At 42.0% G+C, this 121,200-nt stretch overlaps 4 protein-coding genes across 7 annotated transcripts in view; 2 read left to right on the top strand and 2 right to left on the bottom strand.

Moving 5' to 3' along the window:
- Window positions 1-9,293: 9,293 nt before the first annotated feature.
- phactr1 (phosphatase and actin regulator 1) lies at window positions 9,294-49,000 on the top strand. 3 transcript variants are annotated; one of them, XM_030433526.1, is made up of 13 exons: window positions 9,294-9,496; window positions 33,286-33,450; window positions 38,271-38,351; window positions 39,886-40,008; window positions 40,101-40,304; window positions 40,390-40,651; window positions 41,836-42,050; window positions 43,143-43,299; window positions 44,711-44,766; window positions 44,856-44,917; window positions 45,755-45,895; window positions 45,990-46,066; window positions 47,587-49,000. In XM_030433526.1, exons 1-13 carry the CDS (start codon window positions 9,385-9,387, stop codon window positions 47,600-47,602), a joined length of 1,671 nt encoding a protein of 556 aa, XP_030289386.1. In that variant the 5' UTR covers window positions 9,294-9,384; the 3' UTR covers window positions 47,603-49,000. The 3 variants fall into 3 exon arrangements, with proteins under 3 accessions (XP_030289386.1, XP_030289385.1, XP_030289384.1); XM_030433524.1 differs by lacking the exon at window positions 9,294-9,496 and adding an exon at window positions 26,230-27,809; XM_030433525.1 differs by lacking the exons at window positions 9,294-9,496; window positions 39,886-40,008 and adding an exon at window positions 26,225-27,809.
- On the bottom strand, window positions 47,067-54,817 carry tbc1d7 (TBC1 domain family, member 7). 2 transcript variants are annotated; one of them, XR_003985968.1, is made up of 8 exons: window positions 54,499-54,817; window positions 54,065-54,198; window positions 52,588-52,668; window positions 52,257-52,447; window positions 51,246-51,383; window positions 50,448-50,634; window positions 49,376-49,505; window positions 47,067-49,291 (listed from the first exon to the last, which is right to left on the bottom strand). XR_003985968.1 is itself a non-coding variant. In XM_030433538.1 (8 exons), exons 2-8 carry the CDS (start codon window positions 54,174-54,176, stop codon window positions 49,205-49,207), a joined length of 885 nt encoding a protein of 294 aa, XP_030289398.1. In that variant the 5' UTR covers window positions 54,177-54,198; window positions 54,499-54,817; the 3' UTR covers window positions 47,067-49,204. The 2 variants fall into 2 exon arrangements, 1 of the variants encoding a protein (XP_030289398.1); XM_030433538.1 differs by having other exon boundaries at window positions 50,489-50,634.
- A 698-nt stretch (window positions 54,818-55,515) lies between these two features.
- Window positions 55,516-86,330, bottom strand: dspb (desmoplakin b). Its single transcript, XM_030433512.1, has 25 exons — window positions 86,297-86,330; window positions 85,009-85,581; window positions 82,301-82,394; window positions 81,200-81,315; window positions 80,953-81,103; window positions 79,432-79,557; window positions 77,728-77,787; window positions 77,467-77,634; window positions 77,052-77,156; window positions 76,845-76,940; window positions 76,086-76,211; window positions 75,359-75,511; window positions 74,383-74,537; window positions 74,128-74,254; window positions 73,473-73,659; window positions 72,855-73,291; window positions 72,594-72,772; window positions 71,703-71,841; window positions 71,253-71,446; window positions 70,880-71,042; window positions 70,682-70,765; window positions 70,489-70,596; window positions 69,998-70,096; window positions 67,380-69,206; window positions 55,516-66,317 (listed from the first exon to the last, which is right to left on the bottom strand). The coding sequence occupies exons 2-25, from the start codon at window positions 85,308-85,310 to the stop codon at window positions 56,154-56,156; spliced, it is 15,360 nt and encodes a 5,119-aa protein (XP_030289372.1). The 5' UTR covers window positions 85,311-85,581; window positions 86,297-86,330; the 3' UTR covers window positions 55,516-56,153.
- Window positions 86,331-98,491: 12,161 nt separating this feature from the next.
- Window positions 98,492-121,200, top strand: part of slc22a23 (solute carrier family 22 member 23) — a 28,727-nt gene continuing 6,018 nt past the window's right edge. Inside the window, exons 1-7 of the mRNA XM_030433523.1 lie at window positions 98,492-98,920; window positions 100,872-100,975; window positions 103,890-104,044; window positions 116,872-117,058; window positions 117,315-117,442; window positions 118,462-118,564; window positions 118,788-119,014. Of these exons, the coding sequence (XP_030289383.1) occupies window positions 98,492-98,920; window positions 100,872-100,975; window positions 103,890-104,044; window positions 116,872-117,058; window positions 117,315-117,442; window positions 118,462-118,564; window positions 118,788-119,014 (1,333 nt within the window). The remainder of the gene's footprint in view (window positions 98,921-100,871; window positions 100,976-103,889; window positions 104,045-116,871; window positions 117,059-117,314; window positions 117,443-118,461; window positions 118,565-118,787; window positions 119,015-121,200) is intronic.

Raw genomic sequence — 121,200 nt, 5'->3', positions numbered from 1 at the left:
CAGCGATATTGAGAGTTGAGAGATTTGTGACATTTAGCGTGTTTGAAGTGTATAGTTAGTAGGGTTGTCACGATACTAAAATTTTCAACTCGATACCGATACTCAGGAAAATATTCGATACTCGATACCATTTTCGATACCACAAGGATAAAAAAAAGACCCCAAAATTTAAAAGAAATATTTTTATTAACAAGAAAAATGCAAATAAAACCTCTGTTACAACATGTAACAATTAACAGAACCACACGTTAAATATTTGTAATAAAAAACAGTTGTGCAAAAAGAAACTGCAACTATGATAACAAGTTTCAGGTCTGAGGTAGTGCAAAAAATAAATAAATAAAATAAACAATAACAATTAGAACAATATTTTGAGGTTGTATGCTGTGCACATCTAAATATTAGGCAAGCCTGATAAAAAGTAAATTAACTTAAGTGTTCCTTCCTTGGCTATGCTTTACATACATGACAATAAACTAAATGACACTAGCCAAACCAGTTAACATGAACATTACACTGTTGAAATGCTGTATTCTCAGCAGCTGCACCTGTCTGAAACTGAAAAGTGCACAGAATTATTCAATCACACAGTGTTCAGAAAATTTCAGCATTTTCCTCTATTCTGCACTCTAGATAAATGACTGTTTAGGTACTGGTGGTAACACTGGCCTGAATTTGCTATGCTGTTTGCAGATTTTTTGCTACAAATACAAGCATGTCAATGTGTTCCTCTGTAAGTCTTGCCCTTCTTGGGCTGCAAATGAGCCCTGATGTACAAAACACACGCTCTGAGGCACAACTTGAAGCAGCTATACACAGGTATTTCTTGGCAGCGTGGGCAAGATGAGGTAAGGTGCTCTCATGTGTTTTCCAACATGTCAGGGGGTCCTTCTCCGCACTCTGCTCAGGCATGGTTTCATATAATGTCAACTCATTCCTGAGCCTGCATTCTAGATTCTCATCTGTGGATGCTGTTGGTGTATCATCTCCATGTTGTTTCTTTCTCTCCCCCTGAATGTTTGATAAAAGTCCCCTCAGATCTGTTCTGGATTTCTTTGTAGGCTGGGTTGCAGATGAAGGAGATGTTTGCAAACTTGGGACGCTCTGAGTCTGCTGCAGACCTTGCATATTATCCACAAGATGCTGTTTTACTTCTTCTTTTAATTTAGTAAAACTGTACTTGAAGCAGGGATCAAGAAAGGTGGCTGTGTTCAATACCAGCTGTAGATTCCTGTCCTCATATCTGTGTTTCAGATCATCTCCAATTTTTTGCTTCAGCTGATGTTGTGTCCTCAATTGTTAATGTGGAATATATCTTCCAGGTTAAAGAGCAACTAAACCCCCAAACCACTTTTTTCTGCTGAAAACCAATGTATTTGGGTATGAAGTAGTGTTGCTGAGTGATTCTGGTTCAACTCTTGACATTTTAGTTGAAGTATTTCAATTTGGCGTATTTTGTAGTAAAAATGTAAGTGTGACTGCCCTCTATGGGTTGAAACCCGGTTATTACAATCAAATTTTCCTATTGGCTGAGATGGAGGCAGATGACGTTTTGGAGGCAGCTTTCGTCACGGTCCACCACGGTTAGCTCCGCCCCCTCCTATAAAAACTAGCACCTGCCGATCTGGAATCTGTGGCGAGTAGGTTGGATTGAGAGAATTGCGAATAGAGAGGCATAGTAATTATTGAGTAGGTAGTTAGCATAGCATAGATTGTTTTTGGGAGATTTTAGTTATTACGTGTGTTAGTTTATGGTATTTAGTACTTATTTAGCAATTTTAGATTAGTTAGCTTGTTTAGTTTTTTGTATTCTAGTAGTTACCGTGGTCCAGAGCCGTATCAGCCGTATCAGAGTCTCCGGTTGGAGACTCTGGAGGCGACAAGTCCTCTACCTCAAAGGACCTCTCTGTGGCGAAAGTGTCTGCGCTACTGTCAGAGTCACTCATGATCAGATAGCTAGCTAGCATAAATGTCGATGTTTGTGTTTATGATTTTTTTTTTCTGCGCGTGTGAGTGTGGTGACGGTTGGGGGGGGGGGGGGAATCGGAGAGTACTCCTGGAGCCCCGCCCATAATCAAGGCATTTTTTGAATTTCCAGCTCAGAGCACGTCATCCAAAACTGAGGGGTTTAGTTGCTCTTTAAGGGTAGAACAGAGGACAGAGTGGTATGCTTTTCCCCACTAAGAGCATCAGTAAAAGAGCTTAATGGGCTCAGTACCTCTTTTACAGTCTCAAGAATGGTGATGTCTGAATCTTTTGGCATAAGATACCACTTCTTTCTGTCCTCTGCTAAAACAGAACTGACTTGCTTGCTGCTGTTCAATAAACCTATCCACCATTTCAAAAGTTGAGTCCCAGCATGTTGGCTCATCATAGATGAGTCTGTGTTCTGGCAGCTTCAAGTCTTTTTGTTTTTTTCTTTAGCTGCCGGGTCATTTTTGGTGACCTTGTGAAAGCTGCCACTGTTTTTCTCGACCTGGATAATGCTCCTGATACACTATCAATATCCAGACCCTTGTTTATGACTAAGTGCAAGTTGTGACCAAAGCATGGGACCCATGTGAAATGCTGCTGAAATGCTTTCTTGTTATTTGAAGCTTTATCTGTAGTGATGCCTGCCATATTAGTTATATCCAGCTTCCCTGTTTCCTGTACTATCTCCTCCAAAGCCTGTCTCCTGTATGCTCTTAATGTAGCCCAACACAGCCCAGACACCAGCTCTGCATGTCCCAGGACTCTGTAATAAAATTGCAGGGTTACAGCCATGAAAGAGGATGCAGCCCTGCTGGTCCAAAGGTCAGTGGTACAGGAGAAGTACGGATTCCCCTGAAGCTGCTGCAAGACTGTTTGTTTTGTTGTGTTGTACAGCTCTGGGATTTCACTGGACATAAAGTGATTCCGAGAGGGAAGAGCATACCTCAGCTGCTTCATAAATTGTTGGAACCCAGGTTTCTCCACGGTGTAAATAGGAACCTGATCCATACATACAGTGGGGCAAAAAAGTATTTAGTCAGCCACCAATTGTGCAAGTTCTCCCACTTAAAAAGATGAGAGAGGCCTGTAATTTTCATCATAGGTACACTTCAACTATGAGAGACAGAATGGGGGGAAAGAATCCAGGAAATCACATTGTAGGATTTTTAATGAATTAATTGGTAAATTCCTCGGTAAAATAAGTATTTGGTCACCTACAAACAAGCAAGATTTCTGGCTCTCTAAGACCTGTAACTTCTTTAAGAGGCTCCTCTGTCCTCCACTCGTTACCTGTATTAATGGCACCTGTTTGAACTCGTTATCAGTATAAAAGACACCTGTCCACAACCTCAAACAGTCACACTCCAAACTCCACTATGGCCAAGACCAAAGAGCTGTCAAAGGACACCAGAAACAAAATTGTAGACCTGCAACAGGCTGGGAAGACTGAATCTGCAATAGGTAAGCAGCTTGGTGTGAAGAAATCAACTGTGGGAGCAATTATTAGAAAATGGAAGACATACAAGACCACTGATAATCTCCCTCGATCTGGGGCTCCACACAACATCTCACCCCGTGGGGTCAAAATGATCACAAGAACGGTGAGCAAAAATCCCAGAACCACACGGGGGGACCTAGTGAATGACCTGCAGAGAGCTGGGACCAAAGTAACAAAGGCTACCATCAGTAACACACTACACCGCCAGGGACTCAAATCCTGCAGTGCCAGACGTGTCCCCCTGCTTAAGCCAGTACATGTTCAGGCCCGTCTGAAGTTTGCTAGATAGCATTTGGATGATCCAGAAGAGGATTGGGAGAATGTCATATAGTCAGATGAAACCAAAATAGAACTTTTTGGTAAAAACTCAACTTGTCGTGTTTGGAGGAGAAAGAATGCTGAGTTGCATCCAAAGAACACCATACCTACTGTGAAGCATGGGGGTGGAAACATCATGCTTTGGGGCTGTTTTTCTGCAAAGGGACCAGGACGACTGATCCGTGTAAAGGAAAGAATGAATGGGGCCATGTATCGTGAGATTTTGAGTGAAGGGCATTGAAGATGAAACGTGGCTGGGTCTTTCAGCATGACAATGATCCCAAACACGCCGTCCGGGCAACGAAGGAGTGGCTTCATAAGAAGCATTTCAAGGTCCTGGAGTGGCCTAGCTAATCTCCAGATCTCAAACCCATAGAAAATCTTTGGAGGGAGTTGAAAGTCTGTGTTGCCCATCGACAGCCCCAAAACATCACTGCATGGGATCATGGCCCATTCCTCCATGAGATCTGCATGGAGGAATGGGCCAAAATACCAGCAACAGTGTGTGAAAACCTTGTGAAGACTTACAGAAAACGTTTGACCTCTGTCATTGCCAACAAAGGGTATATAACAAAGTATTGAGATGAACTTTTGTTATTGACCAAATACTTATTTTCCACCATAATTTGCAAATACATTCTTTAAAAATGTGATTTTCTGTTTTTTTTTCCTCATTTTGTCTCTCATAGTTGAGGTATACCTATGATGAAAATTACAGGCCTCTCTCATCTTTTTAAGTGGGAGAACCTGCACAATTGGTGGCTGACTAAATACTTTTTTGCCTCACTGTATGTACTCTGCCACAGCTCTGTTAATTTTCATAGCTTCTGGGGACTTGGCATGATATTTTTGTTGTTGGTCAAACACAGATGGTAGAGTCGGCTGTGTGTGTTGCTGTTTGGTTGCAGGTCGACTTTTCTCTGCTTCATTCTGGGACTTTAAGAGAGAAAATAACACTTTTCAGTCACCAACATTTATGTAAACTTAGTATACTGACACTGTGTCTATTAACGTAATATGGGCATGCCTGATTTTTTTATTTATTTTTTTACGTTGTTTATAATCATTAACGTGACGTTAGTCTTTAATCGCTAGCTGCGGCTAATGGCTAATAATAACACGGCCAACATTAATGCGGGCCACCGGCCTCGATAACATCAGTAATAAGTTTGAATCGAAAAACACTGACCTGTCAAAATTCACTGTAAAGGCCAGGGTGTCGGTCCTTAAGATGTTCGCCAAGTTGGAAGTATTACCTGACTTGGTCGCCAACGCCTTGTAGCAGTGTTTGCACACAGGCTTATCCACGTCCTTCGGCTTTCCGTGCTCGTTAGACTCGAAGGCAAAATACCTCCTGTGGTGTACCTGTCTTGAGTGGGAACTACGGAGGCCCGGAGGAGGACGTCAGAGGTCAGGGCGAGGTCAGGGAGTGACGCTGAAAAATAAAGCATTCATGTTATACTTACAGTCGGACTCAACGCAAGTTATTCAATAACACGACATGGTGTCTGAAGTCCTGTAGTTAGCGTGAGAGATGAAGCCCGAAAGAAAAGGATTGTTTTGACACCTGCGGAGAAGAGAAAAAGAAGGACAAGATGAGCCACGGAGGAGAAGCTAGTGGCGGTGGCCAGCAGCTAAAGGCAGCAGCAGGACCGTGTGCTATGTTTAATATCCAGCCACGGGAGTCCTGCGACTTTTCAAAGCCACAAGAGTGGGATAAATGGATCAGGAGATTCGAAAGATTTTGCCTGGCAAGTAACCTAAATGCAAGCTCTGAAGAGAATCAAGTCAATACATTGATATACTGCATGAGGGACGAGGCGGATAACATCTTACGTGGGCTAACTCTAACGGCTGCTGAAAGAGGCACTTACAAAGGGGTACGTGATGATTTTCTTCGTGATCAAGAAAAACGTAATTTACGAGCGTGCTAAGTTCAACATGCGTAAACAGAGAGAAGGAGAGCCGGTGGATTCATTTGTCACTGCATTATACGCGCTAGCAGAACAGTGCAGCTACGGAGTGCTACATGACGAGCTAATCCGAGACAGACTCGTTGTTGGACTGTCAGATAAGGTGCTGTCTGAACGCATGCAGCTTACCTTGGACAAAGCTGTCAGGATGGCACGTCAAAGTGAGCAGATTTGTTCATGCTAGGGAGCAAGACCTACCTGCTAGTGGTGGACTACGCATCAAGGTATGTGGAGATCGCACTGCTAACCCCCACAAGGTCTAAGGATGTGATCCATCACCTGAAGTCAATTTTTGCACGTCACGGGATCTGTGAGACACTGGTCACTGATAACGGGCCACAGTTCTCAGGAGCTGACTTTGCTGACTTTGCTGAGTCCTATGGATTTCGTCATGTGACCAGCAGTCCAAAATATCCCCAGGGAAATGCTGAAGCTGAACGTGCAGTACAGACCATGAAGGGACTCCTGAAGAAGTCAGAGGATCCATACCTTGCTCTGCTTGCATACAGGTCTACCCCACTTCATAATGGATACAGCCCAGCTCAACTTCTCATGGGGAGGAGGCTTCATATCACCGTGCCTATTCTGCCTGCACTGTTAGAGCCTGCTCTTCCTGATGGAAGAGAGCTGTGGTAAGACCAACCCGGTTCAGCTTGTAATTTTGCTCATCACAGACTTTACCGAGACTGAGAGACAATCAAAAAAAAAAAGGGGGAAAAAATGTGTTTGATACTGTGATTGATACTTTTGAAAATGAGTATTGTATCCGGATACAACATTTTAGTATCTATACTTTTTTGAGTTTCAATACTGTTTGACAACCCTAATAGTTAGTGTGTTATGTAGTGTTTGGTGTAGTGTGTTTAGTGTGTAGAGGAGTCGGTTTTTTGTTTAATGAGTCAAAACAATGAGGAGAAGCTGAATGTGGAGCAGGCAGTGCAGCTCTTCATTCAGCTGGAAGGAGCTCAGGCAGACCTGAGCATTGCCTGCATTTAAATGTAAATAGTTACATATAAATTTGTAAATTTTTTAAATGTACGCACATATTTAGCAAACAACAATTTATATTTGCATTATAAGTAATAAACAATGGTTTGTTAAACATATTTGTGGTTTTCACAGTAAAAAAATCTAACTTTTTCTACTCGGATTGTATGGGTTTTTTTGTGATTTTAGGTCCATTGTGTTAATACAGTATGTCAAAATAAAAAAATAACTGTACAGTCACACATGTGAGGTTGTGCTGAAAATAATGACACCAAGTAAATAGTTTTTAAGGTGAAATATAATGGCAAAATCAAAAATAGTCAAAAACAGCCAATTATACCCTGGAATATCGGATTTCACAACAAACCTGAATATCCCTGATGTCCCACCTTCAAACACAGCCTCATTTGGCCATCCATGAAAAAGCTACTTGACCTCCCACTTTTCTATAGGAATACATATTTCCTACGGGCACTGCACTAATACTGTAAAATTAGGATTTTATTTTACAGTGCAGTATTCTTCAGTGTAGTTAATTTATGACATAATTCTGTTCAAACCATTAGCAGATCTGTCAGGTTTCCAATATGTGTCCCCCCTATGTTAAACTCATTCCTACGCCCCTGCTGAAGAGGAGCTATGACCAGCAGAGGGAGCATGTGTACTGCAGTGGACCTCTTACTACAGGTGAACTCAGCTTTCCATCTCTGTGGGCACAAAATACAGCATCATGTAATTTCGACCTATTTGTGTCAGCTAATATAAAAACAAAGACAAATTACTAATGCTTTGTTACTGAAATAACACCCATTTGTAATCATGTTTGATTCTTTAATCTCCACTAGAGGCCATCAGTTTTAGTCAGGTCACACAAATAAGCAAGGCCGATAAGAAGGCATGAATTATGTGTTCACCTGAGATTTTCCAAGTATTACAATTTCCATTTCATTTTTAAAGACCTGTGGCAGATGTAGTCATTTTTCCAGTGTGAGTGAAGTCAATTCAAGTTGCAGTCACAACTTAGAGCAGTCTTACCTGCAATATCAGGTTCTTATGAAAATACAAGCTATTAGTAGCTGTCTAATAATGGTATTATTGACCAGTTTGTGTAACCTGTTCAAGAAGTGTATTTGTATTATGATTATTGTTGACATTCAGTGAAATAAATGTTGTCAAAATAAAAGCTGATTTATCTCTAGTTTTTTTTCTCCATCAGTAAGAGATTTCCTTCCCGTCACTTTCAAATAGAGGAATGCTAGCCAGACCAAAAGAAACTCAACTGAAAACATAAAGGAGCACAGAAAGGTCTTGGACTTCCAAGTCCAAGTCAAGTCTCAAGTCATTTATATTCCGTCAGCATTGACTTGAGTCCACATCTCTGGATTTTTTTTCGCACTTAACTGAAATTAATTCAGTTGATTCAGGTGATGGGTGAAGGTCCTGTCCCTGCAGTCCTGCTCCTGCTTTCTCTAGGGAGTATTTATGGCTTCACGTATTGGATTTGTTGACAGCTATGCATTATGAATTCCATAAACTCTAAGTAGAACTGAAAAACGTTTACTGTCTTTTTTCTGATTGACTCTGCAGCCTGAGCCCAGTCAACCCTGTCACTTCTACTTTCTTTGTTCCACTGTGAATCATTTTTATTGTTAATATGTGGTGCATTGTCCTCAGTGTAAAGATGTCTGTGAGATTTGTTACATTTACAGTAAAAAAAAAAAAAGTAACAACAATAAACAACACCGTAGCTGCTGTATTTTAGGCTAAAATACGTCACATCTTTTCAAATCAATTTTGGACCTCAGGGCTTCCGGAGACCTGGATAACTCCAGATGAGCTGTATGGAGCTGTTTCATGTTTTAAGTTTGGGTTGTTTTTTCCCTTTTAAAACGAGTCTCCAGCTACCTTGGCTGTGTAGGATAATGCTGCAATGATGTTTTGCTGTGAAGCTTCAGGAATGACTGAAACTTAATGTTTGGGTGAACGTTTCCTTTAACCGATAAACTGTTTTTCAGGTTTAGAAGCATTACATAAGCACATGTCACATGTATCATTCAGTAGACCTAAAAGTCATTTATAGTTATGTGCACAGATAACAAAAACAATTTAATCCCACGATTGATGTCAAAATGTCAGTGCTTATTCTGTTGGACTCACACTCTGAAGCCCACGTGTATTCATTCTGACAAGCAACACATCCTACAATTTGAGAGGCTGGGCCCACAGATTGTTTGGTATTTTCTATTAATAAATGACATGGTCATCAATTAACAATAGACTTAAGTTATTGATTAATTTCCTGTCAGTCGATTGGTTGACCATTGGCCAGTCTGCTGTGGATAAGAGCCGCGCAGGAGAGATGATGTGGTTGAATGTGGTGCTTTCACTGGCCGGTGTTCATGTTGGAGCTGATTTACAGGAACAGAGAGAAACAGAAGCTCATCATTGAACCCACCGTCTCTCCTCCTTCTCTCCCCCCTCTCTCCCCCCCTCCTCCCCCTCCATCACCATTACAACAGCCCGCCCCCCCCCCTCCCACACCGTCTGTCCGGGCGGGTGCACGAGTGGCTGCTGCGGCGCCGAATCTCTCGCAGTCCCGCCGGTCGCCAGTGGACGCTGCCCGGCTGGCCGAACATGGCGGCGGCCCCGGAGGAGGAGGTAGACCGCAGACCGATCCGGAGGGTCCGGTCCAAGAGTGACACGCCTTACATCAACGAGGCGAGGATCTCTCTGCACCTGGAGACAGGTAGGCGAGCCGGCCGGTGTGACGCGGACGCTCTCCGCTGCATGTCTGGGTGTATCTGCGTTCCACAGGGGGGACGATGGAGTGAGAGGTTTTCACGGTTTCTTGACATTTCCCACGGACTAGCGTGACTGTGGGCTCTCATTGTGCAGCTCTGACGGTACCCATGGTGCTCAGCTGCACCTGGGTGGATGGTGAGCACGCAGTGACTCATGCACTGGGAGGCTGGCTTTTATTCCAGCACGGCACGGCTCGGTTATGTACGGGAAGCCTAATTATCCCTACAGGGACGATTGCTTTTTCTCCGACCAGACTCCGCCTTGATCGTCGGCTGCAGTGAAACGCTGTGCGAACTTGGCCGCCTCTGGCCACTCATGTAAAATGCGGTTGTTGTTATTGCAATTGGAGGAGGGATGGATGCTCCGGCGTGTCAGATCCTCACCAACAAATGTGGCGGCTCAGGCTCGACGACAGAAGAGATAAGTTATTGTTTCCTTTGTTGCCATGGTCACGAAGGTACGCCGTCACGAAGCCTGGATCATCGGATCATCTCCGGCCACATCTGTCTCATGTTTTGCCCCTTTTTTAAAAAATAAAAAATAAAAAAAATCAGCCCCGAGGGAGAGAGGCTGCTTTGATATGACAGCAGAGCGGAGCTGTCCACTGTCCCTCGGTGCTGAAAATGCCAGCGAGCAGAAGCCCGGAGGATTTACACGGAATGTCTCTTTATCTCACTCCACATATATGACAAGGCTCTCTCTCTTGTCTTTATTGAGCTGCTGCATCCGAATTTGGGCTCGACCCTCCCCCAGAATCGCCCCGATGTGACAAATCCCCGTCACATGGTGTGTATAGTCTGGCAGTGTGGGCTTTAGACTCGAGCATTTATTTTCCATTTCAGACATACGGCAACTCTAAGAAATGTCCCTTTTGTTCTGCTTTGTCTTCAGCATGTAGCCTGCAATGCCTCAGTCTGTATTAATACTAAATCAGGGCTATATTCTATTCAAAATATAACGCATATGGCCGGAAGCTGCAGTTTTTGGATTGAGGTAAAATGTGTCAAAACAGCATCATGATGAAGGACTGTGGAGCTGCAGAGAGGTCCTGGACTGCAGATCTAGCTCTCCAGATGAGGGGTCGACCGATATGGCCTCTTCAGGGCCGTTACTGATGATGAGAAATCCAAGAGACTGAAAACCGACATTGAGTTGCTTTAAAAATGAAAATCTTTCTCTCCACTACATTTATTTGGTCAGTAGTTACTTTACAGATTCAGATTATTTAGTGTTTTTTTTAGGCTGTTCATTAATAAATTGTGACATGTTACCGATCCGATAGTGTTATAGCAGGGACATTTGTGTGAGAGGATGTTGCATCATAGCCAGAGTAACACATTTGAAAGTCGTTTCTTTTATCGGCTAAATGCCAATGATCAGAAAGTGCTGAATATCGGCCCAGATCATTTGTCTGCACCACCTCTGGATATAAGAAAACATGTTTATTTGGTGAAGGCCCCAATAAAAGTCACTTCATCATGATTTTTGTAGTGTTTGAATTTGTCAGAATGATAGCAATGTGACTTTTTTGACCATATCGTGCGGCCTTATATTAAATCAAGGTCCTACGGTGTGTAAGATAACACATGTAGATCGTATTTCTCCCTCATGCGGGGGTGAGAAATTCATGTGAAAAGCAGCCTTACATAAATCTTAATGAGATCAGGAATTACTCATATGCTTGCCCCCACCACCACCACCACCACAACCACCACAACCACCACCAGCAGCAGCAGCAGCACCACCTCTTTTGGCTCACTTAGACCTTTATGACTCACGGTGTTCAGACCCACCTACTCATAGTCCCTCTCTCTCTTGCCCTCAACAATCTTCCTCTCCATTTTGTTTTCTGTTAAGCACCTCCTCTCTGACCGGCCGAGCCGCCCCAATCTGAGTAACACTATTCTTTCTTGGCGCTTTGTGTCAGCCTCTCCATCAGGCATTAATCTCAAGGAGGGAGGGTAGGAAGGGAGGAGGGAGGGAGAGGATGCTGCTGCTGCTGTGCCTTGCTAACAGTGCTGCTCCTGGCTATTAGCTGGGAACAGAGCGGCCAGGCTGCAGCTGCATGAGGCTGGCGTGGCCTCATCGAGCATCCAGCGGGCACTGCCATCGACGTCAGGAGAGGGATATTTGTCTTCACACCTTTCCTGTTTTCTTTTCTTCCTTCTCTCTCTTCTTCCACCATGATTTCCTTGGTCTAATCTTTTTTCTGTCACCCAAGAAGCCATTTGCCCGCCCACTCCCCTGATTCCCTTTCGCTTCATGTTTGTGTGCTTAGCTGCTGTTGTTTTGCATAATTCCAGCCCACTCTCTCCTTTGATGTGTGCCACCATTCAAATGTGACACATGTACACCTTTAGTGTACATGATGTGGTAACACACATGCTTGTGAACATGTGTGTGGGGGGAGTTGTATGTGATTTGGATGATTTAGAAACTGTTCCCATCTTGTTGTCTCTCTTCGGCCGCGTTCAGTGTTGAACCAGGATGAGATGATTTCCCTTGTTTTTTTCTTTGCTGTCCGCTTTTGCTGAATCATCACTCTGCTTTTTGCTGTTGTTGTGCACTATGCCTTCATTGACATGATTTATTTGGATTGGATGCAGTCTGCAGTGAATTATTGGCAGTTTTAAAACATACAACATGTGTGTAATAAGAGATCTTGAAGTCTGCTGAAACAAAAATGAAGATTAACCGCCAGAAATTGCTTTTGTTAGTGTTAAGCATCTTTAGCACCGATTTTGTCTTCATTTTCCCCTTCTGTACCTTTATTAGGATCATTTAACACCCTGTCAAAATGTATATGCTTTATCTGCTAGTGCCAACACTTTATCGGAGCTATATTTTGATTATTTCATTTAACAGTGCTAAAGTCTCTGTCAGCCAGATCTTTCTCCGGCGATGGTGTAGGGGCAAACAACACTGATTTCTTTGAATTTATTTCAACCAATCAAAATCATTTTATGCAGTGCTTAACCCACAATGCAGCAACAGTCGGGGCGAATTTGAGCCCGGGCATTAAAATGACTAAATCCAAGTAAAAGGAAAAGGAACACCTACTAGCTTGTTTAGATTCCTACCATTAGCGAACAGGTTAGGGTACCATCTTTCTCTAGAATTGCTGTAACATCGCTGTTGGCCTACATTACATGTGTTGTTTTAATTGTCCATCTTAATGCACCCACACTGGGTGTCTGTCCTTTCTGTTTTTACTCTCCCAGAAGTGTTATCTGCTTTCTTCAGCAGTGGGAAGTTTTATAAAGTCGCCCGAAAAACACACCCTGCATTTTCGGATGTGTTCAAGTGCAATGCTGTTGTCATAACAGCAGCTGAGGCGCATGTAGAGGACGCTTGTCATGAATTGTGTAGCTGATCAAAACCAACATGCACCGAATGACTTCACAACAACCAGGTGCACTTACAAGTACGTACAAACCGATGACATAAGGCGGTCTGCATTAAATAGGAGATGCATCTGAATAGGTGCATTCACAGCAGAGATGTAATACCAGAGAGCGTCTTTCTGTCTGCAGAGCGTGTGTGTTTGACAGTAGACGGAAGGGGAAGAGTGAGGACAGAAAAAATAAAGTATATAATATAAGATGCTAAAATTGGTCACCAAATATACCTGTGCACCCTGCCCAAGTAGCCTCTGTGTGTGGGGAAACACTGATGTTGTTCTTGTTGTTGTTGTTTGCTGCTAGAAACTAAAGCTAAAGGATGCTGAAAGGCTCTGGACAGCAAATAGTTTGTCTGTAGGTCTGTGCACAGTTATAGAACCTAAAATAGAAAAAAGTTGGCAGAGTTTTTGTTTCATTCTTCAATGTTTTTAGAACAGTATATTCAATCAGATCCATTTCAAAAGTCTGTCTTTTGGCATTTCCGCTGCGGTCCGTCATCTTGAGCCAGTTCCAGATCGCAGGCAGCACAGCACAGCTCTGCTCCAGCAATGTAAATCCAGGTCAGCTCGGTCAGAGCTTAGCCACTCCAACAAAGACCAAGATGCAGGCATTACCACGCTCTCATTCAGAGAGCTCTAATACAGACCTGAATGAAAAACTGAGACAGAGAGGGCTTAAACGAGAGGAGGTGGAGGAGCAGGAAGAGTCTGAGGAGGAGGACAGGATGGCACGATGGACAGAAAGACTGGCACGTTGAGAAAGAAATAGAGTTGGCCGTCATCCATAGAATATGGTGGGAACGGTGCGCACACAACTCCCACTGTGTGAGTAATGCTCTTTGTCTCTGTGATGCACATGCATCAGCTCTGCTATCTGTATACAGGCCTTGAGTAGCAGAGAAACAGAAGTACCTGTGCAGAATACAAAAGCACCGAGAGGAAGTGTGAGAGCTTTAAATGCAGCGGAGAGCAGCAGAGAGCTTCCCTGCATCGCTGCCTCCCACCACACCCCCTCACTCTTCCTCCACTGGCATGTGGGTCCATCCATTCAGCTCAGACAAGCAAACCACTGTGCTGAGAGAGAAGCCTTCTGAATCAGACTTAAGTCACAATCAAGACACCGGGAAGGCCTGCAACCATTTCAGAGGACAAGAGCAGAAGTGTGGAAAACATAGATGAGTACTTGTATTCTGTTGGGTAACTTCAGACTGTGATGCTGAGGGTGTCAAATCTGTATCAGGATGAATTCTCACTTTTATCTTAATAACTTTGCTCATGTTCTTTTCATATTTGTGCCTGGTTTAGTTAAAGTTCACTGCATATGCATTCTTTTCGTCAGCTGTGTCTACGTCTGATTCTGCTTTACAGATCTCAGCCATTGTGGAAACTGGCACACAACATTTATTTACACTCTGACATTTATGCCTACATTTGCACATTGATAATCATGCTAGCTCCATCACTCATAAGACCTGTAAATGAGATGCATGGCAAAGAAAAAGTGTTTCATCAGCGAAGTTGAGTGGTACTTGCCCTCCTCCCCGACCGTCAGTTTGCTTTCTGATGGAAGCTGCAACTTTACATTGAAGGGGTCCCAGCACAGTGACAGGATTCACACTTCACCTCCTGCATGAAAAGAGGATGATATCAGGGGGTTTGTTGCCAAAGCGATAAGCCTATCTGACAATATTTCTGATTAAAACCCAACTCTAATAGGGAACCAGATAAAGTTAATGAGGGAAAAGGAGTCGGTTACCTCTCTCTCTCCTGCAGCTCTTCATCATCTTCATCTCGGCTCCTTCTTGTTCCATCACCCACACAGGCTGAATAAAACAACTCCCTGACATATCTGAAATGGATCAGCTGTCAACAAACGCAGAAAAATAGTCGTTGTTTTGCTCTGTAGATTCATAATGTGATGAACAATAGTGATTGGGGCTAAATTCACTAAACGTTCTGGATTTCCTGTGACCAACCTACTTCTTAATAAAAGTGAATACTTTTATTGGGAAGATGCAGCAGTAGGAAACGTTTGGTTTTCATCAGCAGTAGATGTACCCAGCACTCTACAGATAGTGAGTGTCTTTTCTTCTAAAAAGCCTGGTGTACCAGGTAACACAGGTGTTGTCACAAGCACGTTAGTTGGTTAGAAAATGGTGTCACCAGGGTAACACTCCTTCCAATTTCCACCATTACTTTTTCCTTTTTTTTGTCACTTCCAGTAGAAACAATACAGTGGTATTCAGTACAGAACTGGGACACAGTCTGATTTCTGTTTCCCTGAATGTCTTTTGACGGCACTGACAGCATGTCTGAACTTGCATTCAACACCCATCTGTCAGGGAGGACAACCGTGATAGTGAAACCAGTGGCATACAGAGAGAAGACATATTGAAGCAAAAATAATACAAGTAATAAAATGTCCATCACTTCTTGTATATGGATTGCACCCAGAATGTGTGTTAGGGTGTTTGTGTGTTAGTGTTTTTTTTCATCTTATCTTATTGTTTTATGCTGTTTAATGTAGCTGCACTTGTAAACATCAGAGAGGTTAAAGTGAAGGCACAGTGTGACTTCTGCCGTGTCTTTGATGTCACCCACAGGCTCCTGGAGAGGACTTCATTAGTGTGACTTTACTCTCCAACATCTTCAGTCACTGAAGCCAAAAAACTAAAATAGGCCAAAGGATTAACATGTAAACATGTGGCGGAGGTGGCATTAACCACAGCTGAGTGTTTATGGGCTCAGACAGCTGTCAGTAAAGGAAACACTTCATCAAGCAAGTCAGTTTTCCAGGTCTTTTATTAGTGAGACAACTGTTTGTGCAGGGAGTTGCTTGGATGCAGTCTGGGGTAAAACAGATATGTCCAGCCCAGTTGCCAGAATCGCATGTTGCAGTTAACGTTTCTGCAAACTGCTGATATGTTCAAATTTGTACCTGTAGACCTGTGTACCACATGGATGTTTCCACATTACATTATTAACATTACATGTTACGACCTGACTGTCACATCAGAAGCTGGAAGGAGTTTCAGGCGAAAAAAAGGCTGCTAAGCCAGCGACCGCAGGACGAGACTAGGTTTGAACCTTTGTAAGTGTGACACTTTTAAGGAGACCTTGGGCCGTCTCTAGTTGTGTTTATGGCAGCCAATCCAATAAGCACAGTGTCTTCACAAGATACAGTTCAAATTGAGAAACGTAAAGTCACAACATAAAGATATGATCAGGTCCATCATTGCGTGGGTTGGCAGAAGTGTGCATTGTCCAAATGTATTCTGAAGATTTGGATGGATATGTCATAGTTGACAGCTACACAAAAAGACTTTGTAGTGAATAAAAGTGTACAGGTTGTATTTTGATGTATTGACCCTGTTTTCTTTAATCAATGTAGATATACTGTTAGATTTTGTTTTTATGTATAGCAATTACATTTTTCAAAATTCGCATCACAATTGACTCTTAAATACTGTTCACAGACTACTGCTGACACATAAATCTTGATACATAAATTGACTTTGCCACTATTAATGATCTATAACCAGCATAAAGTACACCTTTGTTTCAGCACAGAATTTGGGAGATTCATAAAATATTTTTTTCATATATATTTATGTCCAAATCACAAAAGCCATCAGGTTTCTTTATCCTTTAAACTCTTTTTACAAATCTTATATCAAAAATTTAGACCAGGCTTTATTTCTGTTGTTACAGTAACAATTACTTTGAATTGTTGATGAACGTGTCCATTATTGTCTCCATCCATTCATTGGTTTTAGTCATGCAAATGTCAGAAAATGTCCATCAGTAATTCCCAAACCCTAAAATAATGTCCTTGTTTTGTCAAGAACCCAGAGATAATCAAATTACTGTCATAAAAGAGGAAAGAATGATAATAATCTGAAAATGTTGATTCTATTTGTCTCGTCTCAAACTAATCAGTTGTTTATGAAAATAGTTGTGGATTAAGATCATTATTGACTAATCAGTTAATCATCACAGCTTTATTGTGCAGGTGTGATGTACATACAGTAATGTCATCTCCAGTTCTTAATGTGATACTGTTTGCCTATAGTGTTGTACTCTACTCCTCCTTGTTTTGTAGTCTGCGTGTGAACATCTCCTTGATATTGTGTGTGTGTCCCGGGTTGTTTTAAGTGTGCCCCCCTGTGGTTTCTCCCCGGGCACCTCAGCTGTGGGGGTGGGCTGCAGGACTCCTCCTCAGACAAGAACCAAACCACAAAATGCAGCCAGAGAACCAAGACACATCACCAGTAGATGTTCTTTGGAGTTTTTATCTAGCTGTTTTTTTTTTCCTTTTTAAGTATGCTGTCTGTATTGGTGAAGGCCACCTATCAAAATAGATGAGCTGCATACAGGAGACAGAGAGAGGGAGAGAAGAGGGGTGAGTCATATCCCTGTGATATGCCAAGTCTCGCATTCAAACATTTACAGGGATGTACACACACACACATACACACACACGCACACGCTCGCGCGCACACACACACACACACACATACACACAGCTCCTACAGGCTCTGTCACTTTGTATTAATTCAGCACATAGCGGGTCCAGTCACAGAGAGGAGGGGGGAGGGAGAAGGGGAGAGGGGTGTGTGCAGGCTTTTGAACAGTGAATGACAGTGAAACAGCGGGAGATGAAGAAACTGTAGGAAGAAGACAAAACAGTGAACATTGTGTTGCCTTTGAACTCGCAGACTTCTTCTGTCCATCCTCATCGCATCACACTTAGCACACATTTAACACTGTTCCTGTGTTGATGCCAACACACGTCTCGACAGATGGAGAAAGAAAAGAAAAGACCCACAGAGACCAAACCAGACAGGCGCTCATGTTGTTTCACATTTAACATTTCATTTTTTTCTGAAAATCACAATTTAGACATTTATCTGTAGACACATATGACAGCATCTGTCCTAACATCCATGATTTGGATGAGGAAACATTTCCAAATAGAAAACGGGAAGGACAAGGGAGCAGAGGACTGTCCCTGTTTTCTCGGCTCTCTTGCATGGGGATATGAAGTGGTTTCCAATGTCTTCACATACAACTCATCAATATCATCAGACTGTTTCAGGAATACAGCGTGATACTGTATATTGAAGAGGAGATGTGTGACTTATTTGATTTCCGATTGACTTATTATTTAAATCTTAAGGGATGATTTCTACACCAAACCCAACCACGTGTCTGTCATTACAACAACTATACTAATACTTTTCCAAAACGAAGTGGACAGATTTTGGAAAAAACAAAAAAAAACAAGCGGCATCTGAACACGAACAGAAACTTAGATGTGATGTAAAATGAGTCAATGCATAGCCTATCTCTTGCTTGAATTGTTTCCAGAAACATATTTCAATGTAGGCAGCCATTTACAGTGTAAATGTAAATGTAGGCGGCCATGTTGAAATGGATGTGTGGAGGACAAAGAGAGACCACCATGCACATTTGCAACCTTAACAAAGGCCAGAGAAGCTCAGATGAACACACAGAGGCACAGTGATGTCAGTCTCTGCTAAGGAGGCTGCTCCCCAACTATATCTTTAGATAAGCAAACAGTTGTTTGGTACTATATTAATGGTTAGAAATCAAATATTTTTAATGGTAATAATAAGTGTAGGTCTTATTGTCCATACTTACAATATTTGACTGGTACAACAGTGAGAAGAGTCTTAAATTGCATCCTATGTGGTAAATAAAAAGCCATAAAAGTTATACAATTGATTGAATGATGACTGCAGGAGACCTAATACTAATGAGATAAATGACATATCACTCAAACCAACACTATACCAGAGTGTTTGGGCAGCTTTTAATATGTATGTCCCGGAGAGATGATGATAATAATTTAGTGTAGTCTATTCACTGGAAGCCACTTTGCCTCACCCGACAGCTAATTATTTAGCCTCTTCCATCCACTCTGCTCAGGATGCTCCCAAATCAGAACAATTAACTTCCGTCGCTCAGGAAAGACACCTCTGCAGTGGGTGGACAGATGAACTGGTGGGAACATGGAGGTAAAAGCAACAGAGTGATGAAGATTAAATAGCAGAGCGAGTCTGTTTTAGACTCCAAACAGCCGGTCTCCACCTCGTCACCTCACCATTAATTTTGCACACTAAATCTCTGTCAGGACCACAGTCTCAGTTCGGAGCCTAAATTAGCAGCAGCACCATCAAAGGCCAGAGGATGATTAATATTTTTTGCCTGATAGAGATAGCAGCCCAGATGAGTAGGTGATACAGTATGTGGGATAATGGATAGTCATCAGGAATAGACAAGAGGGTCAGTAGAGAAGAGGGAAGGTTAACCAATGTGACATTAATCACATAGACAGTAATGAGCAGACTTTCAGTCTGTTACCACAGGAGGTTTCTAGTCATGAAGATAGTTTGGGTTTTTCATATACAAGAAGGCAATCCACACACTCCAAATGTAAGGAAATGTGACAAACCATGAAGGAAATATTAGAAATGTTCTCTTTCAGGGCTCCAACAACAGTGAAATGTTTCTCTACACTCTCTAAACACTCCCTCCAGGAGTGCAGCAGCAGTGCATTAATTGCGTGTGTTAAAGTGCAGCATTTAGCTTAAAGGGATGGTTTAAAAGCAAGTCTGACCTGTGAACAGTGGGCAGACAGAGCATTTATCAGGCAACAGCATTACTGCTGTTATTGATCATGGCATTTTCCTTTGGCAGTTAATGTGGAGCAGTGGAGGCTCAGACCCATGACCCCTGGACTCTGATCAATTCCCAGTTAAAGAGGAAACTGTATTTATATAGCACCTTTTAAAACATTAGTAAACGAGTACTTTAGAGAGAGAAGAGAAGTGGAAAGTGGGACACTAAAGGTAATATATAAATCAAGCAGAATTAAGTGTGCAGTCCGCATAATAAAGGGCATTACACTGAGCACAAGTTGACAGCTCAAGCAGTTCACACCTGGCAATGACGTGCATCCCAAGTTGCCACTTTTGATTGGCTCTCACTTGCCGTGCTCTAAATGCAAATAAACACTTTCATCACTGGGACAAACAGACAGAATGATGAAGGTAATGTGTTACATTCAATGTAATTCATTACCTTCTAAGTTTCTCATAACTCAGTAACTCCGAGAGCTTTTTAAGGGAGTTTTCAGACTTTTCCACAGGCAAAAAGGAGTAGAATATATTTGTCACTATTAAACACAACTACTGTCAATAAAATATTTCTTCTTTCATAAATTTAGTATAGGTGGTGAAACCAGTTTAAACTGTGTTGAAACAGCTGCCAAATGTTGGCAGGTAAGACGCACTTTAGACACAGAGTGGCAGGCTGGACTTAATGTATTGCATTTGATGTCAGATTTGCTAGAAGGCACCTGTGATTTAGAATTTGTTTAGCTGTTTCAAAAAGTTTTGTAAGTTTCTCTTTATACAGCAACTCACATCACATCACACTGATTTGTTAGGGAGTCTAGTGATATTGTGGCTAAAAGCTGAATGGTTGGATCAGTTGAAACAGACAGTGTGTTCATAAACATGTGCTGCTAACAGATTAATAAACAGGAAATTCTTCTTCTTCTTCTGTCCACTGGCCAGATTGCTCAGGAAGGATGTTAATACCAGGTCGGAATGGAGCCTGAGAAAAGAATGAATGAGTGAATTTGGCTTCTCTGAAACTGCAGGACGATGTTCAGAATCCAGTGGCGATAATAATAAATCCATAATTACCTTTTAGGGTAGTAACGTCCTCTGCATCCTTCTTATACTAGCTGAACAAAGCTTTAGAGTCGTTGTCTGAAGACTCAGCACCATGGAGATATGAATCACCGCTCGGGCAGGTGAAGGCAAGATTGATTCAGTCAAGGCAGATGTGAATCTCCATCACAGTCCAAAGGCTCAGAGATTGGAAACTCTGTAGGTGGTCTGCTGGGTGCTGATGTGGTTATGCCCGCTCATGAGACGTGCATACTGAGATGCTGCTGGACAGGAGGGTGTATGTTGAGACAGATGTAAAGAGCTCAGTGTCCCACAAATAGACAATAATCTGACAGCTGTCTCACGATGGACACGCTGCCAGCACACCTGGGGTCTGAGAGAGAGAGTAAAGTGTGTGAGTGTGTGCGTGTGCGATCACACATGTATGTCTGTCTGTCACACTTGCTGGTATGTTTCAAGGCTTGTCGTCTATGCAAAGGCGCTCTGACTTGTCCGACACATCGAGGCATGACGTCCATTACTGTCAGCAGCATATTGAGCTGTAATCTGCCAAACCTTTGTGTCCCCACTGAGCCCCTCGGCTGTGAAGGGTGCACAGAGCCTTTCTGAAACAAGATGACACCCGCCTACAACATCTACACACTACAACAATTTTTCTTGCCAGTGCAACAAGGCAGGGTATGGAATGAAATGAGATGCAGTTCTTGGGGTATGAAAATATGACAAAGTAGAATAACAATATTTGTATCTAATCAGACTGCACTGTAAGCATTTTTATTTCAGGTATGGCTGTTGTTTTGGAACACAGGTATATTGATTTTCCTCACAATTAAATAAGACATAATGTCACTGAAGACTGCTCTGAGTGCAGCATATTTTGTGCCACCGCTAAAAAACCCCTAAGCCCTTATAATTCGAAGACATGCAGCTCATATGACTTTTAAGTGTGACACTGAACCCCAAATCCTGATTATGATGAGGATTTCATCATGGGAAGTTGCAAAAAATATGTTGCTCTATTGTGAATGTATGTGATTGGATCCTGAACCATAAGTATGGATATCTTGGCCTCTGCTGCTTTGATATATCTATTCTTTTTTTCCTCTGTGTCCCCTTGAACTCAAACTGTATGGAAGTAAAATGGAGTAGCCATGTACTTTTCTACAATAATCTGCAGCCGGCAGCTCTGTGAGGTAGATGTGCTTTGAGCTGAATGCTAAGGTCAGCGCCCTCGTGCATAGTGCTTAGTGTTTACTAGGTATGATGTTTTCCTGAGTTGAGATTCCCAGTTCGTGTAAAAGAGAAGACACTATTGTTTCCAACGCAAGTTATGTCTTCCCCTACTGTGAATTAATTACTAAAACAAACAAACTGACTTGAGAGTGGAACAGTTTAGACTTTTTTTGTTTATGATTAATTTTCAATGTTGTGTTTTGACAACATTCTGATTATGGTCTTATACTTAGGCTCAAAAAGCACTTGGTTAGGGTTAGGAAATGCTCAGATTTTGGCTTAAATACTTTGTACTGTTGCCACAAACCAAGCTGGATATTGTCCTGACATTTAATTTAAAATACTCAGTTTCAGGCTGCAAATCTTCCCAACGTGTCGTCAAATATGTCTGGTTTTGTTGTCATTAACATGGCTAAAAAAAGCCGTCTTAAAAATATCCAGTGGTTTCACACTTACAGATGTTGAAAAGCTTGCCACCACTATCCTCTTGTCCTCCAGACATGAGTGACAGCTCATAATAATGTAATGTGTGGTATGTGAGACGCACTGTAGAGATGGTGATAGAAGCTACTCGGTGCTCTCCTGTGTCACTTCTTTACAGTAATGTGAATCATACCTGCAGTTTGGCTTTCAGTCACATGAGACAAACTGTAGGCCTCAGCAGCCTGTGAGTCAGAGAGTGAGACTATGGATTTATTGATCAAACTCACACCAGCAGTGCTTTAATCTCACATCTCCTTCTCATTAGAGGAAGCAACAACTGTGAAGAGTCGTACCAATCAGGCCAGTCATCAGAATAAGACCCACAGACGAAGGAGTAGAGAATGAAACCTGAAGGATACCAGGCGTAAAGAACAAAGATTGTGCTTCATACTTTATTCTTGTTTCTTCATCAATTTGGGTGTCATGTCAAATATTGTTGAGTTTAACTATATGTTAAAGGAACAGTTCACTCCAAAAAGAATGTTAAGTTATTATCTTTATGATGGAAAGTCAGGTGAAATGTTGTTTTCTATGAAACATTTTCTGGAGCTTCACAGCAAAACATTCTCCTAAGCAACTGCAGTAAATGGGAACTGCTCCTGAAGGGCATAAATATCTTTCAAGTCAATTTAGCATCTCCAGGCTTCTGGAGACTTGTATTATTATTATTAAGCTTAACAAGCTTCATGAAGACATGTTTTACATTTTAAAACAAGTCCTGATCTCCTCCAGTTGTTTCAGGAGAATGCTACAAGGCTCCAGAAATCTTTCGTGGATCATGAGAACTTCACCTGGCTTTCCATCAGCATGAAAGTGAGCATGAAAATGACTGGATTTTCATTTTTGGGTGAACTTTTCCCTTAATGTCTATACTCTAGAAGAAAGGAGGAGAGGGCTCACCCCAGACCCGAGGCCTACTCACCTAGCTTTCCCCCCTTTCATCTTGTGATGATCTTAAATGTGAATGCCTTCATCAGTCATCATCTGCAGCGAGGAAAAGAAAATGCTTTTGATCTTAGTGTTACATAAAAGAATAAACATGAGCACGCGCACAACCTACATGAGGGAAGTGACACAAACATAGCCTCAGGTGATTGACTACATACATAAGTCCAGTCTCCCTCGTTCTGTATGTTTCTGCAGCTCAGTGTTTCAACACTACGGAGTGGCTTCTGATTACATGCAGACACAGACTCCTAACCAGTCTGCACCCTGTGGCTCAGAGTCTGTCACTGTTTAGAGACAAATGAGTTCACCCTTGTTGCTTGTAAGTGAGCTCCGCCTGCTGGAAGAGATGTGCAACTACAAACTGTGACCCTTTATTGGCCTCCACAGAACATATGTGTCCCTCTCACATGCATGTCAACTCAGTTCAGATTACAAAAAGGGACTTCTCAAATTTGACTTGCTTTTATCTCAGGAACCTTGAAGCTGCTATCAGTGTCTTTTCTCTCAACTTATTTTTGATGAGCTATTAAAATTTAGCAGAGAACATAAGATGCTGTAAAAATGTGTCATTACATTTGGGATTTCTGCGTTGTTGTCCCTGTATGTAGATAAGAAAATGAAGAAAATTAATTAGTGTCTATTAAGAGGAACAACTCAGTTTCATCCAGTATTTCTCAGCCTTGTCTCTCTGTAGTCAAAGAGTGCACATCATCTTTTTCATTGACAGATTATAGAGTGAGTACAAAACACATCTGTGAGACTGCTGACACTCTGGAAATGGGAACATATCACTCCAGTCTTGGATTCTTTCAGTTGGTTTCTTTTGAGTACTGATTTTAGGTTCCTGTTGATTACTTTAAAGACTTGCTATGGGTTTGCACCCATACATACTGAGCTTTTAACCCTGTATGTTTTTATCATATTTCATCTTTAAATTCTTATTTGTATCTTTCCAAGGTGTATTTAGCTGTGTTTACACAACACGAGAATGCATAATGAAGTTTCTGTGGAAATGTCCTAAGCTACATATACGAATGAAACTATAAAAACTAATTAATGAATAATTATCAAGTCCCAGAAATAAAATATTCAGTGGTTTGCTGAAGATGTTTTTTTTTTCTTATATTAAATATGTTGATTCACTCATTTCTAGAAGGGGTTGGCTGGTTTATGAATAAATAGAAATTTAGGATAATCCGAATGTAGCAGCATACAATGCCCATGTAACCTACATTTTGCTTGTATTTACAGTGGGGCAAAAAAAGTATTTAGTCAGCCACCAATTGTGCAAGTTCTCCCACTTAAAAAGATGAGAGAGGCCTCTAATTTTCATGATAGGTATACCTCAACTATGAGAGAAAAAATGAGAAAAAATAAAAAATATAAAAAATATCCAGAAAATCATCTGATTTTTGAAGAATTTATTTGCAAATTATGGTAGAAAATAAGTATTTGGTCAATAACAAAAGTTCATCTCAATACTTTGTTATATACCCTTTGTTGGCAATGACAGAGGTCAAACGTTTTCTGTAAGTCTTCACAAGGTTTTCACACACTGTAGCTGGTATTTTGGACCATTCCTCCATGCAGATCTCCTCTAGAGCAGTGATGTTTTGGGGCTGTTGCTGGGCAACACGGACTTTCAACTCCCTCCAAAGATCTTCTATGGGGTTGAGATCTGGAGATTAGCTAGGCCACTCCAGGACCTTGAAATGCTTCTTACGAAGCCACTCCTTCATTACCCGGACGGTGTGTTTGGGATCATTGTCATGCTGAAAGACCCAGCCACGTTTCATCTTCAATGCCCTTGCTGATGGAAGGAGGTTTTCACTCAAAATCTCACGATACATGGCCCCATTCATTCTTTCCTTTACACGGATCAGTCATCCTGGTCCCTTTGCAGAAAAACAGCCCCAAAGCATGATGTTTCCACCCCCATGCTTCACAGTAGGTATGGTGTTCTTTGGATGCAACTCAGCATTCTTTCTCCTCCAAACACGACAAGTTGAGTTTTTACCAAAAAGTTCTATTTTGGTTTCATCTGACCATATGACATTCTCCCAATCCTCTTCTGGATCATCTAAATGCTCTCTAGCAAACTTCAGACGGGCCTGGACATGTACTGGCTTAAGCAGGGGGACACGTCTGGCACTGCAGGATTTGAGTCCCTGGCGGCGTAGTGTGTTACTGATGGTAGCCTTTGTTACTTTGGTCCCAGCTCTCTGCAGGTCATTCACTAGGTCCCCCCGTGTGGTTCTGGGATTTTTGCTCACCGTTCTTGTGATCATTTTGACCCCACGGGATGAGATGTTGTGTGGAGCCCCAGATCGAAGGAGATTATCAGTGGTCTTGTATGTCTTCCATTTTCTAATAATTGCTCCCACAGTTGATTTCTTCACACCAAGCTGCGTACCTATTGCAGATTCAGTCTTCCCAGCCTGGTGCAGGTCTACAATTTTGTTTCTGGTGTCCTTTGACAGCTCTTTGGTCTTGGCCATAGTGGAGTTTGGAGTGTGACTGTTTGAGGTTGTGGACAGGTGTCAAAACAGGTGCCATTAATACAGGTAACGAGTGGAGGACAGAGGAGCCCCTTAAAGAAGTTACAGGTCTGTGAGAGCCAGAAATCTTGCTTGTTTGTAGGTGACCAAATACTTATTTTACCGAGGAATTTACAATAATTAAAATCCTACAATGTGATTTCCTGGATTATTTCCCCCCATTCTGTCTCTCATAGTTGAAGTGTACCTATGATGAAAATTACAGGCCTCTCTCATCTTTTTAAGTGGGAGAACTTGCACAATTGGTGGCTGACTAAATACTTTTTTGCCCCACTGTACATTCAGGGCATTTATCAGACGCTTCTGTCCAAAGCAACTTACAGTAATTCATACATTGATGGCGGTGGCTGCCAAGGTGCAGACCAGCACATCCGGAGCAGTTTTGGGGTTCAGTCATTGTTATAAGACAATTCATCAAAGATGTTTTTCAAAATCAGGAAAATTATGTAGAGGCTAAAAAAATACATGTATTTTTAAATAAAGCCTAATACTATGCAATCCAATCAAAATGAAAACATGTTAAAAGAAAAGCTTAACAAAAACCTGTCATTACAAACTGTGAGATTAATCTCAGAGGTGTGAATTTTCCAGGTGCACATTTAAATCCCCTCTAAAATCTAAATCTCACGGCGCTTCAATCTCATTGGACACTACCGCGAGGCCAAAACGCAACAGCGAGCCTGGATTGGCTGAATCTGTGGAGGAGCTAAACAGCGCCAACGTACAGAGGCTAGAGCGGGAAGTGAATGAAGACTTCAAAATAAAACAATGAAGATGGAGCAGAGTCTTGACGAGATCCAGTGGATTGTGGACCTATAGATATATATAGATTATCCAAATTCGCTGATATAGTTTTTTATTTAACATCTATGTATTTTTTGGAAAGAAAAAAGTCAAGAACCATCGGCTAGGTCCTAGGATACAGTATCCTACTGGTGGAAGTGCGCGATTACAATCTGGCCCTCAGGTAGTGAGGATACATTTTTTGTGTCTTTCTCTATCATTAAAGTTGCCCATCCCTGGGCTAGGAGAATAAAAATAGCGCGCTTTTATTGCACACCACTGATATGGCCGTTCTGACTTCCCGTTTTAAAAGTAGAGATCAGAACTCTATATTTTATGATTAATTTGGGTGTAAAATAAGTTGCTGCTATATGTCGTCACACCAAATGTCTTCCTTAGACTTAGAGGAATTACAGCTCGCTTTTTTCATTTGCATGCCTCACAGGAAAGCATGGCTACATGATCGAGTCCTCATGAGTACCTGGCGTTTATTCTTCTAATCTAAAAGTTCTAGTGTATTGGAGTTAAGTCTATTTTAATGGTTTATGATTTCTTAAGAAAGATAGTATTGCTATTGCTCTGACAGTTCAATGTCTATTCTGTGGAGATGGCAACATAGTTTATAATTAGAAATACATTTCTTCTAGGAAAAAAAGTGGTTTGTTTGCAGATATTGTAAAGCCGCGCGATCAAAATGCTTTTATTTTGTAAGATGTGGCCGGAAGTGTGTCTGTCAATATGGCGGGCTTGTCAGTAGTGGACAGCGCTACAAACAGTTGAGATCCCCCCTTCACCAGAGCAGAGGGCGAGAGGGTCCAGCCCTGCAGACCACGCTCAGCAGCTCAAACATGGCGGGCTTTGGAGGCGACGTGATGCGTTCTTGTTCCGGATCCGAATCTACCACCGACTACCCCTCTGTAACGGCTGCCGTGCCCGGGGAGCAGAAACCGAGAAAGAGGAGGAGAGCTTTCTGTCTGACCAGGATGAAGCCCCGCAACAGCTCCAGCGCACAGCAGCAACACCAGCCCGCCGCGAACAACAACAACATGCCGTTCATGATCCACTGCCAGATCGGCAAGGAGATCAAACACATCTGCAGCAACTGCCGGGGAGCCGAGCCGCTGGACGGTGAGGACCCGGTCCGGTTAGACAGGGTCAGGGCGGGCGGAGGAGGAGGAGGAGGAGGAGGAGGAAGAGGAAGAGGAGGAGGTGTTCGTACTCCCAATTTTAAAAGATTATTGTCATCTATCTGTCGGTGACCGCTCCCTGCCTGTGGGGCCAATCTGCTGTACAGCCCGGGAGCAGCTCTCAGATCAGCCCCTTCTGTTAACTGTATTTACTTTCAACTGACCTTTAAAGGAAAACATAGTAGTTTTTGAAAAACCTCTTGTTTTTTCATTGTATGAATCACAGGGCTCGGTGGTTTAGATGGAATGGAGTTACTTTGGAGCATGATTCCAGATTTATTTGGCTTGTGTGTGTGTGTGTGTGTGTGTGTGTGTGTGTGTGTGTGTGTTCGCGCGTGTGTGGGTGTGTGTGGTTGAGTTTTGGTCCCACGCTCCACTCCTGTAAAACAGCATCAGCAGCCAGGGCAGGACGATGTGACCTTGAAATAATAGCCTGAGAATATCAGCCTGTCTCACTTCATATAATTTATCCATCAGTATTTTGAAATCTCCTCGTAAGCACTTAATAATTGTTTGGACTAGGCAACAAAATCGTAATTTAAGTAATTTGAATTACTTCATCATCCAAGAAGTTAATCAGGGCTTCAGATAACGGTGGATTTAGTTGCTTAAATCAGCGCAGCGACCAATGGTTATTTGCACTATCCATTAATCTGTTGATTATGTTCTCAATTAATTGAATAGTGTTTTGGTCTATAAAATGTCAGAACATTTTGAAAAATGATGTCCTCAATTGTCTTGTTTATACAAAAACCCCAAAGATATTCAGCTTACTGTCACACAGGTGGGATGAAACCAGAAAACATTCACATTTAAGGAGCTTGAACCAGAGAATTTTGACTTTTTTCCCCTTAAAACAAAAAGACTTGAACCAGTTTATCAATCAGTTAAGCGGTTAATGAAATGGTTGACAACTAATCAATTGCTAAAGTAATCAATGAAGCTCCATTTTAAATCAATCCAGAAAGTCATTAGCCTGCAAAACGTCTTAAAATGTTCCAAGGACAACCCGACATGACATCTTCAAATGTCTTGTTTTGTTCTGTAAAACAGAGAAAAACAGCAAATCATCATATTTCAATAGCTGGAACAGAGAATGTGGGGTTCTCTGCTAGGAAAATTGACAAATTGTATATATTATTATATTTATTTCTGCGGATTAGTTTTCTTCAACTGACAAATCAATGTTTGGACTCATGACAGCACGAGTGTCATCACATTCACAGTACCCTAGGCTGCCCTGACATGATTTGCACAATGAGTCGACTAGTTGATTAGAAGACTGATTAAAACGCAGAGAAAACGAGAGAAAATGCAGAATGTCCTGTCCTCGTGATTCTTTTTCAGCAGTAGTTGTGTTGATTTGTCTAGAATACTGTGAAAATGGAGCCACAGGTAGAATCTTACAATCGCTTGATTTTTCTGACCAACAGTTCACATCTTGTAAATAATTATGATATGAAAAAGGTAAAAGAGAACCTGAAACCCGCAAATCCACCACATCTCTGCTTGATGAATTACGTGATGCACTGTTACAAAAATTGCCTATTCATTTTCTGTCTTTAGCTCATCAATTGATCGACGGAAGAACGTGCTCGTCACCCGATTAGCAGTAGTCATAGCTCCATATGATTAATTGACAAGTTAATTCAGTTGGAAGGTCTGTCAGACTATTTCCAACATAACTGCCACCACAGATCAATAACAGACAGGCAGAAGATTGCTGACGTGTCAACCCAAGACATGTTTCTGAGGCAGAGATCGTCTTGCAGTGTTGATTATACGGTCGATAGATACCGAGGGAAATGTATGCATGCAGTAGCTTTTACCGCATTTGCGTAACAATAATACACACAAGCTAATGAAAGGAAATATAAAAACCAAAATACGAAACACAAAAATAAAAACAACATTTCTTAATGACCCCAGGTGTCTTTTTCTGCATTTAAAAATCAATTTAAACAAAAAGAGTTTTCATATCAGCGCTTATCAGACAACATATATACAGATATATGTGGAGGCCTACATTGGCCAGCTGATGTGTTGGTGAGGCGCTGGTGTAATGTTGGTATTTCTTGTTCCCCTCTTGATAAGTGGTTTAGAACCTACAGCTCGTCCTCTGAGACACAACAAGACACCCTCCTTTTGACTGGTCTTTTGCTGATAGGAGTTTTGTGTTCTTTATTTAGAAAAGTGTTGAAGTTGCTTGTCTATCTCTCAGGGAACTAAGATGGATGTACTGATGTATTGGATACAGCTGATCCAGTTTCTGGAAAGTGTTTTAGAGCTCCGTGCAGTGTCCCCTTAGAGACCTTCGGTCTAGCCATGATTTGGCGCCAAGAAAGCCGCTCTTTGCTTACAATAACAGTTCTAACACTTTCATTTATCTTTTGAATCCTCAACCTCTCTGATTATTTCCAGGTTAACGTGGCTATATTAGAGAGTTTAAAATAAATGTGGTCTCAAGCACAGAAGCAGATTGTGCATGAGGCTAAAATGACCACAGTGTAGTAATACAAAGTGATCGAACAGAATTTAAAACATTACAAGGGTTTTGCAAGTTTGATGTTTACTTTGCGTTGTTTGCGACAGCTAATTACGTAAAAGTTACGTCCATAAAAAAACACCTGATCCAAAAACATGGTTGGACCCAGTAGCTGGGTGAGTCAGGTAACTGAGTGATCGGTTCTGTCCCAGCAGCAGCCGCAGCATCTCTCATCTGGCTGCTTCGACTTGTTGTTGAGTGAGTCAGTGTCAGAAAACGGACTCGGGGGGGGGGGGTCTGACTGAAAGAATGTCGCGCTGCAGTGCAAGTCTGAGCCCACTGACGCACTGCTGCTCCCACTTCACTGCTGAGGCGTCAGAAAACAGCAGCAAGGACCGGACACCTGTGATCTGCTTACGTGGGTTAAGATGAGTCAAGATGTGACGCCTTGAAACTCTGACATCATCACTCAGAAACTCAAAATGCTGCATCTCCTCACCCTGCAGCACAGCTGGAACCCACTCCTGCAACATAAATTCAAGAGCCAAATGAATGGAAGACGAATCATGATGACGCTGTGGACGTTCTCTCTGTGACAGAGCTTCATTTGCTCGGGGAAGGTTTCAGTGTTCGCATCAGGCTGCTACACGGAACAACCAAAGGCCAGAGGGGCAGCTGAGGAGGGGTGGTGGTGGAGCGGGTTTGGGGTGTAGGGAGGGAGGGGAGGGTGTTGGATGTTGTTGTTGAAGGGCCTCTCGACGGTAACTGCTGAGCTGGTACAGATTTGAACTGACATCCCTCTTGTAACAAGGCCACAACCAGGCTGACATCTCCTCCTGTCTGCAGCTGCTTCACGTTTATCTGTTTGTACAACTGATGCACCGCTCAGCTTTTATTTGTCATCTCGTCTGTGGCAGTTGTTGGTTTGTTCTACCCGATAAAAATAATCTAAGATTGGCAAAAAATGTTGATTTAAGTCAGCAAACAGGATGAGAGACCTGGCATCAAAAGAATTTGATACCAGCTTCTAGTACTTCAGAGAGCTGCTGATTCTTTGAACACATTTTATACTGTACCAAAATAAGTATTGGTGTTTCATACCCAGCTGTGCCACCATCAGTCATGGTTTAGTCCATTTTGACTGCTCATTGAGTTATTTTAGATAGCGGGATGTCTCAAAAGCATGGAAAGCTGGGAAAGCATGTTTTCCCTGGGCTTGCATGAGTTTCCTCCAGGTGTACCCGCAGCCTGAAGAAGACATGCAGATTAATGGGCAGCTCTAAAAATGCCAGTAGGTGTGAATGTGAGTGTGAATAATTGTCTGTGTCAATGTGTGAGCCCCCTGAATGACCAGCAACCTGTCCACGGAGTAACGCACCTCACGTCCAATGTCAGCTGGGATTGTCCTCTGCCACCCGTGCAAAGGATAGAGAGGTGTAGCTAATGATGGATGGATGGATGGATGGATGGATGGATGGATGGATGGATGGATAATAGTGTTACATGATATGGTTTAATAAAAAAACTGAGGCCTTTCTGACACACTAGAAGCCATTTCGATCTGTGCGCAGGAATGACATGTAGTTTAATATTCTGCTGGAGTGGATCTGTGTGTATATGTGTATCCGTGCCTGCTGGTGCCTGTGTGTTTACATACGTTGGTTTCCTTTGTTTTATTTGTCGCCTGTGGCCCGGGCCTCTGCCTCGTTCTACAGAGTCTGTCTCCGACGGCAGGATGCTGTGTGTAATGGGAAAAGGTGTTATTTCAAATGGAAAACTGGTGCTGGCTTTCTAGAACAGCCTCCAGCATGATTACTTTCACACAACTCCCCGTAGGGCCACAGGAACTACAGTTCAGAGCCGGTGAGTGGAAAAAGTGGAGGAGGGAGAGAGCTGACTTGAAACATGGCACTGTTTTTGTTTAAAAAGTAGAAATGCATTGTGGATATTCAACAGTCTGTTTATGTTCTGTTTTCCAATCCGTGTTAATTCCTCCCCGTCAGCTCCGTCCCGAGGTTTGTCTTCATTTGGATCTCAGATCTGTCTGGGACTTTAACTGTGATTAACTGAGATCCAAATAAGCTTTTCCTGACTCAATTATGCTCAGCCCCTCTGGGAGAACGTGTCCCTTGACATTTGAATCACAGAGAACTGATCATCTGCCTTCATCAACTGTGGGTTTAAGAGGCCCAGTGTTACACTTAATATTCAGTGTAATAACTGAATATTTACTTTGTACTTGACTTCGGAGGTACTGTACAAGCAACCCGAAATGACTTGTTATTTAGTCCTGTAAGTATTAAGCTTGTCCTTTAAAGTCCTATTTTGCATCTAATATTTAGGGTTGCTACTAAATGCTATCTTTATTGATAATTGGTGGTCACACTTACTCTTCAGCACAAGCTGCCCTCCTAATTGGCAACTGCCATTAACAACATGGCGGACAGCCGCTAATTGATTGATTTCTTGTGAGTTGTTGGTTGCCAGAAGGAGGTTATTTTGGACTCTTATGCTAAAAGGGATACCCCATTTTTTATTGTTGATCATTTGTTATATTAATCCTTTGGTCTAAACAACATCAGGAAATGCTGGAAAATTGTCATGTTTATTTTTTTGGTCCAAACCCCGAAGATGTTTAGTTCACAGTGAATTCAAATGAAGAAGAATTTAAAATTCTCAAATTTGAAAAGCTGCGACCACAGAATGTTTTGGATTCAAGCCAAAACATTTTAGAATGATTTTAAATGATTTAATGATAATGAAAATAGGAGCCAATTTAACATTTGGTCAGTCGCCTGATCACTTGATCATCTTTGCAGATGTGTCCTATGATTTGTAGACAGACAAACCTCCATCTAACAAATCAAAAGGTATCCCTATCAGTGCTGTTTCTCTGCCTGTTAATGACCTTGCCGTTGTTGTTGTTTTCCAGCTGAGGAAGTGGAGAGGTTGGCAGCGATGCGCTCTGATTCGCTGGTTCCGGGCACACACACGCCTCCCATCCGGCGGCGGAGCAAGTTTGCCACACTGGGACGTCTATTTAAACCCTGGAAATGGAGGAAGAAGAAGAGTGAAAAGTTCAAGCAGACCTCTGCTGGTGAGAACCAAAACACTGTAAACACAGAACTCTCATTATCACCCAGTTCCCCTCATCTGCTCCCTGTAGTAATCTGCCTCACTCACATCTCCCCCAGATGGCTGCTGTCCCGCCGTTGCACATAGCAACTGTAGCATTGATGAATGGCAGCTCAGACTGCTGTGCTGCAGAGCGGGGGGTGATCTAGAGGCTGCAGCAAAGATCGACTGTGTATGATTATAGTTATTTAAGACTGGTGAGGCACCAGGAGGCTTCAGGTAGGCTGCTCATGCTGCTGCTCCATCAACCAGAACATCAGCTGATTCAGCCTGGCTCTTGCTGGACGGTCTCTTTTTAACATGTTAAATGGTTAAAGTACAGATAAGGTAAGATAAACTTTGGGTGTTACAGCAGCCCAGAGGACATAATAAGTACGGAGAGATAAACCAAAAGAAAAAAATTACACTTATATATAAAATGATAGCATAAAATAGAAACTATATAAGAGCAGTGAGAGCCAAAGAGACAAAAATGACAGCAGTCATAGTCAGTGTTCTGTGGAAGCCCTGAGGAGCAAGTAAAGGATTTTTTTTTTTATGGTCTGATCTAAAATGTTTTCTCTCTTGTGTTTATGACTTGAGAACTGGTGAAAAAGACATTTTTGCCAGGCTAATCTGTTTAAGTTCCTTAATTTTTTTTGCCATCTCTGAAACTGAGAAAAAAATTAAAAATAAAAAAAGAAGTAATTTTTCACGTGTGAAGCAAGTGAACAAAATATAGTTGTTTTTTTTAAGGATTAAAAAAATATAAATCCCATGTGGTAAACAGGGATTTGTTTTTGTTTTTTTTTCAGGGAGAACATTTTTTTCTCCCCCATGTGTGAAACTGAGTGGAAAAGAAAGTTTTGGTTTGAGGTCCCATGGAGAAACGTGCTTTTAGTCCTATTTTGAACATGTGCTATTGGTGAACTTCAGCCTCTGGTGGTTAAAATAGATATTACAAAAACAAGCACTTGAAAAACTGCCTTAAGATTAAAAACAATAAAACAAGATACAAACAAATGTAATTACAGAAAATACGTCTTACAATTTTTTCTCATGCCAAAACAAAAAAAGCAACGCTCCTGGGGGAAAATTATATATATATATATTTAAGTTTCACACATGAAAATATTTTTATCTCCTGCAAATGTTTGTTTTAAAGAAAATTAAGAAACCTAGAAAGATAATCCTGGCAAAACTTTTTTTTTTTCTCACAATTTAGACCAGTATATGCTCACTTGTCCCTCAGGGCTTCCATAGCGTAAAGAAGTTAACGGTAAAGTCTGATAAATAAGAGAACATGTAACATAAAACACATTTTGAGTAGCTAATAAACAATTAAATAAGTTATAATTTAGAGTCATATTTACAGAAAAGAACAACACAGACAGAATGCGGTCATGTGGTTATAATAGTGCCTAAAAAAGAAAACAAAAATAATGATCTAGAGGAAAATGAAGCAAATTGAAAGGCTAATTTACATTAATCACACTCAGTTCAGACATCACGGCTGAACGCTGATAATTACAGCATTCATCAGAGATACAAACACAGCAGCTGTGGGAGAGTTGATTATGAATGTTCGCTGCGGCAACAAATGAGCTTTAAACGGTCATTGTCAGTGTGCCACAGTGTGCTCTGTGCAATGTTAGCCCCACTAGCTGAGGAAATTTGGATGTCGGTACATATGTCTGGCTCTCTGCAATCTGCACTCTGTAGTAAGCTGTGAAATGGAGTCGAGCGTTTGATTTGGATGGTAGAGATGGAAGCTGTTGTTGTTTCTCAGCTGGCTGAATGTCTCTACATCCTGCTCTCACTGAGAGACGCAAACACTCCGCAGAGGGGTGAGGAGAGACTTCCTACAGACAAGCTGTTCTCCCAGCTGTCACAGCAGGTGACTGGAACTTGCTTCCTCTCCCTGTATGCAAATGAACTCAGTATACATTCAACAACACAAACGCAGGTACATTTACGTGTCGTGAGCACCATGTGTTGAGAAAGAAAACGGGTTTGGTTTTTTAAAATAATGTACGTTCAGGGTTTGGCCCGGTCACTATGAAATGGCACGAGACCTAGATATTCTTTTGTTGCACATCTTTGAAGTTAAAGTCACGGTGATATTGGCAGAAAGGCAAGACTTGTCTAAGAAACCTGGTATGTCAGACGCACTTTCCTTGAATTAATGATAGAGCAATGATGTAAGCTTATGAGAAAATGACCATACTCCTTAGCTGATGTATGACCTCAGTAAACAGTTTCCTGATGAGTTTATGGTGTCAGTCTCTAGTTTCAAGTCTTCAACACAGCATGATGTGCGCTTTGTAATTTATGGTCCCATTTAGAATGAAATAGACGATAAAGCAGAGTATGCTTTGGTCAGAACCAATCAGCATATCTCCCCAGCTCCACCTCAGGTTAGTTTGGTAGCAGTCGTGGCTGTTGGAGTCACAGTTAGGGGGAGTTGTAAAATGTTCTTAACTGAACCCTCTGTTTGTTTGTAAAGAGCTTCATATTATGCTATCACCTTTTGCTGTAACCTTGAGCCTTCTACTAATTGGCTGATTGTTATCTCTCTGTGTTTTGCTGTGTATAATATTCAAATTTCCTGCATCCAACTATTAATGAATAGCACTCCAGGCACAGTAGTGGTAATGAGTGTCTGTCTCAGGAGAAGAGGTGAAATGAAAGTCAAATGATTCCTATCGGATTAATGTGGAAAGCATAGTGCAATAAACGGCTGTATACACGATCAGGCATGACATTATGACCACCTGCCTAATATTGTGTTGCCAAAACAGCCCTGCCCCGTCGAGGCATGGCCTCCACTAGACCCCTGAAGGTGTTCCCCGGTGGGTTCTGGCACCAAGATGTTAGCAGCAGATCTTTGAAGTCCTGTAAATTGTCAGGTGGGGTTTCCATGGATCGGACTTGTTTGTCGAGCACATCTCACAGATGCTCGATCGGATTGAGATCTGGGGAAGTCAACACCTCAAACACATTGTTGTGCTCCTCAAACCATTCCTGAACCATTTTTGCTTTGTGGCACGGCGCATTATCCTGCTGAAAGAGGCCGAAGCAATCAGGGAATACTCTTTCCATGAAAGGGTGTATATGGTCTGCAACAATGCTTAGGTAGGTGGTAAGTGTCAAGGTAACATCCACATGGATGGCAGGACCCAAGGTTGGGTGGACAGGGGTCAGCATGGGCACCCTGACTGGTCTGCAGCTATGCAGCCCCATGCGCAACAAACTGCGATGCACTTTGTATTCTGACACCTTTCTATCAGAACCAGCATGAACTTCTTCAGTAATTTGAGGGATTGGACCACACGGGCCAACCTTCGCTCCCCGCATGCATCAATGAGCCTTGGTCCCCCATGACCCTGTCACCGGTTCACCACTGTTCCTTCCTTGGATCACTTTTGATAGATACTGACCACTGCAGACCAGGAACACCCCACAAGAGCTGCAGGTTTGGAGATGCTCTGACCCAGTCGTCTGGCCATCACAATTTGGCCCTTGTCAAACTTGCCCAAATTCTTACGCTTGTCCATTCTTTGAGGACAACGTGTTCACTTGCTGCCTGATATATCCCACCCACTAACAGGTGCCATGATGAAGAGCTAATCAGTGTTATTCACTCCATCTGTCAGTGGTCATAATGTTATGCCTGATCGGTGTACATCAGGCTTTGAAAACTTGACATGACCCTCTAGTTTATAGCTGAACATGTCATAACAGAGAGGAGGAAAAATAGGAACAACATAACATCTTGAAAAGGAAAATTGATGGAGTTATAAAAGTGTGCAGACCTTAAGAGGGAGCTGGTGATAAACTAAAGGTAATATTAAGACAATCATTTTAGTCTTCAGTTTGCCAACAATACACAGGAGGATGTCCAGAAATATAACATATCTAATAGTTCATGATGCTAACATAAAGTGTCAGTGGAGGAAACACAAATACACCGCCTCATGTACGTGTGTCCAGATCTGCCGTGTGTAGAATACAACAAGTGAAAAGGAGGGTTGTTCTTAAAATATAGAAGATCAATCATTATCTATATCACAATAGATTCATGGATTCATGGAGTTACCAGATTATTGAAGTTGTCATGTAAACAGCATAATGCTACATGCTTTATCGGATCGAAGCTGATGTCAGATTACGAGAAATCCGATAAACACACCGGGTTTTTTGCCCTATATTCCGTTTTATTCACATGTGTACCATTAATCAGTATTCCTTTTATCCTTTTACGACTGCACATGAGTAAAAATGTCAAAGAAACATGATGTTGTTGAAGCGTGAGCAGGTGCAGCTACCGAGCTTGTACAGCGCTATTGCTGCTTGCATTTTTAGAGGTAAAGTGGCACGCACTGTCAACTTGTCGTGGGCCGGGGTCGTGGCATCCACGACATTCTGAAATTCTCCCTCCATCATGATCTGAGAATTCCTTGAGCACCAATCTCTCCCACCAGTCCCTGCTCCTAACACACAGCCAGCCAGGGAAAAAGAAACAGCTTTACCTCATGTTCTCAGAAAGAAATTCACCTATTTGACTGAATAGTGTAAATCCGTTTTTTTTCCCCCCCCCATTATCGCATTACTAAAGTGCTAGCAAACATGTCAAATCAGATTATTGTCATAACCTGATTTTTCCCAGTTATCGGATTATTGTGGTCACGTAGTCGGGCACAATGATGGAGTCAGATTCCTCAACAGTAATAAACGTTGAGAGTATCCGGTTGTTGTTGTTGTTGTTGTTTATTTGACGTCATGTCTTTTCTGCCTCTTCAGTGCTGGAGAGGAAAATGTCCACTCGCCAGAGCAGAGAGGAGCTCATCAAGAAAGGAGTCCTGAAGGAGGTTTATGAGAAAGGTGAGAAAATAAAGTCATCAATGAAATATGAAGTGCTGAAAGAACCACTTGATAAAGGATGTGTTGATTGACTTGATTTTGACTTTTTATCAAAAACATCCAAAGTTTTTCTTGCATTTCTCTGGTATTGATGTCTGGTGGTATCACTCTGTTAATATGGTTGGAAAATATCTGGATGGATAGATCAACAGATTGAAGCTTAGCTACTGAGGTCCGCCTGCTCAGACTCCTTAATGTACGCATTGATTACTTCATTACTGACTGATTTATGCTTCGAGACAGCGTTTATTTCCTGAACACTCGGCCCATTCACTGTCCATTACACGTGTTCTTTATGATGTTCAAACACAATATTTCTCCTCTGCAAACACCATGATAATAACTTAAACGCAGCAACAAGCTGCCTCAGTGTCAGCGATTTACCTTCCAGGAGGAAACACCTGCCTGCACAAAGGTGGGTTCCTACCTATAATATTCAGTGCTTAATACAATCGTGACACCCGATTACATAGTTCACATTATAGCAACAATATTATGGCTCCAACAATATATATACATTGTATACATTTCATGATGACACCATCATGTTGGGTGATCATTTTTAGACATTTGTTTTTGTATAAATGAATGATTCCATTGTATTTTTTAAGCATATGAAGAGTTTTGTCTGATTTAATAGTGTAACACAATTATTATTTTACACACAATTTTGCATAAATGTACCATTTCTTATGTTTTTTACAATTCATAGAGAAAATAAATTATTGATTAGCCAGTAAAAATGTTTATGGTTTGAAAACATTGGTTTGTTGCTCTAGCTTTGCCTGCAACTAATAGTTATTTTCATTACTGAATAATCCCTCAGTTATTATTTTGATTAAAGGTGATTAAAAGTTCGCCCAAAAATGATAACTCAGTCGTAACCTTAACATAGTGGAAGTTAAGATTTTATTTTTTTCTGGAAATCCATTTTCTAAGTCGAATCTTAATTGTTTTCCCACCTGTGTTTATGATGTGAGGACAGGTGGGTAAAACGATTTGTCTCTTGTGTGAAACCAGGCGATTCTTTTTCTGGAGAAAATTATTTTTTTTTGTTTGCTTTGTGAAGGTAATGGGATCTTATTTTTCAAGGAGAAAAAACGAATTGTTTTAATGTGTGAAATCGAGTAGGGAAAAAAGTCTTGGCAGAGGAATTTCTTTGAAAGGGTAATTTGGTGAGTGTTTGTTTTGTAATGAGGTAGTGGCTTCAGCCTCTTGTGGTCAAAATGAGAGTATGAGTAATGAGAAAAAATGAAAAGAACTTAGAAAGGTTGTCAAGGCAAAGCTCTTTTTTCTCAAGTCATAAACACAGGAGAGATTTGGTGTTGTTGATTTGTTTCAGCGCTGACGTAGTTTGTTGCTGCTCCATATTTTTATATGGAATTCGTATGGTTATTTGTTATATTTTTCTAAGGAAAACGCTGCCTTGTCTGCTTTTTATTTATCTATTTTTGCTGCTCTTCCTCCTGCTCATCCCACCACTCGGCCTGTATAGACGGCTCTTGCCCGGCTGTGCGAGAGGAGGTGAGGATGGAGAACGGGCGTTCTCCGGTGCTGGGCTCTAGCCTGTCAGAGTGTGAAGGTACTGAGCTGATGGAGGGAGCAGCTGCAGCTGTAGGTAGGCAGCAGAGCGTCGGCACCGTTGATGCCTCATTTCTCAGCTCATGTTGTGGTATCTGAATGTTTCATCTCATGGCTTCTTCTCCTCAGGCTCTCTGGACTTTCAGATGCCTAGTGAGGGTGCATGTCATCAGGACCACACCCAAAAATCCATCCAGGCTCCGCCCAAGAAGAAGTCCAGCGTGTATCCGGCTGAAAGCACAGAATCGACGCTCTCCAGACCTCCTATGCTACACAAACAACCTCCTGCGCTGCCACCCAAACCCTTCAACAGGCTACCTAACCACATTACAGGTAAGGTTGTCTTTATGCATGCTCATAATTGGACATGTGACACGTGTGCACATCTAATCCTCTCACTTCCCCCTTCTCTGTGCAGATGGCGCCCCAGTGAAGCTGCCCTGCATGTCAGTCAAATTATCTCCTCCTCTACCTCCAAAGAAGCTCTTGATCTCCGTACCTGCAGGGAGCATGGAGCCTCCTTCGCTCGCCTTCCAGAAGTGCCCCGCCCCTCCCAGCCATGCTCCAATGGGCGGGCACTCCCTGCAGTACGGGACTCTACCTGTCGCCCTCCACCCCCCCAGCCGAATCATAGAGGAGCTCAACAAGACTCTGGCCCTCACCATGCAGAGGTTTGAGAGGTGAGGATCACAACAGAAATCATCACACAGTATGGAAACCAGGTTACTCCTCCGGAATATCAACTCTTAATGTGCTTTGAAAAAATAGCTTTTATCAGTTTTGTCATATCGCATTCATCAGCCAATCAGATGGGTTGTTCCTCAATAGCTCATGAAGCTTACTTTAGTTCATTCTCTCAGCAAACAAACAGTAAACCTGAATCTTTAAAAAGACAACAAAAGATACTCAAAAACATTGTCAAGAAGAAGTACTACTTTCTATGAAATGCAGATAGCGTACTATAGTTTTAACAGTCAGGAAAAGACCATATCAACTGGCTGTGAAAGGAGTTTATTAAGACCCATACTTGTGTTTCTTGTTAAGCAGCTGCTTCTGGTGGCTAAAGTAATTATTACAGCAGCAAAGGAGGAAGTCAGGTGAAGCAGTTTAAAGAGGACGAGGCCAGGGTGTTCTCCCCAGCGACCACTGTGTCCCGAGCTTGAAACCAAAAGTCAACAGTGAGTTCTTTTACCAGCATAGTACGAATGAAGAGTGATGAAGGCCACACTGGGAGGAGGTTGAGGATGGCTCACTGGGTTGGGTCAAACAAACGAGCGCAGGACAACCTGTTCAGTCAGTTAGATATGAGGGAATGTCGCATTTCGAATGTGTATTGAAACAGTGATTGTTACTTCTGATAACCTCAGTACACTCAGGTTACATTAGAGTTCCTGCTGTGATGACTACAGGAAGAAAAACACTGTCACTGACAAATTATCACAAATGATAAAACACACACTCACACAGTCTATTAGATGCACACTGGTTACACCGCCTCTCCTCCAGCAGCTCACTCCTCCTCATACATCAGTATGATTGGTTGCCTGTCTGCTGGTTAATTTGCTACAAACCTGGCACTGCTCGAGGGCGGTACTGCGGGTCATGGAAAGCTTAGTGATGAGCTGTTTGGGTGTATACAAGTTTATTCTTCACAAATCAATCTTTTATTTCACCGCTTTGATTCCGACTGAATGGCCGCAGGTTTTTTCTCCATTAGCTCCTCCTGAGAGTTTGAGGCCAGTGGTGGATCCCTCAACATCAATCATGTACATCACACACACAAACAAACGGCGGCTCTCCTGTTATTTCACAACTTCATGCGACACTGAGCCCACACCTCTGACCTTTGGCCTTTTCCCTGCAGCTCCATGATGCACGCCGTTCCCACGGTGATGATCGAGTGCAGCGACGACAAAGAGAATCTCCCCAATGAGGCGGACTACGAGGACCTGCCCGGTATGTACAAGGACGAGGAAGAGGAGGAGGAGGAGGAGGAGGAAGATGATGACGACGAAGAAGACGACGACGACGACGAAGAGGAAGAGGATGATGAAGAGGAAGATGAGGATTTGTTTACAAGTGGGTGTTTTTCTTCAGGGTAAAAGCATCCACCTGCTCCACACTGTGACCAGAAATATGTTTCCAGCATAATCTAACCAGCCCTGTTGTTGTTAGTTATGACATATAATATGTGCGTTATGCATGTATAAGCACATATGTTAACATGTGTCCATATGGTTGCACTCGCACAAACATCACACATGGCTGGAAGCTCTCTTAGCTACAGTTTGTCATCAGAGATTTGAAGTATTTAACACAGAAGCATGTGTATAGTCTCTTTACTGTATTCATTTTGCAAGAGTAATAAACATATAATATCAGGGTTCGTACGGGTGCTTGAAATCCTTGAAAGTGCTTGAATTTCAATGTTGTGTTTTCAAGGTCTGAAAAGTGCTTGGATTTTAGTTTAAGTGCTTGAAAGTGCTTGACATTATAACTGTGTCTTTTACAAAATTGGGATCAGACTGGATAATTAATTTCTGAAGTTTTTGCTATTATAGAATATAATTTTAGATGTTTAAAGCATAATACAATGTACATAATTGTGATAAAAAGTGAAGAAAAAAATCACAAGTATATATATTCCTTTAGATACGTATTTTACCCCAGCAGTAAGGTGCTGGAAAATCTTAAAAATGACCCTTAAAAGTGCTTGAAAAGTGCTTGAATTTGACCTTGAAAAATGTGTACGAACCCTGTAATATGTAATACGTAAAAAGAGGAAAAAAGGAGGCTGGTGAGAATAAAAATAGAAGACAATTAAGTTCTACCAACGTTTGGATAACACTCTCTCAATGTGAGGTGAGCCTGAAATGAACAGTTGTGTTCTCTAATGATATTTACGTCATATTACACTTTTATGACATGCATTGAGCTTCAGGGTAAACAAGCAGGTACAGAAGACATCATCGTTATCTGGAATCTAATCTGATCACGGGAGAAAGACGACACATATCTGGATCTGCCCGTCTCTGTCGAGTTATGATGGGTGCTACAGGAAACACTATGAAGACGGGAGTGAGAGATCACCACAGTCCAGATCTGCGTTTGAAAGCCAAAAGCTTGCACTAACACACAACACCCATTTTGTTCCTTGTGTCATAACTGAAGGTACACTGGCCATGAAGGTTTTAAGAAAGGACTCTCTGGCCATCAAGCTGAGTAACCGTCCATCGAAGAGAGAGCTGGAGGAGAAAAACATCCTGCCGCTGCAGTCGGATCAGGAGCGACTCGAGTCTCGACAACAAACAGCCACCAAACTGACTAGGTGAGCCCGCGTGTGTGACCCTGTGTGAGCTGTGATAGATGTGACCTGGCTGCTAAAGAGAGCGGATGATGGATGATGAGTCATCGAGGAGAGAGGAGGCAGAGCTGAGATTAAAGCTGAGGAGCAGCTACACGATGAGCAGACATGAGGGAAATGGAAAGTGCTAAGAGTACAGTGTGAAGTGTGATGGATGAAAGGTGCTGTGAGCACGGGAGACGCAAGAAAGATTCCCAAGGCAATCTCATAATGTGATCTCTAGAATTATCAAATTATAATTCAGAGTGAAAAATGGAGTCAAGTTTTTTTTCTTTTTGAGAGGATTGTTCTTCTCATGTGTGAAACGGAGTGATTATTTTCGTACTTGAAATAGAAAAAAAAATATTTTTTTCACCTGCGATATTGAGAAATTTACATTTTACATTTACATTTTCATTTAGGCAGACGCTTTTGTCCAAAGCGACTTAAATTTTCAAATTATGATGGAACTTCCAGAAAATTCATGTTTCCTTCCATTCACATCTGTCACAATTATTTGAGAAGGTGGAACCAGATGACTGAACTGATTTGTTCCAATTTTACTTTATGATGCCCGATGTGAGCTGCACTAGAAAAATATAAACCTCGCAAATTGAAATTAAATTATTTCCACAGTAAACCAGGTCTGCTAAAAGGGGCTGTAACATACTGTTTGGCTGAAAGCGTATCTCCTACTGTGTCTGCTTCATTTAATCTCATTTTGTCTTCCTGTCACATACTGTACATAAATCTTACATTAAACGGATGGAAAAAAAATAGATGACGACTAGGAATCCAGACATTTTCTCTTTTGGCCAGCGGGCAACAATCCACCTCAAGATGCTGTGGGCTGGAAAACATTGGACAATTAGCTCTGTGTCACATCGATCATTTTAGTGTATCTCACCATGGATATGGGGAGTGAGTTAGATTTGTATAACTCCTCTTATGAATTGCTTACAATTGATTTGTGATGATTAAGTCACATTGGTGCTATCTACCTTAAGACACATGTACTGTTAATCAGTGTTCATTGGCTGTGAATCAGAACACCCACCATCTTCCCCCTCCTCTGGCTTCTCTTCTGACCCTCTCAGTAGTAACAGTCTCATGCTCTCAGCATCTTTTTACTGCCACTGCTCTCGCTCACTATCAACCATCTTACCAACTACATGATTCACAGCCCCACCTCAGCCTCAGTGTCTGTAAATTCACAGAAATACAACCTCATAAAAAATGTCACAAGCAGTCAGCTCATCTCTCCAGAACAGCAACATTTCTGCCTGCTTCTTTTTTTTTTTTTATTTCACATGAACCCAGTGCGATGATGAAGAAACGCACAAAAGACGCTCTAAAAATAGATTTCCTGAAATAGATGTGTCACTATCTTTTTCAGGCGTTTGAGTCAGCGGCCGACAGCAGAGGAGCTGGAACAGAGAAACATTCTCAAACGTGAGTAACTCTGCATACAGTGAGAGGGAACAGACATATTGATCGTCAGCCCGTGTGATGGCGCTCTCTTTGTTTCTCCTTTCTGCCAGCTCGAAACGATCTGGAGGAGCAGGAGGAGAAGAGGGAGATCAAGAGACATTTGTCTCGAAAGGTGAGACGGAGGTGGAGTAGGACACCGAGTGGACATGCTCAGATGTGTTCAGATGTTTAGTTCATGACCCGGCTGGAAATATAATCATGGTGACCGAACTGCCACCCTTCAGATTACAGCATTTTGAAAAGATGATCGTATTATCTGTTACATCATCCCCTCATTCTGTCTCTGTGTGTGTGTGTGTGTGTGTGTGTGTGTGAGATCATCTCCATCTTTGTGACAGCCTCAGGACTGTTGTCCCACAGTAATCATGTTATTTCATTATATGTCATGATGGATGAAGCCACTATTCCACTGCAGAGAAACAGTCACTTCATTGATTTTTTTTTTTTCCCTCACCTTCCAAACCTCAATTCCACTCCAACATTTTTGTGACAGTCAACTTTGCCGTCCCCTAAACATTCTCTATTAATTAAAGAAAATTAAGACTAGCATTTGTTTTTTTTACAGAAGACTAGCATTTTTTTTTTACAGAAGAAAAAGGAATCCTGCCCGAAAAGTTTTTTCTCCTCAGGGGAAAAAACATGAATAATGACATGAATAAAGAAAAAGGAAATGATCCTAGATGAATGTTTGCCCACTTGATTTTACACATGAAAAAAAAACTTCAGCCCGATTGTTTGTTTCTTGTGTCTTCACAGTCAAGGGTTTTATTTACTATCCAACTTTATTCATACAAAGAAAAAACATGAACAAGAATCCATCCGTCTCAAACATGACTCAACATCGGCCATCCTTTCTGCAGACGCGTGTTCCCCAGCGTGCGTGTCGCAGAATGCTGCGTTCGACTTGATAACAATTGGACTGACACAACTTCTTTCCTGCGTCCTTTAGCTCAGCCAGAGGCCGACAGTTGAGGAGCTGAGGGAGGCGAAGATCCTCATCCGCTTCAGCGACTATGTGGAGGTCGCAGAGGCTCAGGACTACGACAGGAGAGCAGACAAGCCATGGACTAGGCTAACTGCTGCTGACAAGGTTAACTTAACACACACAACAGCTCTCAACAATTCTTCATTGACTCTGGGTTAAGTTGGTCTGTACTGTAAGTGTTTGTTTGTGTGTTGTTCAGGCTGCCATCAGGAAGGAGCTAAATGAGTTTAAAAGCACAGAGATGGAGGTGCACGAGTCGAGTCGTCATTTTACCAGGTAGGACAAAGTTATGAGGCTGTTCAATTCATCACGTATGAGACAATAATCTAGGAAAAGTTTTGTCTGAAGTTTTAGGCTGTCAAACATCTTTTTATCAGCAGGACCAAATATTAAAGTTTGTCCAGAGGGTGGTGCCAGAGGAAAGGTCATGCTGTTAAATGAAAAGGTTTTATCTTCTGTGCAACGGCCATTTAAAGGAATCCCAGATTACATTGTCAGACTTGACTCAGCCTTTATCAGTGTAAGCTGCTCATTGTCTGCCTCAGCGGTACCTACACTGTGCTTCCGTCACATCATTCAGAACATAATTATGAGCAGCCGAGTGTAAAAACTCCTAAGTTCAGAGTCAGGGGATTTCTGGCTTCTGCAAAATCTCCCTGCAGAAGCTGCAAACTGCTTCAGAGGCATCAGCACAGCAGCAGTGTTGTGTAATGAATTGGTTTGGTTTGAATGGAGCCATGAATTGCAATGCAATGATGGCTGTCAATTTAAAAGATAATTTTGCAAGTCAAAGTTGCAGTTTGTTGTAAGGATAGTACCATTTAGTTTTGTATGAAACCGCTCAGTGAACTAGATTTCTTAACTCACACAATAGTCTGTTGTCTCTATGGAAGCCCTGTGGGGTAAAAGTGTTGTTTTGTTTTCAGGTGATCAATTTTCCAAATCTGATCTAAACTGTTTTCTCTCCTGTGTTTATGATGTGAAAACTTGTGGGGGAAAAAAATCTTTTACCAGGATTAGTAGGCTCAAGATTTTTTTGTGAAAAGTGAAAAGATTTATTTATTTATTTTTTTCTACGAACCAAAAGTCAGTAGAGAAAGCAACTTAGATCAGACTGGACAGATCCCTAGAAGAAAGAAATTGTTTGGCCAACATTCAAACAAAATCTGCAAAAAAAAAAGGAAAAATAAAAATGTATGCTTGTTTCCATAAATTGTTGTAAAAATATTTATAGGAGAATTTCTATTTTCATTCTGAAACAAAAAAGAAGAAGAGATTTCAGGTGAAAATAATCCTTTTTTATTCGGCTAATTTTTCACTCACTCAAACATTATGAAAAAAAATTACTCAGTTTCACACAAAGTAAAAAGGATCTGGAAACATATTTTTTTACTCGGTCTCACATGTTTGTTTTATTTTCCTGCCATTTTTTCCCCTCAGTTTCAAAGGAAAACAAATAAATTAAACATGGCAACAATCTCATGTTTTTTTGGCAAGTGTAAACAAGAGAGCTGTCGGCACTGCAGCCACCTTTCATACAAACGCAACAACCTTACAGGTACATTTGACTTAGATGTCCCAGAATGCAGCGCATTGGCTTAATAACTTGGCCTGTTGGTGATGCTTGAAAAATCCGGGGATTCGTCCTCTGTGTTTGTGAATATCTGTAATCAATTTAGTGGTAATCCATCAGTTGTTTTATGATGTTTCATTCTGGACAAAAGTGAAACCTGCCCTGAAATTGCTCAGTCTGAAGCTGCACTGCCTCACTTCGTTGTCATGGTTTCTCTCTGCAGGTTTCATCGGCCATAAAATGACTGAGTCAGACCTTGGACACGCTTTTATACTCCCACAATGAGCCTCAAGTGTTCAGACCGCTACCTGCTGCCCTCGTACTGCAAACTGCTCCTCTTCCAGCGTCGACTTCAAACTGACAGACTGGACACAAACACAACCTGTGAGCTGCGGCCTTCACAGGAAGCAGGAGCAAACACTTCTAGATGGATCAAACTGGCATCTCCACACAGTGGAGATTTTAAGGACTTCTTGATATTCAAAAGCTTTTATTTGTCATTTTTTATGATGAAGAGGTGGTGATTTGTTTACTTTGCAGCACTTTTGCTTTTGGATGTCAAACACAGAATCTGTGCCAATTTTCGAGGATAAGAATGGTAGGAGGTGAGGATGGGACTTTTCTTTTTTTAACGCAGGGATTGATTTCTTGCCTTTCACCATGTTTCCACTCTCCTTTCTCAACTGGACTTTATCTTTCCTTGAGGGTGTGCTTGTGAGGGCACCGTTTTATTCTACATACGACATCTCAGTGACCGTTTATCTAATTTATCCGGAGGAATTGAAATATTTACAACAGCTTACATTGTTGTCGGCAGCTGAATTGTAAGCCAAAATGTTGCAAAGTCCTTATCAAAAATCCACCAAATTCTCTCTGCAAGCCAGTAACAGTAAACAATGAAGCTCTCCTAACACATACACATCAATCAACTGAGCAATAATTTCAGATTCTTTTCCTCATCTGTTTATGGGCTGCATTCAACACCTTTCAGACTTCAGATCCCCATTTTAAACCAAAGCAACTTGACTTGCTGTGGAAGTCACAATCTTGAATGCATCCTAGAGTGACTACTGTCCAGAGTTCAGTAACGCACTGTGTCACTGTGCCTACAGGATTGTTTACAGGGATTTCAAAGTTGCCAAATTTACTCATCTCATTTGATACAGAATCGTTTCTGTAGACACAGTCAGATGTTGCCGAACTTTCTGCTCAACTACAACAAAGTAGACTTTGTTTTTTAATATTTCATATTTTATTGTCTCAGATGAAACTTAAACGGTACAAAGTCAGAAACCCTGCCACCTTGTGTTTTGTTTTCTTCTTTATTGTTTACAGTTCACGAATTTCAGTTTTGACTGTATCATTGGGAGAACTGTTGTGTGTGTGTTATGACTGTGTCTGAGTGAGTGTGTGTGTATGCCTACATACAAGCGTCAGTAACATTACTGTCACTTGTATGTTTAAAAGTGTTTTGGGAGGAAAATATTCTCAGAATTATAAGACTTGTACAGATCAAAGAAAGTTTTCAAATGTTTTTTGTAAAGCAGAAAAACTGCATGTGAGTATTAATTTATTGTGAGTCTTCTATGATGTATGCAGTTTCTTAAAGAAAGAAACTTATTAAAAAATAAGTTAAAGCTTCTTTGCCTTTTTGTGCCTTCACACTTACGAACGTCCACTCTGTTTCGAAGCCGTTTTCAGTGTTCGGGTCCTTTCCACTTCTAGATTATCAGCTGGGAATTTTCTCGTCGATATGATAAATGGCTCTCATCTCTTCAATAGTAGCCAGTGATGAATCCCTGCTGATTGTACGGCACAGTCTGTTCAAGTCCCTCATGTGGCTACACAGCATGCATCGGAGTGCCACAATATTTGTGCCAAAGGTCGATAGCTTTAGTCACAATAGCGTCTGTGTTCTCCTGCGGTATCTGGAAGGGAAAGGTTAAAGTGAGGGTTTATAAGTGCACCTGCTATGAGGACATCAACAATGATCACTGCTGTCATTTACTCACATTGCACAGAAACCTGACAATGCTCTCAGGCCGGTTGATGCCCATCAGTATGATCTTGTAGCTGAGCAGAATCTCCAGCGCCACAAACACCAGGATCTTACAGGAGCCACTGATCACCTTGTCCCACACCCTGAAAATAATGATAGTGCTCAGTGACGGGTGTGGAGAATATAAGCTTCGTAAGTTGTCTCGAAGGATATTTCAATTCATGCAAAGTGTGTTTATGACAATCGTGTCCTAGAATTCAGACAAAACAAGAGAATAAGGCTGTCTCTTATTTCAACTCATATTTGTTCTAAGCAACACATTTCAACATTCATCTTTGACTAGGCATGTTCGTTTCTTTTGGTAATCAATTTTCATGGCGTTTGTCTCTTCTTTTGGGAACAGCAGGCATGGAAAGTAATCTGGTGATCAAGTCTGATCTAAATTGTTCTAAATGATGACACATTTGAGAAAATGAGTGAAAAAAAAAGTTTTGGCAGGAGATTTTTATTCTTATTTTGTACAGCTCAGTTTCATTGTAATGGGCCAATTAAAAAAAGAAAAGACTTGGCAGGAGTTTTTTTTTTCTTTTTAAGTGTTGGACTTGTGGTGCACTTTAGCCTCTTGTGGTCGAAATAAGTATTGCGAAAACAAACTTGAACAAACTTTTTTGTTCACTTTGTTTCACACATGAAAAAAGGACACAATTTAGATCAGACCCAGAATCAGGATCACCAGAAGAAAAGAAGGCTGTGCAGGATAATTTGTTGTAAGAAATGGCCAGAATCTGAAGGCAGCTCCAAAACATCAGGCAGCAGCATAATCTCTTACTGCTGCTAGCTACTTGTAGCTGTCACAATTAGCTGCCATTAATCATGCAGCAAACTGAAGTTTTAACAGAGTCATGGCAGGAATTGATCGTCGAATCTGACAAAACGATCATCTTAAAGATACATTTGGTGTAGTCGGATCTCATCTCAACTCAGTGGCAGAAATTTGGTTTGAAGATTTTTGAAAAAAGCATCCTACATATTATCATCCACAAATAAATAAGTAATAAAGAATAAAATAAGAAAATCTATGAAACCTTGCTGTGTGTTGGCTGATATGCTGATCAGGTAAACTGACCTCTGCAGACTGGACTCAGGCAGGCAGCCAGCGAAGCAGCGTCTGAACCAGAGGCTGTAGGGCAGCTGAGCGATAGCTCCGCTGATCTTCAGATGGTTCAGCAGTCGAGGTTCCTCCTGACTCAGATAATGCTCCAGGCTCTTTGGCTGCACATGAACATGAACAAGAACAAGAGGAGGACACAACAAAGTCTTAATTCACAGTGACGCACATTACAAAATATTGTGATCCTGAGTCGTCCTCCTCCTCAGTCATGAGAACTTTGTGACATCAGTTCATTTTAAAAACTACATTTGAATGAGGATTCATTATGTTTCATAGCTTTTTAAAGTTGAATGGCATGATGTTGCTCAAAATGACACCAAGGTTATAAGGAGAATCCTGAATACTTGCCAATAAAACAAAAAACTTAAATTAATTTCACTTCTGTTACAATAAGGACCACTTTCACACCCCTTTAAACATCTGGCTTTGTAGCTGTTGCCCTGGAAAATAATATTTATAATATAAATTGAAATCATATCATAATCAATTTTTCATAATTTTCTGCTACATATTGAGGCCGTCCTTAGAGAATTGAAAACGACTCAAACAAGAGAAAGTCTGACTGTTCCAGTCAGTGGACCTTATGTTGAGAATTTTTCATCAAATATTTTTAAGGTAAAATAAAAAAATAAACCTTGGAGTTCAAATTGCTTTGAACAATATTTTGGTGACATTCAAGGGTTTTTTCCTTGAATCTCATTGTAACACTCACCAGGTGGGGTATTGAGTCTCCAAACTTTGTGTGGAACTGATTGACAAAACACTTGATGAGCCAGTAACAGTCGACAGGATCATCTACGATCTCCTCCATGGCTCGACTGATGGAGAGGAAGTCCTCGTTCTCTTCATCCTGAGACAACATGTCAATAATGTTACAGAACCAAAGAATAAAGAAAACAGAGAAATACAAGTATTGGCAACCTGAAATGGGAGGTGTAAGTGGTGTCTTATCACAACATTTACAGAACACAACTATATAAACTGCCATAGAAATCAAATGAGCTGCAGTGTGCCTTGTATCTGAAGTAATTTTATTTGATCACCTATTTCTTTAAATGTATGAATGATTCATTACATGAAAAAATGTAAATATGAGTGACACAAAAACAGTTCAATTTTTTTTTTTTTTCAAAGCCCAATGTCTTATGGATCACTCACATTTTGATCCTAAAACATTTCACTTAGGGTTGCATCTGTATCAAAATACTACTGTCCTCTATGAGGCTTTAAATTTGAGGCTTTTTAACACCTATTTAAGATCCATTTTTACCAAATACATGGCTGATTTTGGGACTTATCATCATTACAGGTGAGTATAAAGACAATTCGTAGCTATGTGGTATTTGAAGAGGTAGGTGTTAGGTAAAAACATAGCTGTTGGAGTCCATTAAGTGATTTACATTTTGCCAACATAAGAGTGCCAGTAGAAATTAAAAAGATTGGATGAGCTCCTGTGGCAGGTTTAAATATTTGTTGCATTAGAAATGTGGACTTTCACAAGCAAAAACTTGATTCATTTTGATAAAAAATAAAACAAAAGATGGATTAGTGAAATTAAATAAAATGTTTGTGACAACGAAAACTTTTTGAGCTCTTAAATTTATAAAACTGCATTTAAGACTCTTTAAGGATTGAGGCTTCAGCTGGTGCTGCTGTTCACCATACATCATCTCCAGTTTTTATGTTGCTTTCTCAGCCTAAAATACGACAATATTCCTCTTACCGGGGCAGAGGTCTCTGAGCATCGTGGGAGCACCTGGCTCTCCAGCTGGAACATGCGCAGGTATACTTGGGTGGAGGGTGTGGAAGAGTTTATGTATCTCATCACCTCCAGAGCCTCCATGATATCCTGGTACTGCTCCTTCCTGTAGCCTCCCACCAGAAAGTGAGAGTCACTGTGCGGTGGTAAGATTCCTGCAGGAACAGGAGAGTCTGATTGTTTAATGCTACACCAAGAGGTTTATACATAAGAAATCTCATTTCATCCTTTTTACATGCAACCTCGGAAATGCAAGTCATTATAGTGACATATGTGATGTTTGCATGTGTCTTACCCAACAATACTTTCCACACATGGATCCTGTACATGGAGGGGAGAGGAAACCTCTGACTGAACGTGCTCAGCTTTTCCAGATCTGTTGGAAAATACAAACATCAGTAACAGGACAAATACTGACAAAATGGAACAAGAAGATGGGAATAATCTGTGGGACAATATATCAAGGAAAAATCTATTTTAATGTGTTGCTGATACCTTCTGAACATATTTCTGCCTGTACTAGTGTCATTAAGATCACTAATTGTCTGGGATAAAAGTTTGAATAAAAAGAAGAAGTGTTTTGTTAACTCTAGGCTTCAGCTTTTAAGATTTTAACCAATGCAATGTATTCTCTATTCAAAAGGTCAAGCTGAATAAAAAGTTTTTTGTTTCCCTAAAATGTGTCAAATGTAAGTCGGGTGATAGGACTGTAACTCACATTTTCTAGTCATGCCCCTGACTGCATACACTTTGGGACAAGATATTTCAATACAATATGGGATGCAAAGATAGAAGGATGCATTGATTGTGGTATATTTCCAGGTTTTTATCAGATTCATTGCGAATATCCGCATAAGTGACTTAAAGACTTCAAACTTTTTACTCGCCATTGTGACAGTTTCTCTGCCATAAGCATTGGCAATACCCCTCTTCAGTTGTATAACATAGATTTATTTGTTCACCCTTCATTTATGCAGGGCAACCTTATAATATATGATTTCCTTCTTAAAAGATCGCGTTTCACCTAAAAGGGGGTTAACTAAAAAAAGACGTGTCCTACCTATAATGCAATGTATCTGAACAAAGAGTAAGATAAACGATTCCAGTATAATTTAGTGCTATTTTGAGAGTTTCAAACATATTAGTTGAATAATATTGTGAATTGCAATCGTTTTGGCCAGGATGACCGCAACATGAATCTTCATATCACCCCAAGCCTTGGCTCCATCATATGAGTTCGAGTATGTACTTGGAAAAGATAAGATACTGTACCTTTGTCCCTCTGAGTATGCTAAGATTTGGGGTCCCTCTTTGGATTATATAAAGGGACAGGGTGCTTAATAATGTATCTATTCATGTCTGTGTCTCGAGATACATTGTCCACCTCACACTTGCTCCTAGAATCTCTGTGTCGGGTACTCTGTCAGTGTATGTGCTTGTTTTTTTATCTTGATCCTGTGAATACTCTACTGGACTTTTGGTCACATTGGGTATTACTTACTTATCATATTTTAACATGCATGTCCATACACCACTGTGCCTTATATTTTCTGGTATTTTCTTTCTGGGTAGGGTCTGAGTTTGTACTGTTGTTCAACTATTGTTTCCCTCTACTTTTTGTCTTGTATCTGTATTTTGTGTATTGGAGAAATTAAAAATAAAGTAATAAAAATGACTGCTCATGTGACAACCTGCCAGCCAATTTCAACCAGAATGTAAACCATGTTTAGACAGTTATATTCCCCGTGTGTTGGCATTTAATTGTTACCTACCCAGAGGATTATCCTTGAGCAGTATTTCCAGTGATTTCTTCTCCTCCACTCCTCTGAAGCCCACCTTCTCGTAGTATGCAGAGCGGAAGTTTCTCTGAGGGTCGTCGGCCATAATTCGACCGGGTCAGTGACACCTACAGAGCATTTCCCCCAAAAACTTGTCAGGTTACATTAGCTTTGGCATTAAGGGCTAGACTCTTGTCTTATGTTGGTATTATTTAACTTGAAAGCAGATGGGGCAGACTGGTTTATGTCTTGTGAGAGCAGCAACAAATATGCAGTTAGCGGTTAGCTTTATGGGGAAAACTCCACCAGTGACAAATCCTTCGTCGATGACACGCCGTTTAGTCCTTAATTTAGAGTCATTAAAATACGTTTAGATTAGCAGAATGATGTGACAATTGTTAAATAAATTACTAGCTAGTCTTACTTACCTTGCTCTGGTGTTTTTCGTGCATAAGCTGTAACGTTATTGCTTCACCTGACAAACCTAAATCTTTAAGTAAATTTAGCAAACAACATAACTTTAGCCAACGAGCTAACGTTAACGTTAGCGAATACGAAGCGTTGTAACGGTAACGCTAACGACAAGACCATCCGGATTTAGTGACCTACAGGTGGACGGTCTCATAGCGCTACGGACTAAAACCACATTTCCAAAAATGAACTGACTGCGATGTCTGTCTGCTACATGCTATGAACGGTTGTTTGTATCGAAACACTTCCGGGTAAGACTATCGAAATAAAACACACGTGACAATAGTTAACATGGCGCACTTCTGTCTATCATTTGATACTGCTTATACCAACTCTTCAGTAAAACTGCTGTACATAAAGCAAATAAATGCAAAAGCTCTCAACTGCGCTTTTATTTTGAAACTGAGGTTTAGCAAATTAACCATTGAGTTCTAGCCGTGGTCTACTGTTCGCTTGACCAAGGTCAAAAGATGAGCATCTGACTCTGTGAGGAAACATCCTTTACAGATTTAATTTGTGTTTCCATATAAAAGCTTTAAATCAAAGTTTTCTGGTAGTAGCTCTGAAGTTTCTTAAATTGGCATAGCTAACAGATGTCTAAATTGCACATATTTTACAAGCATCAAACCCTACATGATACTGAGAGTTAAATTAATTTTAAACCATTAAAACTCTAAATGAGAATTGAAGACAAAGGGTTAGTAGACACTTTTAGCTATCATTTTAGTATTATTTGTCCTTGACATTTCATTTGACTACTAAACCATACTGAAATAATATTTTCCCAACTTTATTCCTTTGTATGGTTATAAGTGGAAAATAGTTTTATAATTATAATTTTATAATTTAGTAGAATAAAAAGTCCTCTTCAACTGTGGGCTCTTACAAGCACCTACACACACAGGAATATCTATGATATCTTACATGAGGCTGTCAAAAGTGTTTTTATTCTTTATGAAGAAACCAGTCATGAATCCCTTTGAGCAAAAGACTCAAAGCTCAGCTTTTATTTTAAGATATTGAGAAACTGTTACAAAACACAAAGCACTAAACAGCAAAAACAAGGGTTGACAACTGATACTGTAAAAAAAAAAAAGCTTATAAATGTATCCCAACCTTGCATCCCTTCCCTCACAAAGTAGGCATTTTAGATGTCCAAATAATGTAAACATGGAACCACTATGTTATTGTTAATAATGCAAAGCTTAAAAAGATATTTCATTCCATGAAGATTTTGAAAAAATACATTTGAAATATGTGTATGCAAGAACATGGCAATCATTTCCAAGCCTATTTTAGAGGCACCAACATTTATAATCACACATTTTATTTTCAATCAAAATACCTTTTGATGCCATTAATACTTAAGTCCATTTTCATAAAGAAACAGCTTGGCAGTGTCATTTTCGATAATCATTTGAACTACAGCATTTTTTAAAAGCATAGCAATGCCAAAGCTAAAATCTAAAACTATACAAACATAGTTTTGAATTTTTTATCTCAAACACCACCCACACATTTTCCAGTTCTATTCTGAACAATCAATTTACTCTCAACAAAATTGGATTCATTTGCAAGAGAATACTATGAGTGAGCAGAGCCGTTTCTTGATTTATTTGGTGGAAGACGTGGAAAAGAAGCTGAAGCTGCTAAGGCTAGAATGACCGTGGCCTCCAGTTAATATCGAGGTAGGGGATCCTAAGTCCAAACTGCCCCTGCGTGAACTTCGTCGTGAGCCACTCCTTGATCCGGTGGTGGATCCTGGGGCAGAGGAGACATTGTAAGGACTGCTGATTCCTCTTGAAGACACAGATGATGCCTGGAGCATTTTCACCCCTGTGCTTTCCTCAACCAGGGATTTATCCAGCGCGTCCTTGTAGGAGATCTTAAGTTTGCTCTTCGGGCAGGTTAGATTCTTTGTGTGATGATTGATGTCTTGGAGCCTCTGAGCTGCTCTTTCATCGAGCCAGCCCATCTTCAAAGAATCTTGGATGGTTCTCCGACAGCCCCTTTCTGGGTCATGAAGCCCCCCTGTCACAAGCTGGAACTCCATGAACCTCTGCCCTGCCTCATATGGCACCCACATCTCCTTCATTGCCTCAGCAACAGACATCTTCTTCCTGGTTTTAACATCCTCAAAGCCAATGTAGGCTTTCTGGGCAGGCTTGAGTTTAGGGACCATGTCATCATCTATTATACCTAGACGGTAGGCCTCTTGGATGCCAAGCCTATGGCCATTTGTGGGATTGACAATTCCTCCAGTGCAGGCCTGGGCCTCCAGTAGTCTCTGTGCAGTGATGGAATCCACCAGACCACGATCTAGAGCCTCTGTGATTGATATCTTTTCTAGAGTCTCTGTGTCAAAGATGGCACCCACAGGTTCCTGTTCACCTACTGTTTCAATAGGGGAGGCAAGGCTGATAGAAACACTGGATATATTCCTAAGGCCATGACGTGAATCTGGAGATACACTGCGGATTGCACTGCCTCGCCCTGTAACAGTGGTAGTTCTTGTTGTGGTCATCTTGGCAAGAGTAGGTGATAAGGGTCTTGACGAGACTGATGATGATGATGATGACGATGACACTGACAATGGGGCTGAGGCCCCTTTTGTTTTAAAAGTTGATGATGATTTCACTGATGATGCACCTGAAGATGCAGACATTGAAGTTGTGGATGATGATGATGATGATGATGATGATGATGATGATGACATCATTGAGGATGTACTTGAGACTGCTGATGGTCTTGAAGTTGATGATGAAGATAATTTCACTGAGGATGACCCTGAGGCTGCCAGTGGTCTTGAAGTTGATGATGATGATGATGATGACGATGATGATGATATAACTGAGGATGTAACTGAGGCTGCTGATTGTCTGGAAGTTGATGATGATGATGATAATGATGCTGATGATGATCCATGTTTGGCCTTGCTGGTGATGATGTCTGCAAATTGAGTAAGGGTGATGGCACGTGATCTGTACTTATCTAGGTCAGATTGAGTAATTACTCGCTTTTCAAGCAGCTCAGTAATATCATACTGTCTTCCAGTCTTCCTGTCAATGATAACAAACTGTGTGGTGCCATCTGGAGCAGTGATAGTGATCTCTTCCCACTCGCACTCCTGCTCAGACAGCTCCAGGAAGGTGTCGTGGTCTATTAATCCTTTGTCATATGCTTCACGTACCGTCATCTCTTTATTAGTCTCTGGGTCCACAATAACCACTCTCCTCTTTCTCAGAGTGTTCTTCAGAGTTGACTCTTGCTTTTGCTTGTCCATGATAGGCAAAAGGATGAGGCCAGTCTTTTTATCTGTTGTACAGCGTTTCTTAAGATCTGAATAGGTTAGGATTTCCTCTGTGTTTGGGTCAAAGAAACCCTTAGAGTCAGCACTCTGATCTGTCAGGATCTTTTTCATTTTCTCATCAAAGCAACCTCTCTTGTAGGCTGTGTTCACATCAATACGATGGCCATGTTCAGGATCAATGATACCACCGCTAGCAATCTGTGCTTCTAGCAGACGGATGCCATGAACTTTCTGCACTAGACCTCTTTCTATGGCCTGATAGAGAGATATAGTCTTGTCTGTGCCGGGCAGTTTATAACCAGTCACAGCCTTCTCTGCTGATAGAAGGTTGTCCTTAAACTCTGGCCCAAAGAGTCCTTTATTGTAGGCATCAGAAACAGTCAGGTAAAGGTTGTTGACAGGGTCGACAATGAAGCCTGAGGCAGCCTGGGCCTCAAGCAGTTCCAGAGTTGTCCCTGGTTGCAACAGTCCATCTTTCATGGCCTGATAAATGGGCATCATCTTATTATTCGCCTCATCATAAACTCCTGCTATGCAGGTAGAACCTCTAAGGTAGGGGTGCAGACGGTCTTCAATGTCCTTGCTCGTCAATTTGCCCTCCCTCAGTTTGTCCATATCAGAACCTTTCAGCAAGCTGGCATCCACTAGATCTGTGACCAACACCTGATCCCTGAGCCCCTGGACAGTTATTGGCTTTTTAGGTTCAGGGAGGAGCAAAAGACCTGTCCTTGGATCTGCTTTGCATTTTTTCTTAAGAGATATATAAGTGGTTGCTTGTTGGGTGTCTGGGTCCAGAAAGCACTCAGGATTTTGATTCAGGGCCTGGTATAGGTCCTCATCTATGAGATCCCTATCCTTAGCAATGTCTTTGGGAAGGAATACACTCAGGGCAGGGTCAAAAATACCCCCTACTGACTGTTGAGCCTGAAGCATCCGTAAAGCTGTGTCCCTGTTGATTAATCCCTTCTTCATGGCCTGGCCAACTGACAGGAGCCTGGCAGTACTGGGGTCTCTGTAACCTATAGCAGCAGCCTCAGCTGCATACAGCTTTGATTCATCCTCCTTGTCCACTACTCCTCTAGCACATGCTTCTTCCACTGTCAGTTTCTGATTATTTCTGGGGTCAATGATGTGGCCTGTGGCTGCCTGAGCATTCAGTAGCATGTCAGCACAGTCAGAAGGCATTATCTTCTGTTTCTTTGCCTCTGTAAAGGACATTTTCCCTAAAGGTCCAGCTGCTACACCAGCAATTGATCCTGTCCCCTTTAAAAAGACCTTCTTATCCACAGACACCTCAGGAATAGTTTTCTCCCCCTTAATTAGTTGGTTAAATGTTGGTTTGTCAAGAACCCCACAAGCAAGCAACTGCTGTGCTGATACTGGCTTACGGACACCATCAAAGATCACTTTGGAAGGGTCTAGCTTCTCAGTGACTGGCAAAAGCAGCAGACCTGTGTGAGACTCTGTCTTGCATCTTTTCTTCAGTGCCCCATAACTGGCATCCTTCTCAGTTTCTGGGTCAAGGTAACACTTGGGACTCTGGTTCAGAGATTGACGGAGGTTATCATCCAAAAGGCTGCGCTTGATAGCTGCGTCTTTGGGGAAGAACACACTGAGATTCGGATCTAGAATGCCTCCCACAGACTCCTGAGCCTGCAGCAGACGTAGCCCAGTTGTCCCATCAATGAGTCCCTTCTTCATGGCCTCAAACACTGAAAGTGGCTTAGCTGTGCTACGATCACGGTAGCCAACAGCAGCCGCCTCTGCTGCCAGTAATCTGTCTCGATCTCCAATATCCACCACTCCTCTGGCACAGGCCTCCTCTACACTCAGCTTTTGATTGGTTCTAGGGTCAATGATGTGGCCTGTGGCAGCCTGCGCTTCCAGTAGCAAATCTGCACTTTGCTCAGGCAGAAGCATCTGTTTCTTGGCTTCTGACAAAGACATTTTGCCTTGACGTCCAACATCAACCCCAGCAATGGGTCCAGTGCCTTTCAGATTGACTATCTTTTCCTTAGACACCTCTGAAACCGTTTTCTCCCCTTTCACTAACTGGTTAAATGTTGGCTTGTCAAGGACTCCACATTCAAACAATTGCTGTGCTGAGACTGGCATACGGACACCATCAAACATCAATTTGGTTGGATCTTTCCTCTCAGTGATTGGCAGAAGTATCAGGCCTGTGTGAGACTCTGTTTTGCACCTTTTCTTTAATGCCCCATAGCTGGCATCATGTTCAGTGTCTGGGTCAAGGTAACACTCAGGCATCTTGTTTAGAGCACGACAGAGATCTTCATCCAAAAGGTTGCGCTTAATAGCTGTGTCTTTGGGAAAGAACACACTAAGATTGGGATCTAGAATTCCTCCCACAGACTCCTGGGCTTGCAGCAGGCGCAACCCAGTCTTCCTGTCAATTAGTCCCTTTTTCAGGGCCTCAAACACTGAGAGGGGCTTGGGTGCACTACGATCCTTGTATCCCACAGCAGCAGCTTCTGCTGCTAAGAGTCTATCTCGATCCCTATTATCCACCACTCCTCTTGCACATGCTTCATCTACAGTCAGCTTTTGATTATTTGTAGGGTCAATGATGTGGCCTGTGGCAGCCTGGGCATCCAGAAGCAAATCTGCACTATCCTGGGGCATGAGCATCTGTTTCTTGGCATCTGATAACAACATTTTCCCTAAAGGTCCAGCTGCCACACCAGCAATCGATCCTGTCCCCTTTAAAAAGACTTTCTTATCCTCTGACACCTCAGGGACAGTTTTCTCCCCCTTCATTAGTTGTTTAAATGTTGGTTTGTCAAGAACCCCACAATCAAGCAACTGTTGTGCTGACACTGGCTTACGGACACCATCAAAGATCAGTTTGGAAGGGTCTAGCACCTCATTGGTGGGAAAGAGCAGAAGACCTGTGTGAGCTTCTGTCTTGCATCTTTTCTTCAGTTCCCCATAACTGGCATCATTCTCAGTGTCTGGGTCAAGGTAACACTTGGGACTCTGGCTTAGAGCACGAGAGAGGTTTTCATCCAAAAGGTTGTGCTTGATAGCTGTATCTTTGGGTAGAAAAACACTTAGGTTGGGATCTAGAATGCCTCCTACAGACTCCTGAGCCTGCAACAGACGTAGCCCAGATGTCTTGTCAATTAGTCCCTTCTTTATGGCTTCAAACACTGAGAGGACCTTGGCTGTACTACGATCCTGGTATCCCACAGCAGCAGCCTCTGCTACTAATAATTTGTCTCGATCCCTGATGTCCACCACCCCTCTGGCACATGCCTCCTCTACTGTTAATTTCTGATCAGTTTTAGGGTCAATGATATGACCTGTGGCAGCCTGCGCTTCCAGTAGCAAATCTGCACTTTGCTCAGGCAGAAGCATCTGTTTCTTGGCTTCTGACAAAGACATTTTGCCTTGAAGTCCAACATCAACCCCAGCAATGGGTCCAGTGCCTTTCAGATTGACTATCTTTTCCTTAGACACCTCTGAAACCGTTTTCTCCCCTTTCACTAGCTGGTTAAATGTTGGCTTGTCAAGGACTCCACATTCAAACAATTGCTGTGCTGAGACTGGCTTACGGACACCATCAAACATCAGTTTAGTTGGATCTTTCCTTTCAGTGATTGGCAGTAGTATCAGATCTGTGTGAGACTCTGTTTTGCATCTTTTCTTTAATGCCCCATAGCTGGCATCACGTTCAGTGTCTGGGTCAAGGTAACACTCAGGCATCTTGTTTAGAGCACGACAGAGGTCTTCATCCAAAAGGTTGCGCGTAATAGCTGTGTCTTTAGGAAAGAACACACTAAGATTGGGATCTAGAATGCCCCCTGCAGACTCTTGGGCCTGCAGCAGGCGCAACCCAGTCTTCCTGTCAATAAGTCCTTTTTTCAGGGCCTCAAACACTGAGAGGGGCTTGGGTGCACTAAGATCCTTGTATCCCACAGCAGCAGCTTCTGCTGCTAACAGTCTATCTCGATCCCTATTATCCACCACTCCTCTTGCACATGCTTCATCTACAGTCAGCTTTTGATTGTTTGTGGGGTCAATGATGTGGCCTGTAGCAGCTTGGGCTTCCAAAAGTAAATCTGCACTGTCTGTGGGCATAGTCTTCTGTTTCTTGGCCTCTGAAAAAGACATTTTTCCTAAAGGTCCAGCTGCCACACCAGCAATTGATCCTGTCCCCTTTAGAAATACCTTCTTATCCACTGACACCTCAGGGACAGTTTTCTCACCTTTCATTAGTTGGTTGAATGTTGGTTTGTCCAGGACCCCACAATCAAGCAACTGCTTTGCTGATACTGGCTTCCGTACACCATCAAAGATCAGTTTGGAAGGGTCTAGCTTCTCAGTGATTGGCAAAAGCAGAAGACCTGTGTGAGGCTCTGTCTTGCATCTTTTCTTCAGTGCCCCATAACTGGCATCATTCTCAGTGTCTGGGTCAAGGTAACACTTAGGACTCTGACTTAGAGCATGAGAGAGGTTTTCATCCAAAAGGTTGCGCTTGATAGCTGTATCTTTGGCTAGGAACACACTGAGGTTGGGATCTAGAATGCCACCAACAGACTCCTGAGCCTGCAGCAAACGTAGCCCAGATGTCTTGTCAATTAGTCCCTTCTTTATGGCTTCAAACACTGGGAGGACCTTGCCTGCACTACGATCATTGTATCCCACAGCAGCAGCCTCCGCTGCCAATAATTTGTCCCGATCCCTGATGTCCACCACCCCTCTGGCACATGCCTCCTCTACTGTTAATTTCTGATCAGTTTTAGGGTCAATGATATGACCTGTGGCAGCCTGCGCTTCCAGCAGCAAGTCTGCACTTTGCTCAGGCAGAAGCATCTGTTTCTTGGCTTCTGACAAAGACATTTTGCCTTGACGTCCAACATCAACCCCAGCAATGGGTCCAGTGCCTTTCAGATTGACTATCTTTTCCATAGACACCTCTGGAACAGTTTTCTCCCCTTTCACTAGCTGGTTAAATGTTGGCTTGTCAAGGACTCCACATTCATACAATTGCTGTGCTGAGACTGGCTTACGGACACCATCAAACATCAATTTGGTTGGATCTTTCCTCTCAGTGATTTGCAGTAGTATTAGACCTGTGTGAGACTCTGTTTTGCATCTTTTCTTTAAAGCCCCATAGCTGGCATCACGTTCAGTGTCTGGGTCAAGGTAACACTCAGGCATCTTGTTTAGAGCACGACAGAGGTCTTCATCCAAAAGATTGCGCTTAATAGCTGTGTCTTTAGGTAAGAACACACTTAGGTTGGGATCTAGAATGCCCCCTGCAGACTCTTGGGCCTGCAGCAGACGTAGCCCAGTCTCCCTGTCAATGAATCCCTTCTTCACTGCCTCAAACACTGAGAGAGGCTTAGTTGTAGTAGGATCCCGGTAGCCCACAGCAGCAGCTTCTGCTGCTAACAGTCTATCTCGGTCCCTATTATCCACCACTCCTCTTGCACATGCTTCCTCTACAGTCAGCTTTTGATTGTTTGTGGGGTCAATGATGTGGCCTGTAGCAGCTTGGGCATCTAGAAGTAAATCTGCACTGTCTGTGGGCATAGTCTTCTGTTTCTTGGCCTCTGAAAAAGACATTTTTCCTGTAGGTCCAGCTGCCACACCAGCAATTGGTCCTGTCCCCTTTAGAAATACCTTCTTATCCACTGACACTTCAGGGACAGTTTTCTCACCCTTCATTAGTTGGTTGAATGTTGGTTTGTCCAGGACCCCACAATCAAGCAACTGCTTTGCTGATACTGGCTTCCGTACACCATCAAAGATCAGTTTGGAAGGGTCTAGCTTCTCAGTGATTGGCAAAAGCAGAAGACCTGTGTGAGGCTCTGTCTTGCATCTTTTCTTCAGTTCCCCGTAACTCGCGTCCTTCTCAGTGTCTGGGTCAAGGTAACACTTGGGACTCTGGTTTAGAGCACGAGAGAGGTTTTCATCCAAAAGGTTGCGCTTGATAGCAGTATCTTTGGGGAGGAACACACTGAGGTTGGGGTCAAGAATGCCTCCCACAGACTCCTGAGCCTGCAGCAGACGTAGCCCATTTGTCCCATCAATTAGTCCCTTCTTCATGGCCTCAAACACTGAGAGAGGTTTAGCTGTGCTGGGATCCTGGTAGCCTACAGCAGCAGCTTCTGCTGCCAATAATCTGTCTCGATCCAAAATATCCACCACCCCTCTGGCAAATGCCTCCTCTACAGTCAGCTTCTGATTCGTTCTGGGGTCAATGATATGGCCTGTGGCAGCCTGCGCTTCCAGTAGCAAATCTGCACTTTCCTCAGGCAGAAGCATCTGTTTCTTTGCTTCTGACAAAGACATTTTACCTTTACTCCCAACTACAACTCCAGCAATAGGTCCAGTCCCCTTCAGATTTAAATTTTTGTCTACAGACACCTCAGGGACAGTTTTCTTTCCCTTTTCTAGATCTTTTAATGTTGGCTTGTCCAGCACACCACAATCAGCCAGCTGCTTGGCTGTGACAGGTTTCCGAACACCATCAAAGACAAGTTTGGAAGGGTCCAGCCTCTCAGTGATTGGCAAAAGCAGAAGGCCTGTGTGAGGCTCTGTTTTGCATCTTTTCTTCAGTGCCCCATAACTGACATCATTCTCAGTGTCTGGGTCAAGGTAACACTTAGGACTCTGGTTTAGATCTTGACAGAGGTTTTGATCCAAAAGTTTGCGCTTGATAGCTGTATCTTTGGGGAGGAACACACTAAGGTTGGGATCTAGAATGCCTCCCACAGAGTCCTGAGCCTGCAGCAGACGTAGCCCAGTTGTCTCATCGATTAGTCCCTTCTTAATGGCCTCAAAAACCGAGAGAGGCTTGGCTACACTGGGATCCTTGTATCCCACGGCGGCAGCCTCTGCTGCCAATAATTTGTCACGATCCATAATATCCACCACCCCTCTGACACATGCCTCCTCTACAGTCAGCTTCTGATTGGTTCTGGGGTCAATGATGTGGCCTGTGGCAGCCTGCGCTTCCAGTAGCAAATCTGCAATATCTTCCAGCAGCAGCATCTGTTTCTTGGCTTCTGACAAAGACATTTTGCCTTTACTCCCCACGATAACTCCAGCAATAGGCCCAGTCCCCTTCAGATTAACTTTTTTGTCTACTGACACTTCTGGGACAGTTTTCTTTCCCTTTTCTAGATCTTTTAATGTTGGCTTGTCCAGTACACCACAATCAGCCAGCTGCTTGGCTGTGACAGGTTTCCGAACACCATCAAAGACAAGCTTGGAGGGGTCTACTTTCTCAGTGATAGGAAGAAGCAGAAGGCCTGTGTGTGGATCTACTCTACATCTCCTCTTCATTGACGTATAGGTTACACCCTCCTCACTCTCTGGGTCCAGGTAGAGCTCAGGTCTCTTATTCAGAGCCCGCTGTGTGTCATTGTCAATTAAGTTACGCTCAATGGCTGTGTCTTTGGGAAGGAACACACTGAGAACAGGATCTAGGATTCCTCCAACAGACTCCTGGGCTTGTAACAGGCGTAGTGTTGTATTCTTGTCAATCAGTCCTTTCTTCATGGCCTGAAATGCTGAAAGGGGTTTGCTTGTCCCAGGACCACTATATCCTACAGCTGCAGCTTCTGCTGCAAGCAACCTCTCTCTGTCCTCTTCATCAACTACACCTTGATAACATGCTTCATCAACTGTCAACTTCTGATTAGTTCTTGGGTCAATTATGTGGCCTGTAGCAGCCTGAGCATCCAGTAGCAGGTCAGCGCTATCTGGTGGCAGAAGATTCTCTTTCTTGGCTTCGGTAAAAGTCATTTTGCATAGGGGTCCAGAAATAGACCCTGGACCTTTCGGACCTTCAATTACCACCCCAGCTATTGGCCCTGTTCCTTTGAGATTGATTTTTTTGTCAGCAGAAACATCAGGGATAGTCTTTTGCCCCTTCACAAGCTGGCTTAATGTTGATTTGTCCAAAACACCACAGTCAAGCAGCTGGTCTGCTGTAACTGTTTTGCGGACGCCATCAAAAATCACCACATCCAAGGCTGGGGGCTCTCTAGCTTTCTTCAGCTCAGTTTCCATGGTTTGTCTGTGAACGGTCACCTCTCGCAGTTCTTTCTGGAGGCCTACAAGCCTGTTTTTATGTTTCTCCTCAAGCTCCTTGAGTTCCCTCATCAGCCTCTCTATCTCACTTTTCAAAGAGTTCTTTTCCCTCTCCAGGCGGTCCTTGTCTGAGTCATATTGCCTGATCAGGCCCTGCTTACTATCATACTGGTCTTTCCAATAACCTAAATCCCTCTTCATCCTTTCATTATCGTCCAGTAGATGTTGTTTATTGCGAAGCTCAGACTCTAGAGTCATTTTGCTGTGACTGAGATCCTCCTCTAGCCTTTGAGCGCGATCTTTGTCCTTTTCCAACAATTGAAGTTTCCGCATCAGAGCATCTCTTTCCATCACAATGTCATTGTACTGGGACTGAATGGATTGCATTGTAACTGTTGTCTGTGGGGGTGGAAGCAGAGAAAGAGCAGAAAGACAAAAGGTTAGTAAGCTCAAAAATATATTAATTAATTCACTGTATATGAATAGCCATATAGTTTTTTATCTGCATTTCACATCAAAGTATACATGGTATATATAAAACAGTTTGGAACAAAAATGAAATAAAAATGAGAATTTTTTGAGAAGTTGCGTTCCTCCAGAATATAATTTACTTTGTTGAGTTAGTAATGTACTATGCATACTGCCAATTCTCATGAAAAAAAACAAAGACAGTGTCTTACAAGACTGGGAAGTAAAAGTGTATAGATAATGGCTAAAGTAGTCAATTTCTAAATAACATTTTCCAGTACAAAAAATACTGACTGAAATCAATACTCCCAATCCTGCAGACAATGCTTTATTCAAACGACATGTTTAGAGTGACATGTTGAAATCAGAAAATCAACTATTTCAACTATACTTAGTTCAGACTGGAAAAGTTGCTGTCTACATTCTGTAAATTTGCACAACAGCACAAATAGTTCATGCCAATAGATAGGTGCAGATCTTGACTGAATGGTCAAAAACTGAAGAAGGTGGTGCCTCAAATACTTTAAATTAGGGATATTTTAGGTGTACATCAGTGCTGTTTTTACAAGTTTACAAAGTGTGTCTTAAAGACTATTAAGATGGTACAATAAAATGACAACAATAACCCAACCATAGACAAGAGGACCAGTAGTAATAATGTTATTGATGGTGTTGATCATTCTGGGCAAAAGAAGAAGAGGCAAAAAAGCATGCAGACTGCACGTCTTTGCACAGTGCGGGCAAGGAAACAGTGGAGGTCAGCAAGCAGAGGGGTACAGATTATATTTGCATGCAAATTTATTCAAACACATACAGATGTATGTGTTCAAATCAGAGTTACCAAGTTGAATTCATCTAGAGGGGATCTAGAGGTGTTCCAGCATGCAAGCAAACGTCTTTCAACAGACTGCTAGCTACTTGATTGATCCACATTTGGACTCTGATTTGGAAAGATGAGAGCAGTCCAGGAGAAAGTGCCAAACTTCCATGTACCTCGGTGGCCTGGTTTTGTATTTTCTTTGTCTCCAGCTTGAGTTTCTTCCTCTCTGTGGAGAGCTCTGAAACCAGGTTGTGGTAATCTTTATTGCTGCGCTCACTGGCCTGCAGCTGCAGCTCAAGGGCAGCAATCTGGGAGGAGAGCTCATCATCAGACTTCTGCCTGGATCTCAAGAGTTCTTCTTTATCCTGTCGTGATTCCCTAAGTTGCTCCTCCAGCCTCAGCCTCTCTTTGGTCTGAGTTTCTGTCAACTCCTTCAGCCTTTGAAGTTCAACAGTGTTATCATTCAGTGCCTTACTTCTCTCCTCAATAGTTCTGTAAAGACTTTCATTCCTGAGGTTTGCCTCTTTGACCCTGGCCTGCTCCTGGAGGAGTTGTTGCTGCAGGGCCTTCAGCTCTGCACTCAGCTGTGTCATGTGCCCTGCAGCGGTCTTGTTTTGTCTCAAGCTTCTCTCAAGCTCTTCCTGCAACCTAAGACGTTCTTCTTCACCTCTCCTTTCTGACATGCTGGCCTGGTCCTGGCTCTGGCGCAGTGCGGTAATGGTGCTGTTGTACTCTTTCATGGCTAACGAGGCCTGGTCCAGATCTGTTTCTACCTGCTGTCTTCTGGCCACTTCCTCTTGGTTAACCCTCCTAAGAGTCTCCACTTGGCTCTCCAATCCATCTCTCACAGCCTGAAGGTCCTTCATGCGTCCCTGTAACCTGCTCATGTTCTGTTCTACTCTGCTCCTCTCCCTACTCTCTCTCTCCAGCTCCAAATGGATCTTCTGAAGCTCCTCCTTGCACTCCCCCAGCTCGGTCACAGCCTTTGATGAACTGGTTAGCTTCACCTCCTGCTTTGCCAAAGTCTGTTCAAGCACAACCTTCCCCTCCTCTATAGTTCTTCTCCTGCGGGTCTCCTCCTCTAAACTGTGTGTGATGTAGGCCAGCTCCTCACTCTTCTCTTGCAGACTTCTCATGACTTCAGCCAGCTCCTCTCTATACTGGCTGCCTTCCTCATCTATCTGATTCATCAGGGTCTCCACCTGACTTTCCAGTTCTCTCCTCTTGTGCACTTCCTCTGTGATGACAGCATGCTGGCTGTGAGCTTCTTCCTCTGCTCTCTTCCTTTGTTCTTCAGCCTCATTGATAGACATCCTGAGCCTCATGACGTCCTCCTCCAGACTCCTCTTCTGTGCCGCCATCCTGTCATACTGCAGCTGGAACTCAGCTGTATCCCCCTCCCTCTGGTTTTCCAGCCTCTGGATATCTGTGCGGCTGACGTGGATCTGAGATTCGTAGCTGAGCTTTAAGTTACTGATCTCAGTACTGCACTGGCTTCTTACCTTTGACATCTCCTTCTGTAGCTCCTTGTTCTTTGCTGCTTCCGCAGCCAGCTGTCGCCGCAGCTGTTCAATCTCATGGTCCTTACTTGCCACACTCTTCTCCACCTCCGTCTTGGACCAGCTGACTGTCTCCAGCTCCTTCTGCCTCTTCCTCAGCACCGAATCGTACTCCTCCTGCTGCTGAGTGTAGCGCTCCTCTGCCAGCCTCCTCTTCCTCTTTTCTTCCTCGAGCAAATAGTTGAGACGTGTCACCTGATCGTTGAGGTCTGACAGCTGGCTGTGAGTGCTGTCTAGGCTCTCTTTGGTGGCACTGCACTGTGCTGCAGCGTTCTGCTTCACCTCCTCTATCGACAGCAGTGTGTCTTGTGACTGGGACAACTCCAGCTGGTAGCGGGCAACAGCCTCTTCCAGAGATTTGTTCTTGGCGTCACGGTCTCCGATGCCATCACGCAGAAGCCGAAGCTCCTCCTCTAACAGGTCAATTCTGGTGTTACGAATCTGAAAGAAAGGATGAAGATTCAATGTACTTTGGGAATTAAAAAACTTGACCAAAGTGTATTTATATTATTGACTTGAATAGATTTAACTGATTCATGGAATCACCCAACATCCAAAGAATATCTATGGTTTGTTTAAACGTACATTAATTGTTTTTTTAGACACTTCAAACACAATATTGTCATATTATCATCTTATTAGCACCAAGTCGATGTTGTGTTACCAAACATTTACCTATTTACACATCAACTACACCTAGAACAACCTTACATTCAGATGGAGTCAAGTCCAATATTCACTCTCCTTATAGTAAGTATTTGGTTTCCACCAACTTCTGGGGGGAAAAAGCATCTCTTTAGCTTCTAAATCGTCCACTCTCTTCACCAGCTACTTTCTAACTTTGTCTCCCATTTGGTGATGGGCGTGAAGCATAAACCCTAACCCTCTTGCTGAAACAGCTGACTCCTACAGCTGAAGAGGAAGTAATGCCAGTGATGACACTGAACCAGAACAATAAAAAATTCTGAAACCTTTTCTAGAGCAGTGGAGAATGACCACATTGGATTTATATTTTTTTCTTTCTGAAAAAGGTTTTAATTCCAACACAGACCTTAATGCAACTTAGCATACCTAACTTAATTAAAACTAACTTGATCTGATCTTATTTATACATAAGGTATGGTAAACATTTTTTTAACTTCATTATCATGTAAGTTTAGTCAAATAACTAGTTTTTTAATAGATGATAAAGACTAAAAACAAGGAAAAGCTAAAAAAATGAAACCAGGTACCTTGAGCTCCTCCATGTTTTTGTGCAGCTCTCCCAGGTATTTGCTGTAGTCACCAGACAGGGTAAGCAACTCCAAGTAACGGGTTTGCAGTTCTGTAGCCTGAGACAAAGACATAGTAAAGAATTTAATTTGGATATAATGTCACTTGAATCAGCTACAAGGAAGTTTAATGTTTGTTGATTCCCTGTGGAGAAAAGCAGTATGAGCCTCCTGTTTTGATCTGGCTAGTGAAATAACCTATTTTTCACTTTTAAACACATTAGTGTAACATTACTGTTCATACACATGTCAGCTTATAGATATATAGCTTATGCAGCTAATAGATGCAATTGCACAGTGATTAGTAATTTTGTTGAGCTGAAGCTATAATTATCAACATTCCCTGGATATGTTATGTCTTCATAATAATAATAAGCTAACAGCAAGATATTAGCAAGAATTATTTCTTAGAACTCTGCCATAAAAAATAATTTAGAGTTGCGTCTCATTACCTCCTGATTAAGATCCATTGATGGCGACTTCAGCATCGTCCTCTTGATGGGGATGTTAAGCAGACTCTCCAAACCAGAGGTGTAAGAGGCCAGGTCAGTTTCATAGTCCTGTGAAAAGAACATTGTCATGAAATTAAATGACTCCACCTAATGAGTTTGCAGTCTGTATTTGTATATTTTTGGGCCACCTCACCTTAATAGAGTTTACACAGGCCTCATTGTCCTTCAGCACCATCTCAACTGTCCCCCTCTTCGATTTGATTTCTGAGTTCAGGGCCTTGATAACACAATAATATAAAAATGTCAGCTGTCTGATGACTTAACACACAGACATTAACCATTGACACTGTAAGCACATTTATTTATAACAATGAAGCGCTGAGCAGGAGACCTTCTGGTTGTTAATATGGTCTATCAGTGTCTGGATGCTGTCTATCTTGGTGGCCTGCAGGGTGTCTTGCTTTTTCCGTGTGACATCGATCCAGTCAAAAAGGGAGGCGCTGGTTTGCTTGTAGTGCTCCAGCTGAGGATGATACGACTGCAAATCCAGGAGCCTGAGCAGCAAACAGAAATAACTCCAAATGAAGCTCCAAAATGATTACTATTGACTAATGAGAGATACAGATGTATGGCACATTGCCTGAACTCTGTACACAGCTTCACAAAGAGTTATTGGACATCCACAGGTTTGCGTTAATCGGAAATTGATGGGAAACCTTGGTGGAACATGAGGTTGATGGTATAAATGAGAGAGAGAAACTCACCTGGTGTCAATCTGTCCGTTGATTCGCCTCCAGCGGTCTGACAGCAGACCCACATGCTCACCGTATTTGCACAGCATCATGTCACATCTGTGGAAGGGCCCGCCCACCTGGCTGTTCCAGTGGGTCGCCTTGTCCAACTCTGCCTCCATGGAGGCCAGAACATCCCTCTTCTGATCCAGTTCTGCTTTAATGTTCTACACATCGACAACACACAGGAAACGCAGGTCAAATGTGACCAGTTGTCAGCATGTTTTTAAAGCAAGGGGAATCATGGCATACACCAAAAGTAGCACAGAAGGACTCTCTAGATTTTTCATCACAGTTTTTCTCATTTAAGCTGAAGGCTGACCACTGAGCCGTGCACTAATATGCCTGTCCAGGCTTGCCAGGTATGAAACCTGTTACAAAAAAAGATTATTGTATGAAAATGTAATATGTTGTATAGAATACCTTCAGGGTCAACATGTAATCCTCCACCTCACTGGGCAACAGAGAGGTGGTCTCTTTCTCTGTCAGTCTCGCCTCATGAACTTTCACTATGTCCTCAGCTCGAGCCACACTCTCCAGCAAGTCCCTTAGAGCCCGCAGCCTGATAACGATGAAGTCATTAAAGAACGTATTTATTTTATAGATAATGTGTGAGATCGGTTTGTCAGAGTAGCTTACGTTAAAGCGTGGGAATAGTGAGCGTAGTTTAATACACAAAACAAAAACAAAAGCATCAACTGGGGAGACATCAACATCGCTAACACACAACTTCAATTCAACTTCTGGTCAAATATCCAATATGGAAATCTTGTGTTTGAATTGTATTAAAGTTGTTGACACTGGTCTGTGATTAAGATGTCCAGAACTATTCGCTATGTAAATTTACAGTGGAGTAATGGCATTCTAAAGACAGAATGACATCACACTCCAACTTTTCCATGTTGTGATCTGAGCTTCTACTGCGTTAATTAACCGATTAATCGTCAACTTAAATAGAAGAGCTAGATAGCTAATGCAAACACACATCCAGTCTAATGACAATTGCTCGGCTGGCACATACACCAAAACAAAGGTCACAACGTCACTGAATCTCGCTTTGGGGCCTGATGAAGAAATGCCTCCAGAAAATTAAAGAACACACTTCAGAGAGTAGGTTAGTGACATGTTGTTTGTGCGGGAAAGGCTCCTGTTCCAACAATGTGCCATTAAAAATCTCTGTCGTTCACCTCTCGTATGCTCTTTCATTTTCTGGAGGCACAGGCCTTTCTTGCTTATGAGATCTCGGTCGTAAAGGATATTTCTGAAAAATCAAAGCTCAAAAACAAGAGTTTGAGTGGGTGTGCGTCGTCTTACCGGTGCAGGTAAGCTGATGAGCAGCTCTCCAGGCTGCCCAGTCTCTGGTTGATGACTCCAACCTCACTGCGAAGGAACTGGGCTTTATCTGAATCACTCATCCCCTCCAGCTCCTTCAAAATACGCTCCCTCAGGCGTAAGTACTCCTCACGCATCGAGTCGATGTCATGCTGGACTGACTACATGAAAACATACACACATACAGTTAGCGCAGTGGATACGAGGAGGAAGTACTCAAATTTCGAATTGTTCTGTGTTTACCTCTAACTCAGTGATCTTGAGGCCGCAGTCATGCACCCCGTTGTCTCCCAGGCAGATGTGAATGTGCTGACTCAGCGTGCCCTCAATGGCCTCCAGCCTCAGTCTGAGCTCGTGCAGCTCAGATAAGCTGCGTGAGGATGAGGAGGCAGACGAGGCAGAAGAGGAGGACAGCAGCACCTTCCTCTTCACCTGCTCTGTCTTTGTCCCCTTCATGACTTCCTTCTTAATAACCTGATCTTTTTTCACCACCTCTTTCTTTACTTCTGCTTTCCTCTCTGCAAGTTTCCTCATCTCCAATCTACGTCTCTCTTCCTCCAGCCTCCGGGCTTCCTCTTCGGCTGCAGCTTGTTGCTGCTGCTGCTGCTGGATTATAATCAGCTGATATTGTTGCTGCTGCTCAGCTACCTGCTGTATTTCTATCTGTTCCTGTTGTGCAACTGTGAGGAGAGAGCCGTAGAGGAAAATGTTACAAGGTCATTTGTTATTCTCTGCTCCTGCAAGTTGACTGTACACAGAAACATGATTTGAGCATTTTTGAACATTTAATCAGTAGTTTCTCTCGTGTTGCGATAATTTATCCTAACCTGAGCACTCCTCTATATTTGGTGTAATACTCACTGTAAGTGGGCAGCTGCACCACCAGCTGTTCATAGTGGCTCTGGGCTCCATTGAACTGGTTCTCCATAGTCCTCTTGTCCTCGTCAGCGAACATCTGGGAGCCGCTGCAGCTCACTTTGAACTCCTCAAAGTGAGTCTCCAGGCTCTTGATGATCTGACGGTACTCCTCGGGACGCATCTTGGATAGCTGGACACACCCAAACACACACCATGTTTGACTTTGGTCTTAACAACATCAAAAACCAAAACCTTTACTGTGACAAAGCCTGGCTAGCTGTAACTTTCCAGATGTCTTCCTATATATTCTTAAGGCGGGTTTGCTCAGATATCATTTGCAGCCTAATTTATACAAAATGTTATTCCTAATGGGTTTATTTATGGCACAATGACAGTATTCTCTGATTTATGCGTTTATAATTCACATAACTGTCTTAATGTAAATCATCGACGAGTGAAGTTTCCTGGCGATATTTGTTAAATTAACCTGTAGTGTCGCCCCTTAACTATTGCCATGTATGTATGTGTTGGACTGTTACTGACTGGAACACACCTGCGATATATAACTCTTTTACAAATCGGTTCTTTCTTCTCTAGAATATTCACATATTGCATATTGTATGTAACAGGCTAATACATTAACATATGCATCACTTACCATGCTGATGGTGAGGGAGTTGATGTGTCTGATATCCAGGAGGCAGTACTGCCAGGCGATCAGACTCTTGACGTTGATGAAGAGCTGATTCCAGATTGACAGTATTGCCTCGTAGTACTGCTCGTTCCTTCCAACAAAACAGACACAACATTTAAACCTCCATCTCCACTAACAACGAGGCATCTTGTATCCCAGATAACAACTGTTATGAAATCCTCAACTTCAAACAAAACAAAAAAAATGTTGGGATCTTACTTGTTGGCCAGACTGATGCTGAGTGGATTGGGAGGTGGTACGATCAGACACACGGAGGGCACCGTCATATCCAGTCCTCCCGGGCCTGTAATGTCCCACTTACTGCGCTGACCGTTGTCCTTCAGGATGGCCTCGTTGCCCTTAAGGATCACCTTCTGTGGAGCCCAAGGAAAATTGTATAAATACATAGACAAACAGAATCAAATCTAGCTCCACAAGTCCCATCTACTTTTAAAATGTTAATACATCTGAACATCTTCAACACCCTGAAAAAGGCCAACTGTGTCTGAAAGACCTATGTTACCGATAATGCAACCCAGCTACGGAGTGACATCATTGGAGGCAGTTAATCAGATTACATGCAGCCTCCTCTGTAGCTACAAAAGGCTCTGTAAACCTGTAAACACACTTTAATGTGTGAAATGGTGGAGTTGCTGTTTAACGATCCAAGAATCCACTATTACTTAATGGTGAAGCTCCGTCATGGCATGGTGTTTAGCGCTCCTGTTTAGTTCTCACCTCTGTATTCCCTCTGTATAGACATTCCATTCAGATAATAGATGGCATCTTTCCCTGGAATAAATACTATGCCTGTTTTTAACAGTACAAGTTACAAAAGAGAACGCTTCAGCTTCACTGATTTTAAATTTAAAGTGAAATTATGACTAAAATCAACCCAATCATGTGTTCTTAACATAAACACAAGCACTTAATCTTTTGAAATCTGGTCATTATTAATGTAGTCTTTTAATGTTTGCAAATGTTGTTGTAGGGGTTAGCACTATGTCTATGGGTTTGGTTACATATTAAGTATTTCAGAGTAGATATGTATGTATAAAAATGTCAAATTGCTTAATACTTATATTATATCATGATATAATGTGCAAAAATAATAGCATATACAACTGAAAAAGAGAAAGGAAGAAGAGAGTTTACATAACGTGTGACTGTGAGTTAAAAAAGAAAGAAGTCTGACCTGGTCTTGTCTGAAGTCACACAGGGCTTTGACAATGATGGGGCTGCTGCTCTTCTCTTCAGGGTTTCTGGGTTTCAGTCTCACAATGTTCTTGGACCTGCTGACCAGATGGTGAACCTGCCTCTTGTTCTCCATTATCTTCTCCTTCTCCATCTGGAGAATTGATTTAAACAAACAATATCAACAGGAGCAATTACAGACTGCGAATTCTGAATCTTAAATCAGAAAAGACTGAGATAAGACTGAAAATTTAACACATTAGGATTCGGCAGTATACTGACATTATATCATTATGCTGATCTGAGACTATATATGGTCTTAAATTACAAGACTGTTCTACTTGTTCTCACATGTTTGTTCATGTCCTGTTTTGCAATACAACCTTAAAATGTTGTTATGTTTAAGGGCTATATCACCCAGCCCTTACACATAATGAATAAGAATAAAATAGGCGGAACCAATAAATCACAACGGGATAAAAAAGGTAGAGTCTAGACAATCTATAGATTAAGCCACTTTGATATGCAGAAGACCTTAAAGGCAAGAAGAAAACAGAACAAAATAACAATAGAAAAATTGTCCTGGCCAACAAAAGATCAGCAAAAAAAACAACTTCTGAGTGCTTCTGTACTCAGAGGGTACCTATGTTTGATTTCAGAGCGGTGACATTCAAACGGCCCTCATTAAAGCCCAGCTGATCTGTTAACACTGCCAGAGGCTGATTTACCTCCAGTTCCCGGAGGACGCCCAGCAGATCTTCCAGTGACGTGTTCTTGTCACAGACAAACTTCTTTCGTACCGTCTCGTGTTCCTTCTGCAGGTTGCTGTACGTCTCATTGGCCTCCTTGAAGAACTATTGATAAACACATAATGTTATGTATAAAATAGATAAATAGGTAGACATCATGGGGTTTCCCACAGTGTCATTTATTCAAAGGGACCCACATTCCTCGACATATCAGAAAAAATCAATGCACTGCCATGAAATCTAACTTTACCCTTGAGGGAGCAGAGGCTCTGTATCGCAAAAGCTTTATATTCAACGACTGATGCAACCCTTATGACCATATGACAACTTAACTGATCACAAGGGACAATGCGATCTGTCTGATTCAGCTCAGGACATGACAGTGACTGATTGAACACATCATACGTTCCCTTTGGATCAATCAACATCACTGTGTGTAGAATTTCAAAGTGCGGGCTCTGGGGTTGATCTGTGGGAGGGGAGCAGCATCATTTCCTGTCTGCTTGAATGTCTTTTCTGATACTACCACAGAGGATGCACATAATACTTTTTTTTTTAAGATTCTACACGTTACGGCTTTAAAGCTGGGGTTGGTAAGATTGTAGAAACCGACAAGAGCGAGCTCAATTTTAAAAGCAACAAACTTAAAAATCCATCCATCCAATCCATTACGTTTGATCTGAATTGAATGAATGTAAAAACCCTATTAGGTATAAGTTGTACATTTTGTCCTGTTACCTGGTTGTAAGCTGCATTCTCCTTCAGATGAACATCAATGCACTTTGTAATTTGAAGGAGCCAGCTCCACTGAGTCTGCAGCGTGTCTCTGTAAGCCTGAAGAGATGCACAAACACAGAAAAGATAAGGCTCCCACACGTAATACATGAATGTAAAGTGATCTGAGATGTCTCCATAGATACACATGATCAATGGATCTGTCCACACCTCGATCTTGTCTGAAGCTGGATGGTTGTTCTTCAGGAGAGTGTCCACTTTGGCTTTCAGTTTATTCAGGTCCTTCTCTTTGACCTCCAGGGCACTCATCAGTTTCTGTTACGTAAAAAGAGGTTCAGTAATCACAGGGGACACAAAACCATGGAGATGCAGCTGGCTCTGCGGCTCAGCTCTAAGTGGATGACTGACTGCCACTGCCAAAATCGAATCTATCACAGATGACTGCTCCCTTATGAGATGCAAATTAACTTCATAAAGAGCCATTCGTGTAATTTAGACTCACAGCATTTGCCAAGAATGTTAATTGACTTGAATGAAGCTGAAATTAAACATGTTTTTTTTTTACCGAATTCGCTCCTGCTTCTCACGGAACCTTTACGTTTTCTATGGTGTCTGTTTTACTGACCGAGTAGCTCTCCTGCTTCTTGGGGATGTACTGGTCGATGTTCTTGTCGCCCCAGTCAAACATGAGCTCCTCCTCCTCCCTGTCGTTCACCCACATGATCTCTTTGGACATCTCCTGGATGATCTGCTGCAGCTCCTGCAGCTGCTGAGTCCGACCAAATGACATTTTCTGGCACGACAGAAGAAAGAAGTGGGTTTTATTACATGACCAACAATCTGACACAAGCAAAGATGAGCTGATAACATTTTTGTTTTTATTTACCTGCAAACTGTCCCATTCTTGGTCCAAAGCATGAAGGTTTCCTTTGTCTCCTTTCTTAATCTACATGAAGAGAATTGATTTACTGAGAGACTCACCTTACATTTGATCAGTTAATACTTAATTCATCCCGGAAAAAACAAAAAACAAAACATAATCTAAAATAGGACGAAAGCTGTAGCAGCCAGAGATCTCTCAATATGAGGGGTGATTGATAATTGTATGGCCTTAGGTGTGGAGGACTGAAAATGTCCAAAATGAAAAATATATAAATGGTTAGTTAAATAAATTTATATGCCATTAAATGCACCAAATATAAAATGTGTTTTAATAGTAAGCATTGGTTAATTTATAATTTGTGAACATAAATTTATATTTTTTACAGTTTTAAAATGCCTCTGTATTTATTATATATTTACTTTCTTAATAATATAACCGTTTATTTTCTTTCTCATTTCATTTATGTGTTGAGCTATGTGTTTATTTATTTTAGATTTTGAAAGTTTGAGTCCTCCATACTGAGTCAGACGGAGATGAGGTATACGTCTGTTGTTGGGTGCTCGAGCAGTTCAGTCGATTATGATTTCAAAGTTAATAACTCTTTTGGTGTTTCTGTTTTGGGTAATTCATAAATGCTAGTCAGCACAATCTGAGACAACGTTCCAGTCATCAGTGATATTGCCATTCAGGGAAGCAGTCACCGGATTTCACACCATGAGACAACAACCTCTTCCCCAGAGAAGGGACCTGTATGATCCACAGCTGCTGGACTGAGTGTGTAAACATAGGAGGGAGGACACAAACTTAGGAATCACCCCTCATATGTTCAGGCATTTGAAAAGATGAAACCAAACTCCTGAACTAAAAACACATTAATCTACAAAAAAGGGGGGACTTACTCTCTAAATATCTAAGAAATCCTATAATTATTAATTCAATGTGTTAGCGATGTATGAAAGGGGTTTAAAAAGGCAAAAACTAAAACCCATAAAAAACCTTAATTAACTATTTTAGTAGATTTAAAGGACTGCATGACATTCCCTAATTTACACATTAGTATGCTTCTGATACCTGTATCATACCATTATAAAATAAATATAAAAAATCCTAAAAAATAATACCAATAATCATGATAAACACAATTCACTGTTATAGGGAAAGGCTGAAAGCGTTAATTTAATTTATCAAAATATTTCAATGAAATCTGCAGGACCCTCAAGTTTGGATCCCACAGTCAGTTCTGCCAAACTGGAACTCTTCATCATCATCTGCCAAGGAGGTAATGTTTTATTTATGTTAGCTGATGGGAAGTTTATTAGGTTTCTGTCCCTGAGGAGGACTCTTATGAGGTTAATGAAATTTAGAGGAAAGTTATGAGTAAGTGATGCAAGTTTTGGTCCAGATCCATATTTTTTTCTTCACATTTCCTCTTAAACTGTTGCACTTGCTGGCTCATGAATCCCAACTCCTGTATGTGTTTATGACATAGAAGCAGATCCAGGTGAAGCTTTACAAGCTGTTAACATTTCCTCCTATATTATGAATTAATTTGGAGCTTTGTGCATCCTGATGGACGGTACTGAACTCTACGTTTTATGTGTTGTTTAAGTGTGTAGTAGCGACAAAAGACTTGGCTTTTTTTTCAATCACAGCATTCATGAGACTATTCATTCTAGTACAGCATCCAGTACAGTGTTATGTACCCACCAGGTCGTCTCTGGCTCGGTCCATCTCATGGCTCCTCTGGATGGAGCTGTGAAACTTCTGGTGGTTGTTGAGCTGCTGCTCGATGGCTGCTTGATCGTCTCCCCAGGAAGCTGTTTCAATCAGACGCTGGAGCACCAAACACGCAGAAACATGTATTTTATTTATCAGAATATATGAGAGAAAGACAGAAGAACAATTGACTCACAACTCTCAGAGGCACATATGTTCAGTTCAGATATGTCAGTTGTTTTTTCAAACACTTGCCTGATATGGATATCATGTCACCAGCAGGTGGTGGCAGAGAAACAAATTGGATCAGGACTGTTTTTTCTGTGAATTTATGAGCCTGTTTACTGAAAACATTTCAGGAATCCACCAGAAGAAAATTGGCCCAAGACTTTAAGACAAAACAAAAGTTTCTTTTCATTTCTGTTCCACACTTTGTGTGTGGCATCACATAACAGACAACTGCTCCGAGTTCTGCTTTAATGAGATCTGTCAGCAGGTTTGTTGTCGCTGTTTAATCAATTTTCCTATAGCAACACAAAAATCTACCTTTGGAGTATGAAAAACCCCTTTTAGGAAAGAAAAGTTGCTGTAAAAAGACGCATTTTGTGCATCAAGCATAATATTCAAGTTAAAACACAAATATAAGTTATATTAATGCAACAATCTGCGATCAAAATAAACAAAGTGAACAAAAATGGTAAAAAGGGAATTAAAGTCTCTCGTTTTCCAGATTTTATTATCCTACAACAAACGCAACGCTGTGGTTAGCAGTTGAGTCACACCCTTATAAGAGGTTATTGACACTCTGAACGTGCGGTTGAGCCTGTGGACCCATTTCAGAAAAGATATGGACTAACGCTTTTATCTTAGCAGCTACAGTACAAGATTTCAGCATAAAGAAGGGTGCAAATATCATATCTTTTCAAATACATTTGGGATTTCAGGGCTGCCAGACACCTGGATGAAGCCATTTTGATGTTTTTTGGGGTCATTTTTTTCCCCAGTTACTTCAGTACTTCCGGAGTGCTGCAGTGTTTCGGGGTTTACAAGACTTTCTATAGGTGACGACAGACTTTTTATTTTTGGGTGAACTTGGATGAACAGTCAATAGCATGACACTGTTTCTCTCAGCAGGCCACACTGATGGGTAAATGATACTCATACTTAAGATAAACCTGATGTTCAGGTTACCTTCAATCAGAATCAGAATCAGAATTTCCTTTATTTGTCCTGCAAACGGGGAAATTTCTTCATCACAGCAGCCAATGGTCAGTGGTATTGTAATAAACAATAATAGTAGTAAAAGAATAAACAATACAATAAAAAAGTAAGAAGTAAGAAATACAAAATAGGACTCTCATATACATTGTATATAAATAATGTTTTACACTGTTAACTGTAGCTGTAGAATGTTAATCCGGACTGTCGCTCTGCATGAATCGTCTACATCTGGGTGTTCTCTTACTTTGCAAAGTGAGTGTGGCGTGTGTGTTTGCATGCATGTGTGCACACCTTTTGCTGTGCGATCCAACCCATAGCGTCTTGGAAGCTCCGTCCAGGCTCCTCCCAGCCTCCGCCACTCCCTCTGGTGCTCCTCCTCCTTTGCATGGTGCCTGTGATGGCCATGTGGACGCCCCTCAGCTGGTCCTTACACATCTCCAAACTGTGGATGAGGGAAGAGAGACAGGACATTTTGCAAGACTTGTATGGATATTAATAAATCAGAAGAAGTAGAAAGAGAGGGAGAAGTCTTCCTCACGTCTGGACTACATTGTCGTTGGGCTGACCCATCTGTCTCAGGTCGATCGCGCAGCTCTTAAGCTGCTCAATGGTGTCTTTAGCCATCGCCATGTAGCGCTCTGCGTCCCCACTGCCCTGCAAGGCACAGACCAAACATTCAGAGACATGCACAAAACTACCGTGCAGGAAGATAGATTTAGAAATATACTAGTTTACTAGTACACTTTTCTGATTTGTAAATCGAAAATGATACAAAAATCCTGCACAAGGTTTGACACTTTCATCCAGTTTGTTTAATGTCTATAAGCCACAATGTTTTAGTGAGTACAAGTGTGCTCCTTCTTAGTTTTCTTTTTTTTTTGGACCTATGCACTTCATGACAACTTTATGTTCATAGATTAGTTTATTTGTTGGGTTTTCTGGATGTAACAAAGATCCTTTAAATGTCTTTTAGTACTTAGATTACAGTAGATATGTGTTGACGTGCCAAAAAAGTAAAAAATAAACGGAATAAAACTGCCTGAGAAAAACCTTCGGACTGGATCATTTCATAAGATTTGAAAGTCATAGGAGTGATATCTTGTAATTTAGAGCCACACAGGCATGAGGAGGGTTCAAATCTGGTGCCACTATGCAACCCACAGAAACAGTAAACTCCTAAATCACCCCCCACCCAACATTATTCAAGCAAATTAGGTAAGTTCTGAGAAAAACTAGTAATTCACACGTTGCTCAACACGAAGCTGTGTGGGCATGTGTGCGTTTGAGTGTTTGCAGAACTCATCTGATGATTTAAAGCTGTTACTGATTCCCTGACAGTTTAAATACCACTCAAGAGGGTGTGGCGACAAAAACAGGTCCACCATGGAGATAGACAAAATGCTTTCATGAGTAACAAGGTTCATTTTTCATGATCTGTCACAAATTAAAAGCCTTCTCATCCGGTTACTCAATTTATAACCAAACGACATTTCTGTCATTCTTTCTGCATTTTCATGCCAACAGACACTGAAGCTGCAACATGATGCTTTTTCTTTTGAAATAAAAACCAACATATGAGCTCTGACCCAGACAGAGCCATTGAACAGCTTTGCAAAAAAATATGGAAGTCATGACTCACAGTCTGAAGGGCGTATTCGGCTTTCTTCAGGTACTCCTGGCACTGGCCCTGCAGGACCATGGCCCTCTGGTGGATGGCACTGAGGTTGGAGCCACTGCAGGGGGCAGCAGAGGGAACTCATCACCACTTTATCATTAAACAACCACACTATCACAGTTTAGATCAGGGGATACTGACTTTGTTTGTACTATGTGACCACTTTAAATGAAGGCGCGTCTACTTGCAGACCCTTGTGACATGTTGCACATGTTAATGAGCTGTGAGCAGTTTCACCAAACAGTGACGTTCTCTTCCCAAATGGTTTTATTCAAATATTTTTTGCAGATTGTGTTTCACAAAAAGCTGAATTTGGTCAGAACAAGATAAAATAAACTTATCAGAGCACAACCAATACTTGATTTTTTAAGGGCCTATGTCGACATAGCTCTAAAACACTGCGATATCGATATATCAACTGATATACACACACAAAGATATGTAACGGATACACGATATTTTATAGTTTAACAATCAACAAAATAATAATACAGTGCTGAAGCAGTTAACTTCGCTGGAATTTAATAAGACTCATTTAATTAATCACATAATTTAATATAATAATAAACCAGTCGTGTTTTTCTACATTATTATAATGTATTAAAAAAAGTTTTCATATGTTATCATGTATTTGTAATAAGTCAATATTGGCATTGTTTGATGTATCTTCTTGAAATCAGTGATTGCGCTCATTTTTGAATAACTCCCCTAAATGCCACTGAACATTTCTTTGAGATTTTTTTTCTTCAGTCAGGCACTAATAACTGACAAAGTCCAGTAAAAATACAGATGACACAGTCTCATAAGAATTACTTTCATAACTAGTTTAGGCTGTTATTGCATATGGTTTTTTAGTAATCCATGAATTAAATTGCGGATAGCAAAGTCAGAAATGTATGATCATATATACTAACTGGTGTCCTTTGTTTTTGAACACCATGGTATAGCTGGTGTATATGAATTTGTATGTGTCTTGTAAGCCAGTACAGGCTGAACAAGTGAATTAATGCCACACTCATAAAACCTTTATCACGCCTGCCAAGGAACTACAGACTAAATAAGTATTCTTGCAAAATCTAGCATGTTTGCATCACGTATTTTCAGAGTATATAGTATAAAAAAATAAGACATTGTTTCTAAACAAAGTCAAACATTGACTTTCTTTGACATTTCTGTTCTGCAGCTTCTTGTTAGTAATCAGCGGATTACCAATAACAACATTTCTGCAAAACTTCCCCAAAACTAATGCACAGCACTACAAAGCAAAGCTGCAGTGAGCCTGAGGACAATGACGCATCTATCATAAACTGATGATATACTAGTGACTACTATGACCACTACTCAGTCATTTTTACTATAATCAGCAGTCAGAAGAATACCTGCTCATAAATATCTGAAACCTCATGATAACATTCAAACTCAGATTTCCTCTGTCTGACTGGAAGGTCTGAAACTGACACACATGTTTCTGGAACAACGAGTGAATGTTAAGCTGTTGCAGCAGCAGGAACTTAGCAGCTCAGCGTGAGACATAAATCAAACTCGGCAGCATTTCTCTCCAGGGAGGGACGCTGCTGCTGTGCAGAGATGAAGCTCATACGTAACATCATGAAATCTGCCAAACCTCAAGTTTCAAGCCTTGTAGACACTTATTAGAGTGCAGCATTGTTGTGTTATCGCTGTGCATGATCAATTATGTAACAAAGGAGTCAAGCAATGTGGTCACTCCTTCAACAAACAAACTCTGGATGCACCAAAGCTCAAGCCTTGAGTTTATTATAGAGTACACCTTCAAGACAGGAGACAATCATTTCTCAGAGTATCAAGTCACAAAACACAAGTTCTTTAAATATCAGATTATCTCCTAGATTAGAGTTGCTCCAATGCTTTTTGGGCTCAATGCCGATATTAGGTAGATATCTTTAAGTAAAAGATTCAGCCAAGACACAACTATTATTTGCAGTGATCCCTCCAATATGGTTACTTGTGACAAAGTTTAAAGTTTAAAAGCCTGCAAACCAGTGAGTTAAAATTGAGGAAGCCTCCTAGAGGATGAGAGGTGAAACGTCTTCAAGAAACTGAAACGCGTCAATATGTCTACGATACAGCAGCTGGAACCATGACCTGTACGACTGAGAACATTCATCAACATGTGGCAAAGACATGTCACGTGTGCAGGACGTTTAACAGTTTTCTATAAAAGAACGTTGGTGCAATGAAAGGCTAAACATACTGCAGTGTTTTCAAATTAGAAATGACCCCAAGCATCTTTTGTTACATCATAATAACTATTAAAAAATGTGGGTTTATATCGGTGCACATCGACTTATGATCGGTCGGCTCTACAGATCGGGGCGGTTAAATTTGCAGAAGAAAATGACTTCCCTGTAATTCTGATCCCTGCTAAAGTTCTCATGCACTTGAGTGGTTGATCTTTAAATGCCAGAGCTGTTTGGTTTGAGGATTATTGTGTGTGCTCGGGTGCGCAGGGGTGAAATGAACACTGGCACAAAAGAGGCTGTCATGATGAATATTTCATAGCAGCTCTTTTCAGACCGCAAAGAAGGCAAAACAGAGGCTCCACAGAGGCAGGCAACAGGTGCCACCTATGGGTGCCACCGAGCATTGCGCACATACAAAGTTAGCAAATGAAGCAGAGAGTGAATTCATACCCCATCCCTTTGGACATCCCGCCGCCCATACTGCCCATCGTCCCGCCGGACATCCCGCCGCCCATATTGCTCATCATCATGCCGGACATTCCGCCTCCCGCCATGCCGCCGGCCATCCCCCCCATGGAGGACTTAGAGAAGGTGTAGGTGTTGTAACCGTCCATGTAGGGATCGTATCCATTACCGCCTCCATGCACCACCTCGCTCCGTGCGTAATGTTGGGTCATCCCGCCGGTCAGGTCACCTTTGGACGCGGACCTGCGGCCCATGTTCAGGTTCCCCCGAGACCCGTACATACTCATCCTGACGAGGTCAAAGGCGACTTGGTGGAAGTAACCGGATGGAGGAGAAGTGCAGCAGTCAGCTGGTCTCTCTGACTCGACCTAACCGCCCCGCTCCTCCTGGTGCAGACTGCAGTCACACAGAACGGAGGCTCGTTTTTGGAGGCGGGTGACCACACCTCTCTGTCGCTCCCCAACCTGCTGAGCCAAAAACTTTCCCCTCAGTCCATGCCACTCCCCTCCAGAGTCAGCTGGAGGCAAGGTGAGTGTATGTGCTGCTGCAGTTTAGTCTCTGTGGGGACAAGCTTGGTGTCAAACAAGATATTCATGCTTTCTTTCCCAAGCTCAGCAAACAAAATCACCATCATCCAGCCTAAAGAAATGGAGACACCTCAGCAAGAAGTAGGTCCCTTACATCCTCATAGACAGGATTGAAAGTAAAGATATGATTGGATTGGGGCTGCAACAACTCTAATCTGCAGATTATGTTCATTTTTAATTGATTAGTCAATAAAATGTCAAAAACATGATCATCACAATTCCTTAGAGCCCACAGTGACGTGTTCAAATTGTCCAACCAACAGTTCAAAACCCAAAAACTCTTCATTAAAAGCCGTGAATGACAAAGAAAAAGCTGCAAATCCTGACATTAAAGAAGCTGGCACCAGCAAGTGTTAAACAATTAATCAACTATCAAAAGTTTGCAACACATTTGTTTTGGTTGACTACTCCACTATTTGAGTAAATGGTGCAGCTCAATTTTAAGGAAAAAGGAAATGTTTTTTAGAAAGTGATGCATTTTCAAAAGTTTGAAATAAATGAGATCATTGCACAAATTGAGGAAATCTTGGAAAGTGGAGAGTAAAGGCGTTTTAGAAAATGATGATTGTAAAGACTGATGATATTTTTTAAAAGTGGCAAGTTATAATATTTCATCCGGTCCTCACTGCCCAAAAGGGGCGATTCATTGAATTCAAATGGCTGTAAAGTTTAAAGTAAATTTTCACCCAAAATTCTGTCATTATCTCCTCCCCCCATGCTGATGCAAAGTCAGGTGAAGTTTCATAGTCCACAAAACATTTCTGGAGCTTCACAGCAAAACAGTACGGAAGAGGGTTAGGGCCACATGTGAATTTGTTTTTTAGTTCTGACTTTAATCTCAGAATTCTGACTTTAATCTCAGAATTCCGAGAAAAAGTCCGAATTCTGACATTAAAGTCGGAACTGAAAAAAAAATTCACACGTGGCCCTAATCCTCTTCTGTAAAACAGTGTTGCAGAATTCTCCTAAATAACTGAAGTAACTGGAGACTTGTTTTAAGATGTGTAAAACAACCAAGAAAAAAAATAATAAAATGGCTCCATACAGCTCAGCCAAGAGATCCCAGACTGATTTGAGAAGATGTTATTTAACGTTTAGCTTAGTAGCTACAGTGAATAGTTTGGCTTAGAAGACGATGTAAATAACATCTGAAAAAAACTGTCATCTGGGGGCTTCTAGAGATTTGGATTATGCCGGACGAGCTGTATGGAGGCATTTTATGTATTTATTCTCGGTTGCCTCCAGCCACTTCAGTTGTTAAGGAGAATGCTGCAGGTGGGTTGTTGTGTTAGGACCTGGACAGCCTTACGTCCTCACAAGACTAGAAGCAGAACGTGTGTGTGCACCCATACGCACAACTTTTATCTGCCAGGGTAGCTAAGAAGACAAGAATACAAATATAACTACATAAGAATGCAGACAATATTTTCGATTCAGTCATGTTTCAAAATAAAATATATAAGGTCATTATGCCATTTAAGTGCATGTGATATCTTAAAAGATTATGTAAGATCTGCAGTCTGCAGTTGCTGAGTCCCGCAAAGATTAAAGAGCTTCGAGGCAAACTGCTGCAGTGACAGATGATGCATCCACCTGATGATGCATCCACCTGACCAATTTCAAATGAAAACAACAGTCAGGGTGCATCTCTGGCCTCTCCTCCTCGCATCTTTCAAACACCTTCCCTCAACACGCCCGTCTCAACCCTCTGTCATTCCGCAGAGCGAAAAAAAACCCCCTCACACTACTTAAACACTCGCCTGCAGCCAATGGGTGGGACTCACGGGACAAACAAGTCTGACAGCTGAACAGGAATTGACAGCAACTTTGAATTCACATCACGGTTTGAAGACTGTTCACATATTATGAAAAGCAAAAAATACATTTTTGAAAATGGCTCGGATTGATAGCTGATTACTGCTTTTTTTCCAGACATGTCCCACTTATTTTGCTCACATTTTGTGCAGAGTTACACTGACAATGTACAGTATAATTCACAGGCATCGTGTGCATCATGTGCTGACTTTACTTGATATGAATCTGTTGTGATGTAATCAGTTATGTAATTCATCATCCTGAATCATGAGTATGTCCCATGCAAACGGAAACAAGTGCGTCCTAACTGAGAATTTAAGTGATTTCACATCCTTAAACATTCTTCATCACAGAAAGCTCACGTCTGTGTGTCTGCAGGTGTTGGGACCTTCTAATGCAGCTTGGAATCAGCTGGCTGTACGGCAAACTTCAGCCAAACGATGCTAAAAAAATCTGTTGAGTTGACAGCCGCAGACTTCAGAGTCATACTACACAAGTGTAGAGTACGAACACACACACATTCACAAGCTCATCCCCTAATTATCTATCTGGCATATGCAAATGTCCTCTCTGTAAACAGCAGTGTGATGTTGCTGTGATCTTTTTTTAGGTCACGCTCGCAGCATACTGAGCTCTATGAATGGCAATACCAGTCGGCCCACCACTACAATATTTTAACCACTCACGCGTTAACACTTCTCCAAACATTCATGTTCTCCTCAGGATGATTTCTAAGAGCTTTGGTGATCCTCTGTTCAGCTAGCGCCACCGTCAGGTCAAAATTCTATCACCAAATACCTGCAAAACTAATGACTATCCGTTATCCAGTATAACAAACGAGGCAAGTAACATCAGAGATACATTCCTCTGACTCTTTTATGGACTGCAGACTACTGATTTATGACCTCGATCAAATATACAGTGTTTGGTACAACTGGATGTCAATGAAGTTTTCATTTTGTTTGTTTTGATTTGTGTATTGCGTCATGTTGTCTGTTGGATTTCATCATCTGAAATTATTATTTGGGCAAAGTTCTTCAGATGTTTATATGATGTGGAGGATTTGTGCTACTGGATGATGTCGATGATGTTGATGGGGGCAGTGGTGGCCTAAAGGTTAGACTGGAGGGTCACCAGTTTAAATCCCCAGACAGGCAGAATAGATCTGGGTGCTTAGTGGCTGCAGATCAGACTGTGGTTGTACTGAGCGGCCTCCAAGTGTGAATGTGATCAGGTTGTTTCCATGAAAAAGAGAGTGTTTCTCTCAGTGAACCCTCCCTGAATAAATAAAGGTAAAAACATGTTTTAAATGTTGTCAGTTACACTGGGGATGTGTGCCCACAAGTTATAATTCTGTCCCTATCACTTTTCAAAAGCCTAACGTTAGCGACATTTAACTCACAAATCATACTAAATGAATTTTAATGTGCCATTATTTACACCTTTGGTTCACAGTCCAGCTTGTGCATTCACTTCAGATGGGATGACTGTGAAGCTCTAGAAATGCTTTGCAGACTACCTGACATCACATCAGAATGGACGGATTTTTTATGTTTCGTTGAACTTCTCCTTTAAACATGTTGGAGTGTGTGGTTTGCTGCAAGTGTCAGTGTAATGTGTCTTTATAGATGTCATGTGGCTGACCGGACATGAAATTAAAACATTCTGTCATTCAGTTGTTAAACCTCTTGGTGTAGACAAACATCAGCATATTAACATCATCACTGGGACAATGTTGCTGATGTTAGCCACTGAATGAAAGTGTAGTGTAAGTGTAGCTGTGCTTAACAACAGCCAGAGCTGCTCACACGGCAGAAAACACTTCAGTCTTGTTTTCAGTTGAGCAGAATCTCAAATCAGCAGCAAAGATTACACAGAATTAACAATTAACAGATGGAAGAAGAGCAAGGAAAGTCAGACAGAAACTGCACGCTGCATTTGCAGGTTTTGAGTCAAGACCCATCATGTCTTATGCGTCACAAGCATGCCTTATTGGCATAGTAGCAGCTCAGCATTTCCCTGACTTTGACCTGACACAGTTCACCAGCACATATAAAGTAATAATAATAATAATAATAATAGTAATAAACTATGAGGGTGATAATAAGAACATGTGATTAACAAGAGCTTGAATCCTCTGTCACCCAATAAACTCAGCAGCTATTGAGGAATTTAGCGTGTGTGTGTTTGTAAGTGTGTGGGATTGGCAGTTATGTGTGTGTGCACACAGGTCTGAAAGTAGGAGAGAGAAGCATGAATTAAGGGCTGTATTATGGAATTTGTTTAGCACTTTCTGATTTATTGCAAACAGCTGTTTTCCATGAACTCACTTATAATTGTAGACTTGGTTGCTGAAGAATTTCTACCACATATTTTGGGATTTGACGCTGAAGCCAGCAGCTCTGCTCACAGACTCTCCATTTTCATTAGTATCGACTCAGCCTCTGAGCTTTTGTGCGCTCCCTGTGAGTGATTCACAGATCTAATAAACTGCCGTAACATTTTTCTCAGGGGAAAAAATGTCCATGTTACCATCAAGGTATTCCCTGTGGCGAATTACATTCAAGGACACGCCTTTGCCTGTACCTTTTAACTCACACAGATAAACACCTTTTGCCATAACTGCATTCCACTGCTGGTCCTCCTTTTTTTGAAAACTAGATTTGTGTCCTAATTTGCAGCTCTGAAAGCTCTGCTGTCATTTAAAAATGATGCAGTGCTGAAGTTGAACTCTGCATGAGCATGTTTCAGTGGGTTAATTACACTTCAGAGGAAAAACTTGATTAAGAAGAGGAAGGGGATTGTCACCGTCTTCTGCATATTTAATCTGCTGCACAAAAGCCTTTTAAAACTAATCGCTGAATTCAACACTTTTACATTGTATTTATATGTGAGTCCTTTTTGTCCTCTGGCTGAGTGAGTTGAATAATTCTAGGGTGTGCTTCTGAGGCGTAGTCCCAGCGTTCTCACCCTCACCCATCTCCTTTTATTCCTGATTACTGGAGGCAGGATAAGGCTTGCACACTTTAATGGGTTTGTAAGGTTGCCCGACATATCGTAGGGAGTGTGAAAGATGTGCAGAAGCTCTCTTGTTTGACAGGCTCCTGGAGAGGAAATGGAAATACTGTGGAGCACAAAAATAATAAATCTTTTTGTGCTTAATCCAGAACTAGAATACAATTAACAAGGAAATCTTGATCATTTCCTTGATCGGGCACTTAAGAAAGTCATTCTCGCCTTCATATCTTTCAATCTTAAGTACTTGAACTTGCTATTGTTTGATATCACTGGTCCAGAATGCTGCAGCGAGAGTAAAGAGAGTTCAGTTCTTACCTTCATTCACTGGCTCGCTGTTACTGTTGCTGTGACTGTCACTGCACCTGCACAGAATTAACCCAACCCTCCCTAGGTTACATTCAGTTATGTTGTTTTCTTTAAGGGATATCAATGATTAGAGGACATTTTAATGAGTGCCAGTTATGTCAAAGAGGTCAACAAACCCACAGAGACTTTAATGCAACTCTTGGCTGGTTTTAGCGAACAAGCTAGATCAAACCCACCGATCACTGCCAGCACAGCAACAAACAGCAGACAAAGTTTGCAACTAGCTTCTGGCAACAGCTAAAGAGCCAGAGTGTATTATTCATCAGTCGGACACAAAAATGAGTCCTTATGAATGCTAATTTTGCCAGATGTTTACTGATGTGTCGGCTATCGTAGTTTTAGAAAAGTGATTTAGAGGTCAGTGGTTGCCAAGCTAGAGACCAATGATGTTTATTTTAGTTTTTTTTTTAAAAAGTTTTTTGGGGGGCCTTTTCATGGCTTTATTGACAGGACAGCTTGACAGAAGTCAGGGAACGAGATAACATGCTGCGAATGGCGGAGTTACTGGGGTGGCACCAAGAGACCACTGTTTGAGACACCGTGTCAACATTTGTAAGCGTGAGATCACTGGATACTTCATGAACATCTTGACATTTTCCCACCGTGTCGGTGACAATATCATTAATGACACTGGACTAATTTCAGAGGTGTTCCTGACAACAAAAACATGATGTTTTCCAACCCCCAACCAAGTCCCTACAATTACCCAGCGCAAAATGTTGTCACAACATAACATTCAATAAATTGCACCTAAAGAACCATAAAGTTGTAATATAGATGAATGTAAAGCATGTCTGTGGTTTGCAGGAACACTTTTCCAGGGTTGTGTGCTCAGCCCTTTCATGTCCACACGGTAAACCCATGACTGAACTCCCAGACATCAAGGGAACTCTATCGTTGACCGCCATCATCAACCGTATAATAAACAACAGCGAGAGTTCATGTCGTGAGGAAATCAACAGTGTTGCAGAGTGATGCAGAGAGAACATCTACTGCCCAACGTCAGCAAAACCAAGTTGCTGATTGTTGATTTTAGAAAGAAGGAGTCAAACACACACACCTCTGACTACATCAGTGGAACAGGTGGAGCAGGTGAACAGTTTAAATAGAAAAGTGCATAAAAAGGATCTGACTCTTACAGAAACGTTTCTTTCCAGAGCCAAATACTTGTCAGTTTTTACAGCTATACAGCGGGTGATTAAACAGAACATCACTGGTATCATCTCCAGAGGTACATTGGGGACATCAGTGATGTGAGATGTCTAATCTGACAGTAGATGATGTATGCATAACTTCATGGACTTCAATAAGTGTCAGCCTCAGAGTTGTGTGCATGCTTTGGTTTTAAAAAAAGAAGAAAAGTGAACAGTATGAACCTGTTCTTGATCTCCTTAAGCCGTTACAACTATTTAGGTTCACATTAATATGTTCAGCGTCCTGAGATCACCTCCACCTTGGCCCGCAGGTGATCTGAGGGGCGCTCCTTGGCGAATACGAGCTCCACACCCATGAACACACCCATGATTTGCTGAAATCAAGGGCGGGTTGCTTTTTATTAATCCTGCCATCAAGTGAAACCCCTTTTCCATAAAACATACACGCAGACACAACTGTCTCATGTTAGCATTTCTGTGCTGACTCAGACCACATCCCTGCAAGTACAGACAGAATCTCCTGTATGAGGAGGAGATTTTAAATTGTTATGCTTTGTTTGTTCTGCGTCGGAGAGGCCGTCTTATCATGTCGGATCCTTGGCATCTTCACCCTACATGAACAATGCGTGTGTGTGTGTGTGTGTGTGTGTGTGTGTGTGTGTGTGTGTGTGTGCGTGTCTGTCTAGGGAAAGTTTTCAGTCACTAGATAAGTATTTATAGTGTTGATGAGTAATAAGGATAACAGCCGGTGTTCAGGGTGTAGCTGCTTGTCTAACACTGTTCTCAGGACTAATATGACATAAAAACATAAAGAAAGCCATCTTTCTGATTGGATTCCATTGTTTTGTCATGAAACTTCAATTCTGTTAGAAGCTCTCACCAAATTCACCAAACTTATCCCAAAGTTCCAGATGTCTTTTGATCTGGTGATCACCACACCAGTCATAGCTGGGATCCAGCCAGTAATGTGAGAAGAAGACCTGGTGATTAAGAGCATTGTAGTTCACACGATAATCCAAACACATCAAGTCACTGTCAGGCTTATTACTACAATATTAACATACGGTTCACACAGTGAACAGAAAGCAGAGCCGGTTATGCACTCATGCAGGGGCGCGGCCCTTCTGTGTCTTCTATGCTCAACATCCCCGAGGCTAATGGCACGTCAAGGTGACATCCATGTCAGCACCTGCACAAGCAGGTGGTGCACAGAGAACAAGCTCAAAAGCAATTACCTCCACATATAAGGAGTATCAGTCAGCAGGTTATTTTCTTTAATTGTTTAGCATAAAGTGCTTTTTTGTTGCTTTTTTTGTCAGGTTCAGGTGACCATCAACTGGCAATCAGAGGGAAAACACATGTAAGCACACCACCGTTTATCAACCTGTTCATTACAGAACTGACTACAAGAATTTGCTGCTGCAAACACTTAAAGGGTAACTCCACCAATTTTACACTTTAAGTGTTTTGTAAGTCTTAGGGTGTACTAACACTTACGTGAAATAAAGGTATAATGCTTTTTGTGGCTGCAGAAGAAGCTGCATGTAATCTTATCAATTACCAACAGTGGTGTCACTCAGGGGCTGTTAACATTTCGTATCAACGATCGTCCTGAGTGATCCAATCACAAGTGGACAGCTTTAAGTCCGATTGTCCCTTTCCCTGTCCCCCTGCTGGCCTGGCCCAAACCCCTGACTGAGCCTGGTCACCTCTTGTACATAGATTTTGACATTGCATACCCGTGCTTGTGCTTGCACGCCTCTTCCAACTGTGTCAGGGCCAAGAAAGTGTACTGTACATAGCGATCACACTACTCAAACAAATGGTGATTAAATTTTTCGAGTAGTGTGAACACACGTGTCCTGTGCCACATTAAAGGACCGCCTACGCAACTGACATCACCTGCGACACAAGAAGAACAAGATGAAGAAGAAGAAGAAGAAGAAGAAGAAGCCACAACAACAGGCAGAATGGATTACATGCTGTCTGGTTTCCATGTGGTTTACTGTAATGTAAACTAGGTGTTTGGGCTCTCATGACCTGCCAATCATTGAACTAGCAACCACATTGGGCCCTTACAAATCTTGTGATTTGAAGAGTTGGCGAGAAAAAAACGTAACAAACTTTGCAACAAAAAGTGCAAGATTATTAATGCCTTCCTGATAATTTGGCATCAAATGCAATATTCACTATTTATCTGAACAGTTGTGTGAATGTTGCGCATTATTCATTGCAAACAAAAAAGAGAAAGAATAAAGAGATGTATTATTCAACAAGATGAATGGATTGGGGTATCTTTACGAGCTTGAAACTGGATCCAAAATCCAAACAGCAACTGAATCCAAAAACTAGTGAGAAGGGCAACTGGGACAGGGAGAGTGGGCCTCTTCTGTGGAGGACAGATGGACCTCATTGCTTTCAGGCTTAAACTGAGAAATAAATACTCACTATCAATCATATAAATGACACAGAGGGAAAATAAGAAAACAAGTTCTTGCAGCTGCAACGACATGTAGAACCTTCTACTGTTGCTACTGAGCAAACTCTTCTTTATATGTGACTCATATGTTTTTTATTTTACTCTGCTAATTGAGGGTCTTGTGAATACTGAAGTTGCTCTCATCATTTGGATATTTGGATTTGTTTTGTAAACACAGCCTATTTGCACAAACGTTAGACTTTGCAGCTGAGGTTATATAGGGTGGAGTCGGGAGCATGCACGCACGCACACACGCACGCACGCAGGCACACACACACACACACTACTGTTGGACAGAGAGTCACAGTCATATAATGGGAAGAGTCGGTACTTCTATTCTAGAGGCTTAGGTAGTCATACATTTTTAATAGTGCACACTGAATCATGGGGTATGAGGAGAAAGAGAGAAAGAACTGTTTTCCTCGTGTTTCCACCTGTGCAGGTATGTGTGAGAGAGTGTGTGATCATATAAGGAAGGACAAGAGAAAGACTCATTCATCGCCTGGGGGACTTTGCATCAAAGGTGAAAGAGGTGACTGTGCAGCGAAACTGAGAGCAGCTCTGTGCTCAGTTTTAACATGGCTGCATTTTCCTTATCAAGTTTTATGATATTAGAGATGAAATTGCCAGAAGGTCTACCTACAGGAGCTCTTACAAATGAGAATATACTGTAGGTGTCCACTGTGTATTATTCTGTCTGGTGAGGCAGTAAGACTGAGGGCTGTTGTCGCTGCCTGATCCTGTGACAGGAGTGTACCTGTGCAGCAGGTGACATGGATATGCCTCCTGGGGGTATGGAGCCAGAGCTCGGGCAGGGGGGCAGGGGGGAGAGGGTGAATGGGAGGGAGGGGCCGTCAGAGAGCTGTCACATGACACCTGAACCAATCTGGGTCACTGGTCTCATGAAGACAAACGATGCTGCTCCACCTCCTCCTATACACAGGAATGCTTTCACTCCAGGCCTGTCAGCAGAGCTAGAGAGATTATCTGTGATGTAACTTAAAGATGGCATATTTCTGCATCCAAATGTCAAAATAAAAAAAACAACTAGAACATTGTTACATTTTGTTGAGCTGTGTACTTACACTTTTCCAAATGTTTCCAATGATGTTCAAATCTAGAGACTTCTGTAATCTTATTCAAAGTAGAGGTGTGTCTCATTTGATTCCCTCTGGCATTATGTTACGAACCGAAACAAGCTAGCTGCTGTTACCTTTTCTTTATTGAGGATTTAGCCAAGTTGAAGTCAGGACTTGAAGTTCCCCCTGGGGCTATTTTGCAGGCAGGGAGACCGTCTCTGCATCCTGGATTTAGTGCCTCCGAAGATGATTGTATTTCTTTAAAACATTCACAAACAAGCCAGTGAGTTTTTCTGGCACTGACAGCTTTGGACATAGATGTGACTAGTTGCAGTCTACAACCTCTCCGCTAGATGCTAATACTGGACACAATTGCCATATTTACATTTCTGTTTCTGTACAGACCAAGCAGATGAGTAACAGTATTATGTGTTCATTACTGAGGTTTAAAGGCGCTGGTGAGTGTTTTTGAACTTTGGACCGAGGCAGGCTAATTTTCCCCCCTCCTTCTAGTCATTATGCTAAGCTAGGCTTATGGCCTCCTCCTAGCTGTAACACTGTACACAACTACACACAATTTGTGTTTATCTTTTGATCCAACTCTCGGAAATAGAGCAAATTACTGTATTTTCCTTAAATGATGAACAGGTTGGAATCGTAGTCGAATTTGGACTTTGTTACATTTGCTCCTTATTAGTATTATAATAATTATTGTTAGTCATTATCATCATCACCATTATATCATTATAATTACAGTTTTCACTTCCATCATTTCATAATTTTATCTTTGTCTCGCTTGTTCGGTTTTACATTATCTTTAACTCACTGTTTAAGTCACTGTTTGTTCTTCTCTCTCTGCCAATGACTCTAAGGCTGATGTGACACACGAATTTCCCTGCTGAGGGATTACTAAGGTGTTATCTTCTAGAATAGAAACGTCTCAACATGGGGTATATTGTTAGAAAAACATAAAAAGTGAGAATATTTGCAAGAAAAAAGTGCATGAAAAAATAAAAAAGTTAAATGTGTGCATTAAATTCCAATATATGGCAACTATATATGTTGAGATATGTGCCTCTACACATAAGCTATGGTGAATATAATATTGAATAAATAAAAAGTAACAATGGATGATGGTGAGAGGTAATGATTGACAATATTTACAGTAAAAATGCAAATCTGTACATATGAGTAAAATAACCTTTGAGTGATTAGGCGACTGCTGACAGTGACATTTGTTTTAATCTGTTCAAATTTTTTAAAATGGTGTGTTCGTGGAGGGGGGTCACATTCTGAGTTGGCGCCTGTTTCCAGCTCTGGTATGTGCTCTCACATGGGTGTGGCTGGCAGACGGTAACAGATGACAAACACTTACTCCTTCAGTTTATTCTCAGCCTCCTCCTCGATCTTAACCCTTGACAAGTCTCTGAGGACGAGGAAGAGGAGGAGGAGGAAGAGGAGGAGGAGGAGGAGAGTGGAGTGAGGAAAGAGGTGAGAGATGAGCACAAATTGTCACCGAATACCAGCTCAGTGTCAGTCAGAGGCATCAGGAGTAAACGGCACACACACACACACACACACCCACACACACACACACACTGTTTTGGCTGCAGGCTTCTTCTCCACTGCAGGGAGAAAATCTATCACTCACTTGAATCTCAAGGTCACTCACACTCAGTCATTTGGGAGCAGCTGCAGCCACATCACCGCCTACAACAATATCTGTCTGCAGACATCTGAATCTCACTCCTTTGCACCGCTGCACCTCAGACGACTCAGCAGTGAGAGCTATAGTATATTAACTGTCCTGTAATTATGCTATAAATCTAATTAATGGAGACAAACCGGTACAAGAACGCGTATCCTGATCGTTTGATGCCCCCTCGTGGGTGACAGGCAACACACCATCCCGAAAAAAAAAAACCCTTACATCCTCCTATTGTCTCCTCAAACCAGAAACTCATACTGCCTATTTATATGACGGTTATGAAAAAAAATCACATGACGCAAAACAGCCTCCGTGGGATGATCAGCATCGCCACACACTACCTTTAAAAACCTGCATCGACATCTCCACTACATCGTTTCATCATACATCAAAATCAGTCGATGGAAAACGTGAATGATTACAAAATAACAAGCTTGATTTTCAGTGGAGAGGACATAGGCTGCACAAAGGGGATCATTGTTGCCTGCAGATGCCCGTCAGTGGTGCATCGTCCTTTGAAGGCTCTCCAATCGCAGCGCATAGCGCGACCGAGCGAGGGCGGAGCTTGGTCTCCCCCATCCCCGCTCCGAGCCCCGCATTGGCACCGTGTCCCATTGACTAGACGGCGACAAACCGAGCAGCACATTCCACCCCGTCTCTGAACTCAGCTCCATCACAGTGGACAGGTGATGACTGGGAGCTCAGATATTCTGGATGTGAGGAGCTAAGTGATGCGCACCTCCAGGAGGTCACGGTCTGGACAGGTATGAGACCTGTGGCGCACATGGATGAAGGAGCAGCAGATGTTTGCTGAATCCCAGTGTGGATGTAGCTCCGTATTTCACTTGTACACCACCAGAAGGCCTGGCCCACTTGAGCTCCACATGGATGGATCCCGCTGTCGGAGCTGTACTCATGGAATACAAAGCCCATGCTGGTGAGCATGCCTGCCTGTCCGAGCCCTCTCCTCTCCGGGAGCCTCTCCTCCTGACACAGCCTCTCCACTCGGACATCCCCTGGTCACTTCCAGTCCCCTCGCCATGAGGACGACCGCACGGTGATTCAGTGCCTCTGCACGCCTGCACGGAGCGCAGACCCTCATTTTTTGGATCGTGCTTTTGTTGGCTACACACAGGATTTATCTGCGCTCTGGGCTTTCTTTGTGTCACAGAGCTTAACGCAGAGTGCGCGGACGGCAACAGAGCGGGGGCTTTGCTTCACCCGCTGTTGCGCCCAGCTGCTCTCTTTGTGGCCCGGCCGTGATGGCAGCCGGCCGGCCGGAGGCGCAGGACCACCCGCCAGAGAACGGCTTCACCCCGCTGGAGAACCCGGTGCCCCGGCTGCTGCCGCACATCGACGGCTCGGTTCTGCCGTCTCTGGGGGGCTTTGGGAAACATCAGAAGCAGCTCGTGGTCCTGACCTGGATACCGGCATTGTTCATCGGCTTTAGCCAGTTTTCGGATTATTTCCTTCTGGCTCAGCCCAATGGCACGTGCGTGCAACCCCTCTCGAACCACAGTAACTGGACCTCGGCGTCTCCGCCGGTCACCGTCACCGGCGGCGCGCCCGCGCTGCTGCTCAACGGCAGCGGCACCGGGGAGGGATACGGCGACAACATTGGTCTGCTGTGCGCCTGCAAGGAGTGGAGGCTGGAGCTGCAGACGGGACTTAGTCAGAATGTGGTTACCAAGGTAACGAGTGAGCACCAGATAGACCCACAGTGTTATCCCTATGTTCACCTTCATCACCATCATCATCCTCACCACCCTGTGTCTGTATCATCGCTGCCAGGCTCAGTTTGGAGCAGAGCAGAGCCCCATACACAAGAACAAACACAGCTGATTGACAAGTTACCCACTGACCTCAATATGAGAGGACGTGCGTGCGTGCGTGTGTGTGTGTCATCCAGTGAGTGGAGCTATGCTGTAGGATGCAGCATGCGTGCTTTTTTTAATCTTTGCATGGAGGATTTTTTTGCGTTTAACCTGCGTTGTGGGGGCGTTCTTGTGCTGTGGGGACATTCTGATTGGTCCTCACAACTTCAAAGGTCTTTCTGAAGATTGGGACTTAGTTTTAATGTTAAGCTGAAGATTAGGTTTGGCTAGGGCTAGAGTAAGGGAAAGGATTTCAGTTCTGATGGTCAATGTTAGGTAAGGAGTTAAGGTCCATTTAACACAAAAAACTTATGCAAGGTTGAATTACCACCTGAACAAAGTGGGCAACTGTCCCAGAGCTGGACGGATGCACCAATAAACTCTTTCCCTCCTGATGCTGATTTCAATATCTCACACTGATGTATCTACAGATACTGATCCTGAGTGGCTCATGGTTACTACATTGTGTCTCCTGTTGTGTCTTAGTAAATGTAACTAATAGAGGAAATGCTGTAATTTTCAATGCGGAATCTGCAATATTTAATGTCTGGCTGATATCGTGATCTGTTTAACGTGGATCGGTGTGTCCTTGCCCAGAACTCCAAGGGCTGTGAAAGCTCAAGATTTGCTTTGTGGTAACCCATCTGTGCTCACTTAACTCTGGGAATATCTCACATTAAAGGAAGAGTTCACCCAAAAATGAAAATTCAGTCCTTCTGTACTTGCCTCCATGGTGATGGTTAGTCAGATGAAGTCCACAGAACATTTCTGGAGCTTCACAGTAAAACATTATTTCAGTTTTAAAGTAAACCTGAGCCTAGCAAAGAAAATCTGTACATAATGTGGACAGTCCAGAATTGAAAACACTTTATTTACGCCCTTGACCCCTAGAAGGTTAATCCTGCCATACCCTTGTGTGAAATATGAAACTTTAATAAATAAATTTACTTAGAGTCTAATGTAGACAGTAAAATATTAAAATTGTGTCGACATTTCATTATCCATCAACCAGCTCAGGCATGTGTGCATGAATGATATCTATTTTTCTCAGATAACTTTGCTGCTGATAGTACATAAATAAGAAACCCGCACTGACTGGATTCTCCACATCACTGCCGTCCATTTCACAACCAAAACCATAAGTCATAACCGATAATCACCTCCTCCTATCCTCTCCTCTGCGCAGTCGGAGGCACAGCGGGGAGCTCTGTAAATCATGTTTTAACACCAACACTAACTTTCACACACAGCTGAATCGCTCTGCCGGGCCCTCGGAGACACTTTCAGGGTCGTGCACAAACACAGAGTACACGTCGTGCTTCCACATGTGTCCTTGGCTGAGTTTCAGATGCTGAGAGCTGCAGCAGCGGTGTGTGCACTGACCCATGGGCTTAGAGGAAAGAGTGGAAAGCTATCGATTTCAGTTATTATAGACACGCGCCCACATACACACACACGCTGCTCTCTCTCTCTCTCTCTCTCTCTCACACATACACACACACACTTGCATTTTCTCTTTTTTCCCACAAGATGCACATTTGAATATTTCAATAGCGCTTGTAGCATGTTTGCACACTCATCAACCTTCATGAATTATCGAAACAGTGAGTCAGAGTTTGACAGACTTGTGATGGGAGAAGCCCACATTTCTTGTTGTTTCTGTGGAGCTCTCATATTATATCTGCTCAGCTGCTGATGTTTAATTCCCTTTCATTTTGTTGTGGGTGGTTTTCTCTGAAAAGTTGACTGGTTTTCCTCTCTCTTTCAGTGGAACCTGGTGTGTGACTCAGCCTGGAAGGTGCACATTGCCAAGTTCTCTTTGCTGGTGGGCTCCATATTTGGCTACCTAGTGATGGGTGTCATGGCTGACTGGTAAGCTGCCACTTTCATGTTTGTTTTGTGCCTTTACACAGCTTGTCGGTTAACCCTACATGATCCATTCATCTAAATTACAAAAAGACTCACTTCTACTAAGAACCATGCAGATAGTTTTGGTTTTATTTTTAGGTATTTGTCACAAAGACTTCTACCTCTGATCGACAACAACGGCGGTGAAGGGAGTTTTGTTTATGTGCTTAAAACCTCTAAAATTATAGTTAAACAAGACTAACAGCTTACAACCATGCTGGTGAGTACTGGTGAGCTATACAATGATTCGTCCTTTTATTGATCAGTAGTGTGAAAGAAAAAGAGTCGCCAACTTTGGATGTAGACATGGATTTATTCGTCCATACAAAGTCTTATTGAGATTTCCTCTAGGGACCATGAATATCCATGCCAAATTTCACAGCGATCAACCAGAGCTGAAAAATCTAATATCAACGTTAAAATTTACATGAAAGAGCAATTCCTGAAGGAGACACCAAACGTAGCTGCAAACACTGGTTGAAGTGATTGTGGCTCGCTAGGAACTGGCGAACTGCTAGCTTACATAAATAGCCACCTTTAAAGGCGCCATATGTAAGAATGTGGCCAAAAACGGTTACTACACTCAAATTCAAAATAGTGCGGCGAGTCGTATCCGCCTCCCCCTCCACCCCCTCCCCTCCAGACTCGAGGTTGCCAGAGCGGACACAAAATTCTGTTCTCTCAGTAAAGATCAAGATGTATGATTATTTATGGTAATGTTAGCTGTTGACTAGGGATGGACATATCAGATGGAATAACGTTATGCATGATATTTGACAGAACCGTCCTTCATTTTTGCCTCCCCTTTTATAATGTTATATAGTTTATGGCGATATACATGCAAAGACCTAAAGAGGACTCGAATTTGGCTAAGTATCAAATGTAAGATTTCGTATTGTCCAGCAGCTGCTGGCAAATGCGCCGACAGTGGCTGGACATTGAATGGACATCGAGTGGACAGCGGCTGGACATCGACTGGACAGCAGCATGCTGGAGACCGGATGCCCGTACCAGGACAGTGCTAATGCTGCTAGCGTTAGCTGTGCTGCTAACGTTTGTTTCTATGATCGAAATGAATAACGTTATTACTCGACAGTTCAAAGTATTCGAAATGTCCATCCCCGTCAAGCTATGATGCTAACTTAGTTAGCCAAGCTTAACTTACCTGTCTAGGAGAAGAGTAGCAAATTCTGCATCCGTTTTCAAATCGCTCTCAGCTTTCAACTGTCTCCACCGTTCAAATGCATCTCCTTTATAGACCCTCGCTTTGCCTCGAATTTTATCTTGGCGTTTTATGTGATTCATAACGAGGTCTTTTAGATTTCGTTGCCCCCGCCATTGTAGCTCAGTCGTAACTGGCAACCTGTGGTTGCTCGGCAGCTGAGACTCTACTGACTACAATGATTTGTAGACGGCGGTGGGTGGCGCCACATGCCAAAACATGATTTCAAAACATCATCATGATTTGCGGTCTGCAAAAGATTTTTTTTAATGCGAATATTTCGGCTGTACTGTTGTTGTTGGTGAGTTCAGTATGTTATATGAACATTATTCCTGAGTCTCTGTGACATATTAGGATGATTTTACAGCCAGTTGCTTTAGATTTCTTACATATTGTACCTTTAATTCAATGCAGAGAAAAATTAAGACTGGTGACGATTATGAATGCTCTCTTATTGTATTCAGTGAGAGGATTTAAGAAATGTCTGACATATACTGTGTTTGAACACGTAATGAATCTGAAAAATGTGCCACTGCAGAGGGCTGTAGGGCACAAGTGCTTTAATTGTGTGCTATTAATACAAATTAAATTACGTAGTTGTGATTAAAGTGATGTATTGGGAGGGAACAATCATATATTTCCAAGGATGGGAGGATGTCCCTTATGTCGTCCCTTTGACTTGCGCCTTCGCAATCTACCTGATATTTGTTGACAAATTTCAATTTCTGTCTGCACCGGCAGACTGCTCGGCTGACGAACACTGTCATCCCAAGAACTGGTAAAGTTTCTTCCCAGAAACAATGGGCTTCATGCAAGAACATTTTCATTCTTCTCTCAAATCTGTCTTTCTCTGCGAGGCTCTTTCATACAAGTGCTTCAAGTTCACCCAACTCTCCTAACAGGACAAAGCTGTAGTAAATCATTCATTTCAGCCTGATGAATTCCATCTGTTCAAGTAGAGGTGCACGTTCCCTAGATATGCTGATTAGCATCATCAGTGCCCCTAAAATTGAAACGTGAGGCCGCCTGTTGCCTTCAGTGTGTAGGCAAGAACCCATGTATGAGAAAATTGGGGAAATCAAGATATCACACCGAAGACACTCTTTGCAAATCACTATGGTTCTGATCAGACCCTATGTCCTGATTAAGCTGGCTTATCCAAAGACTTTATTGTCAACTGGGGCAATTTCTTCAGTAGAAGATGGTTACAATAAAATCAGACCAGGAGATTGCTATCAGACAGAAATCTTGCAATTAAATGATTGCAAACATTAGAAACCAAATCTTCCTGCATGGCTCAGTGGGAGAATATGTTCATTTGTAATTGTGTGAACTGACCCTTTAAGCCTGTGAAATTCATTGAGATCTGCAGCCTGTGAGCCACCTGAGCTGCTTCGTGGGAAAAAAAGTCCCAGCATTGTGTTTGGGATCAGTATCTATGGAAACAATGTAAAGAAATGTGCAGGCCGGCGAGGCCTCAGCTCTGACCTGACCCAATGACCTACTGACCCCCCTGAAACCAGGAAGTCCAGAGAGTCTAAAGGGAATAATGACGGGAACGATCTCTTTAAGCTGACTGCACAAAAGCTTCACAGTTTGTGACAGTTATTAAACACTTTGCTCCGTCTTTCTCTTCTGCTCCTCTCCGTCTCTAAGGTTTGGTCGACACCCAGTGTTGATCCTCTCCGTGCTTCTCATGCTGGTGTTCGGTCTGAGTGTTGCCTTCTCTGTAAACGTCACCATGTTCAGCACCTTGCGCTTCTTTGAGGGTTTCTGCTTGGCGGGCCTCGCTCTCTCCCTCTACGTTCTCAGTAAGTATCTGCATCCACTTCTTCGTCCCTTTCTGCTTTCCAGCTCCTGTGTGTCCTCATTTATCATCTTTCCTTTATTCTATTTATCCCTGCAAACTGACCGGAAATCTAAATCTCACATTTCTATATTTTGGCTTTGAATACTCTCATCTTACTGTCTCTAATGAGATTGTAAATTTGGGGGTGAGGGGTACTCTCTATCATCTTCTGCTTCTTAAAAAGTTTAAGTTTATGTTTATTTTATATCATTTATTGCTCCAGATAGGGCTGGGCAATTTGGGCTTACAATAAAACAATGATGTTTTCAGGCTATGTATATATCTATATTCTGAAATCTCCTCAAAAACACTTCATAATTACAAACAAAATCAAATATCATATTGTTGACCATATACCTCAACATTGATACATAGAAACAATATTGTAGGAATGACCACTGGTACTTCAAACTCAAAACTACAAAGAATTACTACAAAATATTGGTCAAAAAATGACTTTGAAATCATGATGAATGAATGAAATCATGATGAATGAATGAAATCATTTAACTGTAGTGCAGCCTTTCAAACCAGGAAAAGACACAGACATTATTGTCATCAGGCATTACAGCTAATATTTTGAAATGATGACACAGGAGTTGATGATTGATTTATATAGAACTGCAAAGTGAACGTGAAAAATGTGCGTTGTCTGTCCAGTCCAATGAAAATTGCTTATCTGATGTATATGCCAATAAAGTTCTGTAGCTTCTGGGTTTACTTCCTAGTTATGCAGCACACTGGATTTTCTGCCTCCAAAAACTCATATTAGAGAGTCAAATCTGACCCTGTTCACAGTTCGAGCTGTCCCGACAACAGTTTTACAGACAACTGTTTGACAAGGGGGCTCTATGAGGCCCATACTGTTAGGGGCCATTGGGCAAAATTGGAAGCTTGGCAGAGTGGCATCGTTGTATTCAGGTCTAAATAATACGTTCATGGTGTTGATGGATATTATGAATATGGGAGAACCCAACAGTTAAATTATGTATCGCACGAGCTGACTTGCAGGTGAAACCTCTTCGGAGCTGCAGTTAACCAACAAACAAAATTGTTTAAGTAAGTATGGGTTTCACTACTGATTTGATTATAGATGCCCATTTCCTCTTAATTGATTGATTAGGTTCCAAATTACAGTATGTTCAGGCTTATTTAAGAATTTAACATTATCTGGTCTAATTCTTACTGGTTGTGGTGCTGAGACTGAGCAGTTGTGTTTGTTAAAGAACATTTTCCATCTAAAATATATTCCTTCATGCCTCCTCTGCAGCCTTGCAGAACAGCCTGTGGCCACGGTGTTCTTAATGACACCAAACTGGCTGACAGCACTTTCATTTCTCCTGATAAGGCCCTCGCCCCACACTGCATTTCCCACTGTCCCCTCTCCCTGCTGCCGTCTCCCACTTGCTCACCCGCTGCAGGCCTCCTCTCTCTCCTTCAGTGGCAGTAGCAGATTAGTCATACATTATGCGTGAGACAAGGGCGGACTTTGAGCTCAGCCGCTGGGGTGGGTTTTGTCCCTCTCAGCGGGGGTTCCTGATAAATATATGCTGAACCGCTTCTGAAAACAAACAAACAAAATGGACGCCTCCAAGCCGTCTGGCGAGAGACTCTTTAGTTTTAGAGTTGAGTTTAATCTGTGATGTATACAAACCAACATGAATATGAATTCATTTGGTTTACTTTTTAAAAAAATGTTTTTTTAATTCAATTCAATTTCAAATAACATTTGTTTGTTTGATGCTGAATCCTTAATGTATTTCTTTAATGTATTTCTTAATGCGCTGGGCTAAAAGTTGTCAACTTTTTTTTATGGCTTTATTGATAGTACAGCTGAAGAGGGTGACAGGAAACAGGGAGAGAGAGAGAGGGAGTGACACGCAGCAAAGGGACTCAGGCCGGGAGTTGAACCTAGGTCCACTGTAGAGCCTCAGCACATGGGACGCCCGCTCTACCAACTGAGCTAAACCATGCCCCACAGTTGTCAACTTTTAGCCCACTGTCAGAAAGAGTACCGAAAAATACAGTTGCATTACTGAAATATTACTAAATTAACTAAGTAGATGCAATTAGTTAGGAACTGAACTCCTCCCAGATAGGTAAAACTCCCAATTTTTTTACCTATCCATTTTACCCTGAACTCCCAATAATTCACATCTCAGGGTAGAAAGTAGCAATGGTAAATATTCCAAAAAGGCAAGCACCAAATCCATTACAATATTTGCCGAATGCTTACACACATGTTGCAGACTTTGGCTCACTGTGTCATAGCTTAACACACAGGCCGAGTAAGACACAGCACGTGGAGATAAACTCCTAACTTATACGGCAAGACGAAACTCTTGAAAGAAAACCTAACAATCCCATTTCAAAACTGTTTTTAGCATCAAAACATTAAACACATGCACCTTTGAATTATTCTTTCCTAGCAGCAACAACACACAGACGTGCTTTATGCAAAACACAGCTGTATTCAGTACTTTGGATGGTTTTTGACTTTTTTGTGAAAGATTGATCCACTACAGTTGATCTAGACACATAAAAACAAAATGGAAACGCTTCAGAATTTTTTTTAGTTTTTCAGGATTTTGCAGATGTAAAAAAAAAACAAAACACAAAGACATGGTACAACTAGAACGTTTTACAAAACACAGTGTTACAAGGGAATGATTGGAAGACATTTAGGCTATGGATCCTGTCTCCTGTTGGCATTTGGCCACATCACCTCATCCACATCACAGGCAATGTCCTCCCTTGCCAAGCAATGGGGGAAATATTGCCTTGCATGCCGTATCCAACCCTGTATGGACCTCACCTCAATGTCGCTGCATGCCTCTTCCATAGCTTGTAGAAGAGGCACGCGGGCATGTGGCGGACGATCATAAACTTTCCAGCGCCATGCTGAAAAGAACTCCTCAATTGGACAAAAATGGGGTGTATGGTGGCAAGTTGAGTGTAATACAGTTTTTGCCAAATGCTTACACACATGATGCAGTCTTACTTGACCTGTGTGTTAAGTTATGACACAGTGAGCCAAAGTCTGCAACATGTGTGTAAGCATTCGGCAAAAACTGTAACACACAAGTCGAGTAAGACACAGCACATAGGGATAAATTCCGAACTTATACGGCAAAATGAAACTCTTGAAACAAAACCTAACAATCCCATTTCAAAACTGTTTTAGCACCAAAACGTTAAATACATGCACCTTTGAATTTCTCTTTCCTAGCAGCAACAACACACAGATGTGCTTTATGAAAACACAGCTGTATTCAGTACTTTGGATGGTTTTTGACTTTAAAAGTCTCATACAGATTTTTTTTTGTGAAAGATTGATCCACTACAGTTGATCTAGACACATGAAAACAAAATGGAAACACTTCAGATTTTTTTTTAGTTTTTCAGGTTTTTGCAAAAGTAAAAAAACAAACAAAAAACACACTCTCTACAACACTCTACAAAACTTAGTGTTGTAAGGGAATGATTGGAAGACATTTAGGCTATGGATCCTGTCTCCTGTTGGCATTTGGCCACATCACCTCATCCACATAACAGGCAATATCTTCCCTTGCCAAGCAACAGGAGAAATATCTCCTTGCATGTCCTCTTCCTCGTCCTGCTGCTGCTCTTACTCGCCCTCTTCCTCTTTCTGCCTCCATGTTTCCAAAGTTGGCACAAAGGAGCTGAGCTCACATCAGGTGTATTTGTAGTTGTATGGCTTAGACTGATTGGTCTACAATTAGATTTTAAATGTTTTCATGTGTGTGAGTCTGTGTGCTTCACCAATTTTAGTTGTGTTTTGTATTTTAAATAGATGTGTTTTCCCAATGATTGCATGAGATTTCCTTATTGAACAATGTGTAGTGTTTTGCAAGAAGTGTGTTGGAGAATTTCAAACACAGTGCAAAGCAAGGTTGTGATGCTTTGGGCATAGCAACCACTTTTAGTGTTTAAGCATTAGGCAAAAACTGTAATGGTCATCCGTACTGTGTTACTTATAGGGGAGAGTGGCCAGGCCAAAAAATGATCGCAATCAAGAGTCACAATCGAAATCCTGACCTTTTTTTCTCAATTTTAAAAATTCCCTGTAGACTATAACAAGACCTTGAATTTCTCCATTTGCCCGACTAAAACACAAAAGATAGTTGGAAAAGATAGTCAAAACTGTATCTTGGCTAACTGATCTTGTTATTGATGGATTCTTTACACATAGTTTGCTCATTTATATCACACACACACACACACACACACACACACACACACACACACACACACACACACACATCGGACTTGTCCTACTGTTACATCTGTTAGTCAAACACAAATACCTGTAACAGAAGGCAGTTTTTCTACTTTCCTTGATTGTGTGCTCACTAATGGGATACGTAACCCTGTATGTGTGTGTGTGTGTGTGTGTGTGTGTGTGTGTCTGTGTCTGTGTCTGTGTGTGTGTGTGTGTGTGTGTGTGTGTGTGTGTGTGTGTGTGTGTCTGTGTCTGTGTCTGTGTGTCTGTGTCTGTGTGTGTGTGTGTGTGGTGTGTCTTTGCTGTGAGGATGACAGAACAGATTGTATGCATGCACTTTGAAGTGCAACAAAAACTGAGTTTGTATGTGGTGCATTAGTGATGTGAGGTGTGTGTTGTTGGTGTGAGGTGTGTATTAGTGTGAGGTGTGTGTTGTTTGTGTGTTGGTTGTGTGATGTGTACATGAATACAGTAGGAGGAGCGGTTGGCCTGCTGCCACAGAATGTCTCTCTTTGAAGTAAACTCACATTATGCCAGCAGATAATAGACACTGCCATAACATTAACAGTAAAAGCATGTAGAATATCAGCACACAGTGAATGGTGGAGATGCTTGAAGCCCCCAGTAAACACATCCTCAAAGGCTGACTACATATTGTACTAACACATGAGCTGTGGGTAAATGTAACCCAGTTTTAACAGATGCAGATTGAAATTTCCCATCACTTTACCTTGTTTCTGCTTTTACTGTTTGCCAGTGGAGGTACATCAGTCAGCCTGCAGGACAGAAACAGGCAGTCAGTCAGGATTTTGGCAGTGACACTTTGTCTCGTGTGGCTCTGTAGTCCAGTAACGGACTAAAATGAAAAGAAATGATGTTCTGACCTCCAGCTTTAAATTAAAGGTATTCACATACATACTGACTAAACACTGGACCCATAGCTCCTTTTTAACAGTGTTGCTGGACAACTGACAAATGTTTATGTATCATATTTGCCGAATTTACAGGAAGCCCTTAATAATTAAGAATTTGTTTTTTTTTTAGACAACAGCTCACAAAATTGTGGCACAATATTAGTGACAGTGACATGACTGTGTTCATGGGAATGTTAATAAAATCAGAGTGTATGAATGGTGTGAACCCGCCTATGTAGGCACTTCTAATGCCTCCTCTAAATGAAATGAAACAGACAGCGCTTTTGACCTCAGTCTATGACCACACCTTATTTTAAGCCCAACATGCCCAGGGGCGCACAGGTAGGCACAAGTACATTTGCTATTTACTCAACGTGGGCGTCGGTCTGACACCAACAATGACACTGGCGCTGTGGACTGCCTTGTGTTGAGTGTTCTTTTTCTTCCTCTTCCTCTTCTTCCTCTTCTTCCTCTTCTTCTTCCACCTACATTGAGTAATGTAGTAGTATCAGTATCAGAATCAGAATACTTTATTAATCCCCGGGGGGAAATTGATTTTGTTCCAGATGCTCCGTGCTAAGTAGAATGTATAGAAATACAGCATGAATGGAAACAAGAGATAAAGAGAAACAAGATAAAGACAGAAATAAAAGCGGCTCTGTCCCTTCTTGTAGAGGACTTCAGTGTTTTTGGTCCAGTCCAGATTATTGATTGATGAACACCCCAAGATATTTGTAGCGTTCAACGATGTCCACGTTATGCCCCTGGATGGAAACTGGGGTCACCGGTGTCCTGGTTCTCCTCAGATCCACCACCAGCTCTTTGGTTTTTGTTGTGTTGAGCTGCAGGTGGTTCAGCTCACACCATGTAATACAGTTGTCCACCACAGCCCTGTAATCAGCCTCCTCACCCTTGCTGATACATCCAACAACAGCAGAGTCATCAGAAAACTTCTGAAGATGGCAAGACTCTGTCTGGTAGCTGAAGTCTGTGGTGTAAAGGGTGAAGAGGAAAGGAGAGAGGACAGTCCCTTGTGGGGCCCTGGTGTTGCTGACCACTGCATCTGACACACATGCTGCAAGCGCGCGTACTGTGGTTGGCCAATGAGCTAATCCACAATCCAGGACACAAAGGTGGGATCCACCAGCATCGCCGTAGTACTAGTCTGAAGTGTGGCCAAGGACACATTTGTATACACACTGCTAAAAGAATGTGGTCACATGGGGCCCAGACCAGGTCTGAACATGGTCTGAATGATCAGATCTCAAATGTGTCCTCCCTGGTCTTGGGGTTGTTGACCTGTGCCTAAAGCTGTCCACTTTTTCAGGTCTGTACTTGAGTCATTTTCCCGCGTGCTTGTTTCTGGGTTTTTGCCTTCCATCTGGTCTTCAGCAGGTGAAACACATCATTGAACTGAGGTCATGTGACAGACTTGGCATGTTGTGTTCGGCCTGAACAGACCTTGGCTGCTTTGTTTGTATGTTAAGCATCATTATCCTGCTGCACTGTGCTAAAATTAGGGCACTTGTGTATACAGGGCCAGATGTTTGCACCCATTATGAATGTAAACAGCCTCAAATTAAAGCTGTAAGCCAGCACATTAACACCGGAGTAATTGTTTCATTTCAAATCAAACGTGCAGAAAGACAGAGCCAACACCACCAAAACACATCAGTGTCCTGAAACTGTTCTGTGATGCAGAATAAACAGACGTTTTATTGCAGAGAAGCAAATCAGAAAACTGTGCATTTAGCACATATATATTGTACCACTACATGTGTAAATGCTGTGGCTGCACTGTTCCATTTGTGTTGTCGTGCTCATCTCCCCACAGAAAGGCTCCTTCTGCCTGCCTTCTCTTTCCCTCCTTCGCCCTCTGACGCTGTAAAAGCCGCGCAGAATTTCTATTTCTGAATCCAGCAGCTCTCTTGGCCTTTCCATTTTCACTCCATGCGTCCCTCGGCTCTCCTCTGCCCCATTCATCCCGTCCCATCCTCCTCCTCCTCCTCCTCTCTCTCTCTCTCTACCATTTTATTACTACCAGCCTGCTCAGCCTCACTTTCTCATTTTCTCGAGGCTCATTTGAAATCTCTCATCGTTCGGTTATCTCTCTGCAGCACGCAGGGCATAATAAACTCCACTGGAGCTGCCAGTAGAGGCTTTAGTTTGCTCTGCTAATGTAAGTGTGTTGATGTGTGTGTGTTTTGTGCATATTTGGTTGTTGCACCGATCCTGCACAGGGTTTATTAGTTTGTAATTTAGCAGCTACCTCGGGGCCGTCCTCTGGGAGCTGTAAGCAAAGAGCTGCTGTCTCCTCATTTCTTTTGCTCATTTTTTTTTTCTCCACATTTGCGAAACAATGTCCTGTATGTAATTCCATTGTGTTATCGTGGCTGTCTATTATCCAAACTCATCTGAGAAATATGTTAATACAAGTGTTGTTTAGATAAGAATGTTTTTAAAGACAAATCTTTAGGGATTACTTCACTGAAAATCTGTCTTTAAAGTATTAAATGCACACCCGCTGTTGGTTTGAAGGCTGCTCCTTCACAGCAGTCAGCTTTAAAGCAGTCACAAAGGCAACTCAAAGTCATTGCAAAAAACTACATCACACAGCCATGGGAACTTTCCAAACTACTGCTGCATGAGAATCGAGAATCTGACGGAATCATACGCCTCAGTGTTTATCAGTTCCTTTATGGACGGCATGTTTTTACTGACAACTGCACATTGATCAAATCAACAATGGGTTTGTTATCAATACAATCTTATCAGTTCCCATACTGCTGCATCATCACTCGCTTCTCTGCCATTGATCTGTAAACTAAATATGTCCCTAACAACATGGCTACGTTTCATTGTTCCTGCTGTTTTGCACATGACAGTCTCACATTTTGACACATTTTATTATTGCATTTCATGGCGTATGACAGCCAAAAGTTCAGTTTCTGAAGTGCTGCACTTGGTATCGCTCTTCTTATATCAGTGCAGCCTGGCAGGGTAGGAACACGGGATGCTAATGTTAGCCTAAGCATTGCTAGAGGCCAGGGTCTTGAAGTGTTGTCCTGTTTCCATTGTAGCTCTGTTCTGAGGGACTTTATTTGAGACTTAACTGTCAATTAAAATGTTCAAGTCTCGAGTTTTGAAATCCAGACAGATAAAAGACCGAAAAAGACCGAAAAGAGTTGCAATTTACTTGGAATTATCTCATAAGATTGGTGACTTAAGGTGGCTCAGTTGACTTGGAATTCCCCTCAAGGACTTGAGAGTCTTTCAGACACATGAACTTGAACTTGCTGCCAAAGAGAGACTTGAGACCAGCTCTGGGTTGGAACAAACAACAGTACAGGAGTGGATTATACTGCAGGAAAGTTTCTATAGATGTTTTGGTGAGTATATCCCAAAAAACTGTGTCAACATTTGAATATTTGTACATACTGCGAGTCCCAGCTGACTGGAGCTGCTGCAGCAAGCTACATAAGAATTCAGAGCCTCTTTTCAAGACCTGCAGGGAGTCAGCATTCGGTCCTCAAAAGATTTTCAGCGAATCAGGTTTATGTGGACCCGAAGTAATTAGGCTGCAGTTCCTTTTTACAAGGTTAATGTCTCTGCCTCCTCCTCTCTGTCACTGCTCCTGAGAGACGTGTACGTGATGACAAAGACAAACAGCAAACTGTGGATAAATGTGTGTGTGTGTGTATGAACTGGGGGGATGGCTGCTGCTGACTCAGCTGGGGAGACGGACTGTCCTGTCATGCTGTGCCCTTGTCAAACCTTCAGTTTCCCATCCCTGCATTTCTAAACAGGCTTTCATCTAAAGCAGCAACGGAATACCATTTTCATTATTAATATATTTTTTTTAGTCTATAAAAACCCCATGTGACATCACTTCCTTGTTTTGTGTCACAAACATTTACTATTTCATATAAGGTAAAAATCAATATGGTAATTTTTTTACCATAATTATAAGGTAAAAAAATCTCAACGTAAACTCCATGGATGAAGTGCAACAAATGATCGCTTTATCCTGTGTAGTGAATCATAGTTTAGGCTTAGGAAACAAGAGCACTTGGCGAGGTTTAGGAAGTCGTGGTTTGGGTTGAAACATATTATTCCCCAATGTTGAACACGTCTTATAAAGGATAACTTCTCCCATTGTGTTTTTTCCTGACTCGCAAAGCTGTGACATTACAAAAGCATGTCTCTCGGCTGAGTCACAGCAAGAAGTTATGACTCGATAATCGCCTTACACAGTGACCATCTTAACAGCCACGTTGCCTGAATCAGCACTGAACACTTCTGACACATCTTGACTTACAGCTCCACAGCCCATGTGAGCAGCAAGTAATCTAGTCATTTTGAAGCTCACCTAATTTTTCTGTCACTCGCTCGTTTCTCTGCAGAAATATACGGTGAAAAAGATCTGTTGATAGGCACTGACATCACACTGGTGTTTCATGCTGTATGACAAAAATGTATATGTCGGGTGAAGAGCATTTATTTTTCCAGTGCACTCTCGCTCTCTCTGAAGGGACTAATGATCATTGATGGCCATTATCAAAGTCAGACTGTGTGTGGGAGACAGGGCTGGCAGTAGCAGCACAGCAGCAGCAACATCGTCTATATGAACACACACACACACACACACACACACAGACACTTGCAAACACTATAAATGACTTATACAATTATTGATTATGAAAAAGGTCGGCGACGGGTCAGTACATTGACCCATCAGTTCAGCACCGCATCCCTCCCTCTCCCTCAAATCTCTCCACCCTCTCCATACATCCACATCACACACACTCACACGCACACACACAGTCTGTGGTTCTCACTCTGAACTCATGCTGTTAGCAAGCCAATTGTCTCCCTGCTCTGTTCTCCTGCCCCAGGCAAGGTTAGCACGGGAGCAGCAGGCAGCAGAAAGTGTGTGTGTGGTGGTGCTGTCTGCCATTGTCATCACAGATTACTTTGGACATTAGATCAGCGGCTTTTTGTTGCCCTGCCTTTGTTTTAAGCCTTCCTTTCTTCCATTATAGTTTTTGTTTTCCATACCCTCTGCAACTGTTCACTTTCAGATGGAAAGACAGTGGAGAAGCTGGTTGGTGAAAAGAGGAGGGGGAGGAGGAGGGAGAGGAAGGGGGTAAGAAGGGTGGGTAGAGGTGGGGGATGGTGGCTTTACAAAGGGTGAGAGAGCCACTTGAGCCCTGATGAGCGAGAGGGAAGAGTGGGCAGGAGGGGGCGAGGGAGGATCAGCCCACAGGGGGGGCAGTGAGATAATCAGCACAAGGAGAACTCTCCTCCAGCTGGAACAAAAGGTCCCTGCCAGTGTGTGTTTGTGTGTGTGTGTGTGTTGACATCCCAGCAGAGTCGATGGGATCATAAACCTCCGGAGAGTTGGGGAGTGCTTTTTGTTTTGCGTGGTAGGTTTAGGGATGCATTACCTTTGCCAAGGTACAGATGATTTCTCTAGTCTGTGTGCGCGTGTGTGTGTATGTGTGTGTGCATGTGTGAGATCCATGCCGGTTGGCTGCAGGGGTACCACAGAGACACAGTGCTGTGTTTGTCAGAACAGACAGACGGGGAGCCAGCAGTCGTGCAGTAACGAAATACAGTACTGTTAAACAAACACTGAACCTAAACTGGCAATAAACAAGAGACTTGCTTTTATTTATCCTTGTAAAGTGTTGAAATGTTGATTGCAGAACTTAATGGACAGAATAGACACCTTCGACGTTCAGATTAGTTCCCTTAAACCTAGCGTTCACTATGCGATTTTGTCACCGGGGAAGAAATCTCCTAGGAAAATGAAGCTTGACTGGTGATCCAGTCTGGCTGGCAGCACTGGCAGCACTGCTCTCAGGGCTCATTAGAGACTAAATGAATGAATAAACCCACATTTTGTCCTGTGTTGTTGCTGCTACTCTGACAAAAAAACTGAAACGATCCGGTTGTCTTTGCGATCGGGGTGCCAACAATAACCCCACTTGGAAAAGCTGGGAGGGAGTTGTCCGTTTAATGAGAAGAGAAAGATCTTCACTGACTGAATTTTATCTGCCTAAACAAACTTAATGAACAAACTCTCTTTGTTTTCATGACTGAATAAACAAAGTAAACAAACCGACCTTAAAGGGAAACACAATTTATATAGTTTCACTTTGTTTATATGTGGCAGACCCTGCCACCTTTATAGCTTCAAACTGTGTTCTAGTGACCTTATTTGGCTTTGAGTTACCCCTTTCTGTTTATTTGATCAATTGTTAGACAATAATATAGATAACTGAAGCTTTAAATGATCATTTAGATTTGTTCAAATTGGGAATTTCAAGGGAAAGCAAAGAAAAAACTGTGTCACTATAACTCAAACGCCCATCGCAGTCAACAAACCGAGTTCCTTGGGCGATTATGACCGCCCATATTTTGTGCAGCGCACAGATTTTATGTGCAATCATCATTACTGACATTTCAGGTGCATTCAATTTCAGATTTATCCCAAACAAAATGATTTACGACCACCCATGTTTGTCATTGTAACAAACCAGAATTGTCCTATAATTGTAATTGTCAGTGTGAGACTTTTTTAGATTGTTGATTCATACTGTTACCCTAGCAGAAAGTCTAAACTCTTTTTATGCTGATAGCTGACAGATGGACAGAATCTGTATTTCTGCCCTTGATGCACAAAGACAGGCTGAAGACAGGTTATGGATTACAGGTCACTGTAATTTTCCTCATCTGCTTTGGTTCCTGCAGGGAGGGCTTTTGGAGACATTAGCTCTAAAACTGTCCGTCTGGGGCTGCAGAGAGCAGAGATGAAGGGATTTCCAGTAATACCTTGATTTTCCCTTTCTAAGCCCTCCTGCCTTGTGCTCTCACCGAATCATTTTCCTCTCTTTCTCTTATCTTAACATCTTTATGATCTCTTTTTTTGTTTTTCTTTTCTCTCCTCCACCTTTCTTCATGAGTCTCTCTGCCTCCCTCTTTATTATCATTCCTCTGGTGATTCCACTGGCAAAGAAAGAAAGGGACTTCTCCGTGTCCTTTGGGGGGAAAGTAATTTGTATTCTGCCCCTCTCTTCCTACTTTCTCCTCTCCCCCTTGTTCGCTTTTCTCCCCCTTTATTACTTCTTCTCCATAATAAGAAGTGACGCTACATGAGGCCAAGTTAGTGAGTCCCCAACCCCCCTCCTCCCCCTCACCCACCCAGAATGGTCACCTTCAGAAAGACCTTGCCATATGGGCCAGGCCATCTGGACTGTACCATGTTACAGGCAGAATGGGAGCTCAGTCGGAGGGAAATTAAGGGACGGTTACAGCTGAACCCTTTTAAAAGCTTTGACATGCAGTCCATCCGAAGTTCATAAAGAGGTCTGGTGTTAAACTAGTGTGTTCTCAGGGGGAGAATCAGTAATAAGAGTCCCTAAAAATTCAGAAGGAAATTCAACACTAAACAAATACACATTAAACTCAGTGCACAGGCAGTTTAAGATGGTAATCACATCACAAAGACACATCCACACACATACAACCTATAAATAATTTACATGTCTCCACTGGAGCACCAACAATGCATGAATATGTGAAACTAAATCGCCCTCCTTCTCTCCTCTCTCTGTCTCTTTATTTTAGGGATCGAGCTTTGTTTGCCAGGCTGGCGCTTCTCCATGACCATGGTGGCCAGTTTTCTGACGGTGGGCGGGCAGCTACTCATGCCAGGGGTGGCCGCTCTGTGCCGCAATTGGCCGGACCGCGATGACTGGCAAGTCCTGCAGATCGTCATAATCAGCCCTTTCGTTCTGATGCTGCCCTACGTCTGGTGAGTCCCACCCTCTGAGGAATTCCGTAGCAGGGGGGCCGATTCTTCTCGTGCTGAGCCAGGCGATGGCTTGTACAGTACACACTGCACTACACAGTACTGAGAACACTCTGCTTCTACCAGTGAACAATACTCTCTTTCTCTTTCTGTTTGACTTCTTTCCCCCTTGTGTTTCTTCTTCTTGCTTTCATAACATATTCTGTTCTCATCCTTCTTTTTCCGCTGCCTCCATATCCTTCTCGCTCTGTCACTGCAGGATTTTTCCCGAGTCGCTGCGCTGGTTGCTGGCCACCCAGCACTACAGGCGGTCCAAACCCATGATGCTGTGCATCGCCAGGAAGAACCAGGTTGACATGACAACCGAGCCGAGCGGAGTTCTCACAGGTGATGACATTCAAAAAGATGAATATGATCCAAAATCCATCTCTTTCTTTTGCTTTACTCATATCATTATGCAAATTATTTTAATTCATCTCTTCATGTTATGTTGCAGCTGTTTCTTGGTGTGTGATGAAATTAACATGCAACGAACACAGAGACACTCACTCACATACAAAGACTCCTATTCATGTAGCAAACATGTTAAAGTAGCAGCATTCCCCATCTCTTTATGATGAAATGCATTTGCAATCAGACGAACACATACATACTCCTTTAGATCTTCTCAACGTAAGATCAGTGAAGTCCCTAATGATTACTAACATTTGAGTTAAATCTGTCAGTTGCTGGGGTGCCCATTAACTCAGAGCTGGTAGAGCGGGTGTCCCGTGTACACAGGCTCTGCAACATCCCAGGGTTTGAGTCTGATCTGGCCCTTTGCTGCATATCACCCCCTCTCTCTCTCTCTCACCCTGTTTCCTGTCATCTCTGAAGCTGTCCTATCAATAAAGCTATAAAATGGCTCTGTCAAAAAAAAATCTGTCAGTTGCTGATGTAATTCATCATTTTATTATGAAGTGGTAAAAAAATCCTCACATTGATTGTTTATATACATCAGCAGAGCAACACCCCAAAATATAACATTTACAATAAAACTAGCCAGAGTAAATTACTACAAATAAAATATAATTAACTTTTAACGATTAATGAATGATCAAAAAGTTGATAATTGACTGTCTTTCAGTCCTTATAGAAGCGACATGTGATTTTCCTCACTCACAGCGCTCCTCTCTCTGCCACCAACACCTCTTCCTCCCCTGTCTTGGTGACTGATTCATTGTTTCTGCCTTTCCCAGTGGCCAAGCAGACAGATAGATGATAAGAGTGGGCAAAGGGATGTGCTACATCTATCACAAGTCCCCACAGCACGTAGCTTGTCTGCGCTAAAGGTCCCTTAGCGGCTGGTCTCTCATTACCTTCTGAAAGGAAAGGTCTCAAGGTGTGCGTTTCATGTTTCCTACCAGAACTGGAGCAGGAGCTGCACAAGAAACCCCAGAGGACCTGCATTGTCAAGATGATGAGCACCAGGAACCTGTGGAAAAACATTGTGGTGCTGTGTGTCAACTCGTAAGTGTGTCGTGTTTGTGGCCGGGCTTGCACGGTTCCTTGTCTAATCAAAGCCAACATCCGTTGTGTTGAGAGAGCATGAATTACACATGAGCTCGTCCCCCAAGGTGAAATGAAGTCAAGTATGTGAGTGTAAAGCTCACTCGCCACGTGGAAGACGCATGTCTCAGGTGCCACCTCGCTGTCCACCTTCTTATTGTCTCTTTGTGTGTTGTTTGTGCAGGCTGACAGGTTATGGGATCCACCACTGCTTCGCTCGCAGTATGATGGACCCGGAGGCCCAGCCCACCGCTTTGTGCCATGCGGATTATTACACTATGGCTGGCATCGCCGTTGCAACCTGCCTGGCGCTTTGCCCCGCGGTGGGCTTGATGGGTCGGCGTGGAGGGCTGCTCACCTTCATGATCATAACGGCGCTGGCATCGCTACTTCAGCTGGGCTTACTCAACTGTAAGTAACACAAAACTTATTGGGTCTTTGATTTCAGACAAATACTGCTCTCATTTAACCCTTTGATGCATAACATATGCACACCCCTTCTAATGCACGACATGGGTCAAAAATGACTCGCATTCATTTCCCAGGTTATTTCATGCTGGCTGAGTTTTTCTTTGTTCTATCTTTTGAAATTAATTCTTTGTATGATTTAATATTCCAAGTATTCTTTAAATATCATGTTTTTGATTACCACTAATCATTTTTTCCATTTTTCCTTTCATACTTTATGCACAAAAATTGTTTTTATAATACTAAATCAAATTTACACACATGGGTCAAAAATGACCCATTCATCCAAGTGTGATTTATAATTAAAAGACTTACTATACTATAATAATAATAATAATAATAATTTGTTTCAAGTAATTACTTTATCAGTGAGTGGGGCGAAACACCTATTTACTTACTTACTGTACTTAATATTTGCAACATTGTCATTTTGTAACACATACATATACTGTCAGGTTTTGGGGGTGGTGAAGTGGGTGGACCCAAATGCAGAGACCATAGGCCGAGACAGTTTGAACAAAGTATTGGTTATATAAACAAAAAAAAGAGTACAGGAAAAAAAGGGGAGGGATGAGGAGAACACTGATTGGTGGGTAGGACACTAGGAGGCAGGGATCAACAAACGATACAACAAGACACAGGTGTGGCACAAAAGGACAGGTGTGAGCAAAGACAAAGACAGGAAGTAAACATGAAACAGAACACAAGAGAACAACTACTACAAAATAAAACAGGAACTAAATAACACAACCATGACACATACCTCTGATAACAGATAACACTGAACTGTAAACTGGTGAAATGTGACCTAACAAAATAAAATACAACTTAACACATAACTAGAGCGAGAATTGCCACCTGGGCCTGGGCAGCTCCTCAGGATATTATGGCCTCTTGTTCTGCCATGAGTGGGGGGATTCTAGTAAGACCCGTTTTTACTCAGTCTACTGGACTGAGTCTGAGTTTCCTCCTCTGAGGTCTCATCAGACGAGTCATCTTTATCATCAGAGGAGTCTTCATGTTGGAGAGCTGGATCCCCAGACACACCCACAACTCCAGCTTGACCCTGTGGCAAATATTCTGGGTCATCATCATCAGAATTTTTCCGACTCAGATTCAGAACAAACTGCCTCTACATCATGAATTCAGTTGTTCTGTCATTAGTTTCAGTCAGGAGCCTTTTCTTGCAATTTTTAGCTTTTCAGAGTGAAAGATGCATGTTTTTCTCCCTTTGAGACAGATTAAGTAATATTTCACTCCAAACTACTTTTTCAAGTTAGATTCCACTCAAAGTGTAACTTTATCTAATTGTAGCATTGCAAACATGATTTCAGTTGTTCTATCCTTAGTTTCAGTCAGAAGTCTTTCTTGTCAATTTGAGGTTTTCAGAGCGATTGGAGCCCGTTTCTGCCACTTACAGTGCAGTAAGCTGTATTTGAATGAGAACTGCTTTTTCAAGCGATTTCGACTCAAAGTGTCTGAAATTCATCTAGTTAGCTGGACTAACTACAATAGTAACTAACTATGGTAGAATTAGCTAAATAAAATAGAATATGTCAACAGCTCGCTAACTAGCTCATAGTAATTACTTTTAACTTTCTGTCAAGTAATGTACTCACTCTCAAGGTAAACATGTTATGTACAGTTATCTTTCAGAGTTGTCATCAAATATTTGCAAAGGTAATGTTAGAACAATTGAAAAATATTGACAATACTTACAAAGGGAGCAAATGTCACAAGCACAGTTGACACCAAATGATATAGCAAATTTATGTGGGTCATTTCTGACCCATGTGTGTGAAGTTGATGTAGAAATACAAATGCTGTGCTTGTTCATAAAGTAAGAAAGAAAAAAGGAAAATTATGATTTGTGCGAAACAAAAACAAGATATTTACTGCATACTTGGAATAATAAATGATAAAATAATTTTTTTTTCAAAGACATATCATAGAAACACTCAGCAATAGATGAAATAGCATAGAAAATGAATATGGGTCATTTTTTACCCATGTTGTGCATTAGAGGGGTATTGATACAAAAGGGGTTTTTATTCAAAAAGTAAGAAAGTATAATAAAATAAAGATGTATGATGATCAAAAACAAGCTAATTGAGGAATACCTTGAATAC

The sequence above is a fragment of the Sparus aurata genome, chromosome 11 (genome assembly GCF_900880675.1).
Source record: "Sparus aurata chromosome 11, fSpaAur1.1, whole genome shotgun sequence".
Taxonomy (NCBI): domain Eukaryota; kingdom Metazoa; phylum Chordata; class Actinopteri; order Spariformes; family Sparidae; genus Sparus; species Sparus aurata.
The sequence above is the reverse complement of the archived record's forward strand: the minus strand, read 5'-3'. Positions and strand labels throughout refer to the sequence as shown.

Bases quoted from the DNA above. Each gene is read 5' to 3' on its own strand.
- phactr1 (XM_030433524.1), top strand. From the start codon at position 27,530: ATGGCGGGCTTTGGAGGCGACGTGATGCGTTCTTGTTCCGGATCCGAA. The intron at 43,300-44,710 runs GTGAGCCCGCGT...TATCTTTTTCAG, and splicing joins ACAGCCACCAAACTGACTAG to GCGTTTGAGTCAGCGGCCGA. The intron at 45,896-45,989 runs GTTAACTTAACA...TGTGTTGTTCAG, and splicing joins GGCTAACTGCTGCTGACAAG to GCTGCCATCAGGAAGGAGCT.
- tbc1d7 (XM_030433538.1), bottom strand. From the start codon at position 54,176: ATGGCCGACGACCCTCAGAGAAACTTCCGCTCTGCATACTACGAGAAG. The intron at 52,669-54,064 runs GTAGGTAACAAT...ATTTTCCAACAG, and splicing joins GCTCAAGGATAATCCTCTGG to ATCTGGAAAAGCTGAGCACG. The intron at 49,506-50,488 runs GTCAGTTTACCT...CATTATTTTCAG, and splicing joins CCTGAGTCCAGTCTGCAGAG to GGTGTGGGACAAGGTGATCA.
- dspb (XM_030433512.1), bottom strand. From the start codon at position 85,310: ATGAGTATGTACGGGTCTCGGGGGAACCTGAACATGGGCCGCAGGTCC. The intron at 77,157-77,466 runs GTCAGTAAAACA...TTTACGTAACAG, and splicing joins AGAAGCAGGAGAGCTACTCG to AAACTGATGAGTGCCCTGGA. The intron at 73,660-74,127 runs GTAAGTGATGCA...GGGTGTGTCCAG, and splicing joins ACTCCCTCACCATCAGCATG to CTATCCAAGATGCGTCCCGA.